Source organism: Lethenteron reissneri, chromosome 21 (assembly GCF_015708825.2).
Source record: "Lethenteron reissneri isolate LAM-NWPU_2019-01 chromosome 21, ASM1570882v1, whole genome shotgun sequence".
NCBI classification, from domain to species: domain Eukaryota; kingdom Metazoa; phylum Chordata; class Hyperoartia; order Petromyzontiformes; family Petromyzontidae; genus Lethenteron; species Lethenteron reissneri.
This window is the reverse complement of record NC_083799.1, coordinates 3232530-3340950: the sequence shown is the minus strand read 5'-3', so window position 1 is coordinate 3340950 and position 108421 is coordinate 3232530. Positions and strand designations below refer to the sequence as shown.

Here is a 108421-nt window from a genome sequence, read left to right as displayed (position 1 = left end):
GCATCATTCAAGGGTGACCGGTGGTGTTTGATGGTCAAGGTCCGTCAGCCTGGCGGGGTGTTAAAGGGAACTCTCGCGTGGCGATCGGACTCAACAGACGAGGCTTGTGCTGCAGGTGTGCGAGCACCTTGTCTCCCGGCGTCTCGTCACTCCCCCTCCCACCACCAAACCCAGCCCCATCACACATCCCCACAACTCCCAAGCCAGCCGCCGACCCGCGGCTCGTACCCTACCCCGCCGCCGATAGTTTATCGGGCTGGGCTGCCAGCTTCACCGATGCGATGAAGGGAAGGCACAAGGCAGCCTTTGTTCCAGGATTATCCAGCGCTGGTATGAAATTGATCATGAAACCTGTCTTCTGCATGCGCACGGGGCTCTGTGAGGATTTGGGGGAAAAGCAGAACTGGTCGTTTGAAACCCCCTTATCCAGATTTTGAAAAAGGTGTCGAAATTAAATCAATGCTGGAGCGATGTGCATGCGACTGAGCACATAATTTGTACGAACGCATTAAAATCGGATGAAGCAGAAATAAATTAGGCGCAAAAGAAACTGGTCGGATAATAAAATAAAACCAACAATTCCCTTGACGATGAAGCCACGTGGAGGCAGACTTGTGCTGAGTCTGATCCCTTGGCAGGGGACCGTGTCTCACTCTGTCTGTGCCAAGAGCCTCTTACCTGGGCTCTCATCGACCATGGGGCTTATCGTTGCAAGTGAGGACACACTAATAGCAGGACATCGCTTACATTTGGCCACAGTCCCAGCCCCGGGGGGAGTGGAGGTTAGTGGGGGAGGAGACGGGTGTTCGTTTCCACTGAGACTGAGCCGGGCCCGAGGTGCAGGTGTGGCCTTACCGATGGTGGCTGTTGATGTTGGTTGTTTTTAGTTCTAATACACAACGATTACCGTTTTATTGATGAACACTAATTTCACATTTATGAGAATAAATACAAGCTGTGCACCTGAACATCTAATTTATTTAGAGTTTGGTTACAAAAAAAACATGCAGCGCCCATATATATATAAAATGAGATTCAGTTGCGGCTTTGCTGAATGGAGAAATAAGGTATTTATGATCATTTTACGAACCATTTATCGCGTGCATTTACAATGGACTAAAAGCTATGCAGTTCTGACTTTGTCCATTCTTGTGACATTGGTTGCAGCTCAAGGTCAGGCAGGAAGTGATCTTCGCCTCGACTTTTGTAATTGCAGGTAACATGTACAGGTGAAGATAATTACAACGCAACAGTAAAACCAGAGATTCTGTTTGCTGCACCAGTGGGCGCTAGGGCTATCGCCGGATCTGTTGCCCAAGCTGGCTGCGTGAATTTCTTAACTGTAAAAAAACCCGAGGCAGAACTCACCGTCCATCTGATCTGGAGCCCTGTCTCACGACTGCCTTATTCAACCATGCATGCATGGATGGGTACGATAGGGGCGGGGGGGGGGCAGGAACCACCAGCAAAGCGAGCAATCCTATCTGAAAATCAACGCTTCTTTGTTGCAGTAAACAATTTGACGTGACACCGCCATTGGCACGGACGACAAGGTCGCGCGGTATTGTGCAATGCCCATCAAGCTCCTTTTTCCTTTTTTTAGATCACCATGAAGATGTTCCACGTGACCTTTGACAGACCCGTTATGGACCGTTAAGCGTTTCCATCTGACATCAGGGAAAGGTGCTTCTCTGCCTTCGGTGTTATCCTCTACTCACGAGTCTTAGACTGGCAAAACTATTTAAAGTTGATGTTGGCACTGCATTTCATTTGCACAGCCTGTTTAAATAAACAACTATGTCAGACAAGGGGGATTTTATGTTACAGGTGATGCTTAGGAATGGAGGATTTGAACATTGTAACACCTTGCAAAAATGCGAGCCCTTTACAAGGTAAAGATTTAAGTGGAGGATTTTTTTGAGCTTTTAGGTGGTAAAGGCAGGTCCGTGCACAGCTGCTGTAAAGCTGCTGTGGCAAGGAAGTGACATGTTTGACATGTGGATTTGCTGCTCCAAAGCATTTGGAGGAACTGTTTACAGTGTGAATTCCATGGGGCTGCACCAACCGCGGCAGGTACGGCAATCCCCCAACCATAGGCCCCAAGACGCTGCGTGGACAAGCCAACGGTGCTGTCCACGTGGTGTAAGGGTTGCCACTTCTGAGGTTACAAAAAAAACGGAACATGTGATGGGTAGATGAATATCTCACGACAATGCTGAAAGAGGGGAGAACGACATGCAAATGCATTGTCTCGAGTGGGGTTTAGTAAATGCTATTAGACAACTGACAAAAAAAATTTGACATTAAATGTTCCGGAGCGACAATTTTCCTGGACAGCTTCCTCAACAAGATGAAGACGTTACTGGGGAAAACCAGGCAATTTATCGCTCTCTCTCTCTTCGTAATGGCACTGCAATACGATCAATTGTGAATCTAGGAAGATTTAAAACAACTTAGAGTCAAGTGGGTCAAATTAGTATTTAATGTCCGTATTAATACATTTCATCCAGGGCTGTGGGGCTGTGGCAGTGTGTCTAACTTAATCACAGAGTCGAGGAGAGACACAACCTAACATCGCTTTGGGTTGGTAACGTGAGTGGGAAATATTGCATTGGGTATCCTACTGAAGAACTATTGGTCCTCATTATCATCAACCACTGCTGGATGAAAAACCTCTCTCGCCTGTCACCATCTTCCTCCATGACTTAGTCATGCAACAATCCATCTCGACCAGGGGTTGGCGACCAACGTAACAAGAAGAACCATTTCTTTCCCGAATTCGGTACAAAAACTCAACGCACCTTAAGAGACGCAATGCATGCGATTACGAGACTGTTGTCCTTACCAAGGCCGTAGCCATGGAGTCAACGTTGGGGGGGACCAAATCTTCCAGGGAGTCTGGGGGTCCTGCCCCAGAAAAAAAATCTAAATTTGAAAACGATTGTCTTGCCATTTCCTGCCTAAAATATAAAAAAAAATTCACTAACACATGGGATGGACTTTTTATTTATTTTTTACAATAATGTCTAATAGTGTATTGTATTACATTGCTCTGTTTTTTACCTTTTCTTGTTTCATTGTATGTAATGGCAGAGATTAGGGATTAATAAAGTACAACCATAACCACAATCATATAAACAAAAATCTATTTTATAGCAATACATTGGGGGGAACATTTTGAGCATATTTGAATATTGGGGGGGGGGGGGGGGATGTGTTCCCCCCAATATATATTATAATTACGGTCTTGGTCCTTAGTAAATAACATCATGAAGCAGTCTTTGAAGAGCCGCATGCGGCTCTGGAGCCGCAGGTTTTCCGACCCTGATCCTTGGTCCTGCACACGAGCTGATTTCATCTCTCCATCTCTGCAGTGGATGTCCTCTCTGGCGGGTTCATTCCATTGGCACCACTCTGGGTTTAGGCTTGAACACTGGCTAGCTAGGACACGTGGATCATAAAAAAACAATTTTGACAAATAAAATACAATAATGCTTATCATAGAAATTATCCAGAATTCCAAATGAATTGAGCATTATCCAATGCATTACGCAATGCTCAATTGAAGGTAGAGAAAATTGCCTTTCCTATATTTTTATATCAGTGGCGTCATCATCAGACATGGTTGATCCACCGCTAGATGAAAGCCTTCACAACCTGTCTCCATCTCTCCTGGTATCTGCGATTTAATACGATACAGTGGTTTACATGGAACTGTAGACGTTCGTTCGTTTTGTCAATGCGCTTGTTCTGGTGAGGGTCGCGGTGGACGTCCCAGGATGAACCCCATTCGTCCTGTAGGCCATGCTAATGACCGTTGTTTTCCCTCTGCGGAAACATCGTCGTAGAGGTATCAGAAGCGTTCTTAACAATGCCAGTATACACGTTTAGTGTAACTGGGAAGTGCCGGCATGACTTACCACCATGCGCATACTGGCTAATTTAGACAACTGCTTACACACATGCTGCATATATACGTTTATCAGTAATGCAAAATGTAATTTTCCAGGAAAGCTGTGTAAAAAAAAGGGGAGTGGGGACTTGTTTCGCCAAACATTCAGTGTGCAACTGTGATCGGGAAAACTCCCCGTGCCGTGGCAGCCCTCCGCTAATATTTCCCAAACACGGTCCCCCCGGGGCCTTTGTGGCCAGATGGAAGTAGGAAGTTTCACGGCACACAAAGGCAGAAAGCAAATAAGGTAAAATGGGGAAGGCCAAAGAAACATTATAAAATGAATTTCCATAAATCTTTAAGGCAATTGCCAGAAAAAAAAGCTGAGCAGACAGCTCAGGACAAATGCAGCGGAGCGGCGGTGATTTACGACACAGCAGCCACTGGTGCTGCTACTGTCACAGCTCTGCTTTTCGGTTCAACAAAACGATGGGCAATACTAGGCGAGGACGTCGGAATTAGAATGCAAATTTCTCCCGCAATGAATCCCGTCTGCAGGCCTTGCGCTCCGCGCCATGAGACTTGCTCATTGTTCGTGGCGCCGTGACTACGTGCAGTTTTGGAAGGGCCCTTTGTGTTGCCCCCCCCCCCCCCATGGCTCCCGGCCCACGAGCCCACCCCAAAGCATTTGACTAATCTCTGATTCTGTTAATCTCATACAACTGAAATCTCACAAATGGTTATATTGTATTTAACGTGTGACTGGGCTTACATCATGGGGATGCAGCCTCGCAGCGTGAAAATTGTCATTGTGTGAAAATAATGTTTTCAGTTTTGTAGAAATAATTTTTTTTCTTCCAAAAAGAAAAAAACATCCAATGTCTTCCAGCTGCACTGAAGTCACACTTAGACGCGACATTGCACAACCTGCAGGGAAGATTCATTTTAAATAGCACAGCATCGTACACTGCATTCACTTATATGTTTATTGCATGTGTATTAAACATTTCGTAAAGGAATGCATTGGACTTGAAGTAAGGACATTCCTCATGAATTTAAAATAAGCCAAAGGAAGGTGTTTGCTTGCCAATGTGTAGCTATTCGAAGGAAACTATTCCGCTCTCTTTGTTTTCGCACAGCCCATGCTTACAAACCAGTTCTCTGGGGGAAAAAATATAGCTATGGAAAAAATAGATTTTTTTAATAATAACTTTTTTTTGCACTTTATGTATTCCACCATTACTTTAGCTGTGCAAAATGCACTCCGTGATAATGGATTTGTTTCAAGGGACCAATACGCGACGAGAGATGTATCAGATATGTGCAAAAGAGGCATAGTGGCGAGGAGCGAATGAGCCGTCACTATCCCGTGTGAGTGACACGGGCTTTATTCGGGGACTGACTTGCAGCAGGCAGACTCTGGTTACTAAATAAATCCACATAGGGCCAGGTTCTGTGGAGGAGAGGGCCTATTTTCCTACTCCAGCACATGACTCAATGAACCTCTCTGAGCTTCACGTAAACATAGGGGCATTCGAGCAGACCTGCCCGAGGTACAGGAAAGTGACCTCACCCCTCAGTCGGGGTTTCACTTCATTTGTTTTATACTGGTAGAAACCTCCTGGTTACACCAGCCCACAGGGGATTATTGTGTCCGTTCATCCGTCGTGCAAGGAGGGGCTGGGTGGGGAGGGAGGGGCTGGGTGGGGAGGGGAGGGTGGGGAGGGGCTGGGTGGGGAGGGTGGGGCTGGGTGGGGAGGGTGGGGAGGGGCTGGGTGGGGAGGGTGGGGCTGGGTAGGGGTGGGAGGGGTTGGGGCTGAGTGGAGTGGGGCTGGGTGGGGAGGGGCTGGTCACCCCGTGGTGCCCTTATAAAACGCAACGTTTAACCTACTCACGCCGGCTTGTGCGCGCCCTCACAGTCGGGCATATTTGCAGAATACACCACGCCGCCGTTGACCCTGGCCATTGACCGAGCAACCCAACGTTCCTACCAGCTCCCTCCACAGGAACGTGTTTTTCTGTGGTCGTCTATTAGGATGCATCACCATTTTATGTTGTCGAAAGTGTACCGTAAGAATGTGAGATGTTACTTTGTTTAGGATGATTATGGCACATGTTGGAAATCAAACATGCTAAATATCAGCCATGTGTGGTGGCGCACGCCCAATGATCCAACACTTTGGAGGTGGGTTTGGTGAATCACGTAGTCGTGCAGAGATCATAGTTTGTGGGAGATACCCACTTGCGGGCTACCATGTGGCCCTGAGAATAGAATCCAGAAAGCTGGCTGCAATTCTACGTGGCATTCTCGTGGCACTCAGTTTTCTTCCCACGCACAAAGTGCTCAATAATGACCAATATCTCCAGCATCACCATACTGAAAGAGTGTTTAGGATCAGTGATGCATTTTTCCAAAAATATTAGTTTTTTGCATTTTTCTCCAAAGCTCGTTGTCAGTCCACTGATGAATGAAAGCCTATATTAGATCCAGGTTATTTTTAGTAAAATGTGTTTGTTTTGCTGTGGTGTCACGGGGGTTTTCGCCATTCACATTCCCACCAAAGCATCATACTCTGTAAAATACTCCTTAAAGACCGAGCATTTCTAATCTTTTTTTCCCCAGACTTCACGGTCATCTCATTGAAATCTTATCATATGCACACAGTAAACAGGATGCAAGTGACATTTGGGCAGGAAGCTCCCTCGTGCTCCTCAACTCTCAGTGGGCACTGCTGTTTGACAAATCTTCAGTGTGGTGCCTGGGAATTGCTGATGCTATCGCTGTTTGATGCAGTGGATGACAGCTCGTCAACTCTCCACCATCGCCTCCATCGGCTGGGGAGCAACAGCCGTTTCTCACAATTCTCTAATTTCATTTTGTCTGTTTTTTTTGTTACAGAACTGTTATATATACGAGCTAATGAGATGTCTGGTCTGCAACAGAGCTGCAAGAAATGATGCATTATTTCCATCACTTGATGCAATAGTGCAGTGACTATGGGGGCGTGAAGGCTAAATAGCCACGATGAAGAAGATATAAAAGTTTTAAAAAAGTGATGCAGGCATATATCATTTATCAATTCCATCTCACGTTCTCAGCTGCTTTTAAAACAATCATGCATTTTGTAGCTGCTCACCCCGAGCTCTAAAGGCTCTGTTAGGGCATTGTCTTCGTACTGTTCGCCTTTTGGCGTTCTCTGGTCTGACAATGGTGAGACTAGGCTCGAAAGAAGATTGTCTCTGGTGTAGGTCAATCAGTTTCAAAGACAATGCATATATTACACTATGTAACAATTGTTTTGTTCCTATTATTTCCTAATTGCTTATGCCTCAAAAGTACAGAAAATGTCTATTATTACCCACAAACTTTGCTTTTGTGACCAGGACACTGATATTTTGAAATTTACATATTTTCAATGAGAAAACGGGCGAATTTGTGTGTTTTCGTTCACATAAAGTCATAAAAACAACAACATATGAATCAAAATTAACATGTATTTATACTAAAGTAATACAAAAATGACTACAAAACCCTATTCTTATATTTTTCATAGTCATGCATGAATGCTCCACAGTTAGTACAATAACTTGCTAAATGTTTCTGGCACTTTAAAGTAAAAATAATGGTTATTGTGATAGAAATTATTTTAAATACTATATACGCTACTTCACAAGCATCCATTGATCGTACAAGCTAATGTTTATGCAGCTTATCAGTTACACAATGAGTGACATCTTATCATAAATTTAAAATCCTGGTCAGGGTCAACTCAGTGCTTCCTAAATCCTCGGGGGTCGGTAAAAAGAGCCTCAGCAGATGAACTCCAATTGAAGCAGTGGGGAATAAAACCGTGGTCATTACATTGACCGGTCATACATTAGAAATATGTAGAACAAGCCTACAGCAGAATGAAGACCAGTCAACGCGGTATGACTTGACCTGACTTCAAATGTTCAAGCGATGCCTTAAATTGCCTGCCTACAATTTTTAATCTAGCAGAGTTTATACAAGTCCCTAGTTTGGCCACGTGATTCGGAGGAAATGCGATTTTGTAGTGTTGTGGTGGATTTTACTTATTGTAGTCTATTATTAAAATGTCATAATGTACTACTCCGTTTAATAAAACATCTGGAAACAGTATGTTTTCGCATTTAGACAATATATTGATAAAAGTTGCAATTGCAATCTTCTAAACGACTCGTGCACCTTACGTATTCATAATTAAAAGTAAATTTTATTTTTGGCCACGTTTGTATGACCGTAATTCTGGGTGAATTAAAGACCTAACACAGTAGCACTCCTGGCGTGTCTTTGTATTGCTTGTTGTTGCAACTTTCTGACCCCCTGCCCCTACTGGAACATCGGTGAGGATAAAATGAGCTTTATAAGCTCATCGGATTCCTCCTCCAGTACAAACACAGATTCTGATTCTGCATGCGCGCGCGTGTCCATCCCTCCAACACACCTGGCCTCTCCCCTACATTCTAGATTTGAAGCTTTCGTGACTGCAAGAATTCATATTCTTAGGTTTTTTCGGTAAAGTCACGTAGGTAAAAAATTAAAATTAATAAAAGTAAAATAAAATAAAAATCAAGACGTTTCGGAGGCAACACAAGCCCCCGTCTTCCGGTGGAACAGTCACAGCACGATAGTTGTATCAAGTGAGAGAAATTCCAAGAAACCCGTATTTTTAAATCCTTTATATTAAGTTCGCGTGCTTGCGTGCTTGCTTGCTTGCTTAGGACCGTGCAAATATTTCGGTCGTTTTTTAACCCACTTCCCGTGATCCAATCGAGCTGATATTTTCCACACAGACTCGTTGTGCCAGACAATTATTGTTCGTGAAAAAAAATTCCCAAAATTTTACACTTTTTAGGCAAAAAAATAAAATTTTTACATATATTAAAATAGAACGCATTCATGGCTTTGGCTGAACGTCAGAGTGTAAGAGCCCAGAGCGTAACCCCTCCACAGGCCGTGGCGGAGTAGTGCAGTTGGTAGCGCCCTCGCTTCCCATGCCAAAGGTCGCGGGATCGATCCCCGCGTCCTCCACAGGCGAACATATTTTAAAATCCTTTATATTAAGTTTGCCGCCACGCATATAAAGGATTTATAGTGAAAAACGTTGTTTTTACGGGTTTATTTGTTATATATACTGGTTGAGGGTGGGAGGAGCCAAGATAGGCCCTGAATATTATTTTTGTGAGGTTCGGTGCACCTGAAGCACGCTGTTAGGAATGAGCCTTTGTTGTGTAAACTAGGTGCGGATGACGTAGAGGCGCATGTAAAAGGGACTGGGCCTTTTTGTTATGTAGAGATGATGCGGCTGAAATCGCTGCCGGGAAATTAGTCTTTGTTGTGTAGAATGGTTGACTGAGCCTATTGTTATGTAGAGGTGGTGCGGCTGAAATCGCTGCCGGGAAATTAGTCTTTGTTGTGTAGAATGGTTGACTGAGCCTTTGTTATGTAGAGGTGGTGCGGCTGAAATCGCTGCCAGGAAATTAGTCTTTGTTGTGTAGAATGGTTGACTGAGCCTTTGTTATGTAGAGGTGGTGCGGCTGAAATCGCTGCCAGGAAATTAGTCTTTGTTGTGTAGAATGGTTGACTGAGCCTTTGTTATGTAGAGGTGGTTGCGGATTTGCCCCACCCATCCACGCAAACAGGCCACGCCTCCGGCCATCTCGGTCCCGCCCCTTCCTCACGTGCCCCCCCCCCACCCGCGCTCCCTGCCAGCTGTGGGTCCGCCCCCGCGTGACGTCACCTCAACTCACTGTGTATACATCCGGGTACTTGGGCCTCCGACGCTCCACTCGTAAGATTTGTTCTGAGGGCACCCGAGGCGCTCGCGCTCCGTCGCTACGCGCTCACAATGTCGGCCCCAGGGGCGTCTTGCGATTTCTTATCTCGGCTCACGAGGGGAGGGGGAGGGGCGTGGCCAGCGGCTGTTATTGTTGTTGCCGCCACTGTCGGTGAGAACGACTCCGAAAACTCGTGGCCATTGGCGACTGTTATCGTCACTGTTAATGGTCACCGCCGCCGCCGTTTACTAATCGAGGGTGACTAGGAGCGCGGCGCCATGATGTCGCGCTACGAGGAGGAGGAGGAGGCCGACGAGCGTGAGCGGCTCCTATCCTCGCCGCGTCGCGGCTGGACTCGCACCCTCTGGGCGGACGAGACGGGCCCCGGTGTGGGCGTCTCGCCCGGGCCCCGCGCCCGTTCCCCGTGCCGCTGGCTCGTCCTCGCCACCCTGGCCGCCTTCGCCTTCATGCAGGGCCTGGCACGGAACGCGTGGCTGCCCGTGCAGGACACGGCCCAAGCCGCGGGGCTGTTCAATGACACGGACGTGGCGCTGCTCGCCAACTGGGGAGCGCTCGGATTTTCGGCCTTCCCCTTCCTCGCGGCTCTGCTGGACAAGCGCGGTTCGTGGGTGCAGCGTGGGGGGCATTGCTTGGGGCACGAGCGACATTGGGGGGCACGAGCGACATTGGGGGGCATGGGCCCCAAGGGCTTTGGTCAGGGTGCGTGGGCATGGTCATGGATAGGGCCCTCTGATTATGGCCAGTGCACATGGGCGCATACGCGTTTGACCAGGACACCAAATGATCACGATATGTGATCATTTGGGCCATGTGTCAAGAGTTGGTTGGCGCTACTGTGGTGTAAAGAGGCACTGGTTGGTTATAGGGGCACTATACTGCACAAAGTGTTGACAAAGACATGTCCAGAACACTTGGGTTAATCTGTGGCGTGGAAGGACGCGGTGGGCATGGCCATGGAATTGGCTCGGGTGAGAAGGATGTTTTTGTATTTTGCTGATTATGTGTATAATTTGCTCAATCAGCACGGTGGACTGCCTAGGGAGGCTATGCCCATGTGTACATAATTACACGACGGCTGTTATAACCAATGGCCTCTGCACGAGCAAATTACGCGTTTCTGGCTGCTATGAAGATTTTCCATTGAGGGTGGCACAGTAAGTCAGCAGCTGACGTTGTTTGGCCCCTAATACGCTGCGATCTCTGTCCACTGCCCAGGCCTTCGAGTGTCGCTGTTGGCCTCGCTGTTTCTGCTGACGACAGGATGCGGCCTCCGCTGCATTCCGACTGACATGAACGACGTCCGCAGATGGTACGTCGCCCCCCCCTCCGCAGGGTTATGTAACAGCAATAAGCCCTGGCCTCGTCCATCACACTGCTTGCAGGAGTTTGCCCTGGTCACGCTGCAATGCAGATGAATGTAGCTGAAACATACGTACTCAATTACAAGTGCCACAGGCTGCCGTGTGAGGGAGATCCAGTGGGTGATTCTTAGCATAAACAAAACAAAAGTCCGATGTGTTATTACAGTCCTAGATAACAATGAGACGGGAGTGCTCATTTTGAAAGTATCTTGCATGAAATCTCCATTTTATACTGTTCTTATATAATGTACCGTGACTGTTAATGTGTTGGTGTGAGCCAGTGATGAGTTGTCTACTTTGGCGTCCCACTCTAGGCTGATTCACTCGGGACAACTGGTTATAGGGATGGCTGGCCCCGTGGCACTGGCTGCTGGCCCATACCTTTCGACTGCCTGGTTTCCACAGGTATGAGAAATTCACCCCTCGCTTGACTACATCATGCTAAAATACTGCAAAAACAAGTCTGGCCTTTGTTATATTCGGCATCGGCTGTCTGTAAATAGACAGTTACGTGTAATTTCTCAAAGTTGTTGATTGGGAATGTCATACCCTGTACAAAAAATAGAAACGGTGCATTTCTGATATAAAGTTCATGTATTAATATTTGTTGCGCTCTTGACAGCTAATATTTTATTTAAATTCATACATAAAGACTCCATGAGAATAGGTTATCCCCTTTTTTCTGGCAACAAAACAGGTGTTAAGATGTTAAAACACCAAACTAAAACGTTTTACAAGGAATCATGTCTGCATTAACCACAATACTTGTGGTCAAAATGCAAAAAAAAAACATACTTTGATAATATATTAATTGTCTTTGAAACTGATTGGTCCACACCAGAGACAGCTTTCTTTTGAGCCTAGTCTCAAAACAGTGTTAGACCAGAGGATGCCAAAAGGCGTACAGCACAAAGACAATGCCACTATCAGAGTAATGATAGCTCGGAGTGAGCAGCTACATCAATGGACTCCATCATTTTAAGTGACAGATCTAAAATAATTTTTAGAATTTGTTACAATTTGGAAATTTCTGCTGTTACATAAATGAGTTACCATCTCATGAACACTTGCAATACCAAGTGTCGAGTGAAAGCATTGTAGTAAAACAGAGTGCAGTTGTTAATTGTGGTTGACACGCTGACTTTGCAGGATGAGCGCACCACAGGGACGGCAGTGGGGGTACTGACCAGTTACCTGGGGGGTGCCTGTGCCTTCCTCCTGGAGCCCTTGCTTGTCCACATGGGATCTGCCCCACACCCCCATGGCATCGATGGCCAAATGAGGCCTCCCACTCTGGGAACCCCGTCAGAGGCCCTACACAGAATTCAGCTGTTGCTCTATGCTGGTAAGTGGATGGCATGATTTCTCCTGTGTGAAAATGCTCAGCAAAAGTACAGTTTAAGATGGGCACGTGTAATTGGTAACCAGCGCAGTGAGAGAGCCAAATGGGACCCATTATAACACTTACGGGAATTGATGTTTTTCACGTCTGTGCAATTCATGTTTGTCTTGTCTCTGCCTTGTATGGTCTCTGATTCACAGAGCTAGTCGTGGTGATGGCACTGTTCTTGGTTGTGGTTTTATACTTCCCTGCTCATCCACCTGTTCCACCCAGCATCTCCTCTGCCACCCCTCGGCTGGGCTACTGTGAGGCAATTTGCCGCCTGCTCACGTAAGCACACGGATGCATTATTCATTCAACTGTCATATTGTGACAAACGAAGCAATGTGATTGCTTCCTAATGCGATGGTGATAAAAGTGCTCTTGGTGCTCCACTGCCCTGTTTCAAAGCAGCATTGGGATTCTTTTTTACAGAAGGCCATGGAGCTGGGTGGCGATTTTGCTGTACGCTGTGCCCCTGGCAGTCAGCATAGCCTGGCTGAAGCAACTGAACTACTTCCTTCCCCATGATAAGGTCTCAACGGTGGGTGCTCATAGTAAAAACAAAATTGGCAACCACGTCTGATGTCTGTGTGAACTTAATTGCTGCATTCATATACCTAATTCGGCTCTGTTATTTACATTTTATAATCTTCTAAATCTGTACGTATTATAATTAAAAATCTTCAGTATTTGTGGTTCTGAGCACACAAACATCATCTGTATAATATATCAATATCACGTAACTGTTGAATGTCATTCAAAATATAGACATGGTATTGAATTTCACAACTGTTTCTCTGCGAGCTCTTTGCTCTGGTAAAGTGGTTTGTGTCATAACGCAAATGCGCTACTCATGTTTACTGTCTTTTTCTGGCTGCTGGCGTTGTGATGACAAAGACGGATGCAGGTTGGGCCAGTTTAGCTGCCGTTGTGGCCGGTTGTGCAGGCTCCCTGGTCGTCGCGAGGTGAGATGTCGTATTTTTATCTCCGTAAATTCATCTGTTGCTGAGGATACCAATATTTTTTTACTACTTGCTTGGTATACTCCTGTCGCACTTTAGAGCATGGATGGAAAAGTAACTTGTGTAAACGGGATGTGCATTTGAACTACTTTGTGCTAATGATCACGTTCAAAGGATGTTGGAGCTGTTAAGCTCTTTTGGGGGCTGTCTGGAGGAAATTGTGTTGAAGCTTTCACGTGAATTTAGGTATTACGGTTAGTGCTCAGAAGAAACCTGAGATGGCTTTTTTAACGATGCACATACACAAGCGTCTGACGATCACTGGGCCATTTAACAACAGCCTGAAAGTGTTCTCAATTGAGCAAGATGTTGCTTTTCCAGTGCTTTATGGAAGGAAAGCTGGAATGACAGGTTCACATGGCATGGCACAACCTTGTACCCTGAGGATAGGGTGAACCGAGTTTAGAGTTTTCCTTTCAGCATTTGCATGCTTTCTTTTTTATTCGTACGCTTTGTCATCTTTAACCAAAAAAACCCTGCAGCATTTCGTCAACGTGTTTTTGTTCCTTCATTGTTTCATGGGAAATCGTTTTTATAGCTCCTGCGTGTAATGTGTACATTCACACGGTCCCGTGTGACTCCACTCTGCAATGCATGTCCTTTGGAATCACTATAATGTATATAATGTGTGTTTGTTTCTGTGTGGCAAATATACATTGGACTAATAAAATGAAAATATACCCCTAATTTGAAAAAGGCAGGGGCTTTTGCATCAGGTCAGCAGTACAAACTGCATTCTGCCATTACCCAGCTGGGTAGTGTTAAGACAAAGCAACTGGCAAGTTTTAATTTTTTGTGTATATGTTTTGAATGAGCTGCCTAAAGTTTAAAAATGAAATTTCAGCATTGTTTTGACTACTTTCCAAGTGCAGTCACGTTTTGTAGGAGTGTGCATCAATGGCCTATGGAATTTAATGGAAACAAAACCGCAACAATAAAATTTCTTAAGTGTTTACATCAACCTAAATTTCTTATAGTTGCCTTTTAAGCAATATCAAAAACATGTAAGCAAATAAACTAGCTTTGTTGTGTCCTTTCATGTAAGGATTTTCATCACATTTCCAAGGATTTTATATTTGTAGGATAGAGTACATGGCTCACCTTTATTGTAAATTACATGAGCATTGGCACAGTTAATGGGTGTTTTGTAAAGGGGGCGTGCCCTGCTCCTGGTTATGAAGAGCGTGCGTGCTGACTGAGTTTTGGCGGGTTTGTAACACTGCATATTGCAATGGGAATGTGCGCAAGATTTGCCGATTACTTCACGGGACAACTCAAGGTCATTGTGCTGACCCTCCTGGCGGGAGCCAGCATCGTGTCTGTGTGGTTCACACTCAGCTGCCTCGGCCTCGTCCCCTTTCTCCACTTTTACAAAGGTTTGAGCCCGCACGCTGCTCGGCATTACTCCTCCACACGTCTCAACTGGCAGTGGAATGAGATTGAGCACGCCCAGTCCAAAGGCACTGGGAAGTCACACAGTGACAGGAGGGATGTTTTTGGGTTCATTACAGCAGCATTATGTTTTTGCTAAAATGATTCCAAAGTTGATGATGTGGTTGGTAGTGGTAGCTGTTTTCACTTGTGAATAAAAACGTGAGTGCTGCTTCAAGGAATACCCAGCCCATCAAATGTTTCTTGTAGCTACGTACCTAGGCTGCTGTTTTGTCATGTCTGACATACATTTGAGTCTTTGTTAATGTAAAAAAAGACTGACACAAAGGTCAAGAGTGGCTCTGGCACTCCAGTGAAGCCACACGGTTGATGCAGTGACATCACTACAACATTCCCTGGTGGAGAATACTAAATCTTGTGTCCAACAGCCCGAGACGCATGTCCTAGGTACGCGATTTGTGTTTGACTTGAATCTCCATTTAATGTCGGGAGATGAGCACGAGGTAGCCTAGCAATAACGTTTTTATTGCTTACCCGGACAAAGGCATTTCCCCTGTGCATGTGCGCATACGCGGGCGGTTGTGCAGGGAACCTGCTGGGCACATGTGTGCTGTTCGGGGCGTGCCTGGTGAGTGCCGTGCCATTGCTGCTGGAGCTGGTGGTTGAGGCCACCTTCCCCGTGCCTGAGGGACTCAGCTGTGGCCTTGCCGCCTTCATCAGCGTCGTGGCGGTCGGTGTCCCGCTCAACGTCCTCATATCGCACTTCGCCGGTGAGGCACGACATGCGCATCTCTGCTTTTGCCAGCGTTCACTTGCGAATCGTTGCCTGCCAATGGCGTGGCAAGGTGGGGGATGTGCAGCATGTCTCGTTGGTACGTTCATACATTTATTAGCAATGCCATAGATTTTTTTTCTTCTTCCGACTTTACACAAATTAGGAAGTATCTTATGAGCATCGCTGTACGTTCGTCATAATTGATTCCGTTGAATGACACACTAATTCTTTATACAGTTTGTGAGAACTATATTTGCTCATCTGTTTAATCCATGCCATGTAATACATGGAATGTGAGCATGTACACAAAGGCACAATGTATTCCTGTGCTTTAGGGAACAGTGACGAGACGGTTTCAGCAAAATGACATATACTCAATCAATGCTCTGGATTTCTTTGTATTCATATACAGTACGGCTTTTTAAAAACTGCAGATTAATTGAAAACACCATTGCACTTACACTGAAATAGTCTCTGGAAAGTTGTGCTTATCGTGTCCATTTTACAGAATCATCCGTGCATTCATATACGCTTCCGTTGTTTTGTGTGTGTGTATTTGTGCACGTCCATCTGAGTACCTGGTAGTGGTTGTGAACATTGCCGCAAGGGAGACAAAGGTGGCTGGGCGTGGTGCTGGCCACCCACCCCCTCGTGTGTCATGCCAACCGTCATAGGTGCTCGCTAACTGTTCTTCCCCCAGCAGTCTGTTCAGGCTATATGGGGAATTTTTATTTTTGTTTTTCTTGTGCACGTGGCTTACAGAGGTCACGTGGCTGAGTTGGTGCTTGGCGGGATCGTGCGCGTGCGGCGTGCTGGGGATTCTGTTGCTGCCCGAAACCTACAACCGTCTCCACCTCGACGTGTTCCTGTCTGTGTGACGTGTCGCACAGACGATCCTGTCGTGTTGCCTCCACTAACCCTTAAAACCTTAAGGAAGTGGGCACTGCTGGCTAAACTTGCACAGAAATTGTAGCGTGGAACGAACGGCTTCCCTGACCTTCACTTGCAACAGACAAAGTAATACACAAGCCTGTACCCCAAAATCCTGTAGACGTGAGTATTGTGGTGATGGTTACATGGAGCAGGTGCCCGTTTGTTATTTAGAAGCAGTTGCATTTAAGAACAAGTGTTACATGTTTTTACATATTTGTATATACGATTAGATTTTTTATTGTGAGTTTTCGTTGGTTTGCCTTGACCGTGTTCTCCCCACTTTGGATGACTATTCCTTGAAATTTATTTGAAAGAATTCTCACGAAGACTACATGTTGCTAAAATAATTGTTCAAATCTAATTTATTTTGCCTTGTGGAATGACTTCTTTTCCAGAAGGGATTGTGCCCGAAATGTCTCAAACGTTTTTGTATTGTTAAGTACTGGTGCAATGAAGTATTTTTTTTAAATCCTCATTTCACAAACTTCATGTTGGCATATTATCTTTTTTTTAGTCGGGAAGTACATTAGCTAATATGTGGATTATGAATGGCATGCTTGCGGGTGAGCACCTATGGACTGGCTTTGAATGCACTTTACTATTCTATTTTTCAGTCCTTTGGAAAGGCTGGAATATTTGGTTATTTATGTATAGATTTTACTCGTGTTAAATAAAGTCTCGTATTGGATGGGCCTCAGTTTGATGCTGTAAATGCAAGGAAACTGCTGTGCACATGGAGCATGTGGCTGAATTATGGACAGGGCAGTTGATGGGGTAAGCGCTCATGATTTATTGCCAAAAGTTTATCCAACTCGGCTTGTGTGGCATTGGCTTTTCAGATGTGCCATGAATGCAAATAGCAACAATTGTGAACTCATTCCTAATACCCAGCCTAATGTGTGCCTTGTTTTTCCTTTTCTTACATTGTCAGTTTGTACATTAACTTGTTTACTTTAAGGAGATGACCAGGGTATTTTGTCTCGTGACTCCAATTGTTCTAGTTTTTTTCACTCTGGGTGAACATGTCAAGGTGTTGTGTTTAGAAGGAGTGGTGTTAGTTAAGTAATGTAGGTGGTTTAAAATGGTAACTTCTGACCCATGGCTCTGCATAAAAGGCAGCATCTTGAATGCATGACTCGCTTCAATAGAAGCTTCATTTGAAATCTCCAGAGGATGTGCTTGTGGCACCACAGATAATACTTGTTCAGTAAAGAAAACTCTTCCAATGCTAAACGTGACTCACCTGAGGCTTTTATGAACATAAAATGCACGATCCTAACATGTTAATTATGTACATCTATAAGGATATCTGTATATTTTGGTTCCAAATGTGGGTGTTGTGCTTTATGTCGCACAAGCATTCTGGTGAATGCATAATTGACCAAATAAAATTGGTGTCTGAGAGATGTGTAAACATCAACTCAGAAACGTGGATAAAGATCTGAATGATTCCATCAGGTGAGTGGTCGTCTTTTCCATAGACATTGGTGGCCAATTGACACTATGACGGACACTTTGCAATCACTGTATTTAATGTACTGTTGGGTAATCTTGTGTATTGTACAAAATTAAAACATTTACATTTGTCATTTTCTTCACTTTCTACAAAGCCAAACATGGAGGTGCTGTGCAGCAGATGTTTGTAAATAACTTTAATACCCACTATGTACTGCTTGGTGCACTTGATGGAATAAATTATCACCTTGTGACTTGTCTCATTTGACTGAACCAAACTCATTGGGGAACGGGGGTTATATATATGTGTTAACATTTTTTTAAATAAATCACCATGATCACAACCACAAGCATCACCAACAATAATTATCATTCAATTAAAATTACTAACATAGTAACACCAACACTATCAGTCACTACCACCATCCCTGCCAGCATAACCAACCATGCATTACAATTTGTAAAACTAGAATGGTGGTGGTTGTGATAAGAGCTATTGTTATTCCGATGAATTAAAGGACATGGATACGAACATTCTTACCAAAGGTTCTGGTGCACAACCTTTGCCCCATACCCCACCAATAACAAAACACCACCCAGGATAATCCAGTTACTGCATAATATATCAAGTCAAACGGCCATAGGTTTTCTGTTAAGAGTTTATTTTAGTCCAGTGAGGCTAATGTCATTTTAATTTTCGTAAAAAAACGTTTTCTTTACACTGTACAAGTAAGAAATAATACAACAGGGCATTGCGAATACACTATTCACAAACAAGGCAGTAATATGCTGGAGCTACATTTTAAACCATGACGAACACATGTTGGGGACAATCCTGCTTATTTATTTTGTGCCTCGGTCAAGCTGCCGTGAGCAGGACTGAGCCCCAGGTCTTAAAGTCAGAACACAACAGGTCTTTTAAAAAAAGTGACGCAATAATGGTGATGAATGGGCTCCGCTTGTTTGATACCACAGGTCTCTAACCAAGTGAGAAGCCGTCAAAAAGCTGTCTTGCAAAGGATAACTGATCATTACATTAGCATGGACAATTTTTCACAAGTGAGATATTAGCTATGGCAACACGATACAATGGTGTTGCTATGCTGTCACAGGAAAAATGTGCCATTTGGTCATTTAATACAGAAACAACTATCGGCAGGATTTAAACCCCCAATATGCAACATTTATCTGGTGGCTACGTCACGTGCCGCTCGGCTTACCCGGCCACCCTGGTCAGAAAAAGCTCAAACAAAATCTACCAACATTGAGTCTGGAAATTACATTACCATGCATTTAGAAACACGGCTATGTGACACGTGACTGTAAATCAAACGTTAGATTTAAGTTACAGATCCTTTCTGTGGTGACATTTTATTGGAGATGACAACATGATAGCCAGAGCAATTGTGCAAATAGCACCACACTCAGGAATATGGATGGTCTGTGAAGAAAATAATGATGTGGTAATGAGCTGTCTCAACAGTGATACAAACCAACACACACAGGCTTCATCAATCCAGACTCCGCACTGCCAGCGTCTCCATCCACTGCAAGCAGTCGACGGACAGTTCCAACGCAAAACAGATGTGGTTTCACGCCCCATCAGAGACGACGCAGTTAATTGTCTCGTACAATGTCACATTTTTACCAGCCAACAAAACCAATAATTCGTAAACTTACGCGAGCTGTAATTGTACAGTTATCAATTCATTAGCGGCAATTGCCATTTAAAAAAAATCTAACCTTGGTTTGGCCAATTCATTAAGACAACAATAGACCAATTATTTCACGTTTCATCTCCGACTAAAACATCATGGAATGTACCAGTGCTGGTCGCGTGACCCGCGCCTTACGCATAATCCGATTTTTCATTCGCACGGCAACCCGAGTGCAAATGCACTCTGCTTCCAGATGTCGGCTTCACAATAACAAAGCGTTTCATCACCTGCTACTCTGGATGCAGCAGTGTCAATGTCGTTTTTGAAACGAGATGAGATTCGTGTGTCGGTATGGCTCAGGATCACCACGCGGGAGGCTGTTTAAACAACAACACAAAGAAAACAAAAATCTCTCCACTCCCGACTCGAAATCGCACGACGACCGTGGCACGCGTTGGCTGCGCGAACCGCGAGGTGCTCAGCAGGCTGCCGTGCTTGCGATGATTCGACGCACAAATGAGCAACCTGCCAGTCACGCGCACAAAAAAAAACCACACAACTTCCCGGGAGGTCGTCGTCGTCGTCGTTTTTTTGTGTGTTTGTCCAGTTGAGCCGGACCGAAACCACACGCGCCACGCCACACGCCTGCATTGAGTTGCGTTCTCGCACGCCGCGCACACGTGGACTTCAGCGAAGACGACGCTCGCTGACACGTGCAAGGGTTGTCATATTCTTCTCGTCGGTATAAACACACAACGCTGGATAAATACCACATGGGGGGGGGGGGGGGGGGGGGGTTAAGGGAAGCTGAAGCAGCATTGAAAAAAAAACTGAAATACAAAAAGAAAACCTTGCTTTCCTGTTAAAAGACTTCAAGTGTAGCAGCTTGCACGCAATCGGGATATTCTGTGTTGGCAATGCACAATCTTAACAGACGGAAACCTGCGAAAAAGGCAAAGCAACTTTACACATGATTTTGGAGACGCACCAAGCACCTTGTGAAAGCGTTAATTTTACTGGACCGTGGGCCCACAGGAGGCCTGTCCAGCAACTCTCTCACCATCAGCTTGCACATCCATTGTGATAGCATCCAAGCAAATGATTGCCTTCTCTGCGGTACACTTTCCATGGATAAAAAATGGTTCTCATCACACGTGGTCACTCTCCAAAGCGCATAGACACGTTGTTTAACCCAGGACCAGTGATGTAACTCTTGCGAGCTCCAATCGCATTCAACTGGACGATAACACACATTCACTGTTGCGATTGCTACAATAGACACCGCTGTGATGGAGATGTTGCTATGGTTCACGTGATGTGCTTGATGGGCACACCTCCTCGTGTCCTATATCTGGTTGCCTTCATGTCTCTTCGCAGACTTCACTTAAAAGACAGAATAAGATGAGTCGAGTGCCATCGACATTTTGTCACAGTGAACCTGAACAGCACCGTTTTTCGCTGAAACAGACAGTTGCTTATTTCGTATTCATTCAGCGAAATTATTAGATGCTCAGTTGCAGGTCAGCTAGCCGGAGCAGCCATGAAGAGTTAAGTCACAGCTGACCTGTAAGTGAGCATTTTTGCCGAAATAAAGCCAACGAAGCATACTACGATTTCGTTTTACTGGTAGGAACCTCCTGGTTACACCAGCCCACATGGGATTATTGTGTCTGTCGTGCAGGGAAGGGCTGGGTGGGAAGGGTGGGGAGGGGCTGGGTGGGGAGGGTGGGGCTGGGTGGCAAGCGGCTGGTCACCCCGTGGTGCCCTTATAAAACTCAACGTTTAACCTACTCACGCCGGCTTGCGCCGCCCTCACAGTCGGGCATATTTGCGGAATACACCACGCAGCCATTGACCAAGCAACCCAACGTTCCTACCAGCTCCCTCCGCAGGAATGTGTTTTGCTCTATTAAAGTCTTGCTTATGACAGCCAGGATCATCCTAATTTTCTCAAGGTAAAGTGAATGCTATGTTCAGTTACATATATATAAAAAAAAATCAGTAGAGTATTGTACATATCTGCTTACAGTGACTGCAGTGGTTTAAGTGCCAAGTAATTCCGTATTGTTTTAACTCATGGCGGTTAGTTCTGTGTCCATCGTGACAATGCTTTTATTTACATAAAACACAAAAAAAGAAAGTTGTTACATCTGCATCACGTCGCGTTGTGTGTTTCATCTTCGCCTGCTCATTCGTGCTTTTATTCTCCTCTTCTTTCACCAGCAACATTTAAAAGGGGGCAGGTGTCAGGTGCTGGACTTTATGATCAGTTCCGAGCGATACATGAATATCCAATGAACGCAGCCCTCCTTTATTTGGCACGTTGTGCTCGGGAGAGAGAACAAGCCAGCCTCTCACTGGACATGGAGCAACGCAGCTAAGCACAGCCACTTGAAGTCAATGCCTCCAACGCCAAGCAATCGCCTCAAAGTCTGGAAACTGTCGCGCCAAGTTTGTACTTCTCATCAAGATTCTGTTGCCAAAGCAAGAACCTTTCGTCACTTGGCGTCCTAATTGAAGTGTCGCATCTGCTGCTCGTCGTGAGGGGCTGAGCCTCGGCCACGTTCCCACGAGATGGCTCCACTGGGTAACGAGGTGTGGCCTCGGCCTGTGCTGGCTCCCTGGCTCGCGGTGTCATTCCGCGGCTCGTGGTGCCCGCTCAATAGTCCTCATATTTGTTGACGTCCGTGTAGAGCGTGTTGGAAAAAGTCTTGGTTGTTGTCGTCTGCACGTGGGAATTGATGCACTTTGTCTTCTCCTCGTTGATCAGATAGTTTTTGTTGAGAACCTGCAAAAAATAAGGCTCATTAGAGAACGGCACACACAATGTAGTTTGAAATAAAACAATGTTGAGAAATGCATTCAACTGTGTATGATACAAAATCAGTTTTAGTAAAGCTCTGACGTACGAGCCAACATTCAAGAGCAATTGGGCTCGGCACAGGGCAGAGCGGCACACGACTCCCCTTCTCGTGGACGATCACTCACCTTGATGGCGTCGATCGAGTCGTATTTGTCCACCTTGCCGAGCGTGGGGCTGAGCGAGGGGTTGAGAGGAAGGCTGTGGCGCTGCCCGCCGCGTGGCGGGCGAGGCTGGTGCTCGAGTGATTGGGGTGCGTGCGGCCGCCGGCACCGGCCCACGGCCGCCAGGAGCAGCGCTGACACCACGCACCCGAGCAGGCCCGAGCCCACGCCGGCCGCCACCAGGTGCACCATGTGGAACTCTAAGGGGTCATGCGACACGAGGTCACCACCGCCGCCACGATCAATACAATCTGCACTACACTTATTTCCCAAGGCGCTAAACATGATGATACATTGCGGTGAGTGTGGATGGAAGGTGTAAAAAAAAGATTTCGGCTGTAAAAATCTGAACCAAGAAAGAACAAAGAAGATGAATCCCTGCAGTCACGAAAGCTTTAAATCGAAATGTAAAATCTGGTATAAAAATATTAACAAAGCCTAATATTTGTACTCTCCAATAGGGTTTAACATGGAAAATAAATACTATATTTTTTTCTATAATTGAGTGAAATAAAACGGTTACGGTTATGTTTTAGATATGCTGACCTTGTTTGTATAAAATATACCTCCGTTTTTTAAATTACATTTTATCCTACATACATGTGCAGAAAGCGTAAACAAGCTAAAATATATGATCGTGCGTCAAATATTAACACATGTGCGTCATACCTCCACATGACCTTTTGCTTTCTTTCGTTGAGTACGCAACGTTGACTGGTATTTCTAAAAATAGAAAAAAAGACGTCAATTAGGGTTGACCGATCACGAGAAGGGGTCAGTCAGTGCATCGACTCCAGTTTTAAGAAGGGTAACAGTCCACCTCAGGTGTCGAAGTCTCAGGTGGTTTCGCAGATGCAGGTGGTTGAATGGATAATCATTAAGTGTTCATAATATTGAATGAGAAAGTGCACAACTATCATCAGACTGACTAGCCTTGACTGCGAAACCCCATAATTCTAAAAGCTTAAATTTCAACCATGTGAGAGGCCATCAAGAAAATAGGCATAATTCACACATTGTTGGAAACCACTTTTCTGCAATTTTCTGTAGCAAAATGGACAATTTTACACAAAATGTTGCAAGCCATAATGTTTGCAAGGAGACCTCGAAAACCTGAGACTGATTTTGCCACGTTTCTAAGTTTTTCGCTACTGGGACGGTGCAAGTGCGGGGAGTGCCATGTGTCTGTGCGCGGGGGTTACGGTGCAGCACTGACCAATGGCATTGGGATGCTGCGGGCACACAGACGTCTCCGTGCTGTTCCCATAGCAGCGCTCCGTGTCGGGGAAGGGCACGGAGCAGAGACGCGAGCGCTGGCGCCGTCCAACCGTGTCGCACTCGCTCCACTCGCTCCACTCCCCCCAGCCGGCTGCGGTAAGGGAGCAGAGGTTAGAGGGCACGGGGCGGTCAGAGGGGGCCGCCAAGGTTTGGTCCAAGTAAGAATGAAATGTAAATGAGTGACTTTAACGGTGGAGGGAGTAATTGTGGCTGGGACAGCTCTTGATGCTGTGTCAGATTAAATGAGCCTCCACCCTCTGCACGCTTCAATCTCGGCTTACCAGAATACTCTGGTGGGGCTGGGGAAATAACACAAAATAACATTGATTCTCGCAGCTAAGCCCTCGACAGCTCTGCAAGGCTTACTTTTCAAAGGCTACTTTGTGGCATAAAAAAATTGCCAACCGTCGGGAATTTCACATGAGTTCTGATGGAACGGTTTCACTTTCTCTGAAAGCAACTCTAAAATGTTGAAGTGAATTCAATAGCCTTTGAACGGCATTCTGTGCTTTTTCTTCGTTTGTGAATGAGGAGGGGGGGGGGCAGTATTTATTCCACTTGGAAAAAGAAGCGATCTTTCTTCACTCTTTTCATTTTGCAATGGTGCATTATAGTGTTTTTTTTCGTCTTACATTTTTTTTTACCAAGAAACCATTTGCGAGTGAGGCAGGATCACGTCCTGGGAGCTCAGCGTTATCTCTCTGAGCGCCAGAGTGGCCGGGCCGGGCTTCTAGATGTTTATCGCACACGCACACTCTCTCGACCCCGCCGCCGCCGGGGGAATTCGCACTAAACTTTTTTTTTCTCTCTTTCTTTTGAAGGTCTATTAGTACCTCTCATACACGGACAACTCCCTCAAGTGGTCGGGCCTGATGACATTAGAAGCACGATTTGTTATCAAAACAACGTTTACACATTAACTGCACCTGCATAAGTTACAATGAATTTTTAAAATATTTATAATCGCGAACAGAAGGCGATGTGTATTAGTCCCCGCCAAAACAATAGCTCCCACAGCTACCAGTCTAATTTCCTGAAAGAACAATTTACCAAATTGTAATTTAAACAATGTAAGTTTGTTTTTTGACAGTTAATAAGAAGCAGTCCTCATCTAACTAAATATTACCGCCCAGTTTGCTTTCAACCGGCTTGGCACACAAAGACCCCTTAATGCACGCGGGGCCAGGACCACAGCGTTGATTGGCCAGAGTCTTCACGGTGCAACAGGGATCGGTGTCCTGCCAGGCCACAGCCGCAACCACAGCCAACGGCACCGCACGCATGTGTGTGAGCGTCTTTGTGTGTGTGCGTACGTGTCTGTGTGTCTGTGCGTATGTCTGCCAGTCCATGTGTGTGGCACCCGTTTGGGGGATGCGTGTGAGCGATCGTATGAGCGTGTGTGTTTATATTCGTAGCCATGCACAATGAGTTACATTTGTAGTCTGAGCCTGGCCTACGTTAACTCGGCCTAAAATAAGCACCTCATTTGGTAGTGTAGTCAGCATTAACAGAGCATGCGTCGCTACACCACCCACCACTTGGGTGTTGTGCCAGGATTATTAGGTGCTGAATAGATGCTAATTAACAGCACTTGCCACAACAGCCCCTTGGGTTCTTTTTGCATATATCTTCTCTATCTTGAGCCAAAGTAGAAAATAAACTATTCCAGAGCACATGTGAGCACTAGATACAGAATCAAGCTGGAGAAGATTTGATAAGATAACTTTTTTACAAACAGATGCTCGCTGCGATGTTTGTCTTCATCTTTTCCAGTGTATGACTGCACAAACAAACGCCTCATGTTCATCCTGGCATTCCCTCGTCTACACAGGAATCCCACTGTGTCCACCAACGCGTGCTACTGAGCAGATAATACAGCCTTCTTTAGTGCCTCCCGTACTCCCCCCGTAAAAATGGAAGTGGATTGAACACTGACGCGGTTTGAAGCTCTGCTAATCGCGGGGTCTGCACATTGCCGTGAGTTGCCGTCGAGAGGAATGGACGAAGAAGCCCAGAGCTGCATCGTGAGCCAAAGCTGCCAATAAAACTATTTTCTGCTTCTCAATCAAGTCACAGCTCTTGAGGGGGCATGGGTTCCCTTGCGTTCACTGAATTCAACTATTGCTGTTGCGTAAAAAATCATGGCACATGGTTTTTTGGGGACTCGTTTTTTTTTGGGACAAAGGTTTTGGCTACATGGAGGTTGACGCGATGCTGCTGTGACAGGACAACTTCTCTGGACATGGAGTTCGTTTGAATGTTTGCGAATTTGTGTCTGCAATGAGTCTCAGGCGGCTAAAACACCACAAAGTGGCACAAGTAAGGAGTGCGGTTGGTGCATCTGCCAGTCATCTCAATCAGCTAATCCCTAACACCTGCGGTCAGTTTTGTAACCTCCTGCTTTTTGCATGGTGTGGTACGGGGCACACGTGGTGTAGTACCGGCACGTGTGGCGCGGTGTGGCGCGGGCGTGGTGGTGTGGCGAGGGCAGGCTTACCGGTGCAGGGCTGCGTGTTGCACAGCGACTCCTCGGTGTGCAGCCCCAGGCAGATGTCTCCTCCGTGCGACGGCACCGGCTCGTTGCAGACGCGCCCTCGCTGCCGGTGGCCGCCGCCGCACGTGGCCGAGCACGTGGACCAGGACGCCCAGCACGACCAGCCGCCATTCACTGGAGCCACGCGCACAACGCACAACGAGCGCCGCCCGTCAACAGCCGCCGCCGACGCACGGGATGAGAGCGCGCGACGCGACGCCGGAGCCCTGCGCGCGTTTCACGCGCCGCCATGAGCGTCGCGTCGCGGCGACGTAAAACGCGCTTGCCGGTTGTCGCGTCGCGGTACACGTCGCACGCTCTCCGCGAACGGCAGCCGCCCGCGATGCGCAGCGGCGCGCGCTCCCAAAGGTGTCGGCGACCGCACTCGGGCACGGAACCCCTCCGCATACCAGGGCAGGGATGCGGGTTGCACTCCTGGAACTCCGACGGGGAGCCGGGGCAGGAGGGCGGCTGCTGCTGGTGCTGGAGGTTCAGGCTGCTCCCTCCGGCGCTCACGCACAGCCGGTTGCGACTGCGGAAGCCGCGGCCGCACTCGCGCGAGCACGGTGACCAGGTGGCCCACGGCGCCCAGGCGGCACTCGCTTCTCCGGTCTGCCTGGGCCCCTCCACTGCAATGCAGAGCACGAGAGCAACGGCTTTTAGCGGTGAGGGCCACTCGCACGCACGCACACACAGACAACACGCGGACCCCTCACATCTCCACACACTGACCCCCATCACCACATGCTGACCACCATCACCAATGATCTCCATCATTCCACACTACCTTACATTGCTGCCTATTGAAACCCAGTACCCTCCCCCCCTCCCACGATTATCCACCATTACCCCACCATCATGTCCTGCCCCCCCACCCACCCACCCACGCACCCACCCACCACCGTCATCCCCTATCCCCTTGGGCACCCCTCCTCCCTTACCGTCCATGCTGCACTCGTTGGTGCCGGCGGTGCAGAATCTCATCTCCACCTTCCTGCGCGCAACGTCGAGCGCGTCGGGGTCGGGGAGGCGCGCGCGGCACGTGTAGCGGAAGCGCTGCTCGTGTCGTCCCGCGGCCCCACGCTGCTGCTGCTGCCCCGTGCTGTTCCCAGCGGCTGGCACCGGCAGCCAGGGAGTCCACGGAGTGTTTTTTCTCGCCTCAGGGCACGGGTCGCTGTGGCAGGCCTGGTGCTCCTGCGCTCCACCAGCAAACGACACGCGAGACCCGGTTTAGTTTTTTTAAAATAATTGAATGGTGAGTCAACGAACAAAGATTGTCGCCGCATCACGCACTTTTAAATGTGCTTCTGCGGCCGTCTGGAACGCTCGTCCTTCCGATATGAGGAAGCCACTGGAGCTATGTACAGTAAAACCTTGGATTGCGAGTAACTTGGTCTGCGAGTGTTTTGCAAGACGAGCAATTTTTTAAAATATGAATTTCCAAAACGAGCGAGGCCTTTTAATACGAGTAGTACGTATAAGCTTGGTCTGCCGAGCATCACGTGATCACAACTGTTATACCAATGCTTTGATATACGAGTGCTTTGGATTACAAGCACGTTTCCGGAACAAATTATGCTCGCAATCCAAGGTTTTACTGTACTTTTGAATCATCTAGATTGAAACTCATTTCTTTAGAACTGCTTTCTGTGCTTAGTTTCTTGTCCTTTCACCGCACCTCCGATGAGCATGGTTGGCTATGCACGGTGCGAATGAAGTTCAACATACATCGTCTCGACGGACGGAAACGTCCCTGCCACACGTGCCCTCCCAATTCAGCGGCGACTAACGTGGGGATCAATGAGCAGTTGTGTCAAGGATAACATTTGAAATGGTCCTGGTCCTCCCCTAGATCAAGCCAGATTCAAATAAGTACCTGGTGTGATATGTAAACGTCAGTGCTCGGGAGACATAGGAAGCGGGGTTTGTGCTGGCCACATCACACTGTTGTGTGTGCCGTGCAGGCCTTAATAGGTGCTCGCTAAAAGCTCGTGCACCAGCAGTCTGTTCAATGGCAAGTTTCTGCTGCTACAGAAGTGAATGGGCATTGATAAATGTGGTCTCAATGGAAATGGACTTACTGGAAAAACATTAAAGGTCAATGAAATGAATGGGTTGACCTTAAACTAGGAGGAATGATAATGGATGCATGAGTAGGCATGGCAATGACAAATTCAAAGATCGCAGTTAAGCCTTTTGAGTCCCGTGGCATTGCAAGTCTACGTCAAATAAGCGGATTACCATATTGTCTTCATTTACTTGCGTGGTTTAAATCAAAATCCAATGTTCTCATTCCGGGAGAAGTTTCTTGCCAGTTAATCACGATGAGAAAAAAAAAATCAGCAAGATAAACATTGAACTTGAATGATGTCTCCATATAATAATAATGATGATCATGATGATGTAAGGAAAATATAACTTTATACGTGAGAAAGACAGCCAGCCCCCAGCTGTACTCTGTCATGGCATCAGGGGTCAATGCCATCTCTGCTAAGCCAGCTGCAGAGTGAAGGACGCAGCAACGATGGCAAGAGCTCTACCCGAGGGCAACCTTCTTTGGTTAAACGCGGCTCTGTGGCAGCAACAGGGGGCCCTGATCAGCACCGCTTATAATCGGGCACAAATCAAGACTCTTCAACCCTTCCCTGAAGATAAACAAAACTGGATGACGCAGATAGCGATTCGGCTGTTCAGGGCCGAGACGGCTCTATCTACCAAATGTACTCAAGAGGTGAAACCTTAATAGCGTCATACGTGCGTCACACGGAGGAACAAGCAGAGAAACGAGGTGTCTGAAGATGTTTACAACCACTTCTTCGCATGGAACATTTTCCAAGTTGTTTCAATCGAGGCCAGCGGGCATGGAATTTTGTAGAGTTTCATAATTGCTAGCTTCTCAGTTGTAAATTCTTTGCGGCATATCGTGGAAGGTTCAGGAGTAAATTGTTCACGGTAAGGAGGAACATGTGAGCAATTTTAATGAGCCACTTTGCCAAACCACAAAACACTCATTTACGAGCTTCTTTCGATAAAAACAACGATCTTCTAACAAGATTCCACATTGTAATCCAAGAGGTATAAATATTCCCTGTTTAGCCATGTGGACCGTCAGAAAAGTGCTGTTAGCGTGCACATCAAAAGTCCAATTCATGATGCGAGGGAGACAGTGTGGCAAGCACCACACTCACCCACAAGCCACACCCAAGTGTTGAAGTTGACCAAACTCTCCCAGGTACTCAACTTCAATTAGGTCAAGTCATCCTACGGGAGGTCCAAATAAGATTCAGATACCAATTATCACGCTGCAATGTGATTCAATGTAATGCACGCACGCGAACGAGCGCACGCACACCTAGCATTGTGTCCGACAGCCTTGGGCGATCGTGAGAGCCTTGTGCGAGGAAACGGCTGCCACACGCGCCCGGCAAACGGAGGCCATGGAGCGGCGTGGCAAACGCACCGAGCTCGCACGCGCGCCGCATACCGCACGCAAGGCCCAGCCTGTCCTGCCCTGAGCCCCACGGCTCTGCGGTTCAACCTCATCCTGCCGTCCGTGACACGCGCCTCAAGAATGCGTCCCGCAAAGTGCAGAGAGCTCTGTTCCAACATGCACGGGTGGCCAGAGCCTCCATACCACCCGCCCGCTCATCCACCTACTTGTGACTTAGCTCGCGTGGCAGGTGGGGGGGGAACACAAACAGCCGCAGCCTGTTGCAGCGATCTGCATAAATGCCCCGCGAGCCAAGTTTACACGCGTGCGATGTTTCCCAATGGTCTTCTGCGCTGTTAACGCAGTGGCGAGTACAAGTGTGACTGCAACAGCACGAGCAAAACTCCCCCTTGCAATTAGGCTCGTAGCACGAGCGAGTGCCGTTCTGGGATGCACTGGGACCGAGGGTGAATGCGATTGCAACTGGGTCTTGCCCAGCCAAGCAGCGCAACAGGGACCCGTTCCATTCATGGTCTGCCAAACTATTCCCCAGCGCACGCATACAAAAAAAAACAAAGATCCCCCGTATAGCCTTAACAGACTGTAGGAGCAAGTGCTGTTAGCGAGCACCTATAAAGGCCGGCATGGCACATGAGGGGGTGGGTGGCCAACACCACGCCCGGCCGCCTTTGTCTCCCTAGTGGCGATGTTTACATATCGAACCAGGTAGTCATTTGAGGCTGAGTCGACCTAGTGGCCCAAGTTAAGCGGGGAACGCACACACCCAATCACACACACGCACGCACGCATTCACTCTCACGCAGTCTCGCACGTGCATTCACACACTCATGCACACACACACATGCATATTAATTTACAAACACAAAGAACCCCCGTATTGCCTTAACAGACTTTTGGGAAAAGTGCTGTCGCACAATGCTCTAACCACTGCGCCACCACTCCCCGCACAAAGACACGAGTGCACGCGTGCACATTCACGCTCACACACATGTGTACAACACATGTCCACGCACTCGCACGCGCGCTTGCACGGTCGTCGCACAATGGAATAAATAATCGCTCGTCCTCTCTGCTCTCTGGCCCCTTGCCCACAGCTGAGGGCCTTTGTGAGTGCCGAAACCCTCGCCGGCACCGTAAAATATTGCGCAGTTCCCCCAAACAGTTAACCTCTCTGCCGCTTTATTTACGACGTTAATTCTGTAAAAGGAAATCCATCGCGGTCCCTGTTGCTTAAACAGAAGAGACAAAAAAAAACCAAGGTGTGTTCCAGAAGAGCGCTTTGCTCCCATCACGAGCCCCAACACAGCTGTTAAGTGAACTTCTTCACCGAGCGCTCAACCAAACACGCACACACACACACATATACGCCTGTCTCTCGTGTTAATGTATACAGTGGGAAATGTATGTGAAAGGTCAAATGGTTCCCCGCTTACCTTGGGCCACTAGAGAAACTGTTGTTAGCGAGCACCTATCAAGGTCGGCGCAGCAACACACCAAGGCCAGCGTATGTTTTATTGTTGACTTAGGATAGAACCGGACCAGATTCGTACACCAATTGCTTCATCAGAGTTGTGCATCATGGGTATGAATGGAAGCCAAATAATTGAGACGATAGCACATTGTGCCAAGCACTACCCCACACTGCTCCGTGTGCACGGCATATATAGTCAAATACATGCACCTTCGAGATAAACACATGGACACATATATATAATATTTTGTCAAAAACTTCATTACGGTAACATTTACAGGTCACATTAATGAGGATGCTTTTAATTGAGAACTTCATTATTCGGTATGAAAAGGGGGCTGGTGGGGGGCTGGGTGGCCCTGAGGGGACATCGGCACCACACCCAGCCGAGCAGGGCATCGTACCGAGTGGGTACCGAGCGGAAACCGCTCACTACCCCCCGGGGCCTAGCAGCCTCCTCAACCGGGCTCATCAACGACCTCGAACACAAACCGCCAAATGGGCCGCGGTTTTCCACAGATCATTGGGGGGGGGGGGGGTGGGTTGGGGAGAAGGGGCACGTTGGATTTTTTTGGTGGCTCCGCGCTAGGGGGAGAACGGGCGGAAGCATCGGGCACGTCCGACCACGGCCCAACCCGTACGGCGCACCGGGACGTGTGCACGTATGTGCATCGGAACTTATTTTCACACCGTATACGTAGCCACCGTGCCCTTCCCACTCGTGCGGCGCATGCATGCTCTGGCCAGGAAGGCGTCCCGCGAGGGTTACTCGGGAAATATCAGCAGTAGCACCAAGGTGTTAATATCGCACGGTTAATTATATTGACTGCCCGAACATCACGCCGATGCGGTTTTATGAAATGGCAGCAAAAAATATTGACACGAAAGTGAAAGAGATGTCAGGCGTGGTTAGCGTCCATTTCAAGCGTGCTCATTGTTGCGCATGCTTGTAAAAATATTTACACCGTGCACTCTCTGGACGACTTAGAGGGTGTTAATTGCCAACGACTCGTGTTTTACAGTGTTCATAAATATCAGGCTTCTTGAAGTTTCCTAACTCGTGATGATCACGTGTGTTTGAACGACCTTTTTCTGTTCAAATTACTTCAACTTTTTATTTCTTCTGTAAAATCTACGATTTAGAGCAGGAACCCTCGTCTCAATCTCTCTGGGACAAACAGCTGTGTTCCTGAAACATTAGCCTCGCGTATATTTACCGCCTTTTAGACAGTGTTATGACAGTGGAAAAATGTGTTCAGCCTGCATCAATTATCCCCCCACGTGATAGTTAAATCTGAATGTCTTCATCTAGAATTGAAGCTTTCGTGACTGCAGAAATTATACTCATTGCTTTTTACGTTAAAGTCGCGTTTGTAGAAATAAAACAAAATTTAAATATATAAAATTTAATTAAAATAAATCACGACGTCTTGCCGGTTCGGGCAGGGAATTTATACCCTCCACAAGGCCGGTCCGAGCCTTGCAACAGCGCGAGGGAAAGCGTGACCAGTCGCTCGGGCAGCAGGAGCGAATCAGAACCGTTATTTATCCTGGAGAAATCCGACGAGCTACGATGCTGTTTGTCACACGGGGCACACCAGGGTCAGAGAGAGTGGCTGTCGCAGAGCGCGTCGAAGGCGCCCGTGGCGTGCGTCTCTCACCGTGTCGCACCCGGCGCAGGCTTCCCCGTTGGCGGCGTTGGCGTTGGCGTTGGCGCATGTTCGTCTGCGCGTGCGCACGCCCCCGCCGCACGGCGCACTGCAGCGCTCCCACGGCCCCCACGGGGACCACGTTGCCGGCACAGGGCAGCGCGTGTGCTCGTTACAGAACCTGGCGGCACAGTGGCGGCGTTAAAAACCGTCGTGGGTCGCGGCCCGGCACGTGGTGTCAACACGACTCGAGCAACGTATTGTTTCACTCTCTGACCTGTATTTTATTTTGTAAAACAAATGACTATGGAGAATGGTATTTTTCCTATTTTTCCTATGTATATCTATATACACACACACATGCATCAATTAGGTTTCTAACATCAATTAGACGTGGGCTTTACCATTAATCTTAGCGACTCTTTCTTGGTTGTCGGCATTTATTGGGACACATTTTTCGACATGACTCCACAAACAAATTGTTGAGTTTAATTTCCAACAACAGAGACACACACACAGACGCGAGGCAAGGATCGCTATTGGATTTGGTCAGGGCGGGCGGGCGGGCGGATGGACGGACGAAGGGCCTGTGACTGGCGGGTGTGGCGGTGGCAAGCCAAGTGCACGCACCTCTCCTCACGGTTCTGCCCCACGCACACGCGGCCTCCGTGCCGCGGGCTGGGGTTGCTGCATGAGCGCTGCCGCACCTGGAAGCCCATGGAGCAGGTGGTGGTGCACACTGACCAGGCTGACCACGGCGTCCAGCCTCCGTTCCTGCACACGGAAAAATCACCGCAGCCTCATCACCCCGTGTCTGCTGCTTGCCGTCACATCATTACCCTCCGTCATTGTCATCGTCGTCAGTCACCATCGTCGTCATCATCGTCATCGTCATCAGCCGGACACGTTTCATTCACTGGTGCGGAGGACGCAGAGGTTATGAGACGAGTGTTGGGAGAAGTACGAATGAGTTTTGTCCATTCAGTACATATAGATTCTGTCCGGCTCTGTGTAAAGATGACCCGGTGTCTACGAGCTATTTTCATCTGCTCTTACTTGACCCTAAATATTGTATTTCTTTGTGCGTGTGTGTGTATACATATGCATATCTATATGTGCACGTGTGTTTATGTGTACGTCTGTATGTATGTATTTATGCGTTTGTAAAACGTGGTGAGGTATGTTCAGATAGCCCCTATTCCAGCAGTGGATTGATGACAGCGCCACACATAGACATACATTTATAACCGACATAAACGCTCTGGCAAGACAGAGCGTGGCCTGCGGCAATATTAACGCACGATCAACGTGACAAACCCCTCGGCCCCATTCCCTTCATGAGCTCGAGCACAAGCGAGCGAGGAGCGAGGCTGCACCTGGAGCAGTTGGCCACCTGCACGGTGGCGCCGTCACAAGGCCGCCCCGCACACTGCGGCACGGGCGTGTCGCACGCTCGGCGGCGGCAAAGGCAGGAGCCGCCGCCCGTCTCCCCGCCGTCCGAGTGCTGGCACGTCTCCCACGCCGACCACGGCCCCAGCGCGCCGTCCACCGTCAGATTCCGCACCTGCACGAGGTCGGGGGGGGGGAGACTTAGATCAGCACCACGAGTCCACCGCCGGGGTCACAAGGGTGAGGGTTGGGAGGGCGAGGAGAGTGAGAGCTACGAGGGTGAGGATTAAGATGGTGAGGGCTAGAAGAGTGAGGGCTAGGAGGGTGAGAGTAAGAGGTGTTTGGGGGAATGTACAGCAGCTATGAGAAAAGGCTTCAGTCAATCGCTGTCAAGGATGATAAATCTAGGACTTTTGAAGTCTTGAATAAAGCATTTGTTGTACAGGAATAGAGGTGAGGGCACACTGACCTCGGTTGCAGTTCACTGGCAAATTCCTGTAGAGGAATGTGTGGAGTGGAGGATCTGCCCGTGCGTGCGCTGTCACTGGTTCATGGTTGGGGCGCTCACCGGGCACTGGGAGAGGTCCTGCAGCCAAGACTCGGAGCCGGAGCTCTCCCTCAGGGTGGTGCAGCGTCTCAGGGTCAGGTCCCAGCCACAGAACGGGTCCCGCGAGCCAACACATGTGCTGTGCAGTCACAGATGCCCACGGACACCACATGCACAGACACACGCACGGACGCACGCACGGACAATGACAAAGACACACGCACGGACACACTGCACAGACACACGCACAGACAATGACAAAGACACACGCACGGACACACGTGTGCATGCGGGGCGGGGAGGGAACAGGAGGAGCGTGAGCGGCACTCTCGACTCACGAGAGAAGTAAACACATCAGGGGTCCTGCTGGAAAAGTTAATGCCTCGTGCGTAATTGATGAGCCTTAGACATCTGGCGGCAGGGGGTTGTTTGCATTGTCCTCAAATGGAGACGTTACGCCGCGAGGTCTCCACCGTGTAACCACAACCATCGGCAAGACCTTGAAACATAGGCAAGGCTCCCTCCCACTTCACATCTCATGCACGCCGCTTTCCGAATCGTTCCAGTGAACTTACTTAGCCAATAAAATATAACACGAGCATCGTAAACAAAGTCTCTACGTGACCTTTTGTGCACTCGCCAGAGCAGCGAATTCACGTAAACGGGATGACATTAGGCCGCCTCCGCCGGGCGTGCGAGGAGCAGGCTGGGGAAACGCCGTGGGGAGGGTTGGCGCTCACCTCTCCGTGCGGAAAGCGGAGCAGCGCTCCAGGGGCAGCTTGAGCACGGCACCGTCGGTGCCCACGTAGAGTGCCCCGTCGCCAGGGGACACGTGCAGCGCCCGGACACGCTGCCGCGCGGCGGGCCAGGGCAGCTCCATCTCGTCAATCACGCAGCCCGAGGCGGCCGCCACCTTCTGCACCGTGCCCTCGTCTGGGGAGAGGGTGGGCAACACGGGTGAGAGTGAGAAAGACAATTTCGCTGCGAACGTGGGGATTATTATTCGGCTTGCCTTTCCCAATCCGGGCAGTGACGATAGGCACACACGGTGAATTGTTACCGTCATCTACGTCATTAATAAAAAAAATTATTGACATTTATTCGTGAGGCGCCTTCCACTAATGTCTCAAGGCGCCTTGGCAATGACAAAACTTGGCAGTTACACGATACGCACGTCTGACAAACGCGAGACTCAAACGAGCACAGCTGTAGTCCAGCGCGCTTTGCAGCGCCGTGGTTACCTGTGGCCACGAACAGCAAGCGGTGCACCACCCCGCCGCGGCCCCGCGCCGACGAGTCGATGGCGAGGCGCGTGAATCGCGAGCCATGGCGGGCGAGCAGTGCCCGACCCCCGCCCGGGGTCACGGGCTCCGCCATGAGCAACAGGCGCTGCGCGTCCACGAGGCTTCGCACCGTGAGGTTAGCGGTGGAGCCGTCCGGCACCGTGTCACACTGCGGCAGCAGAGACACGCCGCAACACCGTCAGACCCTCGCGGCTGGGCAGTGAGTGGCACGTGGGTGGCATGGTCGCGGGCGACTGAGTTGCGTGCGAAAGGTGAGCGGCATGGTGGTGGACGACTAAGTGTCACGTGGCAGGTAAGAGGCATGGTGGCGGATGCTGGTAAGCACCTGGAAGTTGGGGTTGGGATTGGGATGGGGCAGCCAGGCCGTGCGCGGCGACTCCTGGAACTTGAATGGGCCGTTGAACGTCTCTCTGACGTCGCTCATGTTGTAGACGCACACGGCAGAGGCCACTGGCCCGCTCCTGCAGGGGTGCGCGAGCGACAAGGATCGCGGAGTCAATCACACGCAGTGCCGGCCTTCGCGCACGTGTAACCATCATCAGTCATGGTCTAACCGCTGCTGGATGAAGACATCCTTGACCATGACATCAACATCTCCGCACGCCCCAACACATGCGAATTATCTTCGTAAAATGTCATAGTTCCTGTTTCCAACGATTTCTAGACCCCAGCAAAAGGGAATTGTTATCCGCCACGGTGAATAACAGTGGCGAGTGATATCTGTACCGGTCCTGAGATGACCTGTTCCCCAAATAGGATGGTCTCATCTGTCTAGTGTGGTGTGGTAAAACAACCCCAATATTCTTAGGTTTTTTCGGTAAAGTCACGTAGGTAAAAAAATAAAAAAGTAAAATAAAATAAAAATCACGACGTTTCGGAGGCAACACAAGCTTCCGTCTTCAGGTGGTACCGTCACAGCCACGACAGCTGTATCAAGTAAATGAGAGATTGCATGAGTTACCACTGCGTTTATATAACTCCTGCAATCTCTCATTTACCTACGTGACTTTACCGAAAAAACCTAAGAATATGAATCATTGCAGTCACGAAAGCTTCAAATCTAGAACAACCCCAACGATGATCGCCACCAGCGGGAAGTCGTACGTACCCCGCGGTGGTGAACACCCCATACAGGAGTCCGGCCTCGGGCACGAACACGGCGCTCTGGAGCTCCGGGAAGTCGACCACGTCCTGGGCGGGAGCGGCACCGGCCGCGGACCCGGGCGAAGCGGAACCCAGGGTCCCCGAGCACTCGAGTCGTGCCTTCATGTACGTGGTCCACGTGTCCTCCAACAGGAAGCGGCCACCCAGGTCGTTGGCGCAGACGCGGGCGACGCGCGACACGACTCGCCGCCCGCACTCCTGCTCGACGGCGACCTCGCGGAACGCCACGTACACGAAGCCGCCTGCCTCCCACGCCAGCACGAAGCTCGGCTCTGCAGGGGCAAAGAAAAGGAGGTGGAAACCGGAGCTTGATTCCAGCCGGGTACATAAGGGTCGGTGATCCAACAAAATGTTTTTCCTCGATCTGGAGTGACTGCGATAGCTTAGCTTGTAAAATCCAGTCTACTTCTCGCTATGGCGGCTACTGAGTCACGTGCCGTCAGCTCCAGGCGACCGTCGACATGGATATGTATTGAGTGAGAAATGAAACCCCGGTTGCAACATCAGCTGCAGAGAGCAATGTGATCATATATTTACGTATGTCTGTGTACACAAGCTTGTCAACGTGGATCTACGCCCGACGCAAACCACCAAGTGCTGAGGAGCGCGGTGTCAATATGCACTGAAGAGAAAGTAAAACTAAGATGTTTACAAGTGACTTCATTTCATGTAAAATTTGCCATTATTAATCACGTAAAATAAGGGCAAACGAAACAACAATTACCTTACCTTGAAGGTTAATACATTCATTTTGAATGCATTAAGAGTAGGAAAATATCAATTTATACCAATTCGCCGTGTATATATATTTACGGTAGACTCTAAGGGTAGCCTGCGTCGGTGTAAACCTCGCCTGTTTAGAGATGTCAGGTTACATGTTTATCCTTTGGCCAAAATGGGGCCACCGTGGTCTCACGCCACATGCCAGGTGTTTCACATTCCCTCTCGACGTGGACCTCGAGCGGAGCCACGATGGATTTGCTCATTCTACACCCCCCCCCCCCCCCCACCGCGCCCTCTCCCAAGCCAGGGAACAAACCTCTGGCCACCTAAAGTCCACGATGGCCAATTCCGTGATCGGGCAAGCGTTAGTTTCACATTACTCCCGAATAAAAAAAAAAAACTGATTTGCGCACATCAATATCTGGCGCATGTTTGTAATGATCTCTTTGTACGGGTTAGGCTATCCGCTCCCTGAGAGACGTCAGCAAATAAAAGGTCAAGCTGCAGATTTACAATCCCCCCTATGACGAATCATTTACGTAAAGTTAACTTTTACCCGTAATTTTACAGCAACCAGCGTGATAGGGGATATCAGTGCCAAAAGCAAGCAGCAATGAGTGTGTGTTAGCTGTACTGGAATTTCTGCCACGTTGCAAACAGGTTCAATTCACAATATCACCCTTGTTAAATAGGCGTCATCCCACTGGGGCTCTCACCTGGTTTAAATGTTTAAGTAAACACTTTTTTTTTTTTACAAAACACTAATTATAGCAGCCACACGGACGTATCGATTCGGCACGCCGCTTTAAAATCACGCCACCATTTTATTCTCCCTCGCCGAGTCTCAAGGCTCTTTCTCAAGGAGGTTCCTGTGTGGGCTGCTTCACTAATCCCCTGTTGGCTGTTTTGAATAACTCCAGGGTCTGCCATCCCACCCGGGGCTTCTCAGCGACGCCGCGTTGCCGCGTGCCGGCGCGCGGTTACCGTTGAGCCAGCGCGAGTTGTACTGCGCGGTGCGCAGGGTGGGGAGGCCGCCCAGACTGCGGTAGATGGCCGGGTCACGCCCTGCGAAGTCCACGGCGGTGGCGGCGTAGAGCTCCCCGCGCGCCGTGAGCAGCGTGGCCGCGCTGTGTTGTGGGTCGAAGGGGCAGCGCGCGACGCCGTTCAGCGTCTCCCACACACGGTTGAGGTTCCCCAGCTGCACGGACACAACAACGATAACTACGATGACGAAGACACAACACAACAAAAGAAGATTCGTGTGGCAGGTCGATTTGACTTCGGTAAAATTGGGCAAGTTAGTAACGAGTTTTTTTTTTTTTTTTTACAAATATCGGCAAAAACGTTTGATAGCGTGTGAATTTTATCGAACAGACTGCTGGGGAAAGTCCTATAAGCAAGCACCTATTAGGGCCAGCAAAACAGACAAGGAAGTGGTGTGGCCAGGACCATGTGAGGCAACTGTATGGCTTTCATCTCCACCAGAGGAATAGTTACTCATTTAAGGAGGAGTCACCCCAGAGAAGGCCAAATGTTTGAACCAGCATCACCGGTTCGTAGTACAGTGCATGCTCTATTACCTCACCACGTAACATGATGGTGAATGTGTTTGGTATTAAAATGGACAATATGTCATAATTAACAAACACGTGTTTAGTCTTTGCGCACATGCTGCCTCCGTCACAAACCCCAGCCGAGACCTGTGCACCTTGCCAGCTGCTGCTGCGTGTACAGGTTTTGTAGCTGCTGCTGCTGCTGCGTATACGAGTTTGTAGCTACTGTGAGCATGCGGTGTGAAAGGGAGGGGGGCCCTCACGGTGCGGTTGGTGCACAGAGGCGTGAAAGCATTGGTGCCACACGCCAGCAGCCGGTTTCCTCGCACCAGCAGCACACGGATGTAGTTCTGGCACTCCTCCTGTGACACGTGCCCGCACATACACACATTGGCTGTGGTCAAAACGCCGCACGTTTGTACACAGACAAAGCATCGCACCCTTTACCCAATAGACCATCGAGGCCATCAAGTGGCACTTGTCAACAAGATTCACGGGGGGTCCCCCCAAGTGGCCAGCATCACACATGGCTGCCTACCTTTGTCTCCCAGCGCTGATGATCGTGATTAAACCAGTTGCTCATTTTAAGCCAAGTTGACAGTGTCGGTTTAGGCCGAGTTCAGATGGTGGTTTCCAATTTTTACTGTGCATGACGATCAGAGAATGAACTCAGGCTGCTGGGATCGCAATGCCGCCCATCAAAAACTGCCCGACACGTGCATACAAGTGTAATGACTGGGAATGTCACTGTGTGGTGCCGGGCCTGTGAAGCCACGGCGGGATGTCTACTGTTGTGTGTACACCCCGGACACGGGGTGTACTACCAGCCCTAGTGCGGGCTTGGGTGAGCGCTGGTTAAGCGTGATGGCACCACATACAGCGTGCGGTGCGGGCTCCCGTTGAGAGAGCGAGAGTCAGCCAGCTAGGGTTACGTTGGGGGCATGATACTCTGGCTGACCTGGGGACACGTGACCGGATGATACTGGAGGGGGGCCACCGGTGGAGGGGGCCAATGGGTGGTCACATGGTCCGGGAGGAACTGTCGAGAGCTTTCGGGCAAGGGCGAGAGAGATCGAGAAGGTGGGCGGGGCGAGAGGCGGAGCCAGCCCCAGCCCGATATAAGGGGGGCCCTGGGAGGGGCTCGGGGTTCTGACTTTTGGAGGCAGGAGATCCACGTCAAGCTGGAAGAAGCCTCCAGCCACGCGGTCCGGGACCCAGCTTATGGTCCTGACCGGGATAGTGGAACCGTGTCTAGTTCCGCCGTAGCATGGTTAGTTGGGTGGTCACCACCCGAGAGTGGGTTGTGTTAATAGCCTGGAGTATGTTGTGATAATAGTTTAATAAAACGTGTTGCTCCCTAAGACAACGTCTGCGACTCGGTTGGACTCACTACACAAGTAACTAACAGATGTACGGCCACCGGCGCACAAAAGGATTTAAATGGAAACTCTTGCGGACTCATCGCATGCAGGTGTCATATCAACGGCGAGCTCTCTGCCAAGAATGCGACGCGTGCAATTGCACAGAGGGGCTCTTCATAAACCCACCGCGAGAGCATTCGTCCGCATGGCCGTACACTCGTGTTTCCTGCGGTTTAGCCTCCCTAACGCCCGTGTCGTTACCGGCAGGAGCCACCATCCACGCGTCGCAGGAGAGAGGTCGCATTGGGATGAAGCGTTCATCGCGAGCATGCTGTACGTTATTACATCACTGGATTTCCATCAATCTCGTAGAGAATCTCTTTATTGAGCGACGATGAATAGCAGCAGCATTCCTTACGTCACACTTTAATCCACCCTCCCAGGGGGTTGCGGGCCAGATAAATCACCAAAGCACACGAGTGGAAGGCAGCCAGCGAGTCCGTCGCTTAAAAGGAAATCATTGTTTGGTCCTCGGCGTGCTGTAATCTCAGTGACCCCAACCCCCCACGGCTATGGGCCCCCCCGCTGCCCCCCCTCCCCACCCCCATTGCGCCCGTGCACGCTCAACACGAAAGCGGTCCGTGGGAACGTGGGGAATGGCTCTGCACGGCCCCTTCTGGCTCCGATTTCTCGTGAGGGACGCGGACACCAACTCAATTTGCTCACGAGCGGCAGCGTGCTGAGCCGCAACTCAAAGTCGGGGAATATCTTGGCCAGCGCAGGGCCCTTCACGAGCACCGCAGCCAAAACACTCCAGTTGCTCGGCCAATTATGATTTGGCTTTTCAGGCGACGCGAGTGTATGTCAATTATTAACAATAATATTGTTTCTAATAACAATGATGTAAATGTCTGTGTGACCTAGCTGACTGTCCGATGAGGTCTTCGTTATCATTATCAGTCAATATTTTCTCCCTTCATGGCCATTTACGAGCAATCCAGCCAAGACGTTAGAATGGCCCAGCTGGTTATGTTTTGGATTTTCTGGCGACATATGAACGTGTGTAAATGTCGGTCGCCTCGAGCTGACTACCCAAAGAGGTCATCGTTATCATCGTAAATATTTAATTTTATCAATGGCCTTATCACGACAAATATGCCTCCTCAGAGCTCCATGACAACACGCACACCCTGGAGAAAGTTTGCCTCTCTAAAATTGAGTCGTGCTTCTCAAGCTTAAGCGGTTCCGATTTGATTCGACGGTGCAGACGCGTAACCCTTGCAGAGGCCCGGTGGAAACTTGGGAAGGGGCGACTCGCTGCATCGCTTTGTGAGCAACAACAAAGGGTGCTGTGGGAATTACTCCACAAATTCCGGCATTTGCATTTTGCGTAGACGTCATTGGCGCAAAATAGGACGTGATGGCACAGCACATGATATCACAACACACTTACAGAGCACGAACATCATCGGGCAGATAAATGCTTTAACTTCGGCCACCATAAATGCCTGCCCACGGTTTATACGACTCGTTCGGCATGCCCAGCGAACGCCGGGCAGGCTCACGACGCCGGCTGTGCTCGTGGCGAGGCTCACCTCCGACTTGCCCTTGCTGTAGCAGGACCTCCTGGTCGTCTCGTCACAGCCCCACTCGCTCGCCTGCGCACGCACGCACGCAGAGGAGGCCTTCCGGTAACGAGGCAGCCACAACCGCTCTAATCTCTTGATTTCGATGTTCGAGTCCAGCTAAATGTATTCTTTTAAATCCTGCGTGCGTCTTATATTTGTCATCGGCAGCTTGTGGCGACCCACAACTCTTGAACACAGAAGTGATTATTGCAATTTCTTATTTTAGACGGCAAGAACAATTTTGTTTCTTTATGTGTTTGCTTACAGCACACGTAAAGATTGTAAAATCTGTTAACCCTCAGGATTTCATTCCTTGTTGTAATGTGAAGAAAAGTGGATATTTATTGAGAGATATCGGTGCTAGAAATGTTATTTTTGTAGGAGGCAAAGCTCAACCCCACAGCTGCCATTTGTTGTCACACGCATAGCGGTAAGCTTTGTTGTTAAGGAATCTAACGAGATACAGACAAGCAACCGTATCACATCGCCTGACAGCAGCAGCAGTGACTGCCACGGAGGGAAACGAATGAAAGTTATTATTTTTAAAACATCGAACCAAAGCAGTGTTTTGGTGAGGATGGAGCGGCACACGAAGGGGTTGTTTTCGCTGCGAGTGCTTGAATCTGGGCATCAAAGGAGTCATGCTCATTGTGGAAGCCAGGCAAGCGAGAGCCCCACCTCACCAAGGTGTGAGTCCAGCAAAACACAAAACCACACTCAGACTAAACATTATTACAAACACTGTCGTTTTGATTTCTGTATCCGCCCTTCAGAAAACATAAAAGAAAAACCAAATGCACCTGAGTGAGAAAAAAAATATTCATATATTCTATCCATCACCAGTCCATTATGACCGCTTGTATATTTTGGGAGTTTTTAGCCGGCGTGTTTTTTTTTTTTGGGGGGGGGGGGGGGAGGGGTTGTTGTTTCAAGGTGTCTTTTTGGGAAGGCTGGGGGAAGCGCGTCCCGTGACACCTGGCGAAGTGGAATGTGCTCCGGGTCGGACGGAACAGCCCCCTGGCTCCAGGTGACGCCAATTCGAGCTTTCACTGCCCGGGCTCACGCCGGACGGAGAAGGGGATGAGCTGTAATCCCACGGCCCCCGCGGGGCTCCACTCGACGAAAATGACTCGTCGGAGGCTTTCTGCTATGTGCGAGTGCTGTGTGTGTGTGTTTGTACCAGAAGGGGTATTTTAGCGGCTATTGCATTGTACTGCTATCTTTCAACTCGTATTTTAATACTCGCCATCACAACGAATCGAATAATAACTGAACCTGGTCTGAGCTACTCCGAAGCGAACATCGCCTAACATGGGTACTTGGTGAGAAAATGAAGGTGGTTAGGTACGGTGATCGCTCCCTTGTATATCGTGCTGCTCTTATTAATAGAACATCTGGAATGTTCCTGCTGCCGATATTAGCAAGCCACTTGAGGTATGCACATTTCTTTATAACTGTGTTCAGTTCGTTGTCCTTTCCCCCGCACCTCCAATTAGCACAGTTGGCTACATATGGTGTAAAAAAAGTTCAACATCCACACAATAGGTGCTCACAAACAGCACATTTTTTTTTTACAATTTAACAGAGAATCTTGGCGAGTGCGTGTTTTATTGACAGTATGCCATCGTTGCTGACACCGTCGGTGCGGTAGAAATCGTCCGTTGGGTCTTGATGAAATGTGCATGCCACTGACAAAAGCAGAGGGGCCACCTCCACTTCTCCCTGTGGACGACGGAGACTGCTGCCCATGGCGGGCCAACTCGCTGGCAGTGGCACAAAGGGGGTTATTTTTAGTTGAGCGGTGGGAATGAAGTGCCGCCCCGTCGTCGCACGCAGAGCCTCCGAAAAAAAGGCACCGACAATTCTGCCAAGGAGGACAGAGCCCGAGTCGGGTTCATTTTACTCATTGTGTCGCTTCCGCGACAAGTCCGAGCGGCGTGCGCGGTGCGCGACAGTCATCCGTGCAGGGTCTCAGGGCGTCGCGTTACACGGCCGCTTAGAGAAACCATCTGCCTTGCCACACCCAGCCCTGTCTATATCTCCTCCTCCAACACCTCCTCCTCCAACACCTCCTCGTTGCTGGCTTTGCCGGCTCGGTCCGTGTCACACCACTCGTGAACAGGCTTGCCTAGAGAGCCTCTACGTGCTCGGGCGTGCGTCACCTCTGGCGTTTCATGCTGTTGTTATCTGTCCGTAAAGTGACCTCCATGGCACAGAGTCCACATACTGTATCACGTTGAGAGCAGTGGCCAGTTAAGTCCAGTATTATTACACTGGTCAACACACTTTTTCTGGCATAAGGTATTCCAACGGTTTTAAGGTAATTTTGGGGTGCTGATTCCAAATCTGGCATCAGTTTTTGCCTATCACATCAGGTTTTTGAGATATCAAATATTGCATTTTCAATAAAAACTGCAGAGGAAAAATATTAAATAAATATGGATATCTACATAAAATTATATTATAAACACACTATCCTAAAAATACAGCACCATATTTTAACACTAAAGCAGTCACTGACTCGCAACAACTTGCAATCATAAGTGACAGAGTTAATTTCGGGTAAAATCAATGAAAATGGGGTATGCCGATAGCATAAAAATTAGATGTGATAGAGCAAATCAGATTTGGAATCAGCACCCTGAAATTAGTCTAAAACAGCTGCAAAAGTCCAGGCCAGAAATTTGTATTTTTTTTGACCAGTGTTATTTATGACTGGTGATGGCCACAGAACAATTCTGGCCACAAAACTAGCTGCGAGACACGTCACTACTGCGATCACCTCGAACATCTCTAGCACTAATTATCAAGGCTCTCTTAATGCTAAATGTCGTGAGGCACTCTCCGCCACACGGTGACATGATATTCAATCACTTTATCTCAATTTTTTTAAACTTTCTCATGGCACTCGCCATGAGTCTGTTTTGGCGGTGCTGAAAAAATGTCCAGTGAATGAGATCATAATATGGCAAACCTTAACAGGGCATTACGCGTGCTATTTTGTTGCAAGCGTCTCTGCGGATGCTGTTGTTAATAGATTTACTTTCCCCCCATCAGAGTTGCACTGTAATCCGAGTTTGTTTTGGCGTGAGCCGTCGGTGATTTAAAGTAATTCATTCATTACTGTAGGGGCGATAATTGGCCCTAAAATAAATATCGTTCTTGTGACAGAAAATCGCAATGCACCTGCTGTGTAATACGAGGTTTCTATCCAAGAGCAGCATGGGAACTTTATCCCCAACCAAGGGCAGAGACTGATCGTTGTTGTGCAGTGGATGATGTACAGCACTTTCAGTAAAAAATATATATTTTGTTGGAAGCACGACAATATTGTTTTATATACCTGCTGCACTACTTACAGAGTATTAAAATAAAGTGGACAGGAAAACAGCTTAAAAGCTACAATTTGAGCCCATCACAGACTGGCACGACAAGCACTTGCATTTATAAATCAGAGCCCAGTAAAATGTTGAAGCCACCATGCAATCCCAACAAACAAGATGTAATTATGGATAATAGTGTGTGTTGTAGTGCATTTTATGAATGAATGGAAATAATTAAAAAACCGCGAATGATGAAAATACAAACCCCAAAAGGAAGGAAATATCTATTTAGCATGTTTTTGCGGTACATTTATTGTGTAAATGTTTTTTTTGAAAAAATGAAAAAAATTACGCGTAATTTAGATCATTAAACATCCGGTCACAAATATGGCTGAGTTGACTGGTGTTTAAAATGCAACCAGAGTACACATATCCACGATATTTGCTTTGGCCACACTGTTATTGTAGTTTGCAAGCCTATAAGAGTGCCTGGATATCTATAGCCCCTGTAAGAATGTAAACACATTGTTTGGTGATACTGCATCGTTGGCAGTGAAGCACAATCACGCATAATGAAACCGTTCAACACAATCGTCAATTACACTGCCTTGAAAGGAAAATTATAATAAGTGACATTTTGGGTAATGGTCCATCTTCATAACACAAAATTAATTTAGGTGTTATGAATAAGAACCTTTGCCCTTCAACATTTTCATTTCCCTGTAAGAATGTAGACAGCCCCTTGAAAAGCTTGAACAGCGTCTGAGCCATTTGCTCTTTTTCAGTATCGACCTAGCCACACATGATGCCTCATTGAAGTGGCCTATATCATGTGGGAATGTCTATGATCCATACAATCCAAATGCGTGTTTCTAAATGTGGAGGGGCAACACCGATGGACGCCGAGAAAATATGCAAACTCCCAAGTATACATGCGTCAAGGTCAAGATCGAACCCGCGACCTCCTGAGTACCAGGCGAGGCGGATAACACCTCGCAACCGCGGCACCCCAGAAATCTCCTCGTGACAGCGGTCACAATGGTGGCCAGCCCTCTCCGAGCTCCATGTCAGCTCCTGCCCTGTACCCGACCATCGCAACAAACGAAAGCACCCTTAAATTTTACGATGGATTTTATTTTGGGCTGCATTTTTCCTTCTCAAACCGGCTGAAAGAGGCAATTTCTAACAGAGAGGCTAGATGTGAACGCTCTGTTTTGGTTTGTTGCCTCTCTGGAAGACACCTGACAGAAGCGATCAACTCTGATGCGTGAGAAAAGCTCTCGAGGTTTCCCAACGCGAAAGGAAAACAACAGCGAGCGCCACGCGAACTCCGGACGGCGCAGGCGGCCCCATGGTGGGGAGGAACCCGGTCTCAGACGGTGATGCGCACGACAGATGACACGCTCGCCGTAACCCAGCACGCGCAAGCGGACGCCGAGTGCGTCCGAGCGCTCAAAAAAATGACAACAGCAGGTTGACCTCCGCACTCCACTCTTGACCGGCGATGTTTTTGTGCATTTGTGTTCGTCTATTTTTTCCGTCACTACAAATGCTTTATGAGAACCGTGTTACTGGAGGTGGGTAGGAAAAAGTTAGGTGAGGATGTTTTGCTGTCAGCGTAAACACAACTGGGGGAATACAGGACAAACAAACAAACAAAATAATTTCGGCCAATGCCCCGCAAGTGAACAAGCGTAAAACTGCAAGCGCTCTTCTGCCGTGAAGGCTCTGCCACAACAAACACCGGGCACAGAGGGCGTGACTTGTGGAATTTAAAAAAACTCAAGCGAGACCAGGCTGCCTCTCCAAGCATCGGCAGTCATCTGTGCGCCTGGCAGATCTTCCGCCCGCTCCACAGGCCCCGAACCACCGCCTCGCCTCCTCCACACAACTCGAGCCCGAGCTACGTGGCGTCGATGGAAACGGCCATGTTACGGCGCATGGCGATCACGCCAGACAATTGTTTACGGTGCAGATCGATCACCGAGATGAGTCCGGGGCGGCGTTTTTCACGAGCTCGTTTCTTTGGCTCCGGGCGCCGCTGCTTGCAAAGAGCGGCGCTCTTCCGCCGCACCGCCTGCATAAACAGGGCAGTGGCCAAGAGTGTCAGGTGCAGTTAAAATGCTCCTGCCTCCATCTCCCCTTTTCCACATCTTCGCTGCAGGCACGCAGAGAGGAGACAGCGTTCCACCACGTCCAAACAACGCCGCAGGAAGGCTGCTTGAGCCTCCACCAGGCCACATTACTTGCACGCTCTCCGCTCTCGTCTACGCGGCCTCGATTGACGAAGGAGGCCTTCCGACCCTCGGCACCGCTTGTCAGATGCTGGCAAGCGCTCAACGGCAGACATGTCAACGTTCATTATTGCTCACCCTAATATGCCAGCTCTCTTGTTTTTCATGGCGAGCTATCGTGTTTTTGTGGAAATACACTGATTAAAAAAAATCCATTAAGAATAAAAATAAGATCTTCTCTGAGCCATGAAGAGGTCTCTTATTTATCAGAGTTATTGAGGAAGTGAGTGACTGCTTAATAACACAGAGATGTGCCATTCTGCTTTACGTTCACCACAAAAAATGGCTGGAGAGGAAGTCTGCGGAAATTCTGAGTCGACTTTGGACGGCACGTGCGGCGAGAATTCTCCGTGGCATAAATAAATTCCCAGCTGGCATTTGTGAAGCTCTGATCCCTCCTCTGGAAGCGTCCCCGAGTCAGGGAATGATCCTCCTCCCAGCGTTAGCAGTTCAATAATAACTTCAGATGCTCTGTTCCAGGTGTTTGTTGGTTACATCCTCAGCCAAACCGTTCTGCTCACACTGTGCACCGCAGTTTCCAAATGTGCGGAATAAAATGTTCTTTACTTGATTGTGAAGGTCACATAAGCAGGCGGCTTGTTATGGTGCATTCTGTGTTCCCAAATGCACACGGGCATGGGTTAAAATCCAATGTGCAGTCAAATGAGGAAGTTTGCTGGACAAAAATCAGCAAAATTTGGCATATCACCAACGACGAAAAAACAGTTAGTTGTGAAATGGTAATGTTTTTGATAATATCTGGCAAAGCTCCAATGCACGGATGCTCCCCCGCCCCCATCCCGCATGTAAAGGCAGCATGGCTCTGAACCTGCAGTGGGAGGAGGGCGAGAATACCCCCCCGCCCCCCATCTAACAGGAGCCCACGACCCTCCCTCCCCACATGGCGCTCACACTGCCGCCATGGTCGGGAGAGAAAAAAAACCCAACTCAGTTGAACTGCTGATGAAACCAGGTGTTGACAAAACCAGGTGCACGGCACTGTCGCCCTCCTGCGGGGAACAGGATCGACCATTTCCCAGGCACTGCCGCGTCAAGGTGGACGATCAGCTTGGTGAGGTGGCGCACGAACGAGCCAGGGAGAGAGGGGGAGCGCGTTAGTGCTCGCGTGTCGCGGGGCGTGCCAAGCGGCCGTGCAGGTAACCCGATCCAGCTGCTCCCACCGCCTATTGTTTTGCTTTTCGTGTGACCTTTGCGCCCAAAAGTGGGGCGCTTGGCCGGATTTTTGGGAAAATACGCTCGGAGGCTTTCTGCGTGATGGATTTGTCTCGCGCCCCCCGAGAACAGCCAAAGCTCCACAGCCACCTGGGCAACAAAACGGTGCCTGGTGGACTCCACCCAGCCTCCAACTAAGAGCAGCACTCAAACTGGACGAGCAAAACGCATCGAGGGGAGAGGGGCACTCTTCCAAAGAACGGGCAAGAGGATTTGCCTCATTGAAATAAACGAAATTATATCCAACACTTTGACCCGTGGATATTCTTTCAGATCCACGCACCGCAGCAACATTTGTTTAAAACACACAAATTTGGATCACTTTCAACTTCGCCGAGTCCCATTGGCAAGGAGCGGCACTAATGCTATCAAGAAAACCCGTTTTTTTATGGACTCGAGCCACCGCACCGGCAAGTCGCAGAAGTGGCGGTGGTTTTCCGTTGAAACGATCTGTCACCGCGCGAACGCGTCCATGCGGGGAGCGTCACGGCGAGCACGAGCGATCACGCAGGCGGCACGGGAAGGTCGCACGCGAGTCTCTCCCGGCGCTCCCAAAGCACGCCCGGGTCCCGCGCGTCCGTGCGCTCTCGCGCGCGTCCGTGCGCTCTCGCGCGCGCCGCTGAAAGGCCGAGCTACCTCTCCGCTCAACCAGAACCGAGCCATACGTCGGTAGCCACTCGATCATTCTTTACGAACGGAAAGTCTTCTTTTTTCACTTTCTTCTTTTCATTTGGAAAAACATTCCAGTATTCAAATCCCAACACGAAGAAGCACCGCAGTATTTTTTTTGCGGATATATTTTTTACTTGACTTTAAACGTGCATAATATTTTCACACTTTTTTGCCGATTGTGTAGCATAACAGACACTAGTATTTGTTATATAATGGATATTTTACTTGTGGAAGATTCCTCGGTGCAATTGACTCTACGTTGGTAGATATGTCTCTCTCTTTTTGTCTCTCTCTCTCTCTTTGTACCTCTACCGTGTCTTTCCTTGACAAAGAGTGTGACAGAGCCGGGTGCTGCAGGGTCTCGGCTGAGATGTCGCAGCAGCTCCAGACACAGCGAGGTCCAAACGCCGGTGTCTCAGCACCGAGCTCCGAGTGGCCTCCGCAAAAGTAACCGCACTTCACGAACCTCTCCTCCGCTCGCACCTCAACCACTAAATTAAGGCAGAATTCACAGCTGCCTTTGTCTTCCCGCATCCTCCTAACACCTGAAAGATCAGCGATTTACACAGCTGTGGATGATCGGGACTGGTGGTGCCATGGCTCAGCCCCCGCACGTCCACAGCAAGTTTCTTACTGACGACCCTCGACCTCGCCGACGACCCTCGACCTCGCCGACGACCCTGGCGGGGAGCAGCTCTTCCACGTGGCAAATCTCACCGAGAATCCTGCCGTTCACTCCCTCCCCCCTCCCACCACCCACCGCCGTCCCCCGTCCCTGCTGCTGATAGATTTTGGGTCACAGCGCGAACGTGAGATACCAAGAAGAGAGGCCGAGAGACGTCTCGCATGGCAACCCTCGGGATGTGAGGATAGGAATTTATTTGGCGAAGAAAAAGGGGGTTGCTTATTTGTTAATCCAAGAAGCTTTCAAGAGATTCCTACTTTGGGCCAACATATCAAAATGTTGTGTTTGCCTATTTTTGTATGTGCGAGGAAAACCGGAGTGTGTGGAGAGAAAACAAATGCGTGTGAAGAGATGACGCCTCAAATGCTGCGCAGGTAAATCGGCAACTGATTTGCTGCACTGCTTTCAAGCGTGAAAATATTTGCACGTGCATGTGGGTATCTCTCAAGCAGGAGATCTGAGCATAATCCAGCAACCTTGACCCATGGTCCATGGATGATGAATGTGCACCAGTTCGCTGGGCAAAGATGAACATAGACACTAGTTTTATACGTTTGAATAAACACTGGAAAATACATATGCAAGCAACAAAGTGAACGTTAATGTGCCTTAAATATAACCTTTTTTTTAACAGAGAAAAGTCTATGGCATGGTGCTGACAAACCAAGGCGTAATTCTTTTGCAATAAAACTGACTCTGTCACCTATAATGGAGGCCAAAGTTGGCGTAAAATGAGAACCAGCCATCTGGCTGCGATTGCTGGACTCGAAACACAAGGAAAAGGATTTAATTCCTGGCTCTGACGTTTTGCATAACTTTCACTGCGTGCCAGTAAAAGCTAAGCCACAACGCAAGCATTCAAAATTTATCCGAATTTTTTTCATCTTCCAAAAAGAGACGTACAATCGTAAGAAAATAAGAACACCAACCCCCTGGACTTGCAAGGTCTCGGACAAATGACTTGTTTATTGTGCAGAACAATGCCAAGGTAACCTGGTCTTTAATCACCATCTCCCTCACTCATGGGAGAGAGATGGCGGTGCACGCGCTAGTCCTCTCATGTTGGCCGTCTCCCAGACAAAGTGGATTCACGATCTGTCCTGCAGTGGCTCAGAGCTCGGGATAAAGGCCACAAATACACACACTGAGTGGGGCCTCCTGACAGCAGCTGCCCCCTCAATGAACCAGCCTCTATGCGGCCCAAGAGCCGAAACCAGATGTGCTCTGGCTGTAAAGGCACGGAGGCTTGATGTGCAAAACTCAAGAGAAGGTGCTCCTCCTGTCGACACTTCACAGTGCATCCTCTTCAGGCCAGTGCGTTGGCCGGCTGCACTTTCAAAAGTCAACATTACACGTGGAAAAGTTGACTTCGAATGTGGTTTGTGGGAAAAAATGTCAATGAACGTCTTTTGCTCGAATTCAAAAGAAAGCGATTTAAGCAAGTAACCTGCAATTTAATCCATGCTTACAGGATTTGTTGGACTTAAGAGCAGTGGGACGGAAAGTTGGTCAGGAATCAACCCAATCAGCCCTTGGCTGCTGTTAGCCATCTCACTGCACGTTTTTCAGAAGCACCGACTGATTTTTCTTCTGGGTGCGGAGTATTAACTCCCGCCATCACCCGCTCACCTTCTCACCATCCCTGCAGTCTCCACCCACCATCCCCACCCTGAGCAATTCCTTCCCACTAACCTGACCAGAACCCCCCGCCCCCGCCTCCTCCTCCTATTGCCAACTCCACAACACCCCTATCGCTGCACCCCTGGCCGGGGCCCCATCATGGATGGGTCGCACACAAACACGACGGCTCTCTCTCGCCCTCTCCCTCTTCCCTTGCCCACTCCCCGAACCTTGTGGCCCGGCGGCCTGGGGAGTTGGGTGCCGCGCGGTGAAACGAAGCGCAGCGGTGTTTTGGGAGTGCGTTGCTCACCACGCTCGGCGCAGCAGCACAAAGGCTGTACAAACACCAACGGGGCATCGAACACGCCAGCGGGCACCGCCACCGCCGGCGCTCAGTTTTTTATTTTACACAAACACTCGCCTCCTGTTGGCTCTGCGCGTGTTTATGCGTGCATATCGGTGGAATTCATCGCCATTCACTCTTAAGCCCCCCCCCCCTCCCACCATTCCCTGTGCATGATCATTTAAATAGAATGACACTCACCTGAATTAAGGAGAGGTTGGCCAGGCTGAGTCTGAACAGATAGTTCCTAGAAAATGGATAAAAAACAACTGTCAACGTTACTGAAACTGGTAATTAAGCACGTTATGTAAGCGTGTGTTTGTTTGTGTATTTGTCAGAATCTGCTCTGCTAGTGTTGTGTTTTTTACTGAAAAAAAAGGTTAACTTCGGATCTAATCGGGCACCTACACTTTTACCCCACCACAAGCAGTATGCCAATCGGCTTGCCATGGTGTGACCTTAATACTGGGAAAGAGGCAGAGTCAAGAAGGAGTAAATGGCTCAAGATTTCAACCGCACCGTAGCTGGGAGCACAGTGTGCCACCTTCCACGACTACAGAAACCCCACTTAAATGTTCCCTACTGCCATGAGATCTCCAATAAAAATTGAACATCTGAAAAATATAGCAAAATGTAAATGAAACGTCGCATTCCCGCCTTTAAATTTAATACCTCACCACTGCTGCGGAAACAGCGACGTTCAAAACGGGAGACGCTATGAGCAGGACTCCAATATTAGTGAGGGAGTAAGCTCCAGAAAAGACCACGAACAACATGTTATTTTCACCATTGGAACCTCATTTGCCAGTAAAAAAAAATATGATAATTGGTTTTTTACCCTTCTATCTGGCAACAAAACTGACACCTTTTTTACAAGGAGTCATGTGTGAGACTAGGCTCTAAGGAAAGCTGTCTCGGGTGTGGACCAATCAACTTCAAGGACAGTGCATATATTATCAGAGTTGTGTTTTTTGTTTGCATTATGGCTGCAGGTATTGTGGTCTATGCAAACATGACTCCTTGTAAAAAGGGTGTCAGTTTTTCTGCCAGATAGAAGGGTAAAAAAACAATTATGACATGTTATTTTATCAAGAAAAAAGCAGCTGTGCAACAACCACGATTGCGGTGCTACTTGCAGCATGGACAGGCCACCCAGGGTCTCGGGGTGGGTGGTGCAGCCCCGGTGCTCGGTGGTGGGGTCCCGGATGAGGCGTGATGGAAATTCGCGGTGTGATGGGGCCACGAGCCTAAGGTCAGCATTACCTGGCCCCCACAATGAGCTGGGCGCGGGCAGAGTCGATCGTCAACTGGGAGTAGTTGAGGGCAGCGGGGAAGGTGAACTCGTGCAGCCACGGAGCCAGATCTGTGCACAGCAGGGGGTAACAGGGGTCAGGGCCCCGAGTGTGGGTGGGAGCAGAGCATGTCAAAAGGAGCAAAGAACCAGCACAGAGGGCTCAAGACTCGAGTCATTAATTTTTTTTACTTTTTAACTCTAACCTCTAAAGATGCTTTGCGAGACACGTGGAGAGGTCACAATCTTGGGTGAAGGAAAGGTGGTCGTGTGTCGAGGCAGATCGTGCGGCACCAGCGATGTTTCATGTTTATCCCCTCCCAAGTAAACGGAGCACAGAGTAGACACATCACCGTGATTTACATTCCTTGGATGGAATTTCTGAAAATGCCAAAAATGTGCGCCACACTTCTGACCCTGCGTATGCTTCCCACCTCCACGAACAAGGCTTGCGGTTTTGTTCTGTGTGTGTACACATTAACACACATACCCTGCCACGCGTGCTGGGCAGTGGACCATAAGGCAAAAAAAAAACCCGAGTGCGTCATTTCCATGCGATATCTAAGTTGAACATCAGAGAGAACGCACGCATGCAACCCGGCAATGCCCAGCCTCAACGGGGAGGCCCGCGGGGGAAGGAGGACTGCGCTCTGCATACTTAGAACCGAGAGAAACTGTGGACAGTGGCGCTGTAAGTAAAACACAAACTGAAACAGCGAAACACATCGAGTGTTACTTTCACTCGGACATTTTTGTTTGTGCACGAAATCTGGAAGCAATCACCTACAGCTGCAAAAGCTGGTCTAAGAGAGAAAAAAAATACTAATTTTGATCCAACCCCCTTCCCGGAGTGTGGTAAACTGTTCCAGAGGGGGCTTTCTCACCTTACGACAGCCTCCTGCTCACAACTCCTTTGGTGAGGCCGAAAAAGGGCCCCTCATCTACCCCCCTGGTCTGCCACCAACATGCCACGGTATATAGACAAGACAAGAACAGAAACACATTACGCCCTGTTGTGCAGCGGTATGGGTAAAATCATGTTGAAGCTAAACTCTGTTCTTTCTGCACATAAAAACTGTGTATTAGTCCATCGGTCTATTGGGCTTTCGAGACCGATATCACCCAGCGGAATTTGCTTCAGCAATAAATTGCTAACAGTTGGGCGAAGGCATTGTTCTCCAAGGCTCCGACGGCATCACAGGGCGCCACTGGTTGTGACTTATTGCACAGATGAACATATCAAGGCTGTGCCCACACCGCAGTCAATCACCGACGTTTGATGCGTCCGTTTATTTGACATTAAATACATCCATGCCAAACACTGGTTCCCCCTAGAATTATATATACACACACACACATGTGTGTTTGTTGATGGAATAAATAGTTTCAGCAAGGATGGGGTGCATTGGGATTTCTGGGAAAATGAAGCTTTGGCCAATAATCCTCCTGGGAAACTAGCTGGTAAACACACAGTGAGCGGAACGACTGCACGCAAAGGCGGCCATCACTCCCCGCGCGCGCTTAAGCGAGGCGCGGTGGCACGGGACCCACGATCCGTGCCAAGCGTGTCTTCCCCGCGTGACACGCGATGCTCCGAGTCGAGAAACGACGATGACAGGAGCACGGAGGCCCCGCAGCCACCGCGGCCACCGCGGCCACCGCGGCCCAGGTCGCTTTGTGCTCTGACACGGCAGAGTGTAAACTGAGACCCTCACTCCTGCAGCGATAGCATCAAACGGCTGCTCCGCTCCAACCCACCGCAGCCGTGGCTCACTCGACCGGCCGCCTGCCTCCGGGGCTCTTGTTTGAAATCTATGCTCCATTAATTAATGAAACGCTGCATGTGCAACCCATCACTCCCATTTAGTGGGTTTAGTGCCCACGGCGAGAAGGTTGATTCCACGCGGGCAGCTCAAACGTGGAATCTTCTGACATTACGGAGCTTCCGATATGAAGAAGCCACAGGAGCTGTGCACATGTAGATTGAAAACTCATTTCATTTAGTAGTCTGTTGTCCTTCCCCCCGCAGCTCCGTTTGGCGTGGTTGGCTATGTACGGTGCGATAAAAGTTCAACATACATACATACCAACAGGCAGCTTTCATATAGCGCTCGCTACTGCACAACATGCCTGGGATGCTTGGCACAACGGGGCAAGCCAGGGGGGTCTAGAGGCGCTGCGTATTTACCGCATAGGGAGAAGCTGCCTCACGGCTCTATAACTATGACAGATGACTGTCCATTGATACTTTAATTCAGTTTCTCGCAGACTCAATTAAGAGTTTGCTTCTTGTTTTGATTTAAAGCTTTCGTGACTGCAGGGATTCATATTCTTGGTTCTTTTGGTAAAGTCGAAACGTCGTGAGAATGTTATTGTTTTATATTTGTATTATTGTATTGTTTCCCTTCTACGTGACTTTACCGAAATAACCAAGAATATGGTTTACTTCTTGTTTATTTTATTATCCATTGCTTGTGGGATATTTCCTTCACGTCACCCATACGGCGTTAAATAAAGAAAAGAATGCTTAGTGCTCACATTGCCACTGTGCCGTTTCAACGGTTTATCTCTCTCTCTCTTGTTATTAAAAGTGAGTGATTGAAGACGCGTTTTAAGTAGGCGCTGAGTGTTTAAGATCCACACCGCTGTCTACTCCCAGCCACTTGTCTTGCTGCCACCCCTAAAACCGAATCATTGTGTCGCGCTGGAAAGTACACTTCCATTTAAAGGGGTTTCTGCAGACCAGGGATTTACACCCACTCGGTTCCAATTTCCCTCTTATGTCTCAAGCACCAGCTTAATGACCACCGCAGCACGAGCCAGATGTCCCGCCTCTCCACCCCGCGACCTCACTTTCTGCAGGCAGTTCTCACAATTAGCACTTCACACATGAGCTGGCCGGGGCCAGTCTCACCGCCAGCGCTTGAGTGCCACTTGTTTATTTGTGTCAGTAAATTCCCGAAACCAGATGTGTCCGCGGGACTCGTACGTGCGTGTGTGCGTGCAGCAGAAGTGCCCGTGGCTTTACGACTCGCTCGAGGTACGGCGGGTCTGAGTGCGGGGAGTCTGGCAGCAGCGATCGCACTGACACCTCCGTTGAGCGCAGCTCCTAGAGCAGCTGTAGGCCTGTTGTTGTTTTTCGCTCGGAATATGAGTAAGCCAAATTGTTTTGCTGTGCTGCATAAACAGTTTATTTTCCACAAATAGTTCTTCATAACGAAACAACGGGCTCTTATTAGATGCATGACGATCACAAGACAGGGCTTGAAAAATGACTTTGTGTTCCTTTAAGCCAGACACATCCACAACGACCTCCCTCTGTGTTCATCGCCAACACAAGCGCCACCCAGTAATCAGCATTACATGATTTATTTCTGTGCAATAATCAGAGTAGATAAAATGTTTTAAATACTCAACGTACATGTTCAAAATAAAGCCTCAGTAATCATGAACAAACACTGCATTACAACTAAGGATATTGCCAAGCTAATACTTTTGCAATGATCCTCCTTCAGAACAAAGAGACAGGGAAATTATATTTTTTTACTGACGATTACAAATGCCATCCCAGAAAAACAAATCAAATCTCCTTCCTGTCTTCTCTCAGCTATAAATCACAACCAGTGCCTACAACATTGTATTACTGCACAGCAGGTAAATATCAAAGCAGGATGATATTTTTGAATTAGAGGAAAAGTAGATCTTGACATTTCAGCTGATGGGCCTTCTGGACAATTATAGTTGATAGTGGGACTTCAAATGCTTCAAAAGACGAGTGACCATTTGAGAAAGACAGCTGTCGTAGTACACTTGAAAATACATTTTCTGAACTTCGTTTCGTGCGAACCAGTTTCCAGATACACAAAGCATTGAGTGAAGGTTGGGCAATGTTGAGTCATTGTTTGGTAAAAAATATTGGGACTATGTTTGGTCAATTTTGATACATTTTAGGCCAATGTTGGGAAAATCTCAGGCCAAGTTGAGTCAATACTAGGCCAATGTTTGGTAAAAAAATAGGCAATGTTGGGTAAAGGTTTACACAACTTTGGGCCAGTGCTGGGTCAACGTTCGATCAGCGTTGAGTAACGTTGGGTCAACACCACCCATTTCTGTCCCAACACCAGTAATAGCCTGGGCCCGACGCAGGTGAGCGAGTGTTGGCTGGCTGACCTTGGTGTGCCGTGCGCGGGTGCTCCTTGCGCGAGCACGAGCCGTCGTGCGTGTCCCCCGGCGTGACCGCCATGGCGCCGAGCACCAGCGCCACACGCACGAACGACGTCGCCTCCACCCAGCGGCACCATCGAAGGCGTGACGTTCCCAACAGCTCCATTATGGCGGCGGTGGCGGCGGTGTAAGATCTCGCACGTTATAGCCGCTGCCCGAACATTGTCCGTGCCTTCGCTGAGTCCTCGCCGAATCTGCCAGGGGGCGAGGCGACGAAACGAAATGATGAGAGAAGAGTTGTCACGACAATAAGTGGCGCTGAATGTCTCCGTTTGCCTAGGTTGCGGCAACCGTCCGTTGGCGTTGGCGTGCACAGTGAGATGTGTTTGGTGGCGTCACGGTTGAAATTACCTCACCTGGTCTAAACTCCAAATTCCTGAGGGTTATAAAAATGACACCATGACCCATGTGTGTGCCGGGGTGTCACTAACTTTTATCAGCACCGCCTCAGTGTGGCCATCACAACACAGCATTAATCACTTGGCGCTGCCATGAGTTGTTTACTTGAGTTAAACATTAATCATGGGGCTGCCAACCAGACTAGACGAAAGCTCTATATATAATATTGCCTTTGTCGCACGGATTTAGTGTTTGTGAAAACGGCATTGTGGGTGACAGAGAGTCTAAAAATATCAACACTCCGATAACATAAACACAACACAATTTCAATTGTGAAACATAAACCGTGAAACACTGTTAGCAAGAACTCCACCAATTGTGCGGTGTTTTAGCGACCATTTCTCATCCCACACGCAAGGAAATGAGTAACACCACTCCACCCACCTGCAATTCCACTCCACCCACCTGCAATTCCACTCCACACACAAACACACCTCCCCGACCATGTTCACTTATGATCTCACCAGCCTCGATGACGCAAAGTGTCTGCTACTGGCCTCCTAGATCGCATCCACGGCGCTGTGTGCGGCGTACGGGGTTTCCCTCTTGGCCGTGTGGTGATTACCCACAACACAATTTGGCGTCCGCTTGCTTGACAACTGCAAGTTCATGCGTGGGGAGGGGGGCACAGGGGCCTTGCACAGAGGCCGATGCCACGGAGAGAGGGACCCGAGTCCACGCCGTGAGCGTCGCTCGGCAGTGCAATGTGCATTCCAGCGGATCAAAGGCCTTGCTCCGCATGTGGGGGGCCACAGCGAGGCCCCCCCCCGCCCTCTCAGAGCCCACACAACCGAAACCATTAACGCTGTTTATTTCCCCTCGCTCTAGCGCACAGGCCTCTCACGTTCCGAGCAGATTCGCTGGCAATTTAGAAGAAGAAGAAGAAAAACCCAGCAAACAAATCAGAGCCGCCGTGCGCACTACAAAAATGCTGACCAATCACAACTTACACCTAGTCGAGTGGCAGAAGAACAACTTTTTTAGTTTTTTTTTGCATGCAGCCAGGCAATATAACACTACAGTCTACCCCTTCATTGCAGGTAGAAATTGACTCTCCACAAGTATTTATTGTCAATTTGCTGAGCAAGTGGTCATGGCTTACAGTTGAAGAATTTCGCTGCGGGAATAAAGTTCTGGAATTCAACTGCGTGGTAGAGCAGTGGCTCAGCCATGAGCGAGCGGCACTGCGCTATCAATCCTGCAACCGGATTTCGATTCTCAGCCATGGCTTACACATCAGTGGCTCGTGATATCCGAACTAGTCCTGCCCTGCCAACTTAATATCCACCATCCCACACTGATCAGTGTGATGTACACATTATTAATTCAACTATAGTTGACCAGGTACTCGAATTTCTACCCGATTTCCTGCTCCGAGAGCCAGCTTGCGAGTTTGAGCCTTGGCTGGGCCTCCTGGGAGACACCCCATGGACCGAGCTGTCCCTGTGCCATCGAGCAACCCCGCTTGCCACGAAGGCTCTCGCTCGTGTCCTTGCCGGGGGGTCATCATCTGGAAAGAGTCTTAACGAGCGGGGACTGGACCTTGCGCCTCTCTTATCAAAGCACCCCGCGCCGTAGCCTGCAGTCGGGGGTGAATGATGACATATGGCAAACGGCTTAGCGTGTGCTCGACTTCTCAGACGCAATGACGCATTTTGCAGAGGGCAATGACGCTCTGAGGAGAAGAACGCCAGATATCTGTGAGTAAGCGTCGCCTGATCCCCTACTAGTCAGCAAACAGACAGCGCCAGTGCAGTAAATTCAACGAGAAGGCCTCGCCGATGTGATCGCAATCTGCCAGTGGCCCAGCAGCTCCGGGAATAGAGCACGGCTACAGCTTGGCCACTCTCGTCGCCATACTTGGTGAAGGGCGAACAAAGAGGAAGACGCACGAACCGTCCCAGCGACTCCAGCCGCAGCAACCATTGTGTTTGGCATTTGACGCTAATTCCGGCAGAACTTTTGATATTCTTGAATGGGAGGCGGGGGGGGGAACTGTTGTTTGATTTGTATCATTGGTGATTGGCATGCCAGCTTGTATATATTTAACAACAGGTTTTACAAGAGAAAGGATTTAAGAGGTTGCCTGTGCCATTACATTTAAAAACATAACCGAGCGAAAGCTTTAGTGAAATAAATCAATTGCATGCCCCTCCCAGTACTTGCGTTAGCTACTGTATGTAGGTCAGTTCATTATTTACTGTATTGATTGCCTTCTCAATTGTTCCTGCTTTGAGCACGGTCACAAGTTTCTCATTTAAGATGTTATCACAAGTTGCCTTATGCATCTACGTATGTGGAACTTCTTTCGCACCATACACAGCCAACTATGCTCATCGGAGGTGCAAGAATGTGTGATTCATGATGTCTTAAATGAGACCTCGGTTAAAATGTTGTTTTTAAAAGTCACGGCAAAGCGCTTGCTTGCACGCTACGGCCACCCCCTCTGCGATCCGCGATTCCATTTCAGAGTTGGAGGCACTAAACTCCCAAAATCCTTTCGGCTGCTGTGTGATGCGGTACTAGCAATGCCCACCCAGTGGGCACCGTGCCCATGTCAATTGGGCTCTGGAGCTGGATCGAGAAGGGAGGCGAACGTGATTTGTGCCAGGCTTCCAGGCAAGCGCTCGCACACAGAAGGAGCTGCTGAAGAAAATGTCCTAATGTCTCATCGTTTTAGCTTCACGAGTGTTTGTTCTTGAAAATGTGTACTTCACCATTTTGTAATCTTTTTTTCTCATGTTTTGCAACAACATTCGAACGTGTTTGCCGTTTTGGTGCGCTGTGGTTGTTAAAACCCAAGGCCTTCCTTGAAGAAGAGACTTCTGCAGTAAATGAGTCCTCACTTGGCTCTCAACTCTCTCACCTACCCAAAGCTCTCAACTGCAAAGACACAAGCGGCATGTTGGATTAAAATGCAGCATGTCGGTTGGTGACATATCCATGTAGAAACTTAGTACTGTACTCTCCCCCTATATACTACGTGGATTCCCCAGCGACTCACACGTCCTATAATATTAAAAAACATATCTATTTGGATTAACCGTCCAAAAATGAACCTTCCTAAGAAAGCCTGGGTAAGACTGGCCAGGGAAAACAACTAATTAATTACATATCTGCTACCACAGTTACGTGCCACTGTTTGTTCCCACTATCTAATGTCCATCTGCGATGTCCCTATCCCTGTCAGTCGATCTCCCAATCCACCTCCAGGGCTGCTCACGCCAGCTGGGAGTGATTTGCCAGCATTGGCTGCCGGGGGGGGGGGGGGTGGAACGGAGATGGCAAGCAATTTTTTTCTGTAATTCTCCCCACAGGGTGCTCGCACAGCAGAGCATCATGAGAACCGAGCCACTACAGGCAGGAGAAGAGGGGGTTACGTGGCTGGCTCAGAGGGATGGAGTCGAGAATGACGGGGGGGGGGGGGGTAGAATTGTGGAGGTGGAGCGCGTGGTGAGAACCGGCGAGCACCGGCGAGATTTGGCGCAAATGAACTGGCGGTGAGAGAGAGCGAGCGGGTGAGCTGGGGCGACCAGCGGGTCGGACATAATGGAGGGTGGAGGGGTGGCGGGAGGCGGGGGGCAGAGTCCCAGGCCGAAAAGGGGTTCAAGTAGAACATTAACTTTTGTGTCTTAAGCCAGAGGGGAATACTTGGAAAAGACTGGCAGAAAATAGCGGCTCATTTCACAACCAGCATTCTGCACAAGACGCAAGGCCTCAGCAACATCTGACAAAACAACTTGCTCGATTCCTGCACGCGTCACCAGCAAACGCACTCTGCCGCCTCTTGGCAATACAATTTGCTAACGGCGGACTGCGACCCGATTTAATGACCTCCGTAACTCAGCGAGGTGTCGATTAAGGCGGCGGTGTCGATTGGTTGCATTGTGCCAGTGCATCTGCCGTGGCCTGCCCGAGCCTTCTGCTCCACGGTGTCCAGGGCAGCTGCCTCCCCCCTTTCATCGGAGCGCGTCGAGTGGCGAAGTTCGTCTCGTCGCACTCTCATCTCTCTTGCTACGATAGCGCGCAACCCATGCACCGTGTGCTGCTCTCATGTTGCATCGTCACCCTCTTGGTGGGTGGTGGGGGGGGGGGGCACGGTGGTATTTAATCAAATTGTGTTCTGTAAATTTCCACCAGTGACGAAACCAAATCAGTGTAATATCAAACCACTGAACTTTAAACTAAAAATCTTGTCCACGTGTAAGTGTGCCTGAACTAGCAAAGCCGGTAATGGTGCGTGCAATGCATTACATGTACCGGACAATGAAGCGTGTATGTTTTTTTTTTACAAATTGTGGGGATGCGTTTGTGCTTTCTAGTGAATGCCTTGTGCAAGTATCAACTCGAGTGCACCGACCTGATCGCACGGAATCTAACGGAATGTGAACAGAGAGAGGGGCCATTCTGGAGGAAGGCTTTGGCAGGAATGTGCCGAATGAGCAGCAAATGAACCGCAAAGGGGAAAAAAATGCTCCCTCTTACAACACCCCGGCCCCGAGCTCAGCCGCAGCGCAGCCCCCTAGAGACACCACGATGGCTGAGTCTGGAGACCAGGCACTGGTTGAATTTCTCGAAAGCTTTCACGCACATGCAGGAGCGGGAGCACCACGTCATTATCCTTTTGCCAAACAGAGGTGTTCAATCGCGCCGGGAATTGGCGTAAATTGAATATGCATTTTAATCTATGAGAGCATGCGTATTTAAGCAGCCTCTTCAGACAATGAACTCGTTATGTCATTTTGTGTTTTGGTTATTGCTCGTCCCATTCACTCGACAGCTGATGAAAAACAATTACCACCTGGAACGATTTAAGGAGGATTCCGTGACAACATTGTTAAATTGTCAGCTTGACGTTCAACAGAAACATGCAATCTTCCTGTCATGTTGTCTGCGGCGGATCTCAGCAGGCATTCGCCATGGACCAATTTTTGTCAACATGCCCCACTAACAACAACAACAGTGCCACGGTGCCGCCTCGTCACCGCCATCCCGAGCCACGAGATCCGTAAAACAATCCACATGATCTCCTGGCTCGCAAACCACGTCCTAAACCGCACACCTATCCTGCTGTGCGGCGCGTGAATGCGGCCAGTTCTGTAGTCTGGGTGATACACGTGCAAACAGCATAGGATTACTTTGTTATATCATACTTGAATTACTTGTACCCAAATTTCGATTTAAAGCTTGCGTGACTGCAGGGATTCATCTTCTTGGTTCTTTCGGTAAAGTCACATAGAATGGAAATAATAATATAATAAAAATAAAACATAATAAAATAATTTTTCGACGTTTCGGCCACAACGCAAGCAGCCGTCCTCAGGTGAAGAACAGGTCTGTCAAGGAGACAGAGTCTGAATGACAACCCCAGGCTTGGAGCGTCTTTTTTAAGCTGGGATGGAGTGGGGGGAGAGCGCCTTGACAAAAGAATTTGCATATCAAGAGGAATTTAGCATATTTATTGGAAATGCAGATATGCGATTAGTACCCAGTACTTTGTGCTGTACAGGCGCCCATACCCATTGCGAGGTCAGGTTGATGATGACACGACTATCCGCAAAGAGATCTTAAGTATGCGATCAACCAAATAAAACATTTGGCGGCCCTTGCTGCAGAGTGTACCCACTCGTTATTTCAGACTACGGCGACATACCGGTGGGCAGCCTGCCTGTGTGACGCTGCATGTCACTTTCCCAAAGCATGGGAAAGGAGGCAGGTGACAACCGCAGTTGGCATCATCCTCCAGAGATCGACCTTTGCCATCCGAGCGAGGAAAGGGAAGACAATGTAGCCACGCTGTCAGGAATCGTCAGATGCCTCTCCGTGCTCAGGTGTCTCAACCACCACGCGCCCCACCACTGGCGTCAATACCCCCAAGCTCCTCTCCGTCCCCGTAAACGTGCACAAACACGTAGAGGTCGCCCCTCTCTATGCCCGATTCTCTCTCTCTCTCTTTTATATTTATTTACTCGTTTATTGCGGCAGCGACACTATTTTAAGGCCCGCTGTTGCAATGAAAAGAACAACATAACTCGTGACACTTTGCACCCCCCGCGTGGCTATGGCGCCTTTTGCCCCATTAACTCCCGACGCCCGCCACTGGAACGCTTTGACGGCATCAGAAAAAAAAAACGCTTCTTTAAGCGTTTTACGGTCTGCCGTTCTCAGACCGAGACGCGACAAAAAAACACACACACTAACTAAACTCACCCCCTTCTCCTGCCCCCACCCCCCTAAATATACGGCCATTCGCACATGAAATACTAAGCCAAATGACTCTGAATGCGATGTGTGTAGAGGGTCACTCCCAGATCAGATTCGCCAGGAGGGGATCATCACTGTAGGTTTATCCTCGTCAATGCCCTTTTGGCACAGACCCCACTTTTGCTTGCGATCTCGCCGATTCACATGCAAGTCCAAAACAACACTTTGAAACAGGCTATCTGAGGGAAACGTCATTTGGACTTTTGGTCAAATCCCGGTGTATAGCTTAACCATAACTGCAGCAAGACGGATACATTCATCACAATGGACAAAATTGAGAGGTGGGCTCTTCCAAGACACTCAGCCCCACCTCTCCCTTGGGTTCTCGTTAAACCCTGCTGGGCCATTTAATAAAGATCGGGGGGCGGCTGCCATGATAGCGCCCTACTCTTGGCAGCATCAGCAGCAGCAGCTCCACTCGGGGGTGTAACTCTCGAGTAGAGTCGAGCGCAATAATAAAATGAAGTCACGCTGGCGAGCGCGCCGCCGCCTCAGAGGAGACGAAACGCTTCCAGGAGTAACGGCTGCAGTGGGGCTCTCGATTCTGTGCAACATCGTCCACGATGTGTTCATCGATTGAGAACGCACGCCAGCCCGTGCGATTATTTCGCTTTGGCTGCTTAAGTGTCAGCGGGTTTTTTTCTTCTAGCAGCTGCTTCTCTTTAAGGCATCAAGAATCCAAATGAATTTTACTGAGGAGTAAATGCAAACGGACAGTGGAGTCGTCGTGCATTGCAGCCCATCACAAATACGAAACCTTATTGCTGTGAAAACTGTGACCCGAATTTACCACTGCGGTCGTATGGAAGTGTGGGGGTAAGGGGCGTGTGGGTGTGGGGATACGGAGGGGGGGGGGGGGCTGGGTTCAAGTATTAACATTTTAAATTCTACTGGGAAGAATGGCAATTCTTATTTTATGTTGTTGTTGTTGTTGTTTTACAGTGCAAAGACCTGTACGAAAGGAAACAGCCTCTCACCTAATTTTGATTTAAAGCTTTCGTGACTGCAGGGATTCATATTCTTGGTTCTTTCGGTAAAGTCACGTAGAAGGGTAATAATAAAATAATACAAATATAAATCAATAAAAATTATCACGACGTTTCGACTGCAACACAAGCAACACAATCCCACCTGATGATGATTGAGAATTTTTATTGTTTATTATTTGTATTATTTTATTTTTAGCCTCTCACCTCTTTGCGTTTAACCACGGGCATAACAAATCTGCCCCCAAAAATATGGCAACAGCAGCGCCTCACCCTCAAACGCACGCACTTGGCCAAATTGCACCGCTCATTATTTGATTGCCCCTAATGTGCGGATGGTGGCCTTATCATAATTGCAATCGCATAATCGAGCAGCCGGGTAAGTCCTCCTTAATCACAGAGCAGCCGCACGCACGCGATGGCATTGCGCGTGGGGAGAAGTCGGGGGGGAGGGGGGTGCACCAGGGTTCGTGAAGCACACGGTCTCATTCCTCAAGCATCCAAATATACGATGAGGTGTTAGTATCGTGTTAGTCGGAATTGTGAAATGTTAGTGAGCAGCGTCGCTGTTATCCTCAGAGCTAGAAATCTAAAGTGCTTTTGGCGTGTGTTGTGCTGCGTTATAAGGTCACAGAAAGACCGCTGCAGACTGGGTTTGTGAGAGGAGCGAGAGTTTAGGTCTTCAGGAGAGGAGTTCCTGAACTTAATCGCGGAACTCTTTTTTCACAAGCGATGCTTTACCAACTCCCTTTTTGAGGATGTTTACGAGTCAAAGTAAGTACGAGTGCTGAGAGAAAAAAAGCATACGTACGTTTAGATAGCACGCAAACGCCGCGCAAAATTGGTCCGCAACCCAGTAAGTGCCGCTGCCTCTTAAATGCCACCAGTGAATTGATTGATGATTTATGGGTGCCATCCACTAAAACAGCCTAAAAAAAGCAATGGGTTATAAAGGGGTGTTTAGCCAACGTACAAAAACACTTACTTCAACCTGTGCTATTCTTTCAATATCCGCTCACGGACCGATTCAAATCCACGCGTGGACGCATGGGGAGCCCACGACAATGAGGGAATTAATGTCTCACCAGCAATAGAAACCATCTGCTCTCGAGCGCTCCAACCCTTGCTACCCAAGCCATAAATAACAGCCGCTCTTGAAGAGGCGCCATAGCTAGCCCACGCAAGGCAGCTCAACCCACGCGCGCCCTCATGCTCACAACCGTCACCACGACCATCGTCGTGAATGACCCTCGCCGCCTTAGCCTCGGCAGCGGCTGCCAGACGCCAACATTCCAACGACCCCACAGGACCCCCGGCGCGCGCCGGCGCCTGTCACGGGCGCTCACGTGAGCACCTCGGGGGAGCTTCGTCACAGCACAGGTGACCCCGAGAGACGCGGTTCGGTGTCCCGTAGAGGAATTACGGCCGACAAAACTCTGCAGAGTTTGCGAGTCCTACCTGACCCTGCATGGAGGCTCCCTGCAAGCGAAGGGAAGTGGAAATTCGACGCAGTCATAATTTAAAGAGCACCTCCGCCCAGTGCCGGAGTAAGCCAGTGCGGGGCCTGTAGCATATGTTATAAAGGGGCCCTAAATAAAATATTGAAAAAAAACATTAATATTTTAAATTGATTTGGAGCTTTCGTGAGTGCAGGAATTACTCTTCGGTTCTTTCGGTAAAGTCACGTAGAAAGAAAATAAATTTTATAATAGAATACGACGTTTGCAACACAAGCAATCGTCTTCAGGTACGAATGAATGAGAAAACAAACCTAGTAAGCTTAGAAATATAATGTAATACAACAGAGTCGGCTAACATAACAGTCAACACCCTACCTGGTTGATTACGTTCTTCCACGCCCCCCTCAGTGTGTGAATCTGGCTCTGATACGAGCCAGTGCCTCCTCAGCCATTGACCTCTCCGCACGTCACTGCTGCACTCTGAATTCATAGCCAGTAAGACATGGTACGTGTCTGTGGCAAGGAAAAACAGGAGGGGGAATATATGGATACTCGGGATAAAAGAAAACCCCTATAAACCTTTCAAAGATTTACTGATGTGTTTTGAAGTTGTGCGTACAATACAAGTTACCAAGCTGTTTAGACATTCACGTATTATATGTGCAAGTAAACACCCGCCCGTGTTTACTTTGAAATCCGGTAAAGGCTAAAACGTCCTATATTTACACCATTGGAACCTCCTTTGCCAGTAGCAAAATATGATTTAAAAAATTACCCTTTTATCTGGCAACAAAACTGACACCTTTTTTTTTCTTAGAGTCTCACATGGTGTTGGACCAGATGACGCCAAAAGGCGCCTTTTGGCGTCATCTGGTCCAACACCAATGGAGACTAGGATCTAAGAAAAGCTGTCTCGGGTGTGGACTAATCAATTTCAAGGACAGTTCATACATTATCAGAGTTGTGTTTTTTGTTTGCATTCCGACCGCAGGTATTGTGGTCAATGCAAACATGACTCCTTGTAAAAAAAAAAGGTGTCAGTCTATTTAATTAAGTAGAACGTGTTGTCTATATTTACTTAAAGTTGCGCATTTTGATGCGACGTCACATTTCTCAAACACCCCACCCCCCGTCGCACATCGTCATAAATATCTGACCCCCCCGCACCCCCCTAGGTGCGTGACGTCATTTATGGACAGCCCCGAATAACAACTTGCGGCGCACTGGCCGTGGAGTCCTGGAAGCGATCCAAGGCACGAGAGAGAGAGAGGCCTGCAAGCCGCCCTCCCACAGATGGCCCGCCGAGTGTGATGCAACAACAACAGCAGCAGCAGGTACGGGGGGGGGGGTCACAACGCGTGCAGGATGAGACAATTCACAATCGTCTGACACCGCATTAGCATCGCTTACATAGGGAACCCTTGTGGCGTGATGCGCCAAAACGTTTGCCACCGATGTCGAGCGAGGCCGCTAATTGACCTGGCGAGCAACGGGTGTTGTGTGGTTATGCGAGAGGGTTCGGACAGAGAGAGAGTGGGGGGGGGAGAGCCGTGACGCCTGGACGCCGTTTGGTTAAAGAAAGAAAAAAATGGGACTTTTTGGTGAAACGGCTACGGTCGGTTGGGACTCGGCCTCGCTTCTATTGACTTTCGCGTAAATAATCCACCCATTCGGTCTCGGTAAATATTGACCGACTCTAACCTCACCCCAGAGTGGTGTGTGTGTGTGTGGGGAGGCGGGGCGGATAGAAGTCAAAGACATGTTGGGTGGTGATCGTTGATGCGAATCGACGAAGCGGCTGTAAATTCTTAGTAATTATTATTGTAAGCAGCAGTTGAAACGGGAATGTTGAAACGTTCCCGATACGAAACATATTCGTCCTGCGGCCCCGTGTTCATTGCCGTTTCTCCTTTGCGGAGACACCGCGGTGGTGTATAGGAATAGGAACCGTTCTGAGCAGTGGCAGTACATAAATTACGTCACTCGATTTTGGACGATTTTTTTACCCCCTCCCCCCCAAAAAAACATGCTTCAAATCGCTTTAAACTATTGTCACTGTAGTGCGTATTTAATGTGGCGCTGCACTCTGATGTTGTAGGAGAAATAATTTATTTAAAAAGTCGATTTAATGAAGTAGAACGTGTTGTCTATATTTATTTAAAGTTGCGCATTTTGATGTGACGTCACATTTCTCCCCCCCCACCGTCACACATCGTCACAAATGTCTGACTCCCCCCCCAGGTGCGTGACGTCATTTATGGACGGCCCCTGACCTCACGTTGGGATAAATCGCTACGTGGCAGGAGCACCCAGGAGCCCCCAGTCGGGCACTGCTAGCCTGTTCGACGAGCGGCCATCCGCGCGCTCATCTCTCATCACGCTCGCGAAGGCACGCCGGGCACATCTGCTTTCAATAATCATCATATTATTATTTTCATCCGACTTCCCTCGGCCGATAGCAGCATTTTAGTTAACTAATCACACGGTTGCGGAGGACAGGGCACAGTGCTCGAGTCGGGCTCAAATGTTCGTGCTTTGCTAACATCAACACATCAGTGAGACTTCAGGTTCGTGCAGGTCCCAGCGGAGAGACGCCAGGACGGATTTGGAGCGACTCTCAAGCCAACGCCTGAGAAATCCATCCTGGGACACACGCGAGGTTTGGTTTGGCAGCATCGTTCAACGAGAGGGCTTCACGTGAAAGAAAGCAGGCATGCACGCATTCGTGTGCTATAAACAGAACGCGCGCGCGCGTACATGCACGCACTGTGAATGCCAGCACCTAAACCATAGAATGAGTGAATAAAGCACAACCCCATGCTCCCGATTATATGTATTAATCTTTTTTTTGTTATTCGGTTTCTAAGTGTGCCTCAATTGAAGAACAAAATATTTCGATTTAAAGCTTTCGTGACTGCAGGTATTCATCTTCTTGGTTCTTTCGGTAAAGTCACGTAGAAGGGAAGTAATAAAATAATAAAAATAAAACATAATAAAATAAAAATTCTCACGACGTTTCAACCACAACACAAGCAGCCCATCATTTGGAACGTTGTCTTTCCGACAGCTCTATTTCTTCACCTGAGGACAGCTGCTTGTGTTGTGGCCGAAACGTCATGAGAATTTTTATTTTATTATGTTTTATTTTTATGAATTTATTATTTCCTTTCTACGTGACTTTACCGAAAAAACCAAGAAGAACAAAATATTTGTTTGCAAAAGTGAATTCATGATCCCGCTTTGTGCCATTCTGTGTGCACAGCGAAGTCTCTTTCAGCAACCCTTCTGCTGAAGCTTCATTGGACAAAGAGAGAGAATGCAAGCTCATGTATAGGTAGGTGCAAGAGCGAGAAATAACTTGAGCTCTGGCTGGTGCAGGCAGGCAGTGCTGTTGGGCATGAACGAGGTGAGGGCTGTTGACGGTCCATCGAGTGAGAGCCACTGCACCACCTCACCACCACATCACCCTACCACCTCTCCGAATCACATCACCCTACCACCACCTCACCACCATATTACCACCACATCACCCTACCACCACCAGATCACTCTACCACCACCATCTCAACCACCATATCACCACCACCTCACCCTACTACCACCTCACCGAACAACCTCACCACCACCTCGCCACCACCCACACACGGTACCACCTCGGCACCACACAAACGTCACCAAACACGCTTCGCTGCTTAGGTCCATCACATTGCCACTTTTGTCAAACGCTTCCGTTTTTTTTTTTGCTGGATGTGGGGGAAGATTTGTGCGTTCTCCTGCGCCTCGCTGCCGGCCCGGCGAGTGACCGTGTGAGAAAAACGGAGCCGACAGGCGAGGAACAAGCAAGGAGGGGAGAAGCACTCCGGATTATCGTGGATCTGGCCACCCGGCCGCTTGTGAGGCGAGAGGAACGCTTTTGTGCGTCGCTCTCGCCGAGGGCGACTGCCGGACTTTATGTTTTGAATAAAGCTATCACCCCCAGCAACCGTCAGGAGCTACAATGACCATCCGCGTCCAAAACACCCCCCCCAACTCCCCTACGCCACCAACCTCACCGCCTTCTCACAAACACACGAAACCCGCGCCCCCAAACGCCAACCTCGTAACCACCCCCAAACACCTTCCCCTTGCCGGGCTTCCCACCGTGGCAAAAAAACCAACCAACAACACCCACACACAGACGAGGCTTCCCGTGCCAGCGTCCGTTGCAGGCAGCCCAAGGACGTCGCACAAAAGAGCAACAGCGGGACAAAAGAGACGCCCCACCACCACCACCACCCTCTGCACTCCCCCCAATCACTCACGGTCCGCTTGGACGCCAGAGCTGAAGAAGCTCCTCGCTCGGGCGGCCTGCGTGAGCGCCATGTGTATGCAGCTTGTGGTTGCGGGCGGAGAGGGAGGGACGTGGAAAAGTAGGGAGGGTGAGAGAAGACCGGTGATGTGGGCCGCTCTTGTCCGTGCTTCCACAGAGTCTGGCTGGCAATCTCTGTACCCAGGGTGACTGCGATGCTACCAACCATGTGCGAGGCAGCGGTGGTTTTGGCTGCGGCGACGCGCAGCCGTGGCAAGATCGGCCACGTGTGCGTGTGTGCGTACACGCGTCAAGCGAGCTCGATAAAACGCACGGGCGATGTGCAGAGTTATGGGATTTTCATGCGTTGCTCACGCTGTGTGGAGCTTTGACCCACTGGGGGTGGGGTGGGGGTTAAAGGGAAAGAAAGCGCCTGGTGCTGATGAACTCTGACCTGTCCACACGCTAAGACAACACGTGTGCACCGGCCGCCACACTCACAAACGCGCGCACACACGCGCGCTAGCGCTCCCATGCATCATGCTACTCACACGAGTCCCATTCATCTCCGTTGCTTGGCGTTCAGCTTACACTGCGGTAAAAGAGCGCAATATTTTTAAAGAAAAAAATATTTCACTCGGCAGCACTGAGTTATGGACTAGTGAAAATAACAAAAATAGGACGGAAAAAAAACTAGGGCAAAGGTTTTGAATCCATTGCACGTTGTGACCCAATTTTTCCCACCACAGGAAAAAGTGGGACGAACACCGCCTCCAGCTACGTCGACGGCGAGCGTCTCTCAATTATTGACACCGACAGGCAGGAAGCAATGTCTCCGCTCTTCACGCACCGAGCACGACCCGAGTGGGCGTTGGACATTTGGGGAAATTCAATGGGAGACATATTACAGCTCGCATTGTAAGGCAATGGGGGCGCGATTGTGTGCAGTAAATTACTTTCATAATAACGCTACAAGCCTCGCTAATTGGATATAGTGCTCTACCCACCATATCAATACCCCAGGAAATGATGAGAGATTTCCACTCTTGGGGGGTCGGGAGCCAGCCATAGCATCGGGCTAAATTCCAAATGTGTCCAACCTTTCTTTGCAATGAACATCTCCACTGCCAAGCATCCAAATTTGTCCGTGCATAGCCTTTGGTCAAATCATTCCAAATGCACCCCAATCTCACTTTGGATCTCAAAGCTTATTGGGGGTTAAACCGACCTCGTATTTTAACGGGAGATCGCGAGGGCTCGTGAGGTGTTGCGGACATGAGACTGCAAGGTGGCCAGACGATGGCAGTGCCGAGTATTGCGCGTACACATTCTCTGGATACTCAGTTTCACCCAACGTATGAATGGAATGAGCCTCATGTCCCATGGCTGTATCTTCCTGAAAATGAGACCCGAGACGTTTGTTTAACAGGAACAATAATCTGAGGGTGCAACTACCGATGCAAAGCGATGCGTAGTGGTGGGCACGGTGGCGCCATGCACCCAGTGGAGATCCGAGGAGATTCACTTCACTAAAACCCACACTGCCCAGCATGGTGAAGTATGGTGAAACAAGCCCCGTGGCTGAAAAAGTGAGGAAAGGGCTTCATCCAGGATTGTAAATTGTGATTCGTATAAATGATGAGGTCGCAGCCAATGTTGAATAGATCTCTGTGAGAATGAGTGCAAATTGCTTCAGTCACACCACAAAATAGGGGCAACGAGCCGGCTGTCAACTTCTGCACAGCAGCCCCGAGCACCAGCAGCGATCACGTGAAGGATTCACAACGGAACCCATGGAGGGCGTCAAACACTGGCTTTAATCGACAGTATGTTAATTGGCACCCACGACGCACGAAAACATTTTACGCGCGGAGAGTGAAAGAGCTGCGGCTATGGGTGGCTCACGCGTTCGTTCGAAAGTGAAGCACTTGTAAATAAATGACCACGGGCAGAAGAAATCTGTCACAAGCACAAAGGGGCACGGCTGACAACCACAGCAACGTTTTCTCGCTCCCACTCGAAAGTGGTTACGTTTGACGCAAGATAATGTTATACACGGCGGTTTACGAAACTTCGCCATCACCGTAAACAAACACAAACGTATGCCTACGTACATTTACAGGCTACGATGAGATTACATTTGGGCGGGAATGGGGCTTTTGCTGTGGTGTGCTTCAATTTTAATCCCCCAAAAACAACAATGGGATATCACGTTAGAGATGCAACTGCATCCTTTGCAAATATATTCTCCAAACATATTTGGTGCAGGCAAAAATGTCCGAATAAAGTATAACAGAAAACAATACATCTATTGTTTACCATCGTGTAGTAGTGACTGCTCACGAGAATCGTTAATTCGTGAACTATTTTCTATTTTACCCGCTGAGGTCCACTGAGCTACGTAGCTCTTTTGCAGAAGCGACCTGGCCACAAATGATAGCTCAACGAAGCGACTTATCACGTGGAAATGTACAGCAGTCAAAAATTCTAAACGCACGATTCTAAATGTGGAGGGAGAAAAAATCGGATGAGCCGGAGAAAAATCCACGCGACCACGGGGAGAGAGAGACGTGCAAACTGCAAATATACAGCAGCAGGCGTCAGGGTCGGGATCGAACCCACGGTCTCCTGCATACCAGGCGAGGGAGTTAACATCTCCTAGCCACCGCGTCGCCCCATCGTCCCTTGCAACTCCCCTGATCACGCCATCCATCCAGTATCCCCCCCATCTCCCTCCCCCATGCTAACCCCCCAGCCTCCCATCTCACCCACCTCATCTCCCCCCCCCCCCAGCAGGCATCCACAATAAGGGCACTTGATCTCCCGCAGCTACAAGCGTCAGAGCAGCCACTCACACACTTGCGGCTCGCGGCCAAAGGTGGACACTTTGCAAGCGCAGCGCGAGGCAGAACAATGACTCTGTACACTGGCTCAACATGTCATTGTTCGCGTTTGAATGATTCACTACCATCCCCCGCCCCCCCCCCCCCCTTCTTCATAGCACACAGAACCGGTTCAGATATCACTCGACATTACCATGTGTGCTATGAAGAAGGGCAATTGTCTTAAACGTGGCCGATAAACATTTTCCTTTTTTTTAGGCAGAAATACACCCAGGCGATTCAATGACATCAAGTGTCTGGGCCCATATTCGATTCAAAGAGTCGATTTTTTTTGTTTACATTGGTAGCGCCTCGAGTGTCTGCCGGGTTCACGTGATGCCCATTACTGTACCCACAACATATCGATAAGTATCGATCCTCATATGCTCGGTTCCATGTACGTATTATGACGCAGGGAAAAAACGGTCAATAAGTATTTATTCAGCAGTGGATTGGACAAAGAGGCCGTAAGTGATTTTGTGAATAAGTCGCCTGTCGCTGGCCGCCTTTGGGGAGGGTGTATAGTATGAAAGGCCGAAACACCCTAGGAACCAAAGGTTCACTACTGACGATGCGCTCCCCAAATTTCACCAGGCTCACTGTTCATGAACTCTTGGAAGTGATTGCACAAAGGATAGTAACATCTCATCCTGTGTTCTTTGGATCTATTTCATTCTCTGGGCTTGTTCCATCACTCACTGCCAGCGCAGTTTCACCAAATACAGTCATTCGATCAAATTAACGGAGTGCCCGTCTAGCCCGCACCTCCGATTAGCACGGTTGGATACGTACGGTGCGAAAGAAGTTCACCAGACATGCATTTAGAGTATGTTTCACTCATGAACCAAGTGCCACACTCGTGTGGGCGGCCTGGGGCAAACAGCCTCGATGTGTAGCGAGCAGATAAAAGCTGTTCTTTTATTGGGTTGCATCTTTAAGCAGGACGTATAATGTCATTCCAAAGCTGTTCGGAGCTAGGCTCCGGAAAATATCCACTGGGAATTTGGTGGGGGTCGGAGGATATTCCACGATAAATTAACTCATGTTATACTTGGTTCGCCTCGCAGATTATATCTTTAGCAATCTTGTCACTGCTTTTTGTTGCTCGTCACAGCAGTTGCAAATGGATTCTTAAAATGTATTTATAACATAATTATGTTAATGCTGAGTGTCTGCTGCTGCTGCTGTGTCCTGTACAGCGCTTTGAGATTTCTGATGAAAAGCGCTATACAAATGGAATTTTTTTTATGCAAGCATATGGCTACAGATCTCTCGGGTTGGTTATACTGTAACACATTTACGTTTTATTTTTTGTTCCTGGGTAGTAAGTGTTATTTTCAAATTGCTTATGCCTCAAAAGTACAGAAAATGGCTTTTATTCTCCACAAACTTTGCTTTTGTGACCAGGACAGTGATATTTAGAAATGTACCTAATGTATTTTCAATGAGAAAACGTGGTGTGCATTTGTGGCATTCCTTCACGTAAAGACCTGGTCCCAAACGCAAAGTTTGTGGGGAATAATAGCCATTTTCTATACTTTTGAGGCATAAGCAATTAGAAAATTACACTTACTACCCAAGAACAAAAGTCGTGTTACATAGTGTTACTGCAGCGCGCCCCCTGTTACCAAGTGTAGGTTGAATGCCGATTGCCATTGGCTGTGGATGGTCAACATTGCTATCCTGGATTTAAGATTAATGTCATGCATTTATTAGTCCAGGTGTCGGAGAATCGTTACCTGTGAGCCAACGTAATGTATGAAACAAGCCAGCGCTTGTGTTTCATTATCTCCATGTTCAAGGCCGTGTTGTGTGCATGGGAGCATGGTGTATGCCCAATGATCCACATCCTACCCCACACTTAGCAACCACACGGCATTGCATTAAAGACACGCATACACACACACACGTTCCCCTGGCATATTTAAATAAATTATTGATCATTTACAGCAACTTTGTCATTCGGCTGTCGTCAAAACAACCCGCACCGGTCATGGGAATTGTTTTTATAATATTTCACCACGCACGTCAATGCGGGCCACGAAAGTTTAGTCCCAGAACCGGTTCAGATATTACTCAACAATGATGCTAACCACTGCGCCACCGCTCCCCACCAAATATTATTTGACAACTCCAGTTATCAATGGGGATAATTGTATCTAGATTTGAAGCTTTCGTGACTGCAAGGATTCATACTCTTGGGTTTTTTCGGTAAAGTCACGTAGGTAAAAAATAAAAAAGTGTTGACATCCCCAGCGTTAAACAGTACTGCCTTTTTTGTATTTGGATTGTCAGCCAACACCGGTTACAACCCCAAGTCGAGGTACACCGATTGTTCTCTTTTAGCCCCCCCCCCCCCAACACGTTCCATTCACTGGCTACCACATTCAGATAAGCACCCCCTCCCCCTTAATTTGTATTTAAGAGCTTGTCGCTTGGATTTTTCCTCACTTGATACAGTAAATTTAGCTATGACGGTCCCACCTGATGACGGAGACCTGTGTTGCCTCCGAAACGTCGTGATTTATTATTTTATTTCAATTATTATTTCTATTATTTTATATTTTTTATTTTTTTACCTACGTAACTTTACCGAAAGAACCTAAGAGTATAATTGTATCTCTTCCATATACAGTAGATGGTGGCATCGAATGCTTTCGTCGAGTGTGCGGCACCGTCGCTTAATCCGCTGCACGCTGTGGCGACGAGAGCAGCCTCGAGTGGCTGAACAGCAAATCTCACGAACCCAATGACATACAGCGTATACGAATCTAAAAAACGCTGATTCTCACACAATGATTTGCATGAGTTCATGCACGCACGTTACGTGAGCGTAAACAATCGATATCCGTCTCTTATTAACCGACGCGTAATGCATCGTCAGGATCCCGATGTCATAAACTATTGTGTTTGAATTCAGCCAGGTAAGTCGCACTGATATACATTAAAACAAAATTCAGAAGCGACCTGGCCACAAATAACAGCTCAACAAAGTGGCTGGTCGTGTGGAAATGTACAGCGGGTCAAATACTCGAAACGCGTGTCGTTGGTTCTAAATGTGGAGGGGGGAAAGCGGAGGACCCGGAGAAAAATCCACGCGGCCACGAGAAGAACATGCGTCGTGGTCAAGATCGAACCCACGGCCTTCTGCATACCGGGCGAGCTAGTTAACATCTCCTAGCCACCGTGGTCCGCACGCAATGGAGCCGCCTCTCTCCCTTCCCTCCTTCCCCATTGTCAGTTCCCGCGTCGCGGCTCTGCGGGCTACTGCGTGTAGAATGTTTACGGTCTTCTCTGCCCTGCCTCTCTCTATAGCCACGACCCTCCTCCTCCTCTTCGCATGGAGCCGAGGTGACGTCACCTCGAAGCTCTTCCTGCGCGCGCCGTTCACGCCAATACTCCGTGCCTCATACGTCTTTTTATTCCCAAATGCCGAATTAGTATCAATCAATCAAGACTTTATTTCTACAGCACTATTTCGTGCAAAAGATGCAATTCAAAGTGCTGTACAGATTAAAAAAAAACATTGTTAAAAGACTTAATCGCAAGAACAATAAAAGCTATTTCCATACAAACAAAATCGCATCGTAATAAATTGCTATCGAAGGCATACATAAAATAAAAATAACAGCCGTAGCGAGAGGTGTGTATGATGGATGTTGTTCTGCCGGGCGCGGAAACATTTGCGGGGTCGCCGACACGGACAGACCCGACGTGGAATACTCCTCGTTGTCTTTCTCGCACGTAGTGCCCTTCATGGTGGATCCTGTGTTATTCGGACTTTTCAGCATGCGACATTATGTTGTTTTGTTGTGCACCCACACAACAGGCTTACTTCGTACTCATCGTCAGTCATTATTAATACACTGCTAGATGACGGCCTTTTCCAGGAGGACGGGATGCAATTCTTTCATCTGCTAAAACTGATCATTGTAAAAACTCAGTTACCTTCCCGGGGTTAATAACGCAATGTTCATAAATCAAAGCGATCCCCGAAATAAGATGCAACTTTCATTGCTGATAGACAACATTCATGTTATGCATGGTATTTTCACAGAGCTGTCGATGGGGTTTAAAGGGGATATAGTATTAGCTGTGAAGTTATTGATTTTATTAAGCTGACGCTTCATTGATTGTTTTTTTTTTTACAAAATACAGGCTGCTCTGGCAGTTCAGGAGATGCACAATTATTTAACGTTGGGGAAGCCAGTAGACCACATAGATGAATCGTGTATATTGTTTTCACCTGTACTGCTTGGGCTTGAAATCAGCTGCTCATCGTCCTTGTTCTATCCACTACTGGACGAATTCCCTTCCCACGTTGCCGCGTTCACCTTACGATCCTACAATGCCAAAATCTATCTCGCTCCTGCGCATCTGAAGTTCTCGCATTCGGCTGCCACTCTGTTACCAGTCTTTACCATTTGGCCATCATCCGTTCCAACACTGTGCCTTGCCCGAGCCCAACTACTTTTCTTAACAGCCAACATGTATCTAATGTTGTTCTCCCGATAAATATGTTACCATTTGTGTCAGCATAATTCCCCGCATGCGTGTCTACAGAGAGTATACAATGAATGGCAATGATAGTGATGACAAAGACGATTACGCATCGCGAATATATCTATGCGTTTAAACAGCCATCAACATGCATAAACACATCTGGGAGCAACCACGACTCTCTACAGATCATTGCCTCGCTCAACCTTTCCCGTTATCGACTGTTAACACAAGGGCTGTTAGCGAGCGCATATTACGGTTTGGACAGAGGCAGGTTCCACGCCCGGCCGCCTTTATCTCCCGAACGCTACTATTCAGAGACAGCGCAAAGTACTCATTTGAGACCGAGTCGACCTCGGCGAGAGTCACAGGAGCAGTTCAGAGGTCACTCAACGGCGATGATCTTTCACCTTTCACCACGAAGATAAAAGATGCCCCCGTATAGCCTTTAAGAGACTGTTGGGGCAAGTGCTTTTCGCGAGCACCTATAAAGGCCGGCACGGCACACGAGGGAGAGGGTGGCCAACAGCACGCCCGGCCGCCTTTGTCTCCCCAGTGGTGATGTTTACACATCACCACACCAGGTACTCGTTTGAGGCGGGGATCGAACGGGTCGCCGGGTTTCGTAGCGCCGCTCGCTGACCGCTACACGACACACACATGCACACCCACGCACATATCTCGCCTTCACGCAAGCGCGTGTGGTTTAATGTGGCTCGCGTGAAACCAAAACCCTCCACGTAGTTCCTTTTGGCGACGGTCGACATCGAATAACCGCACTCAAGCGCGGATAACAGGATGAGTGAGTGAGCACACAGCGTGAGGACCATGCAGGTCCTCACTCCGGCTCCAGTCCAGAGAGATTGACCCCACCAAAACTATCACCACCACCACTACCCACTCTCACCATCACTCTCGGGCAATGGCAATGGAGTAAGCGGAGCAGGGTATGGAAACTCGAGACGAAAACCCAGAGAGAGTGGAGGCCGAGAGGAGGGCGGAGCAGAGATCAGGGGGTGGACATGAGGACGAGCTGAGTAGAGGAGGAATCTGTGCAGAGCCGCGATTCCCACCTGGATTAGAGGCACCGCATCCCCACTTGGCTCCCGCGTGGCTCAGCGGGCTGCACAATTCCGCAGGGCTGGAGGGGAGACTGCACGCCGCGCTCTGCCCTCCCCGTCTCTCAAGTCAGCAGCGAGTGGCATCACAGCCGAGCACAACTCCGCTCCAACACAGACCCGAGCCTCCCCCACGCCCTCCTCCTCCTCCCTCCTCCTCCCTCCTCGGTCGCCGCCACCACCAAAAGGGGCCGCCCCTCCTACTACAGCTCCACCCACTCATCCACAGCACAAACACAAACCCCCACAGCACACACCACCCCACATCTCCCCCTCTACAGGGGCCGTTCATAAATGACGTCACGCGATTTTGGACGATTTTTGCCCCCCCCCCGTCGTTACACAAACCCCCCCTCAAATATGACGTCACAAAGCTCTGCCCCCCCCCCCCCCCAAATAAAACATGCTTCAAATCTCTTTAAACTATTGTCATTGTAGTGTGTATTTAATGTGGCGCTGCATTCTGATGTTGTAGGAGAAAACATTTATTAAAACGTCTATTTAATTAAGTAGAACGTGTTGTCTATATTTATTTAAAGTTGCGCCTTTTTACGTGACGTCACATTTCTCCAACCCCCCCCCCATCGTCACACATCGTCACAAATGTCTGACCCCCCCCCCCCACAGGTGCGTGACGTCATTTATGTACGGCCCCACAACACAGCACACACGCGGCACACCCGCATCTCCCCTCTGCAACACAGCACAGTAACTCCCCCCCCCACCCACCTACCTGCCCTGTCGACTACTCACCTAACAGCTCACCCAACACACCCCTCGCCAAGACCCCACTCGAACACACACACAGACACACACACACAGACACACACACACACAGACACACACACAGACACACACACAGACACACACACAGAGACACACACACAGACACACACACACACAGACACACACACAGACACACACACACAGAGACACACACACAGACACACACACAGAGACACACACACAGACACACACACACAGAGACACACACAGACACACACACACAGACACACACACAGACACACACACACAGAGACACACACACAGACACACACACACAGAGACACACACAGACACACACACAGAGACACACACACAGACACACACACAGACACACACACAGACACACACACAGACACACACACAGAGCACACACACAGAGACACACACAGAGACACACACACAGACACACACACACAGACACACACACAGAGACACACACACAGACACACACACACAGAGACACACACACAGACACACACAGAGACACACACACAGACACACACACAGACACACACAGACACACACACACACAGACACACACACAGACACACACAGAGACACACACAGAGACACACACAGAGACACACACACAGACACACACACAGACACACACACAGACACTACACACAGACCAACACACCGAGACCACACACACAGACACACACACATACACAGAGAGACACACACACAGACACCACACTCACAGAGACACACACACAGACACACCACACAGACCACACACACCACACGAGACACACACACAGACACACACTACAGAGACACACACAACACAGACACCACACACACAGACACACACACAGAACACACCACACAGAGACACACACACAGACACACACACACACAGACACACACACAGAGACACACACACAGACACACACACAGGACACACACCACAGACACACACACACCAGAGAGAAACACACACAAGACACACACACAGAGACACACACACAGACACCACACATAGACACACAGAGACACACACACAGAACACACACACAGAGACACACAACACAGACACACACACACAAGACCACACACACAGACACACACACAGACACACACACACAGAGCACACACACAGACACACAGACACAGAGACACACACACAGACACACACACACACAGAAACACACAGAGACACACACACACAGACACACACACAGACACACACAGAGACACACACACAGACACACACACACAGAGACACACACACAGACACACACACACAGAGAGGACACACACACAGACACACACACACAGAGACACACACACAGACAACACACAGAGACACACACACAGACACACACACACACAGACACACACACAGACACACACACAGAGACACACACAGAGACACACACAGAGACACACACACAGACACACACACACAGACCACACACACAGAGACACACACACAGACACACACACAGAGGACACACACACAGACACACACACACAGAGAGAACACACACAGACACACACACACAGAGACACACACACAGACACACACACACAGAGACACACACACAGACACACACACAGAGACACACACACAGACACACACACAGAGACACACACACAGAGACACACACACAGAGACACACACAGAGACACACACACAGACACACACACACAGACACACACCAGACACACACACAGACACACACAGAGACACACACACAGACACACACACACACAGACACACACACAGACACACACATAGACACACACACAGAGACACACACACAGACACACACACACAGAGACACACACACAGACACACACACAGAGACACACACACACAGACACACACAGACACACACAGACACACACAGAGACAGAGACACACACACAGACACACACACAGAGACACACACACAGACACACACACACAGAGACACACACACAGAGACACACACAGAGACACACACACAGACACACACACAGAGACACACACACAGACACACACACAGACACACACACACAGAGACACACACACAGACACACACACACAGAGACACACACACAGACACGCACACAGAGACACACACACAGAGACACACACACAGACACACACACAGAGACACACACACAGACACACACACATAGACACACACCGACACACACAGACACACAGACACACACAGACACACACACACACACCGATTGCCCCCTACCTCGGACCGCAGCTCCAGGTATCCGCTACTCACTCGCACGGTGCCTCTGGAACCTGTCTCCCCCGTGTATGGCAGACACACACCCACCCTCGCCGCGGGGCACCCACACGTCCCCTCGCACACCGCACACAAGAGAAAGACAAAGATCCCCCGTATAGCATTAAAAGACTGTTGGGGCAAGTGCTTTTAGCGAGCACCTATAAAGGCCGGCACGGCGCACGAGGGAGTGGGTGGCCAACGCCACGCCCGGCCGCCTTTATACCCCCAGTGACGATGTTTACACTTCGCACTAGGCACTAATTTGAGGCTGAGTCGACCTAGGAGAGGCCCATGGCCGGTTCAGATAATCGTCACTGGGTGTTGGCCGTGAGCGGGAATCGAACTCGGGTCGCCGGGTTCGGAGCGCAGCACGTAAACCATTTCTCTGCTGCTCCCCAAAACACGCGTGGCACACACATACACGGCCATCCCTCCTCCACGAGCACACGCCCTGCAATCTGATGTGAAGCTCGCACGCAACGGGGGGGAGAAGAGCGGAGGACACGGCGCGAGAGAGGGGACACGGGCACGTGAGGAAGGGGATTTGGGGTAGATTAAAGCTGACGGGGTCGTGGGCAGAGGTGAACCCAGGCTGGCCCAGGTAGACCCGTCTGTTGACAATAGACAACAGCTCCACGCACAGGTAAGCGCGCCGTAGGAACGTATGACCAAATATAAGCGTAAAGTGCTTGTATTATTTACGTGCAGGGATAGAAGCATGCGACGTTTTCTGCGTATTTATTGTGGCGTTCATCGCTTGGTGACTCATACAGGTCTGTACAGCTCCTGAACCCCCATAGGCTGCGACGAGATGGCAGGACAGCAATGGGATTCGTGAACCCATCTGTGCGAAAGGCTTGGGGCGACAGGGGTTGAGTCTCCATCCAGCAGTGGATGATTCACGGCTGATGATGAACAGTGTTGTTCTCTAGTATTCTTAGTGGGTTTCCTCCGAGGAATCCAGTTTCATCTCGTATTAAGCTAAAACATTTCTTATTTATTTCTACGAAGTTTGGGCAAACATCCCAGTGCAGGACCCTCCTGAAAAAAGAGCCATATTCGGCGAGGCTGTTCTCTCATAAATAAATGGCATTGACATTACAGTATTATTATAGATTTTTAGTTTTCGTATTAGTATCTCCCCCACCCCTTCTCCACCCCCCGCCCCCTGCATCTCTCCTCCCTGGCTCCTCCCCCCCTCTTACCTTATATAATCGCTTGTCACAAGTATCTCTCTTTGCCCACTTCAGCAATTTGTTTCTTGCTGTGGTTGTCCCACCTGATGACGGACGCTTGTGTTGCTTCCGAAACGTCGTGATTTACATTTTTTTTTCCACCTACGTGACTTTACCTAAAGAACCAGGGAGTATAGTATTATACATGGTGTAATGCGAGCGTAAACGGCCTCGCGGATATGACGTAACAGGTGGGAGGAGTTGGGTCACGTGGGGAGAGGGAGTGCTTTTAAGGGCAGGAACCGGAAGGGTTGGAGGAGAGTGTGGGAATAAAGACAGGAGGAGGCCACGCAGGGCAGGAGGTGGAAAGTGGCGTGATCGCCACAGGTCGGGACTCGGCACCGTTGGCCAGCGGTGTCCGGGCACGGAGGAGACGGAGAGCCAGCAGCGGGGCTGCATAGAGAGCAGCCGTGGGGCTGCAGGTCGGAGGCAGAGAGGCTGAGTGAAGAGCCAGCAGCGGGGCTGCATTATGAGCCAGCAGCAAGTCTGCGGGAGCAACGGCAGCAGTGGGGCTGCCAAGCGGGAGACGGAGGAGACTCTGAGCGAGACGCCGTGCGGGAAAAGTTGTACGAACCACAATAAAGGACAACGGAGACAGTCCTTTATTACACTGGTGTCAGAAGTGGGGTTGGAAGGGCGGCGGGGCCAGGTGTCCCCGCAGCCGTGGTAGGCCCACCCCGAGCAGAGTCCGCTGCCTCCTGCAGTGTCACGGCCGGTTTGTCTGTCCAGGAGGGTCCTTCCGCGGCACGTCCGTGGTCGAGGCCTCCTGCTGGGACAGCCGCCTCTGCGCAGTGGCCTGCCCGCGGAGGGCCGGGGCCGCGATCTGCGCCGCCGACGCGGGAGCGTCGAGATGGGGGGAGTGCTGTGCGTCGCAATGACGTCGAGTGTTTCCGCTGCGGTCGCAAAGGCCACTACGCCAGGGATTGCTGGGCCCGTATACCGAGGCCGCCCCAGAAGGAGGCCTCGACCACGGACGTGCCGTGGAAGGACCCTCCTGGACAGACAAACCGGCCGTGACACTGCAGGAGGCAGCGGACTCTGCTCGGGGTGGGCCTACCACGGCTGCGGGGACACCTGGCCCCGCCGCCCTTCCAACCCCACCACAGACACGATTGCGGGACACCCCGGACTCTGGTCCTTCGGGGGAACGGGACCTTGGCGTTGGCGGGCCTCCAATAGCGTCGCGTTCTCGGTCTGCAGGGGGGCCGCCGCTCGTCCGGGACGGGCCGCGACCCGCACGCGTTCGAAGTCCCTTTCTTTGCGTTGATTGTTCTCGTTCTTGTTGTTATTGTTATATTCGTTGTATTCTCCGTTGTCCGTTCACGGCTGATGGCTGGGGGTCGCTCGCATTGCTTGTTTTGTTTCAGCTGAGGACGGCTGGAATTTTCTCTACGGGGGAGGGTGGTGTAATGCGAGCGTAAACGGCCTCGCGGATATGACGTAACAGGTGGGAGGAGTTGGGTCACGTGGGGAGAGGGAGTGCTTTTAAGGGCAGGAACCGGAAGGGCTGGAGGAGAGTGTGGGAGTAAAGACAGGAGGAGGCCACGCAGGGCAGGAGGTGGAAAGTGGCGTGATCGCCACAGGTCGGGACTCGGCACCGTTGGCCAGCGGTGTCCGGGCACGGAGGAGACGGAGAGCAGCAGCGGGGCTGCATAGAGAGCAGCCATGGGGCTGCAGGTCGGAGGCAGAGAGGCTGAGTGAAGAGCCAGCAGCGGGGCTGCATTGTGAGCCAGCAGCAAGTCTGCGGGAGCGACGGCAGCAGTGGGGCTGCCAAGTGGGAGACGGAGGAGACTCGGAGCGAGACGCCGTGCGGGCAAAGTTGTACGAACCACAATAAAGGACAACGGAGACAGACCCAGTGCAGGAGTCCTTTATTACAATAACATGCCGTCCTGCATGTTGAGATTACGGAATGCTGTAGAATCAGGCCAACGCGCTGTGCTCTCTGTCGCCATGACAAGACCTCCCCAAGCAATCAGCCGCCACTGTTTCAAGGCGCCGTATCTCGAGGTGGCAATTTGCCTCGCCATGGTACCGCCACTCGAGCTGCGTGCTCATCAGGGCCTCTTGTGAGGCGCAACACCGGGAGAGACGTTCACAATGGGCATCGTCAGCAACAATCACGGAACATCATTTCATGACACAACTATTGCGCACAAAGCCTCTGTCCAATCGTCAGTGAACGTTTATAGATCACAATCATGCAGGCACTGCGGCAGCAGCTGCTAAAAATATATTTCGAGGGATTATAATTGTACGGATGTTAAAATGTGTACATATCGCCATTCTTTTTTGCGTGTAAACATTACCGTATTTTCCCGCCTATAGCCCGCAGACGCATATACCCCACAAAATAGTGTTTTGTAGAAAACAAATTTCAGATAGCCCACACCTCCATATTCCCCGCATGCATTCATATCTTTAACGTCGTTACCGCAGCTTAATTCCATATTAATGCGAGGTTTACATTTGTAATACATTCCACGATCAATTGTTAACATTAAAATCATAACGTGCACAAATAAATAAAAACAAACCAGAAACGAGTGAACTTAAAACAGTAAATAACAAAAGTAAATATCCAATAAATAAGTAACACATAACTGGAAGATAAGTAAGTACAGTTTTAGCATTGGTAGATTGCGCACTGCGCAGACAATAGTGGCACTACGGTAACGTCGTTGCCTCTCCCCCCAGCTCTCCCGTCGCCGTAAACAAAGTTCGCCCACTTCTCACACATTGTCGTTTCATTGTACAAACAATTAGAATAATTTAAAACGTGACAACATGTGCAATTTTAGCGTGAGTAGATTATTCAGCAGTGCTTTAGTCAAAGGTAAGTGTTGCATAGTGGATAGTCCTTGCATTGAAACAATTAAACGAGTTATGACATGTCACACGTGTAAAATATTTTTGGGAAAGCCCGCACCTCCATATACCCGCAGGGTCTTGTTTTGTTTATAAAAAGTGGTATACCCCGCGGGTTATATGGCGGGAAAATACGGTACTTGCAACCTTCTGTGTGGTGTAAATATATATTTAAGTGCCGTCTGCATGCTGTGTTTGGCTTACATTGGGTTTGTAGACTGATTATTACGCGTCGATCGCTGAAAAGTGTTCATCTCCATTGGTGGTCCTAGGCTAATGATCTCATGTCCATTCACATGGCAGGGACAATTTTCTCTTGACCTCCGACCATCGTGGATACTCGCACCACGCCAAGGCGACGATTTGTGAGCACGTGTCAGTCACCAACTCTTCATCACGTATTATATACTAATATGAGCCAAGAATGTGTGTGTGTCCCGCACGTGACGCTACTCCATATGAGGCCCACCTCACCCCCTCATTAATATTCATGAGTGGGTGGATTTTTACACTAACGCAGAGGAAGGCCGAGCTGAATTTAATTACTTATTACGCAAAGTCGCTCCAAATATGACGCTTCTTTACAGAAAGTGACGGTAAAAAATTAATCTACGCAGTACAGTGCTGCATCCGTGCGTGACGTCACTGCAAAAGAGCCCCCCCCCCCCCTTCATTAATATTCATGCCCGCGTGGAAATTTACACTAACGCACAAGAAGGTTGTGCACTCCACATGTCGCACCCCTCCCCTCATTAATAATCATGAGCGGGTGACGTCACTCCACATGCCGCACCCCTCTGCAACAACCATTATCGGGTGACGTCACTCCCCTCATTAATAAGCATGAGCTGAACAATTTTTCTATTGAATATTTCAGATTTACTGCAATTTCCACCCGTCCTTGGATAGGCAAAAAAGCCAGTTTGTAATAACCAGTGCTGCCACCACGATTGAAGCGTGCATTTCAAATGCCACCCAATCAAAAAAAATTCTGCGCATGTGACATGTGGGAATTTACATCAACCTTTTTGTGCGCGTAATTTATGGATGTTATGTTAACACGACGAGCGGTGCTGTTGTGGTGCCACAGCAACGGAGCAACTCCGCCGGCGCTGCCATCCCCTCGCACCCCTCCACACGGACGCACGCACACCCCCACTAAACACACACACGCACACCCCCACTAAACACACACATACACCCACGTAGGGTTTCGTGAGGGGGTCACCTGGTACCATGGGTTTTTAACCGAGGGGCCCCTAGTTGGGATGTCCCACGGTTTCCCAGTGCCAGGAGATTGGCCCGACCCCCTCCAGGCCAAATTGCATTGCGGCCCCGTGAATTGGCTTAAAATTGTATGGGCGCGACGAAGTTCACCGGGCTAACCGCAATGGGACACTCACAGCACAGAGAGATAGGGCCTCGAGGGCAAACACTCCGCGAGCAGCGCATAAGAGGAGGTGGGAGGGAAATTCCTGGACTGACTGCAGCTGCGTATGCCACGGGACGGGGTGGGAGGACGGGGGCGTAGACAATGGATCACGGCATAAAAGGAAGCAACGCTCCAGGTAGGGGGCGGGGCATCGGTTTAAAATCGAAAGGTAGGCGCCCGATTGGCCGCGCAGGATAACACCACGTGACCCTGGATCTTTGGATTCCGAGGGCATAAAAGGAGGGGGCGGGAAAACGTTGAGGAGTTCTCCTCCAGCCGTTCAGCTGCCCGGTTCGACTCCCAGCCGCTCGCAGCGTCCGAGGGACGCTGGCAAGTGCTGCTACAACTCGACCCCAGGCAGAGACCTCTCGTACCCTCGTCCCTTTTACTCCCACCGCGTCCGTGCGACACCGTGAGTGCGTCTGCGAGGTGAGAAGAAGGGTGAGGGAACTCCCAGGGATTGAATAGGGATAGGCTAAGCGCTGTTCGCCGACTATTTACTCCGGGCCGTACAGGGTTTACTATAGACGCGCAATTAATAAACTTCAGTTCAGAAGATCGGTGTGGTGTGATTTCTGTGTGTGTGGGTAGAGTGTCGGCGTGGTGTGTAATTCGAGCGTGTGTGTGTTAGGCACGGGGGTAGTAATTCATTAACGGCTCCCGCCTCCGTGCAGCAGCGCCGCGCTATTAATAGGGCAAGGGAGGGGAGAGTTCAAACCCGTTCACCATCATTGTGTACGCGTGCTCGCGTGCGTGGCTGCAGGGTCTCGGCGCGGGGTTGGTGTGTGAGGTGCGCATCTATCACCATCTATACGGCCGTTATTGTTTACGCGTGCTCGCGTGCGTGTTTGCACAGCCGATTAAGGCCGACCCACAGGAGGGGGGAGGGGGGCACGTGCATATTCATACGCGGCTATTTTTAGCGCTGTCCGTGGTGGGCGACGTGCGCCTGCACGTGCACGCAGCCACCTCCGCATGAGTGGTGGTGTGCGTGCGGAGGGCGTGTGGCGTAACTCCGGGCGGTGGTGAGCCAGCCACTGAGCCATGTCCCCCAGAGAGGGCGCTGGTGCGGGGGGGGGGCGATCACCCGATCGGCGGGGGCCCGGCGAGAAGTGGCCGAGGAGGAGGAGGAGGGGGGAGTGGAGGAGGAGGGGGGGAGTGGAGGATTAGGGGGGGAGTGGAGGAGGAGGGGGGGTGGAGGAGGGGGGAGTGGAGGAGGAGTGGGGTGAGGAGGAGGGGGGAGAGGGGGAGGAGGGGGGAGAGGAGGAGGGGGGGGAGGAGGAGGGGGAAGAGGAGGAGGAGGGGGGGAGTGGAGGATTAGGGGGGGAGTGGAGGAGGAGGGGGGGTGGAGGAGGGGGGAGTGGAGGAGGAGGAGGAGTGGGGTGAGGAGGAGGGGGGAGAGGAGGCGGAGGGGGGGGAGAGGAGGAGGAGGGGGAAGAGGAGGAGGGGGAGGGGAGGGAGAGGAGGAGGAGGAGGGGGAAGAGGAGGAGGGGGGAGTGGAGGAGGAGGAGTGGGGTGAGGAGGAGGGGGGGAGTGGAGGAGGAGGGGGGGAGTGGAGGATTAGGGGGGGAGTGGAGGAGGGGGGGGTGGAGGAGGGGGGAGTGGAGGAGGAGGAGTGGGGTGAGGAGGAGGGGGGAGAGGGGGAGGGGGGGGAGAGGAGGAGGGGGGGGAGAGGAGGAGGGGGGGGGAGAGGAGGAGGAGGGGGGAGTGGAGGAGGAGGGGGGGAGTGGAGGATTAGGGGGGGAGTGGAGGAGGAGGGGGGTGGTGGAGGAGGGGGGAGTTAGGGAGGAGGAGTGGGGTGAGGAGGAGGGGGAGAGGGGGAGGGGGGGAGAGGAGGAGGAGGAGGGGGGGGAAGAGGAGGAGGAGGGGGGAGAGGAGGAGGAGGAGGAGGGGGGAGAGGAGGAGGGGGGAGAGGAGGAGGGAGAGGAGGAGGAGGAGGGGGAAGAGGAGGAGGGGGGAGAGGAGGAGGGAGAGGAGGAGGGAGAGGAGGAGGTGGGCATCAGCCCCCACACTGTCACGGTTTGGCTCGGCGTGGTTGTTGCTGCTGCTGCTGCCTGTTTTCCCCACGCGTCTTTCTTTGAGAGAGCAGCGTGGATGTGGGCACGCGCTTCACAGCGGAGTGCGACGAGATCGGACGGTTTGCAGCGGAGCGCGGTGGGAACCAAGTGGCAGTGAGCGACGTGATGCGACGAGATGACCCTACGATGGGAAACCCATCGCGACAGGCAACGCGAGGCCCCCCCCCCCGCCCCCCATTTGCTGGCTGTCCGGGCATGCAGCACGCCAACAGGCTGAGGTCCTGTTTAGGCAGGGCATAATAACTGTCCACGTCACTCCACTTTGGTAGCATCAGAGACGTCGTAGACGTTGGCGAAGTTTAACGTTACCGAGCCGGCATTGTGCATGCGTGGCTGCACGAATGGCATTTGATGACTGACGAATGCTGGGCAATTATAAATGGTTGCTTGACGACGGATGATGGTTGATCAATGTTGATGGTGGTGGGTTGACGATGGACGGCGATTCATATGCAATGCAAGATAACGGTTGAGAGATGAGGATGCTGATGTTTGTTGAAGGTTGACGAGTGGCAATGATGAACGTTCAAGGAAAACTTAAAAACGTACAAAGTGCACGCGAGGCAGTTTGCACTGTGTAAGTATTTGAAGCAGGGCTTGTGTAAGCAGAATCCCACAAATCTATCAATTAAACTGCTACGTTTCAGAAGCGATACTTTGTGCAAGTTCAGAGTTTGGCATGTGCAGTCTAAACAAGTTATGCCCAGCACCCCCGCACAATCATGTGGGAGTGTGAGACAGGACCCATCCAAAAAGTTCACTCAAGATACCATACTAAATATCCAACAGGGAGGATAGGGAGGACGGAGACACAGCAAAAGCTGATCACCAAGGCGTGCAGGGATAGAGGGCAGATCACATCAGCACCGTCTCCAGGGAGGGGGCTGGTGGGACGAGGTTGTTGGGATCTGAGCTCGTAAAATCTCCCCCAACCCTGGCTGTAGCTAATTGCTGCTGTCTCTGGCCGTTGTTTTTGCTGTTGCCGCTACCGCCCTTGGGGCCGAGGCCTCCTGACGGATGGGACGGGGCTGTTTGTCACTCTAGCAAGACCAGGCGAGAAAAAGTCTCCCTATTGCATAAGGGTTGTTTTTTCAATGGCCACTTGTGTCGTTGATGAATTGTTACGTACCCAAGTATTCTGTCATTTTCACTCTTATTCAGTCGAAGCTTTACTCACTCCAGCTGAGTGCGAGCCCAGGACAAATCCTGTGCTAAGAATGTAAATGAGTTTTAGATGAGCCGATCCTGCCACCGCAGCACTCACAGGGCTGGCTGCTCCAATAATCTACAACCCTTTGTGAAGATAATTACCTCCCTTAACTCTCTGTTGCACTGCGTCTTCAACCATTTCTATGCGCGTCTTTCAGTACCGGTACTGAATGAAGCCCATGTGGAACAAGCCATCATTTTCCTGTGTGCCAGAGTAAACAAAATCACCCCCCACAAATGTAATTACTTGGTTTACAAAAACACGGCCAGCTTACAATTAACCAAATAAACACACAAACTATTTATTGGTAATACAATTTAAATGCTGAAAATGCAGCGCGGGCTGGTGTGCTACACAAAAACACACAACCGATGCCCCTGCTGAAACGGCGAAAATAAACTAAATAATGAATAAATAGAACTGAAAACGTTATTTTACCAGGTAAAGCCCACTGAACTATCTAGCTCTTTTATCAGAAGCGACCTGGCCACAAATGATAGCTCAACGAAGTGGCTTATAATGTGTAAATGTATAGCAGCCAAATACTCTAAACGCACGTTTTTAAATATGGAGGCAAAATCCAAAGGACCCGGAGGAAAATCCACACGACCACGGGGAGAGAGGCAGAGAAAACTCCAAATATACAGCAGGCGTCAGGGTCGTGGATCGAACCCACGACCTCCTGTATACCAGGCGAGGGAGTTAACATCTCGCCACCGCGTCGCCGCTGTGGGCATATCCACAGCTTCGCATTAAAGCAAAACATATCTTAGTCGATCGGCAGAGTGGCTTTCCAGAGTTGCGCTCACCAGCACGATTTGTTGGAGAAAGTAAACAGAACCGTGGACCAATCTCGCCATGTTTTGTTCTGATCAGCTCACTTCTTATACAATTGGGAAGATAAAGCAAACACATGGCCAAAGGCAACTTCTCGCTTTAAAATGCGTTCCCACTGCAGTTTCCAAATAGTGTATAATTGTACACATCGTCCGTGTTTTGAACGTTTATGGTGGCTACATAAACACGATCGTTACATCGTTCAGCCCCATTGTTGACCACTATTCAACAGAGCAGGTTCGACTGGAGTGCGTTGCTCCACCCACCCAGGTAACCCATTCACCGTGGGCTCAATGACCTTTGCTTTTTTTCATTAAAAAGGCAACTCCAAACATAATAGTGTGGGTACCGACTTGTTCCAGATATATTCAGGAGACAAAAGTTAACCTCCACTAACGAGTCCAATTACTCAGCACTGGGCCTGGGCTTTGGTGCAACATGACCGTAACCAGAAATCTACAAATTACATGCTGGGTTTCATGAATCATGACATTCACTTTAAATCGAAATTCACAAAAAGGTTAAAATGTTCGTAGAGATTGTTACCCAGTCAGCGAATCAGTGGTAGGTGTTGCTAAAGTGTGCAGGCAGTGTAACTGCACCGAGGCCCATCGCCCGGAGGGACCCAGTGCTGCCGTGGGCTTTATAATCGACAAGCAAACTTAGGTACGGTTTTCTAATTACCAAAAAATATATCACTGCTTTTCTCGCCATCTTGCATTTATAATGCGATGTTTAGCACAAAAATGCGCGCATTTACACGATAATAAAAAAAAATCAAGTAACCCCGACAAACGCAACAGCGCCAACTCGTCTTCCTTAAGTCATTTTCTGGCAGTTTAAATACATCCAGTTAAAATAAATCCGGGCAAAACAAAAATATACAGCTCGGTGGATTAGCCAGCCCCTGCGCTCAAGTCGCTGCTTCTGCTGCTGGTGATTGTCGGTCACCCTTCCCCCTCCGGCCTGGATGAGTGATGTACGGGAGTGGGGGGGAGGGGTTGGTGCTTGCACGCACGCACACGCGAGATAAGAATCTGGCACCAGCGCAAGCCAGCCGCTGACCCCACTCCAGCCACCACTGCGCCCTGCTCTCCCCAGGGAACGCCAGGGAGCAACCACTCATCAAGCCACAAAACAGGATTAAAGGTCTTTTGAGAAGTGTTTATAAACCGAAGCTATTTATTTTTTCACAACAACGAGCACCACAGGGCAAAAGCTATCGCTCGTCCGACTACCAGTAGTTGGGTTTATCGTTTGGCCGTAAAGTTTGACGCAAGCCACTGCAGCATTTTCCATGGCGAAAGGAGGGAGGAATATCCCTTGAATAATGAATCGCATGCATTAGGTTCCTGAAGAAACAATAAACACCGCTGGGTTTTCACCTGCTTGTGAAGATTCAGCTGATTGACTGATGGGCCTAATGCACTGTCCACTTTTTAACACGCCGAAACATTTCACGAAAAGCGGTGACATCATCCGACCACCAAAAACAACTCGACACTTTATGCACAGCCTGTTCCGTCACCAGCTCGAGGCTAAAAATCCCATCAGCAAAGGCAACTGATGGCACATCCAACGACGCAAGACTAACTACACACCCACGCATTGTGGCCGGGCTTCAGTAGACGGACTGCGATGCAAAGTGAGGTGTGACTCAAGCAAGGCGACAGCGAGAGTAACAGGAGCATTCTTTCGCATTTCCCTAACTTTATGCAAACCGTGCTGTCGGCGTCATGTCAAGTGACAAAGTGTCCACCCGGAAATCTGTCAGAGCGGTGCAACCGTGGACGTACAGAACGACCCACGGAAGGAGACATCACAGAAACGCCTCTGAAATCCCCTTCAAACGACTGCGATCCGCATTCGAGGGCACATTTCCTTGCATGCCCCTCCCTGCCAGAGCAATATTCCTCAGACGGCAGTCAAACCAATGCTAGACAAAGCCACGGTATTTATTCCAAGTGCAAACTTAATCGTGATGATTAATGTGCCCTCAGATGTGGCGTCCTTGCTACACTCGAGAGCCCGGTTTAATCAAATTTGTATTTATACTGGAGGAATCCGTTGAGCTTTAATGTCCGTTTTCACAGATGTCCAGTCAGGGCGGGTCAGAACGTTAAAACAAACAAACAAAAGAAAAACGCGATAGGAGTGCAGAGTATAAGAAAGCCAAGCAAATCACGACAATAATACAAAGAAAACTAAATTATATTTAATTTGATCAGGTAAAGCCCACCGATCTATTTTTAAGAAGCGACCTGGCCACAAGTGACAATAGCTCAATGAATTGGCTTATATATATATCATTTATTTACGGGTGGCTACCGGGATTTGAACCCAGCTCCACAACGAGCGGTGCCACGGCTCGGCGCCGTGACCCCTGCGGCCACCAGCGGTCTGTTGGAGAGCGAGGTGCGATCCGAAGGTGGGGGGCGTAAGATGCATCCCCTGCAGGGCCGTCTCGCTCTCGCTCGATCTTGGTGCCGCGAGCTCGTAAACAAGGCTCGACCTGCACACACTCCGCCCTCCTCTCACTCGCCAAACACGCGACCTGTTTTTTTTTTTTGGGGGGGGGCGGTAGAGTTATTCACAAGCGCGCAGGTACGAGAAGGCGTCGTGGAATTTGCGGGCACGAGAACACTTGTTGAAGATCCGCTCGATCGGCGTCACCCTGCACATTTGGGCCGAGATAACAGCACGCTTTCCTTGCCTGCTGTTTTGTAAACATCCAGGGAAACCGGTTTTTGTTTTCACTTACAACTGCTTTATTCATCACTACTTCATCTTGAAAAAAAAAACCCCCGTTTTTTGGCGGAACGTCTAACGGACGCGACAAAGCCCCACAAAAGCATCGCACACAGGCCACCCAAATCCGTTAATATTCAGGGAACACTAATAGCAGTAAACTGCCACCAGTGTGTACATTATATGCACACACACAACACGCGTACACGCCCAAAATAAAGTTTACACAAGCATACAGTACGTGCCCATATCGATCATTTCACCAGCCTTTTGCCGTTCGTTACGTCCCACTACAGTCTGGCAACACCATGATAATCATGCAACAAAACCGAGCATTCATCGACCACCAACGCTGTTGTGATGCAGCAGCAGCAGCACACAAGCAGTTCCTTCATTACAGGAGACCAGCAGCCCAGGGAGGACATTTGTTTTACGTAAAATGCACGATTTTGGCAGTAGTAGTGTTTTTAATGTTGCTGTGCAGTGAAGTGATGCTTGTTAGTGAGTTGCTGGCTGCAGCATGCACACTCATGCGGGTGTGCGGGGCGAGCAACAGGAACTGAATAGAGCTGACTGTCGGTACAAACACGCCAACGCGGGTTTCATCTATGTTTAACCAGAAGCAAACATTTACTAAGCCGCACGGAACATTGTGCTGGGGGGGGGGGGGAAGAGACGCGACACACCGATAGCAAACATATCCCTATCTGCTGGATGAACTCGCAAAAGGGTCGTTTCACAACGGCTTACCACAAACCATCAGGAAATACACACACACTGGTTTACAAAAATACCCAGTTCAACGAGTGTGCATGTACACACACAGCCAGCCACCTTCCCAGGGTGCTTGTTCAAACACGGCAACCTTAAGTGAACCAATGTTCCGTGTGAAGGTGATCAATGGGGAATGGAAAACCACATTTATCACGTGACAAAATGTATATATGCACACACACACACGTCATTTTTTTAACAACTTGTTTTCAGGGAGTAAACTTTGAAGCAACATTTTTTTTTATTTGATCGAAACATGCCTCGCTTAAGCTTCTGGATTTAGGACGTAAAAGTTGGAAGACTCGGCAGTAAAAATTGTCAATTTAATTCAGGATGGGCCTACATGTCGGGAAAACACGCGAAAAGACCCCTGCACCCGTGTACATTTCAGACGTGGTCGTCATGGGCAATGAAACCAAACCTGCAGAGTGGTTACATGAGCTCCACGATGAAAAGGGTTACCATAACTCATCATGCAAAAAAGTACTTGCCGTGAGCACTACACAGCAACACTGAAAACATTGGCATAAAGAAACAAAGCCATTGAGATGATTTAAAAGCAAAGATTGCAAGCAGATTTTATTTATTCAAATATTGCAGGACTATTTATATGAAGTACCATGGAAACGTTGAAGCCATTTCAATTGCACACAATTTCTTCCTGAAACTTTCACTTCAATGCAGTTTTAAATAATCATAAATTATAAAAGTGATTTAAAACATCAAAAGTGCATCCACACGAAACAGCATTGCAAGTGGCCTTGGAACCATACACGCAATACCAGTGTTCCTGGACACCGATGCGAAACCTCAGAGTTACTGGGATCTGACGCCAGGTGGTCTCGTCTTCATCCAGTCTTCATTGTGAGGGTAAAGTGATTGTCTCGGCCCAGTCAGAAAAATATAATTACTGTATATCAAATGCCCCAAAATTACGGGGTTGTACCAAAGTTGTGCTGCTCACCACAAGCCTAAATTGCAGGACACTAACCTACAAATTTCCATTGCGCTCACAAGGCGAACGAGCGATTTTGGCTCCAAGCAGGCGGTGTGTGTATGTATTCATGCATTCCCTTGTAAAGTCCAGTGGTGTGCATCCCTAGTGTCACTAATAAGTGCTTTACAAACATCCCGGCTCAACGGCGTTCCCGGCCACAGCCGTCACCCTCTCACGCAACTGAACGCGTTCACAAACTCAACAAGTGCAACGAACAACACAGCAGCTCGGCAACAGCCGTTTGTAAAGTTCACGCAGAAGTCGTCACGATCAGTCACGTGCCAATTCACGGTGGGGGTGCCTGCGTGCCGCGTGATGCTGAGCTCAGGGGTAGTTCCTCCTCCTCTCGCCGTCTTGGAAGAAGAGTCGCGCTCCCCCTCGTGAGAAAAAGACTCTGAGCTTTACCCAGCGCCGACTGCAGGTGGCAGCAGCAGCAGTAGCAATAGCGTCCAAATACCGGGAGTTTGCTGATGGGAGCGGCAGTGAGTTGGCATCCACCAGTGCTCTCGTTTAAAAAAAACACAGCGTGTGCATCATCCTCGGCCTTGACGAAAGAGAGTTTGCAAAACCAGTAGCAGCAGCGAGATGACTCACTCAGTCCTGGTCCAGGCACTCAGACATGTACCTGGAAAATTGAATCAGATAAAACAGATATGTCAAGACACTTAAAAAACTAATTATGCAGTATAAAATGGGTTCGCTAATTATTTAAATTAATATGCAACACATTTTACGCTCAACTAATATTTCAGTTTCTATATTTGTTTATTAAACTTTTAAACATGACTAGGCACATACAACCTTGCGCCAATTGCTAATTAAGACTCATCACATTCTATAAAATTGATGGCTGTAGCATTAGCAATGGAAATCTATGAAAATAAGCAATCATCGATAAACATGGCAAAAAAAAACTTGAATAGGTGGCAAAAAATGTCATTCATGCATACCCTCACCCTATAAAACAGTTGCAACTCAACTTAATCGTCCACACCATCGTCCTCACCAACATGGGATGCGATGCCCCCTACAGCATATTATGCCCCTCAACATCCCTATTGAAAACCTAAACAAATAACGTTGCGATTCTGCGTCGGCAGTGGTGCACAAGCAAAAATAGCAAAAAGCACCAACACATCCTGCAATAACACTGGCCCTAAATGAAAAAAAAATAGGTCACGTTTCCAGAAACAGCCCTTCTTCATAGCCAGTAAAGAGAGGGTCCAAAGCTCTCCCATAACCACACCGTCGCCACGGTTTTGCCCAAGCGAGCGCATAGTCGCGCGAGCGAGACAGCACGGCCGACGCACGGCGGCGCCGGTGCCCACCGTCTGAAGAAGTGCATGTGCGAGGAGCCCGTTGGCGTGTAGAGCGGCGTGCTGGGGCTCGCCAGCATGGCACTGTAGATGTTGACGGCTACGACGAGGGTGCACAGCAAGATGGGGCCCACGATGGCGCCCTCCAGGCCCAGGTAGTAGACGCCGCCAGCCACCGCCAGCCCCGTCAGGTACGGGTGGCCACCTCTGCACCACCGCAAACGCACGATTAACCCTTTCCGATGACGTACGTGCACGTCATCAGTTTTTCTTCCGATTCCGTTCCTAAATCGGAAGAAAAATAAAGTAACTTTAACAGTATATTCTTGGTTCTTTCGGTAAAGTCATGTAGAAGGGAAATAAAAAAATAAGAAAATTATTAAACAATAAAATTCTCACGACGTTTCCGACTGCAACACAAGCAATTCATCATCAGGTGTGAAATCCATAAAAATAAGCAATGAAATTTTCTTGCTGTGGATTTCACACCTGATGATGATTGCTTGTGTTGCAGTCGAAACGTCGTGAGAATTTAATTGTTTATATTTTTATTATTTTATTATTTCCCTTCTACGTGACTTTACCAAAAGAACCAAGAATATGAATCCTTGCAGTCACGAAAGCTTTAAATCTAAATTCCACTTGAACAGTATCAAGGTTATGCGGAAGGGCATGTGGCACAGTTTGGCGCCAGCTATCATGGTGCGCGGTGGTGTCGCTACGGTGAGTAAAATGTCTTTAAAAACAACGGCGCTACCCCTCTCTAAACCAAATTAACAGGGCCACTTGCGCATTCCGAGATTCAGAGGTGAACGAGACCCACCCTGCAACTTGCAGATGTCTCTGAATGGGAAAGAGTTAAGGCCTGCAAAATACTAAATAGATTCCTTGTGTCTTATCGAAAGATACACGGTTTGTATGTTCAACTTATTTTGAACCGTACGTAGCCAGCCGCGATAATCAGAGGTGCGGAAATTGAATTGTGAAGAGAGATGAAGAGCTGTTGAATGCTTCCATTTTGAGTTTTGCTAATAAATAGTCAAGGGTTTCGTGTCATTCAATGTGCACTCTAAGAATAATGGGCTACCGCAAAACATATTTGCTTTCAAGTGTGGAAACTGATTATTTCTTCAGAATTCAAAGAACAGAGGTTAATACCCACAATGCATTGGGCTATCAGGTTCAAACCACAACCGAGGGGGCTATAAAGAATATTCCAAGACAGCCTTCTGGTGGTTTCCATATGGTAGGCCATCATTTAAAAATGTCAAACACGTACATTACAATATGTTTATTGCTGTACAATTCTAATTGCTGTGCAATCTATACATGGAGAAGGGTAAACCCAATTAATAATTGACATTGATATATTAGAACAAAATACTCAATAATAACAATAGTTTGCAGCCCGATATGAATGCACGACTGGATGAAGGCCTCCCTACGCCATGTTGGTCACAGGAGTTGTTCGACAATGCTTCACCACATTAGTCGGTGCAGGCTGGTGGAGAACAGACCCAGTACGAGCTCATATCACGTTCCAATGTTAGCCGTGCCCTGAAATTGAACTTAGATCAGCAGGTTCACAGTGCAATGCGCTAAGCATTGCACCACCACCACCCTCTGACACTATACTCGACGAACAAATTATAAAACGTCTCTAGCTCCTTGATGACCTGATCTCATTCGCAATGCAGAGATGTGCACGAGATGTGGGTTCTTTGGTTGGGAGCGTCGCAGTACGGCAGCCCACCCTGAGATGTCGGAGTAGATGGCTGTGTCGACGAAGTACGTGGGCAGGATGTGGCAAGTGAGCAGCAGCAGCGCCTGTCCGTGGGCGCCCTGCGCCAGCCACAGCTCCAGCACACCCGGCAGAGCCGCCCAGTACGTTCCCAGGAACGGCACCGCACCCAGGCACGCCGCTATCGCTACAGCAATACAGTGGTGGGGGGGGGGGGGGGGTGGGGGGTGGCACACACATTAGGGCGCACGTACGCTGGCACATGCGACACAGCACGTACGTAACGGTACCGTGCGCACACACTATTAGGATGCGTGCACATGCCCAGTGTATGTCTAAAAACAGAAACCTAAGCTCGCACATCAGCATGCGAGCACACACATAGCTACCACCTATATGGAACAATATTACTTTCTCTTTATTAGGCCTTGATCAAAAATGTATGAGTACTGAAGCAAAAATCAGCAGGAGAAAATGTACTCTTTACAATCAGGTAATGCCTCTTATAAGGTTAATTCCTCAGATTAATAAGCAGCCCTTCCTGTGCAACTCCATTAGCTGCTCAGCCATCACAGAGGCATCCTCCGGTCATAATTGAATCAGTGCATCAAGTGCCTATTATGTAAACGCACTCGACCTCTAACGAGCATTACAGGATTTGGTTATTGCCATTTTTAGGCTTAAAGCTACCCCTGAGCAAAAGCAAACAGGCGCAGCCCCAAGTAGGTGGCATGATCGTAACTGTTATGTTACAACTGCCGAGGAGCTATTCTGGGAAGGGTGGGGGTAACGAAAAAAAGGTCACAGGGATTGGCATTAACTTTGAATACGATGCCTGGGTTGAGCGTCAACAACGTGTTTTGTTTCGTAGCACGGAGGACGGCTCGCTACCTTCTCGGCAAAAGGTTTGACACCTGGCAAAACGCGTTCGCCAAAGTCAGAAATGTCTGTACTGAACCACTCCGGACCGTTCTGGGGATTATCACCGCAAGGCAACGGTGTGGGTCAAATAATATGCCACACGCGGTGTATCTTAAATAACTACTTTACTTATAAGACAATTTATAATGTAATCTACAATTAAATTATGACTGCCTTTACTCTCCCCCTATGATGCCAACATGTATTGAAATAAAGAAATATATTAAATGGGAGGAAAGGATCGAAGGCACCTGCGAAAACGATCCCGCTTGCAAAAGAGGAATAAAATAAATCTACGTACACACGCACCGAGGACATATTATATCACGAAGTAACATTCAAACATGAATAATGTATGCAAGTTGTGTTAATGATAATATAATGTATTTGCTTTCTAGGAGGTTAAAATGGATGAGAGAACAGGCAACGTATAGGAAATGCGGCTCACGAAATACACAAGCGGCCAACAACGAAAAAATACAGCAAGTGCAGCCGATGTGGAGAGTCGGAAGAAATGTCAGGCCAAGAAATATTTGGCCAAGTTGAAGTGAATTCCTGGCAGCTGGTCATTCCATCAGCCTGTCAACATGTGCACAGCTGCGACCGCACGTCTTGACAATTTTCCAAGCCAGAAACCCATTTACCGCCGATGTAAGGGCATGAGGGGAAGTCACCTGCAGGGATGTAGACCACATTGATGCTGAAGATGGTGTGCGTCAGCCAGGTGTAGAGCCCGTAAAAGGATGCCATTTTTAAAGAGGCATCAAACACACCCCTGTGAAAAGACGACACCGTTTATAATGCATTATTTCTTTCTGCAGCTAAATCAGGAGTTTGGTCAGAAGAACAGCTTTAAGCCGGAGGATTTTTCTAAACCGTTATAATCGCACAGTAATGAGATGGCAATGTTTTCCTGTTCACCATATATTATTATTTACACTGTGCCTCCGCTGCAGTGCATCATTAGATTAAAGAATTAAGGGGCCATTTGAGATATTAACACGAGTAAGGATGCGAATGCAGACCACATATAAAGCGTGGAACAACAATGCAGTGCAGACAATATACATGCTATAACGAGAGTAAACAAAACTGAAAAGCTAAACCGTGCCCCGGGTCACCTGATGGAGTCTTCCACGGTACGCCCAATGAGGTGGCTTGACAGACCACTCTGCGAGAGAGGGGCCAGGCTGATGAGCCACTTGACAGGCTTGTAGTACTCGTTGCTGGAGCTCAGCAGGTAGAAGAGGGTCGTCAGGAAGATTACCTGTCGGGCAAGACGACCGTTAAGTGCAGGGATTTTCTGGTGGGTCGCGTTTCTGTTACCAAATAAACAGTGCATAGGGTTACAATGGCTTAAAGCCTTCGTGACTGCAGGGATTCATCTTCTTGGTTCTTTCGGTAAAGTCACGTAGAAGGGAAATAATAAAATAATAAAAATAAAACATAATAACAGGTCTGTCGGGAAGACAGTATCTGTCTTTCCGACAGACCTGTTCTTTGCTGTCTTCCCGACAGCCCTGTTCTTCACCTGAGGACGGCTACTTGCGTTGTGGCCGAAACGTCGTGAGAATTATTTTTATATTTTTATTCTTTTTTAATTTCCCTTCTACGTGACTTTACCGAAAGAACCAAGAAGATGGTTACAATGGCTTAAGCTTATTGCTATTTTAAAGTCATGTGCTCGGGCCTTTTGCGTGTTCTCACATTGTTAACGGAATACCAACTTGGGACAATTCACCGTATCGCCATATGACTCTTGTCCGACTTTAGCGTTCGATGAAATGTTTCATTACATGAAAGGAAACGTGAATGAGCGCATTTGAAGGCATTTAAACAAAAGAGGCAGTCTTCCTTATGGGTGCAACGTCTGGAATGAAACGGACGTATTATCTTGTCGTGCTCTCTCCTACCGTGGACAGGACAAAGTTGAGAATGGCCGTGCCCCCATAGAACAGCAGCGTGAGGAGCGTGGTGGCCATGGAGACCAGCAGAGTCACGTTGTGGATCATCACCACCCACAGCGACTCCAGGATCTAAGAGCAGCCACAGAATCGAACTGAACCTTAGCGGCAGGTCATGTCAATTCTTCCTGGGATCCATACTCTTTGGTCCTTTCGGTAACGTCACGTAGGTAGAAAAGTCATAGATCACGACGTTTCGATCGCAACACAAGCAACCGTCATCAGGTGAGAAAAACGCAGTAGTTCTCCTGCTGCGTCAGAAGTTCTCCTGCTGTGTTTGTCTCACCTGATGACGGTTGCTTGTGTTGCGATCGAAACGTCGTGATCTATGAATTTTCTACCTACGTGACTTTACCGAAAGAACCAAACGGTATGGATTCCTGCAGTCACGAAAGCTTCAAATCAAGATTCTTCCTGGCATCCGACGATATACAGCAGGTCCTCTATTAACGCGTGTTCACACAACACGTTTTTGCTATGACGCAGTTCTTCTATTTGGGCGCCCATTATAACGCGGTTTGTGAGCGACCGAGCGGTATGGGAATTCTGGGTAAACGCATGGAATACCACAGTACGCGGCGGTGTACTCTCACCGCAGTTCTTTGTCCCGCCATGCGATGACTGCAAGCTGATCTATTGAGCAAATGTGATTGTATTGTTTTCATCTATTTATGCCCTGTAGTGTATATAGAAATTCCTCGCACTTTTCAGGAACGCATCTATCACATTAAACGAGGAATTGACGTACTTGTACTGCAGCTAGATTCGATACGATGCTGCAGCTCAAGCAGGCCACCGTGCAGAGCAACTGTTTTATTAAAAACCCGCGTGTGAATCTCTCCGACGCAGTGTCTGGTGGTCAAATACAAAACATTGTGGCCGCATTATTTCGTCAACCTTGAAAAATGTAACACCGTGTGCCTTTCACCTCTTCATGATTTTTTTTTGAAGAAAACAAAATCAGATTTGAAAGAAGTAAACACTGATGATAGGGGTCATAACCCTCACTGTACATCGTGTAACATTCACGTAACGAAAATAATCCTGCCTTCAAGGCACACAATGCCAATGTGATACTGCATTGACAGTGACACTGCATTGACAGTGATACTGCATTGACAGGGGTTCATAAGCACTTGTGACAAAAAACACATCGATCAATAGCACTGTGGCCTTAAAAGGGGAAAAAAATATATATATATAACAGGCGACGTTTTGTCCAATGGCCCTTCACCATAAACCTGTGAACACTTTAACGTGCTACGAGGAAGGGAATTTGCAATTGACATCGTTTTTTACATGACAGAGTTTGCGAAGAAAGTGTGCCAATTTAACAAAGAAGACTCATTGTGAGGTTCACCGAGAGGAAGACGGAGATGTTCTCCTGCACAAAGGAGGCCACGTCCTGCCAGTCGAGCACGTCCATGATCCACGAGGTTTGCCGCCCCAGGGGACCCCTCTCCGCACGGCTCCCACTCCGGCCCAGCACCGTACCGTTCTGCGGCACACGAGAGAACGCGGCTTTTGTGTGTAAAGCAAAAAACAAGCCACTGGCTGTTCCTGACGAACTGTATTCTGATCCTCTTGTCTTTAGTCAAATTCAAACGACAGTAAAATCTTGGATTGCGAGCATAATTCGTTCCGGAAACGTGTTTGTAATCCAAAGCACTCGTATATCAAAGCACTCGTACATCAGTTGTGATCACGTGACGCTCGGCAGACAAAGTGTATACACGTAAGACTCGTATTGCAAGACCTCGCTCGTTTATCTAAGTGATATTTAGTTAAAATTTTTGCTCGTCTTGCAAAACACTCGCAGACCAAGTTACTCGCAATCCAAGGTTTTATTGTAGCATGTGTGTGAATGTGACCAACTGACAGGCAGCAGTGCAAGGCCACCATCAAAATGTATATATATATTTTTGTTATTTTCATGGTGACTTGAAACAAGAGAAGCACAATTCAGTTCTTCAGGAACTGCCGATGGTTTTTGCATAATACACAAAGGGCGAGTGCTTTTATACAAATGTTTGTGTATTGTTCGAAACTTATGATTTTCCAGCCCGCACTATTTTTCTGTCACGAATTTCCCCCGCCAAATATGGATTTGACCACACGAGAGAGCCACACAATCTCCACTCTGGAATTCCGTCCCAACGTCACCTTTCCCCCCAAGTTGTTATAACCTTGTTGAATTTCAGAAATGTGTCAATTCTTATCTTCTACACCTTCACGAGTGCAGTCTGTTGATGGCCGCTTGGCAGAAGGCCTCACCACACAGGCTTTGTGTGTGAGACCTTCTGCTGCTATTTAAGCTCAACAGCAGCTTGTGCAGTATGGAGGAGTGTGGCTTGAGTATGGTCCCGCAGGCCACCTTTTCAAGTCGTCTGATGAAGGGTCCACAAATTACGAATGTGCAGTGGACACCGTCGGGCTATCTGCCCATGGATGGTGATGATAAAGGGTCCAATGCGATCTTAACGAAGATGAGTTCAACACAAAATGTGTTAGTCTAAAGGATTCAGAGTCGCCCGTTGGCACAATAACTCTCAAATGTTGTAACGGATGATACATTATGAAATTGTACAATTAATATTTAATGACAATTTCACAACGACCTTACTTATTAAAAGAGGGGGTTATTCAGTTTAACACAACTTTGAAGGGCAAGGAAGGCTGCAAGAGACTATGATTAACAATAAGAAACACAGAGTAATTTAATGCACAGGCACTACATGATAATTCTCGTGTATAACGGCAGCTAAATTGGTAGGCACACAGTGCAAGATGTACGTCTGGAATGCGATTGTGAATAAAACATGCCAGCAGCCACAGGCCACAGGGCGCACAAGCATGCATCTCGGCAACACTGGTGCACACAAACACACATGCATGAACCAAGACTGGTAGAGGCGGTCCCAAAGCTCCAGGACGTGCTTCTCCACGCGTGTCGTATTGTGCACCTTCTCGCCCAGCATCTTCCGCAGCTGCAGACCACACAGACGCACCAGCACATACCGCACGCACCGCACACGCGACCCCCACATCGTACACACGACCCATGCACCGCACACACAATCCAATCCACACATGACCCATGCAACACATGACCCATGCACCGCACACGCGACCCCCACATCGTACACACGACCCAGACCGCACACACAATCCAATCCACACATGACCCATGCAACACATGACCCATGCACCGCACACGCAACCCCCACATCGTACACACAACCCAGACCGCACACACAATCCAGTCCACACATGACCCATGCAACACATGACCCATGCAACACACGACCCATGCACCGCACACGCGACCCCCACATCGTACAGACGACCCAGACCGCACACACAATCCAGTCCACATATGACCCATGCAACACACGACCCATGCACCACCGCACATACGACCCAAGCAAATACACGATCCATACACCACCAACACGTGACCCACGCAACGCACACATGCCACACACACGCACCCGTGGCAATTAGCAGATTGCTGAAATGTACGAATTGGGTCAATGACAAAGAGTGGGCTGCCAAGTTATATTGAGGTGCTATGAATTTACGTTCATGTCATCTGTAACAGAGGAGACAGTTTATATCAAAGGTAGAAAGCATTTATTATAACTCATATTTTGTGATTGGAGCATGCAATAATCTCAAAAGAATCGTTGGTGCCAAGCATCCACATCGAACCAGTGTGGAAACATTAATTTGCCAAGCAGCTGTCTTTAGCCACTCAATTACAGCGCCACCATTAGTTCCCATTAACCCCAAGCAGCGACGACAACGCTAAGCGTCCGCTATGAATCACTGCAGCGCTGCTCACCACATTATCTGGTGAAATTGCGACGACAGTTATGCACGAGCACATTCTACAAAAAAAAAAACTCCAACGCATTCGTCAATAGCAGAGAAAACATAAAAAAATAAAAATAAATAGGTAACGTTTCGAGCAATGGCCCCCTTCTTCATAGCACAACATAAAACAGCTGGAGGATCCGACGCCTAAGAAGGAACAACCACATCGGTGCCGACAAGAGCAGCTTGCGTTACCCTGCTTGTTATCCACTCCCGGCCGTACTGATAGACACTATTGGCCGCCGAGTCCAGGGCTTTCTGCATTTCCGCCTCAGCCTCTGGTAGCCAGCTGTGACAAAACAGTGGTTTCACATCGTGGTTTAATGCTGTGTCAGTTTAAGGTCAAACTCCGTTTATCCCTGACCAGATTATCCGTTCATTTGTTTATTCGGGGGGCATGGCCATCCAAATTTCCGGGGCCAGACCACTGTTTAATTGAGTTATTCGGCAAATACTTTAAAAAATCCGAGGTTGGGACCACGGATAAATGGAGTTATTTGGACAATTCTTTCAATGATCTGGGGGAATCCGTGGTCACACCCGCCCCCCCTCCCCAGATAAATGAGTGAATCCGAGGTTGGGAATTCGGATATTTGTAACCGGGGAACCCGTAGCTCCATTTTACCCTGGATAAACGAAGTTTGACTGTATTCCCATATAAAACACGTTATCCAAAATGTTGGATATTTGTTGATGTTGTTGCAAAAGCTTTTTTGTAGCACATGAATGAAAAGCAATACAAGTGCAAAAATGCTAAGGTAAAACACACGTTATTATGCTAAATGTGCATTTTTTTGCATAAGGTGCTTTTTAACACATATATAAAAAGTATACAAGTGCAAAAAATGTGAGTGTAAAGCAACCAAATATTCCATAATCAAATATGCAGGGTGTGATAACAAGGTGTGGTTTTAGCTTTATTTAAATGCAGCTCAACTGCTGTATCTGCAGTTTTAAGAGTGACCTCTGGTCTGGCATTCCGCCAAAATTTACTTGCCCAGAGGAAATCAATATGCCATTTTACATATTCACTACACGCAAAAATAATG

The 108421-nt window shown here is 49.0% G+C and overlaps 3 protein-coding genes across 3 annotated transcripts in view; 1 reads left to right on the top strand and 2 right to left on the bottom strand.

Annotated features, from left to right (window-relative positions):
• The first annotated feature begins 9821 nt into the window (after positions 1–9821).
• On the top strand, positions 9822–18288 carry LOC133345057 (solute carrier family 49 member 4-like). The gene is made up of 10 exons (XM_061555462.1): positions 9822–10312; positions 10928–11021; positions 11388–11478; positions 12223–12418; positions 12616–12745; positions 12890–12998; positions 13355–13422; positions 14728–14855; positions 15459–15641; positions 16409–18288. Exons 1-10 carry the CDS (start codon positions 9970–9972, stop codon positions 16522–16524), a joined length of 1458 nt encoding a protein of 485 aa, XP_061411446.1. The 5' UTR covers positions 9822–9969; the 3' UTR covers positions 16525–18288.
• Positions 18289–18677: 389 nt separating this feature from the next.
• LOC133345068 (semaphorin-5A-like) lies at positions 18678–80474 on the bottom strand. The gene is made up of 22 exons (XM_061555513.1): positions 80305–80474; positions 58399–58646; positions 54201–54300; positions 53139–53184; positions 42735–42797; positions 40042–40140; positions 39210–39423; positions 37447–37774; positions 36664–36799; positions 36276–36486; positions 35775–35967; positions 35056–35173; positions 34475–34662; positions 33729–33872; positions 33111–33279; positions 27469–27721; positions 26938–27156; positions 26492–26662; positions 23933–24085; positions 23386–23439; positions 22681–22916; positions 18678–22480 (listed from the first exon to the last, which is right to left on the bottom strand). The coding sequence occupies exons 2-22, from the start codon at positions 58556–58558 to the stop codon at positions 22352–22354; spliced, it is 3384 nt and encodes a 1127-aa protein (XP_061411497.1). The 5' UTR covers positions 58559–58646; positions 80305–80474; the 3' UTR covers positions 18678–22351.
• Positions 80475–95637: 15163 nt separating this feature from the next.
• Positions 95638–108421, bottom strand: part of TMEM245 (transmembrane protein 245) — a 21546-nt gene continuing 8762 nt past the window's right edge. The window contains 9 exon segments of the mRNA XM_061555461.1: positions 95638–98179; positions 98883–99077; positions 100624–100798; positions 102207–102307; positions 102654–102799; positions 103446–103568; positions 104857–104994; positions 106385–106483; positions 107568–107661. Of these exon segments, the coding sequence (XP_061411445.1) occupies positions 98149–98179; positions 98883–99077; positions 100624–100798; positions 102207–102307; positions 102654–102799; positions 103446–103568; positions 104857–104994; positions 106385–106483; positions 107568–107661 (1102 nt within the window). The 3' untranslated portion in view covers positions 95638–98148.

Excerpts from the sequence above, each read along its gene's own strand:
- LOC133345057 (XM_061555462.1), top strand. The coding sequence starts at position 9,970 with ATGATGTCGCGCTACGAGGAGGAGGAGGAGGCCGACGAGCGTGAGCGG. Across the intron at positions 12,419-12,615 it reads TCAGCTGTTGCTCTATGCTG|AGCTAGTCGTGGTGATGGCA; the intron begins GTAAGTGGATGG and ends TCTGATTCACAG. Across the intron at positions 15,642-16,408 it reads CCTCATATCGCACTTCGCCG|AGGTCACGTGGCTGAGTTGG; the intron begins GTGAGGCACGAC and ends CGTGGCTTACAG.
- LOC133345068 (XM_061555513.1), bottom strand. The coding sequence starts at position 58,558 with ATGGAGCTGTTGGGAACGTCACGCCTTCGATGGTGCCGCTGGGTGGAG. Across the intron at positions 36,800-37,446 it reads GGGGTGTTCACCACCGCGGG|GAGCGGGCCAGTGGCCTCTG; the intron begins GTACGTACGACT and ends GCACCCCTGCAG. Across the intron at positions 33,280-33,728 it reads GGGCAGAACCGTGAGGAGAG|GTTCTGTAACGAGCACACGC; the intron begins GTGCGTGCACTT and ends CTGTGCCGCCAG.